Source organism: Fringilla coelebs, assembly GCF_963513975.1.
Source record: "Fringilla coelebs genome assembly, chromosome: 1".
Lineage (NCBI taxonomy): Eukaryota > Metazoa > Chordata > Aves > Passeriformes > Fringillidae > Fringilla > Fringilla coelebs.
Genome location: NC_140028.1, coordinates 355,555 through 491,516, shown reverse-complemented (window position 1 = coordinate 491,516; position 135,962 = coordinate 355,555). Strand labels below are relative to the sequence as shown.

Below are 135,962 nucleotides of genomic sequence, written 5' to 3'. Positions count from 1 at the left end.
CCACGGTGAGGGTGGTGGCACGGCCATGGGGTGCGGTGGCACGGCCACGGTGAGGGTGGTGGCACGGCCATGGGGTGCGGTGGCAGGGCCATGGTGGGGGGGTGTCAGGGCCTTGGTGTGGGCGGTAGCAGGGCCATGGTGGGGGCGGTGGTAGGGCCATTGGGGTGGTGGCAAGGCCATGGTGGGGGCAGTGGCAGGGTCATGGTGGGGGCAGTGGCAGGGCTGTGGTAGGGGTCATGGCAGGGCCATGGTGGGGGTGGTGACAGGGCCACGGTGAAGGCGGTGGCACAGCTGTGGTGGGAGCAGTGGCTCAGCCATGGTGGGGGTGGTGGCAGCACCATGGTGGGGGTGGTGGCAGGGCCGTGGTGGGAGTGGTGTCACGGACATGATGGGGGCAGTGGCAGGGCTGCGGTGGGGGCGGTGGCAGGGCCATGGTGTGGGTAGTGGCAGGGCCATGGTGGGGATGGTGGCAGGGCTATGGGGGTGCGGAGGCAGGGCCATGGGTGGTGGCTCAGCCATAGTGGGGGCAGTGGCAGGGCCATGGTGGGGGTGGTGGCTCAGCCATGATGGGGTTGGTGGTACAGCCATGGTGGGGGTGGTGGCAGGGCCATGGTGAGGGTCATGGCAGGGCCATGGTGGGGATGGTGGCATGGCTGTGGTGGGGGTGGTGACAGGGCCACGGTGAAGGCAGTGGCACAGCTGTGGTGGGGGAAGTGGCTCAGCCATGGTGGGGGTGGTGGCAGGGCCATGGGGGTGCAGAGGCAGGGCCATGGTGGGGGCGGTGGCTCAGCCATGGTGGGGGTGGTGGCAGGGCCATGGTGAGGGTTATGGCAGGGCCATGGTGGGGGGTCGTAGCATGGCTGCGGTGGGGGTGGTGGCAGGGCCATGGTGTGGGTAGTGGCAGGGCCATGGTGGGGATGGTGGCAGGGCCATGGGGGTGCGGAGGCAGGGCCATGGGTGGCGGCTCAGCCATAGTGGGGGTGGTGGCAGGGCCATGGTGGGGGCAGTGGCTCAGCCATGATGGGGTTGGTGGCACAGCCATGGTGGAGGTGGTGGCTCAGCCATGATGGGGTTGGTGGCACGGCCATTGAGGCAGTGGCAGGGCCATGGTGGGGATGGTGGCAGGGCTGTGGGTGGGGGTGGTGGCACAGCCGCGGTGGGGGCAGTGGCAGGGCCATGGTGTGGGTGGTGGCACGGCAATGGTGGGGGCAGTGGCTCAGCCATGGTGGGGGTGGTGGCAGGGCTGTGGTGGTGGCGGTGGCACGGCCATTGAGGCAGTGGCAGGGCCATGGTGGGGATGGTGGCAGGCCTGTGGTGGGGGTGGTGGCACAGCCATGGTGGGGATGGTGGCAGGGCTGCGGTGGGGGCAATGGCACAGCCGCGGTGGGGGCAGTGGCACAGCCATGGGGACGCGGTGCCAGCGCTGCCGTGCCGCAGAGCTGGCGTCGGCGGAGCAGCGGGCGCGGCAGCGGGGGCTGGCGCTGCTGCGGGTGCCGCGGAGCCCCGCAGTGCTGGTGCGGGCGGCGGGGCCGGCGCTGGGCCGGGACCTGCTGGAGCTCTACTTTGAGAACCGGCGCAGCGGCGGCGGCCGAGTGAGCGACGTGCGGCTGCTGCCAAGCGGGCACGGGGCCATCGTCACCTTCCAGGAGCCGGCAGGTGAGGGGATCGTGCCAGGGCTATTTGCACAGGAATAGGGTGATCATGGGGGCATGGGAGTGGGGTGCCAAGGAGGTCACGGTGCCCTCGGTGTGTATTGGGGTGGTGAGGTGTGCATGGTGCCATTTGCAGTGGAATAGGATGATCATGGGTGAATGGGAATGGGGTGGTGAGGTGGGCACGGTGCCATTTGCACAGGAATGGGGTGGTCAGGGGGTCACGGGAATGGGGTGGTGAGGTAGGCATGGTGCCCTCCGTGCGCAGTGGGGTGGTGAGGTGGGAGTGGTGCCCTCAGTGGGGAATGGGGGGGTGAGGTGGGCATGGTGTCCTCGGTGTGGAATGGGGGGGTGAGGTGTGCATGGTGCCATTTGCACAGGAACGGGGTGTTCAGGGGGGCATGGGAATAGGGTGGTGAGGTAGGCATGGTGCCCTCAGTGCGCAGTGGGGTGGTGAGGTGGGAGTGGTGCCCTCAGTGGGGAATGGGGTGGTGAGGTGGGCACGGTGCCCTTTGCGCAGGAATAGGGTGATCGTGGGGCATGGGAATGGGATGCCAAGATGGGCACGATGCCCTCAATGCGGAATGGGGTGGTGAGGTGTGCACAGTGCCATTTGCACAGGTACAGGGTGATCATGGGTGCATGGGAATGGGGTGCCAAGTTGGGCGTGGTGCCCTTGGTGTGGGAATGGGGTGCCAAGGTTGGGATGGTGCCATTGGTGTAGGAATGGGGTGGTGAGGTGGGCACGGTGCTATTTGCTCAGGAACAGGGTGATCATGGGTGCACGGGAATGGGGTGCCAAGGTGGGAACGGTGCCCTCAGTGCAGGAACAGTGATGAGGTGGGCATGGTGCTATTTGCTCAGGGATAGGGTGATAGGGTGATCATGGGGGCATGGGAAGGGGGATCCCAAGTTGGGCATGGTGCCCTTGGTGTGGGAATGGGGTGGTAAGATGGGCATGGTGCCATTTGCACAGGAACGGGGTGTTCAGGGGGGCATAGGAATGGGGTGGTGAGGTGGGCACAGTGCCCTTGGTGCACATGGGGTGGTGAGGTGGGCGCGGTGCCCTCAGTGTGGGATGGGGTGGTGAGGTGGGCCCAGTGCCCTTTGCACCAGAATGGGGTGATCATGGGTGCATGGGAAGGGGGGTGCCAAGGAGGACATGGTCCCCTTGGTGTAGGAATGGGGTGGTGAGGTGGGCACGGTGCCATTTGCACAGTGTGATCATGGGATCACGGGGAACCTCTCTGTGCCACCAGCTGCCTGTCCCTTTGTCCCCCACAGCCGCAGAGCGGGTGCTGCAGAGGCCACACCGGCTGCAGGACATGGTGCTGGAGCTCACCCCCCACTTTCCCTTCCTGGAGCTGCTGGAGGCGAGCACGGATGTGCCCCTGGACGCTGTCCCCGCTCCAGACAGGGCCTCTGCTGCTGACATGGAGCCCCTGCTGGTCAGGGAGCCCTTGCTGGACACAGATTGCCCGCCGGACTCAGCGCCATCCTCAGACCCCACCGTGGCACACACGAACCCCCCACCAGACACAGCGCCAATATCATACCCAGGGCTGGGGCAGCCCCCCGCCACCTTCCCCAGCAGGGACAAGGACACAGAGGGGTTCCAGGCTGTGCCCAGCCAGGCCCAGCCCCCCAGGCCCGTGTCAGGGGTGGTCCAGGAGCCGGGGTCGGCGGTGCCAGCGCAGGACGAGGCGCTGGTGCCAGCGGAGCCAGGAGCCATGCGCTACCTGCAGCAGCACTACCAGGACATGCTCAGCAGCGTCCCCGAAGTGTCCCTGATGCCGCTGGAGGGGGGGGACATCTCTGGGTTCCGGGTGAGCTGTGGGCAGGGGGAGGAGAAGTCATGGAATACACAGAATGACTAGGTTGGAAGAGATCTTAAAAGATCATCGAGTGCAGGGGTGTGGGCAGGTACACGCAGGTGTACACAGGTGTGGGCAGGTACAGGCCACAGTGCAGGGAGGTGCGGGCAGGTGCAGGCAGGGGTGTGGGCAGGTGCAGGCAGGGGTGTGGGCAGGTGTAGGCAGAGGTGTGCGCAGGTGTAGGCAGGAGCAAGCAGCAGTGCAGGTAGGTGTGCTAGGTGTGGGCAAGTGCCGGCAGTGGTGCAGGGAAGTGCAGGCAGATGTGGGCAGGTGTGGGCAGGTACAGGTAGGTGCAGACAGGTGTCAGCAGGTGCAGGTAGGTGTGGGCAGGTGTAGGCAGGTGTGGGCAGGTACAGGTAGGTGTGGGCAGGTGCGGACAGGTGTGGGCAGGTACAGGTAGGTGCAGACAGGTGTCAGCAGGTGCAGGCAGCAAGCAGTGCAGGGAGGTGCAAGTAGGTGTGGGCAGGTGAAGGCAGGGGTATGGGCAGGTGCGCGCAGCAGTGCAGGCAGGTATGGGCAGGTACAGACAGGTGCAGGCAGGGGTGTGGGCAGGGGCAGGCAGGAACAAGCAGCAGTGCAGGTAGGTGTGGGCAGGTGTAGGCAGGTGCAGGCAGCATTGCAGGCAGGTGTGGGCAGGTACAGACAGGTGCAGGCAGGGGTGTGGGCAGGGGCAGGCAGGAACAAGCAGCAGTGCAGGTAGGTGTGGGCAGGTGTAGGCAGGTGCAGGCAGCATTGCAGGCAGGTGTGGGCAGGTACAGACAGGGGTGCGGGCAGGGGTCTCTGCTGCGCTCCCACCTCCCTGTGCTCACAGCACGTCCTGGTGCCAGATGCTGCCAGCCCCGTGGTGCTGCCCATGCTGCCTGCAGGTGATTGGGGAGCAGAGCAGGCGCTGGTGCCCAGGTGCTGACCCTTTGCCCATCTGCTGACAGGTGAGCGGGGAGCTGAGCCGGTGCCAGGCCATGGCAGATTTCCTGCAGAGCCTGCTGGACTCTGTGGCCTCACACCCCACAACCCTGCGCTTCCCTGGGGTTGCCCGCTTCCTGTGGGACCTGGCTGGGCAGAGCCTCCTGCAGCAGCTGGAGAGCCGTTTCCAGTGCGTGATCCAGCTGGACGGTGAACCCTGGAGCCCTCCAGATCCCCAGGTGCAGCTCGTGGGGAGGGGTCTGGCAAGCAGGTGCCATTGTGCTGGTCCCTGCTGTGCAGCGTTGGTGATGCCACCCCTTGATCCCCACAGCTGGAACTGGAGGAGCTGCTGCCCCCAAGCAGGGATCCCCGGCCACACTCCTGGCACCAGGACCTGCCTGAGGGCCACAATGCCACTGCTGATGGCAATGGTGATGGTGGTGACCACGGCTTCCTTTCCAGCGCAGGTGAGGGGCGAGGGTGCCACTTTGGTGCCCGCTCTCCGGGTGCTGCAGTGGGATGAGGGGGCCACGGGTGCTGGTCCTCCCCCAGGACATGGTGGGGGGGACCTCATGGCTGACACCCCGCTGCTCCTGCAGAGGAGATCAAGGAGGTGCTGGCAGCACTGCGCCCGAGCGACACTGATGACCGTGGCAGCCCCGACCCGTGGCCTGACACCGTCCCCGGCGATGAGTGGGACCCCAACGCTGCGTTCATCTGTGCTGCCGGTGGCGATGGAGCCAAGGAGCTGCTGTCGGACCACAGCATGGAGGAGGAGGAGGAGGTGCAGATGGCTCTGGCCATCCAGTACTCCATGGACCACGCGAGGGACGAGCAGGAGGAGCTGGCACGCGCCACCGCTCTGTCCCTGCGCTCCTACAGCCGGGAGCAGGAGCAGGAGCAGGCCCAGGAGGATGCCGGGCTCCTGGCCGCACTGGAGGCCTCGCTGGAGGAGGCGCTACTGGCGGCAGATGTGGCACGGGTGACAGTGTTCTGCTCCTCCGAGCAGGACGCCTCGGTGGTGGCGCGGGAGCTGGAGCGGGCGCTGGCGGGGCGGCTGCGGGCGCAGGACGTGGTGTGCGAGCAGCTGCGGGCGCTGCCGGCCGCCGGCCGCTGCGCGCTGGCCCTGCTGCGGTGCCGGCACGCCGTGCAGCTCAGCCTGCGCGGTGACACTGCCACGCTGCACGGCTTCGCCGACTACACGGCCCCCGCCGCCCGAGACCTCGCCTCGCTGCTCCACCGCCTGCCACCGCCGGGGCACGGTGCCACCGCTGCCGTTGCTGACACTGCAGCTCCCGCTGTCACCGCTGCCACCACGCAGTGGGTGCGCTGGGACCCCTCTGGCATCGCTGTCCCCTACGCCCCCGAGGCAGCGGTGCTGCTGGAGCAGGCCTGGTCACGCCAGGAGCGCCGGCTGGATCTGGTGCTGGATGGGCGGCCCTTCACCGTGGATTTGGAGCGCATGGAGGAGTTCGACATCGGCAGCGCCCGCGCCGTGCCCGTCTGCCGCAGCCAGCCCCCGCTGGACAGCGCCTTCTTCCTGCTCGGTGCGTGTGGGTGCCGTGGGGCCAGCCCTGCCCCTCGCTGCGCCCACGCTCACCGGGGCTTTGTCCGTGTCCGGCAGGGCCAGAGGTGGCTGGGCTGGAGGAGGAGGTGCGGCTGATGGCGCTGGCTGAGGACTCGGAGGAGTTCACTGACACTGTGCGCTATTTCTGCGGGACTCTGGAGGAGCTGCACAGCCAGATCAGCATTGTGCAGGTGGGGCTGGGCATGGGGGACCCCCAGGGTGTCCCCGTGGCACAGCAGTGAAACAGCGGTGCCCAGCAGGTGCAGAAGCTGATCCACCCGGTGCTGTACAAGCAGTACCAGCTGAAGAAGGGCAGCGTGAAGCGCGCCTGTGCCGCCGGCACCGCCGTGGAGCGCGTCCTCTTCCACGGCACCACCAAGGCCTCCAGCTGTGAGATCTGCCTGCACGGCTTCAACCGCAGCTTCTGCGGGAAGAACGGTGAGCGCCGGGCACGTGTGGGGTGACCACGGAGTGCCCTTGGTGTGGAAACAGGGCGCTAGGGAAGGCACGGTGCCAGCAGCATGGAAACAGGGCACCGGGGGGGGGCACGGAGCCATCAGCATGGGTACGGGGTGTCCATGAGGCCATGGTGCTGACAGCACGGGAACAGGGCACTGGGTGCCATTGGCATGGGAATGGGGTGGTGAGGTGGGCACAGTGCCCCCAGTGTGGGAACAGGGTGGTGAGGTGGGCATGGTGCCATTTGCACAGGAACAGGGTGATCATGACTGCATAGGAATGGGGTGCCACGGTGGGCACGATGCCCTTGGTGTGGAATGGGGTGGTGAGGTGGGCGTGGTGCCCTCAGTGTGGAAAGGGGTGTTGAGGTGGGCACGGTGCCATTTGCACAGGAACAGGGTGATCATGGGGGCATGGGAATGGGGTGCCAAGGGGGGCATGGTGCCCTCTGTATGGGAATGGGGTGGTGAGTTGGGCACGGTGCCCTTGGTGTGGAATGTGGTGGTGAGGTGGGCATGCTGCCATTTGCAGAGGAACAGCATGATCATGGGTGGATGGGAAGGGGGTGCCAAGGAGGGCACAGTGCCCTTGGTGTGGAATGGGGTGCCAAGGAGAGCACAGTGCCCTTGGTGTGGAATGGGGTGCCAAGGAGAGCACAGTGCCCTTGGTGTCGGAATGGGGTGGTGAGGTGGGCACGGTGCCATTTGCAGAGGAACAGGGTGATCATGGGGGCACAGGAATGGGGTGCCAAGGTGGGCACGATGCCCTTGGTGTGGAATGGGGTGGTGAGGTGGGCACGGTGCCATTTGCACAGGAACGGGGCAATCACAGATGGACAGGAATGGGGTACCAAGGTGGGCACAGTGCCAGCATTGTGGAATTGGGTGCTGGTGGAGCCCTGGGGTGCCAGTGTGGTCCCGGTGCCGCTGGCACAGCCCCCATGCCCCAGCTGATGCCCGTCCCCGCAGCCACACTCTACGGCTGCGGCGTTTACTTCGCGGCGCGCGCGGTCATCTCGGCGCGGGACCGCTACTCACCTCCCAGCGCCGACGGCACCAAGTTCATCTTCATGGCCAAGGTGCTGACCGGGGAGTTCACGGCCGGGCGGCCGGGGCTGCAGGCACCCCCTCTCCGGGAGGGCTCCGGGGTGCCCCTGCGCTACCACAGCGTGGTGGATGACCCGCGGCAGCCCGACATCTTCGTCATCTTCAACGACACCCAGGCCTACCCCCAGTACCTCATCACCTGCCGCAGCCTCCACGGGGGCCCCCTCTGAGCTCTCTGAACCCCCCAGCAGGGGCTCTGCCTCAAGGACCCCTTTTTATCCTCTCAGCGTCCCCTAGCACTGGTGCCAAAGCAGGGGTTACGGTGTCCAGGGGCTCAAGGTGTGCAGGTTTGTTCCTGCCCTGCCCGGGAGCTCAGGGTAGGGGGATCCTCACTTGGGGACACTCCTGGGCACCCTCGTGCCAGGGCAGGAGGTGGGCAGGAGGACTTTGGGTCACCCGTGTGACGCTAGTGAAATTTGGAATAAAGCTGCAAATAAAATTTGGGATTTTAAATAAATTGGAGCCTTTTACATGGCTGAGATTGAGGGGGGACGGGGAGAGGGGAGGGGAAGTTCCAGTCCCAACTGGGAGCACTGGAATAGGGGGAATGTCTCAGACCCAGCTGGGAGCACTGGCATTGGGATGGAGGGGGTCCCAGTCCCAACTGGGAGCACTGGAATAGGGGGAATGTCTCAGACCCAGCTGGGAGCACTGGCATTGGGATGGAGGGGGTCCCAGTCCCAACTGGGAGCACTGGGAGCTGGGGTCAGGCAGGAGCCTGGCTGTGTGTGCGTGCTGTGTCCCCCTGTGAGGTGGCTGTGCTGGGTGGTGGCTCTGGGCACCCCAGAGCTGGACTTGGCCACTCCTGCACCTCTGCCTGTTCCCTGCACCCTTGCTGCTCCTCACCTGCTCCCTGCCTGCACCCTACCTGCATCCTGCTCCCTGCCTGCTCCCCACCTGCTCCCTGCTTCCTCCCTCCTCCCTGCCTCTTTCCTACCTGCTCCCTGCTCCCCACCTGCACCTCTGCCTGTTCCCTGCACCCTTCCTGCTTCCCACCTGCACCCTGCCTCCTCCCTACCTGTTCCCCAGCTTCCTTGCCTCCTCCCTACCTGCATCATGCTCCTTGCTTCCTCCCTGCTCCCCACCTGCTCCCTCCCTGCACCCTACCCGCATCCATCCTGCTCCTCACCTGCTCCCTGCCTCCTCCCTACCTGCATCCTGCTCCCTCCCTGCTCCCTGCCTGTTCCCCTGTCCCACTGCACCCCGAGCTGTGCTGGGGGGCACCCGGGTGCCCACCCTGTGGGCGTGGGCAGACCCTCTGCTGCCCACCGGGTGAGGCCCTCCAGCAGGCAGGGGGAGGCAGGGGTGCCCAGCGTCCCCTCCGTGCCCGTGTTGCCCACTGAGATGCCCCAGGTGGGTGAGGGCAGGGCTGGGGGTCTCGGTGCCCCTTTAGGGACCCCACACGGGGTGGGCACAAGGGTGACACCAGAGCCCCGGCCCCGCGGGCACGGGCGGTTCCCGGGCAGGGTGCGGTGGAATCGCGCCGGCGTGTGCCAGCCCCGCTGACGTGTGCCAGCGCTGGGATCCCGGCGGGCATCATGCCAGCCGTGCCAGCGCCGCGCACGTGGCGCCAGCCCGGCTCCCCGCGGAGCGCCGGCGGATGGAGGTGAGAGCCCTGAGGGGTCCGGGGTGCAGGAGGGGTCCTGGCCGCACGCCCACCCCCTCTGCGGAGTCCGGTGCCCCGCGCCCCGCGGGTGCCCCGGGCGGGGAGTGCCCGGCGCTGCCGGTGCCAAGCGTGCCGGACCTTTGTCCCCTGACGCCGAGGGGCCCGCGGGGCCCAGCGCCGCTGAAAAGGGCCCTTTGTCCGGCTCTGGCCGGGGGATTCGCTCCCTGCGCCCGTGCCGGCACCGGCACATGACCGCGGAAAGAGCGGCTGCGCCAGCACCGGATCCGGACGGACGGAGCGAGCGGCAGCCCCGGTACGGCCGCAGCGAGAGCGGGTGGGGGGTCTGAGCCTTGGCCCCCTCACGGCAGGTACCACGGTGGGGACAGAGTGTCCGGGACAGGGTCCCGACCTCGGCGCTGCCGGTGCCACCTTGCACCGCCCCGGTGTCGGGTCCCGGGGGGTCCTCACGCCTCCCCGGTCCGGGGTCCTGGGTGGTCTCTGAGCCCCGCGGGGTGGGTGCGGTTGGGCTGGGGTTGCCGGGCTCAGTTCGGCCCGCTATGGCCCCGATGGGGCTGGGGGTCGGGGGGCTGTGCTACGCCGGCAACGGGATGTGGCGGGGGGCACCGGGGGTCTTTGAAGCCCCCGAAACCCCCCAGTGCGTGTGTGTGTGTGTGTGCGTGCGTGCACAGGTGTGTTCTCTGTGCACACTGCGGTGCTTGCGCCGGGGCGTGCCTGCAGCCAGCCGGGGCCGGGCACACCCGTGTCCACCCGTGTCCACACCCAGGGGTGCTCACGCACTGGGGGGCTGCACACACGCCTGTTCTCCACTCCAGCTCCCTTTCCCGGTACCGGCTCCGGTTCCTGGCGCCAGCTCTGGTTCCCAATGGCTCCAGCTCCTGGTACCAGCTCCTGTTGCTGGCACCAGCTCCTGTTCCTGGTACCAGCTCCTGTTCCTGGTACCAGCTCCAGCTCTCGGCACCAGCTCCGGGACCTGGCAGCAGCTCTGTTTCCCAGCACCAGCTCTGGATCAAGGCACGGGTTCCCAGCTCTGGTCCCGGGCACTGACCCCAGTCCCCAGACCCATCTCCCCACAGGGGATCCCCGGCTCCCCAGCCTCCCCAGCCGCCAGACCAGACGTTCTGCTGCAGCTCTGGTGGCTGGAGCCGTGCTCTGTTCTCCGGCCAGAAGAGAGGCTGGTGGCCGGCAGGGTGTGAGCACAGCGCCGGAGCCGTGCCAGGGCTCCCATCCCACCCCTCCGCCACCGCGCTCCCCTGGGCTCTGAATGCGGCGGCCGGCGGGGGCCGGTGCCACCGGGAGAGGTGCCGCTGGTGGGCCAGCGGTGTGCCGGTGATGCGGCCGCGCTGGGCCGGTGCTGGGCCGGTGCTGGGCCGGTGCTGGGCCGGCGCTGGGCCGGTGCTGGGCCAACAGCTGAGCGGCCAGCCGGGGCGGGCACCGCCGAGCGGCTGCGGGACTTCCCTGCGGGAGCGCGGGGCGGAACCAGCTTGGCTGGGAGCGCTGGGCGGGGTTCGCCCTCTCCACACTGGTTGCAGTGGTGAGGGTTAACCCTCTCCGTATTTGGTGTACTGGTCACAGCTACCCTCTCCGGACTGGGTGTACTGGGTGTACTGGTCAGTTAACCCCTGCCTGCTCGGTGTACTGGGAGCACTGGACAGGGTTAGCCCTCTCCATACTGGATGTACTGGGGAGAGTTAATCCTCTGCGGATTGGGTGTACAGGGGAGGGTTAACCTGCTCCGTACGGAGTGTGCTGGGTGCGCTGGTCACAGTTAACCCGTGCCGTGCTGGTTTTACTGGGCGCGCTGCTCGGGGTTGGCCCCTGGTTCTGGCTGTACCGGGAGCACTGGTCAGGGTTGGCCCCTGGTTCTGGCTGTACTGGGAGCACTGGTCAGGGTTGGCCCCTGGTTCTGGCTGTACTGGGAGCACTGGTCAGGGTTGGCCCCTGGTTCTGGCTGTACCGGGAGCACTGATCAGGGTTGGCCCCTGGTTCTGGCTGTACTGGGAGCACTGGTCAGGGTTGGCTCTTGGTTTTGGCTGCACTGGGAGCACTGGTCAGGGTTGGCCCCTGGTTCTGGCTGTACTGGGAGCACTGCTCGGGGTTGGCCCCTGGTTCTGGCTGTACTGGGAGCACTGGTCAGGGCTGGCCCTTGGTTCTGGCTGTACTGGGAGCACTGGTCAGGGTTGGCCCCTGGTTCTGGCTGCACTGGGAGCACTGGTCGGCGTTAATCCTTCCCGCGCCGGGTGCCCGGGGGTGCCTCCCCCGCGGGGTGCGCCGGTTGTGGAGGGTGGGGCGGTGAGATAAGGCGCCCCCCGCTGCCCGCCCCCCGCCCCGCCCCTGCCGCGAAGCCGGAGCCGGTGCCGGTGCCGGTGCGGGCGGAGCCCCCGGGGCCATTTTCCCCCGGAGCCCCCGCGGTACCGGTGCCGGTGCTCCCCGCCGGTGCCGCATCCCCTCCGGAGCCCTCCCGGTGCCGGCGCCGTTTCCCCCCCCGGTCATGCTCCCCCGTCGCGTCTTGGCGGACATCGTGGCGCTCGGTGAGTCCCCGCGCGTGGGACCCCCCTCGCCCACCCCGCCGTGGAGCCGGGAGGGAGGGGGGGGGGCTTGGAGGATGCTGAGGGGCTGCCGCAGGGCTTGGGGGGGAGGGGGGACTGCGGCGTGGAGGGGTAGTGCGGGAGGGCTCTGCTGGGTGTGCGAGCGGTGTTTGGGCGCTGAGACCCGAGTCTGGGGGCAAGGGGGTCCCTATGAACCCCCTGCAGTGAGGGGAGGCGGCGTCAGGCCTGGGGTGGAGGGGCTGCTCGGGGGACGTGGGCGATGGAGCCGGTGACTCAGGCTCGGCACCGCGCTGTCCCCCACACCCGCCCCCCGCCTGCTCCCCCTCACTTAGCCCCTCTTCGCCCGCCCCCCATTTCTTCCCCACGCCCACCCCCCGCCGCCACTCCACTGCCAGGGGTGCCGGTGATGCCGGTGGGTCTGGGGGTGCCGGTGATGTCGGTCACGCCGGGGTCCCGGGGCGCCGGGAGGGCCGAGCGCTGCGGCCGGTGATGCCGGTGATGTCGGTGGGACTCGGTGCCGGGCTCGGTGGTGCTGGGCCCGGTGACTTTCCCGGGTTCGGAGCTTCTGCAAATGGCGCCTCGGCCGCGGCAAACGCCCGGTGCTGAAGGCTCCCCGGGGAACGAGCCCGAGCCGGTGTCAGGGCTGCGGTAGCGCCGGGGCGGAGGTGGGATGGCGGAGGTGCCGGGATCGCGGAGGTGTCGGGATGCTGGGGGCAGGATCACGGAGATGCCGGGAGAGCGGAGGCAGCGGGATGGCGGAGGTGCCGGGATGGCGGGGGCGGGATCACGGAGGTGCCGGGATGATGGAGGCGGGATGGCGGAGGTGCCGGGATGGAGGGGGCAGGATCACGGAGGTGCCGGCATCACAGAGTCATCGCTACCGGCAGCCTCCGTCCCGCTCCCCTGGGAGCCCTCCCGGCACCGAGGTGCTGCAACCGGCACCGACCCCGCGGGCCGCCCGAACCCCGGCCGAACCCCGCAGCCGCTCCGAGACGCGGAGCCGGCCTGACCGCTGCCCCGCTGCCCCGGAGCGGTTTTGTCTCCCACGCCTTCGGTCCGGCTGTTCTTCCCGTGCGCGCCCCGGCTACGGCGGCACCGCGGGCGGTCCCACGGGCGAGTTCCCGGTGCCGAACCAGCCATCGCCGCGCCTCCCTGCCAATCCCTTCACCGCGGTGGCCCCGTGGGGACCGTGTCCCTAGCGACACCGCCCTGCACCGCCCGGCCCGGCACGGACTCCACTTCCCCGGGGATGTCCCGAGGGGCTCCGGCACCTCCGCGCGCCCCGTGATTCCTCCGTGGAGTGCACCGGGCGCTGCCGGTGCTGCGGCCTCGGTGCCCGGCGTCCCTGGCACCGCCTCTCTGCCGCAGCAGCCGGGATCGGCGGTGTCGGGGGTCCCTGAAGCGAGAGGGGGGCAGTGGCGATGCTGGGGCTCCCTGGTGCTCCGGTGCCGGGGGTCCCTGAAGGGAGGGGGGGGCAGTGGTGATGCCAGAGGTCCCTGGTGCCCGGTACCGGGGGTCCCTGAAACGAGAGGGGAGTCAGTGGTAATGCCAGGGGTCCCTGGTGCTCTGGTGCGGGGGTCCCTGAAGTGAGAAGGAAGGAGGTGGTGGTGCCGGGGATCCCTGGTGCTCGGTACCGGGGGTCCCTGAAGGGAGAGGGGGGGGGAGACGGGGGGCAGTGGTAATGCCAGAGGTCCCTGGTGCTCGGTACCGGGGGTCCCTGAAGGGAGAGGGGAGGCAGTGGTAATGCCAGAGGTCCCTGGTGCCCGGTGCCAGGGGTCGTGGTTCCCGGTGCCCGGGTCCCTGAAGCGAGAAGGAAGGAGGTGACGATGCCGGGGGTCTCTGGTGTCCGGTGCCGGGGGTCCCTAGCGTCCGCAGGTGATGGTGCCGGTACCGGGGGTCCTTGAAGCGAGAGCGGGGCAGTGGCGGTGCCGGGGGTCCCTGGTGCCCGGTACCGGGGGTCCCTAGCGCTCGAATGCGGTGGTCCCGGTACCGGGGGTGCCTGACGCCGTCCCTCTGTCGCAGGAGCCGGGGTCGGCGGCGATGGCGGAGGAGAGCTCGAGTGGCAGCAGCGGCTCGCCTGGCGCCGGGGACACGCTGCCCTGGAACCTGGGCAAACACCAGCGCTCCCAGCGCGCCAAGGCGGCCGCGGGCAACGGGACGGTGCTGGACCCCGCCGAGAGAGCCGTCATCCGCATCGCAGGTACGGCCCGGGGGACGGGAGCGCGTCCGGGGAGCCGGGTGTGACTGGGGAGTCGGGCCGTCATTGGGGGGCTCGGAATGGGCCGCTGTGGGGGGGTGGGCGTCGGGATGTCTGAGACGTGACCCGGGGGGCTCGGCGTGCGCGGGGGGATGGAGGGGTCGGCGGTGTCTGGAGGCCCGTGGGGCGATGCCGTGGGACCCCACGGGAGACGGGGCACCGAGTGCGACACGGAGCTGTGTCGAGGTCGGGGCAGCGAAGCCGCGATGAGGGATGCCGAGCTGCGCCGTGCCGAGCTGTGCCGTGCCGTCCCCGTACAGCTGCCAGTGCGTCCCTATAAATGCTCAGCGTTTCCCCCCATAGAGCACTCAACACCCCCGCGGCACAGAACCCTCCCCCCGGCTATTTCCGTTACACCTCCCTGTCATTCCCCGCCTCCCTCCCTCCCTCCCTCCCTCCCTCCTTCCCTCCCTCCCTCCCCGCCCCCTCACCCCCCCCGGCGCTGTCCCCGCTCGAGTTTCGGGGCATTAATGTCTATTTTTAGGGATGACGATGCCCTGTCCCATGGGGCCGGTGTGTCCCCCCCCCCTCCCCAGCTCGCCCACGGCCGGGACTGGGCTCCGAGGGGGGGTTGTTGGGGGCCGCCGTGGGGCCCCCTCCGTGCCCCTCAGGTGGCACTGGGAGACGGAGCTTTAAAAATCCCTCGGTGCTCGTGGGGCTGCCGGCGGAATCCCGGGGGGCGCGACGTCCCTGTCCCCATCATCCGGAGGGGACGGGGGGGTCTCTGTGAGGGGCTGAGCACTCACCAGGGGAGGGGGCGCCGGGTCTGCCCCTCAAGCGAGGGTGGGGAGGTCGGGGTGCGAATCGGGTGGGATGGGGGGGGTCCCTGCGCCGGCTGTGGGGTGCACCAAGCATCCCCCACCCCATCCTTTACCACGTGAGACCCCAGCCCCACACGGTCCCCTATCACCTGCGACCCCAGCCCCACACTGTCCCCTATCACCTGCGACCCCTGCCCCTCATGACCCACCCCTCGCGCTCCTCTGGGCACCCGTGGGTGCCCCACGGACGGGGCCAGCGGTATCGGGGCTCGGGCAGTGCCACATCCCCAGCCCCGAGTGACCCCTCTGGGGGGCGTAGAGGACTTCCCTTGCCCCGTGGCCCGTGGGGTGCCCTGCCCCGTGGGGTGCCCTGTCCCACAGTGCCGTGTCCGTGGGTCGGTGCCGTGTCCGGAGGTGCCGTTTCCGCGCTTCGGGGCGGTGTCCGGCGGTTCCTTTAAAGGGCTGGGCGGGGGCACGTCCCGTCCCCAGTCCCGTCCCCTGTCCCGTCCCCTGTCCCGTCCCCTGTCCCGTCCGTTCCCCTGCCCAGCCGCGGGGTGCGGGGCCGCCGAGCCGCCGGACACGCCGGACACACCGGGCACGCCGGACCCCGGCCCCGGCCCCCGCCCTCGCCCCCCCAAATCCGCCCCCCGCCGCCATGGCCGCCGCCGGCCCCCCTCCCGAGCCCGAAGAGCAGGACTTCATCCAGGCCTACGAGGACGTGCGGGAGCGCTACAAGGGTACGGGACCCCCGCCCCAGCGCGGGCCGGCCGGGGGGCGCCGTGGGGCGCCGGCCGCGGGGGGGCCGCGGGGGAGCGCGGCCGCTCATTCCCATAATTGGGCACGACGGGCACCGCCAGCCCCGGCACGGCGGGGGGGGCGGCCTGGGGGGGCTGGAGGGGCCGGGGGACACGGCCCGGCACCGCCGACCCCGCGGGGAGCCCCCCGGGCCGCTGCCCTCGCCGGGGCTCGGTGCCCGCGGGCGGCTGGGGGGGGCTGTGCCCGCGCCCCCCCGAGCGACCGGCGGGCTCGGTGGCGGCGTGGTGGGGCGGGGGGTCCCTCCGAATGTTGTGGGGACAGAGGGGCTGCCGGGTGGCTGGTGGCGGCGCGGAGGGGGTACGGCACGGGCGGTGAGGGTGCGGCGGCGGGGGGCGGCGGAGCGCCGGTGCTCGGCAGTGGCATTGGTGGCATGGGTGGCATTGGTGACATCGGTGACATCGCGGGGTACGAGCCCCGCGCCGGGAGGTGGGTCTGACCCCGGTGGTGCCCGCAGTGCCCCCGGTGCCTGCCCGTGGCCGAGGGCGCCCCGGTGTCGCGGCGTGGGGCGGCAGCGGCCGCGGCCATGCCCTTACATGGGAGCGGGTGCTGCCTGCGGGGGGAGCCCCCCCGGGCCCACGCCGGGGGTCCCAGCTGTCCCCGCTACGGGGTCCCGGCCATCGGGGGGTCTGCCTGCTCCCACCAGAGTGGCACCCCGGGAACGGCCTGCGGTGTCTGCTTGTGCCACCAGCAGTTGTGGCACCGTCCCGGTGTCCCCCGGCTGAGGGACCCTGGGACACTTGGTGCTGTCAGGAGCAGCTCGGCACGTCTGAGCCTGGCAGATCTCAGCACGGCCCGGGTGCCACCGGCAGGGGTGGCACACGGTTGGGCAGCTGGCAGGTGTTCATTGCCACCGTGCTGTCCCACCCTGATGGGTGCTGGCAGGTGTTCATTGTCACTGAGCTGTCCCACTCCCTGGGTGCTGGCAGGTGTTCATTGTCACCATGCTGTCCCACAGTGCCAGGTGCTGGCGGGTGCTCACTGTCGCCGTGCTGTCCCACCTCTCCAGGTGCTGGCAGGGGTTCATTGTCACTGTGCTGTCCCACCTCTCCAGGTGCTGGCAGGGGTTCATTGTCACTGTGCTGTCCCACCTCTCCAGGTGCTGGCAGGGGTTCATTGTCACCGTGCTGTCCCACAGTGCCAGGTGCTGGCAGGTGCTCACTGTCACCGTGCTGTCCCATAGTGCCAGGTGCTGGCGGGTGCTCACTGTCACCGTGCTGTCCCACCTCTCCAGGTGCTGCTGGGTTTGGTTTTGTGGGTCCTGATGTGGGAGTTTGGTGTCATTCTGCTCCCACCTCACCATGTCCTGGCAGGTTCAGTGTCACACTGTGGTCCCACCTCTCCAGGTGCTGGCAGGTTCAGTGCTGTAGGTCCTGGGCCAGGTGCTTGGTGTCACCGTGTCACCTCACCTCTCCAGGTGCTGGCAGGTTTGGTGTCACCATGTGACCCCACCTTGCTCGGTGCCGGGGTTTGAACACGGGCTGGGCTCGGTGTCACTCCTCAGTGAGTGGCAGGGGGTTTGGTGGCACTGCAAAGTCCCACCTCTGTGGTTGCTGGCAGGGGTTCATTGTCACCGTGCTGTCCCATAGTGCCAGGTGCTGGCAGGTGCTCACTGTCACTGTACTGTCCCATAGTGCCAGGTGCTGGCAGGGGTTCATTGTCACCATGCTGTCCCACTCCCTGGGTGCTGGCAGGGCCTCATTGTCACCATGCTGTCCCATAGTGCCAGGTGCTGGCAGGTGCTCACTGTCACCGTGCTGTCCCATAGTGCCAGGTGCTGGCAGGTGCTCACTGTCACCTTGCTGTCCCACCTCTCCAGGTGCTGCTGGGTTTGGTTTTGTGGGTCCCCACATGGGAGTTTGGTGTCATTCTGTTCCCTCCTCACCATGTCCTGGCAGGTTCAGTGTCACACTGTGGTCCCACCTCTCCAGGTGCTGGCAGGGGTTCACTGTCACCGTGCTGTCCCATCTCTCCAGGTGCTGGGAAGTTCAGTGCTGTAGGCCCTGAGCCAGGTGTTTGGTGTCACCATGTCACCTCACCTTGCCAGGTGCTGGCAGGTTTGGTGTCACCATGTGACCCCACCTTGCTCAGTGCTGGGGTTTGGTGCTGTTGGACACAGGCTGGGCTCGGTGTCACTCCTCAGTGAGTGGCACAGGGTTTGGTGTCACTGCACAGAGGGTTTGGCACTGCACAGTGCCACCTCACTGGGTGACACTGGGGGACCAAGAGTGGGGTTTCCTGTCCCCCCTTGCCAGGTGCTGGCAGGTTTGTTGCCCTGGCCACGGACTGGGTGCGGATGCCTGGTGGCCGAGGGGCCACTTTGTCTGGAGGGCTGGTGATGTCAGGGCTGAGCCAGCACAGCCGGGCAGGGTGACACAGTGGCGGTGGGCACGGAGCCCATCGGGCTGGTGATCCCTGCCAGCACGGCTGGCACGTGCCACCCCTGCGGCTCAGAGCCCAGGGGACCCAACACCCGCCCTGCCAGCGGCTCTGCCACGCGTGGGGCAGGGCTGGAGGAGCTGGTGGTGGCCCCGGCGTGGGGCTGGGGACACCAAGGGTGCTGGGATCCCAAAGTGAGACGGGTGCTGGGCACCTCGTGCCCTCTCTGTTAGAGCCATTAATGTGGCACAGGGCCCGGCGGGCACTGAAGCCAGGCTGGAGGACACCGTCTCCACTGCCACCATCACCACGGCCATTGTCACTGTGGCAGCCAGGCCCCAGGCTTGGCACGGTGTTCATGCACTGTCACCTGTGAGGGGCAGGTCCCCAGGACTTCACCAGGGTTTGGGGTGGGGTGCCAGGGTCCCTGGAGATGGCTGGGGGTCACAGTGGCCACAGTGCAGTGGCCATGCCACAGTCCTCCCCAGTGTCCCTGGGAGTGGACAGTGGCATGGTGACTGGACTATGATGGCTATGCCACAGTCTGTCCTGGTGTCCCTGGGGCCTGGGGACTGGATGGTGACCCTCCCGGTGTCCCGCCTGGTGTCCCTCTCGGTGTCCCCCCTGGTGTCCCTGGGGCTAGGGGACTGGCTGGTGGCCCTCCTGATGTCCCTGGGGCTTGGAGGGAGGCCAGCATCCTCAGTGTGGTGGCCAGCAGCTATGGTGGCTACGGTGTGGTGGCCTCCTCGTGTCCCTAGGGCTGGCTGGTGGCCATGGTGTGGTGAACATGCCACAGCCCCTCCTGATGTCCCCAGCGCTGGCTGATGGCCACAGTGTGGTGGCCATGCCACAGTTCCTCCTGATGTCCCCAGGGCTGGCTGATGGCCACAGTGTGGTGGCTGTTCTGGGTCCCTTCTGATGTCCCCAGGGTTGGGTGATGGCCACGGTGTGGTGGCCATGCCACAGCCCCTCCTGATGTCCCCAGGGCTGGCTGATGGCCACGGTGTGGTGGCTGTGCTGGGTCCCTCCTGATGTCCCCAGGGTTGGGTGATGGCCACAGTGTGATGGCCATGCCGCCACCCCTCCTGGTGTCCCCAGGGCTGGCTGTGGCCATGATGTGGTGGCTGTTCTGGGTCCCTTCTGATGTCCCCAGGGCTGGCTGGCAGCCACACTGTGGTGGCCACGCCACAGCCCCTCCTGGTGTCCCCAGGGCTGGCTGGTGGCTGTTGTACAATCTCTCCTGGATGGTGGCTGCAGTGGTCAGGGTGTGGTGGCAGTGTCAGGGTCCTTCTCAGTGTCCCCAGGGCTTGGGGGTGGCTCTGCTGTGGTGACCAGTGGCTGGTGGCTGTGCTGGGTCTCTGCTGGTATCCCTGGGGCTCAGGTGGAGGGGCTGTGCTGAGTCCCTCCTGATGTCCCCGGGGCTGGCCAGTGGTGGCCACAGTGTGGTGGCCATGCCACAGTCCTTGGTGTCCTCAGAGCTGGCTGGTGGCCACGATGTGGTGGCCATGCCACAGTCCCTCCTGATGTCCCCAGGGCTGGCTGTGGCCACAGTGTGGTGGCTGTGCTGGGTCCCTCTTGGTGTCCCCAGGGCTGGCTGTGGCCACAGTGTGGTGGCTGTGCTGGGTCCCTCTTGGTGTCCTCAAATCTTGCTGGTGGCCACAGTGCAGTGGCCATTCCTGGCTGGCTTTGGGGCTGCTGTGGCCACGCAGAGCTGAGCCTGAGGCCTGGCACCACTGGCTGGCAGCATCCTGGGGCTCCTGCCAGCCCCCCAGATGGTGGGGTCAGTGCCAGGGGGGGCAGCTGGGGGGGTCCCCTGCCCCCCTCAGGGACAGACCCCCACCCATCCCTGCTGACAGGGCTGGGCTGAGACCCCACGCCCTGGGGATGGGCCCCACTGGGGGGGGACTGGGCTTGGGGGGCACTGGGCCTGGGGGGCACTGTGTGTGCTGGGTGGGAGGGGGTCTGTGCTGTGCTGTGCTGTGGGGGGGTCTGGGAGGTGGGAGCACACTGATGGGGGGGCTGTGCTGTGGGGGGGTCTGGGAGGTGGGAGCACACTGGTGGGGGGGCTGTGCCGTGCTTGTGGGGGGCAGTGGCTGTGCTGTTGTTGATGGGGGGGGGTCTCTGCTGTGCCGGGGGTCGGGGAGGGCTGCGCTGCCGGGACTCTCTGCCGTGCGGGGGGGGGCTGCGGGGCCGGTCCCATCCGCCGGAGGGGGGGCGGTGTCGGTGCCGCAGGGGCGGGGGGCTGCGGCGGTGGGGCGTGGCGGGGCGGGGCGGCGGCCGGGGGGGCGGGACGGACCCGCCCCGGGGCTGCGGGACCGGCCGGCAGCGTGCGGGAGTGCGGGCGGCCATGGAGGGGGCGCGGGGCATCCACCACGAGATCGCCTCCCTCAAAGGTACCGGGGGAGGGGGCACCGGGAGGGCTCCCGGGGCCAGGCCCACGGGCACCGGAGGGAATTCCGCGTCCCGGGGAGGGTTCCGCGTCCCGCGGGGGGGGGGGCGCGTCCCGGGGAGCTCCAGCCGCGCCGCATCCCTCCTGTGCCAATGTCGCAGCGCAGGCAGGAGGGCGGGGGTCACCGGGGACGCCCCGGCATCACCGGCATCACTCGGAGTTACTCGGTGCCGCCGGGCCCCTGGCGGGCTCCGGCGTGGCGCGGCCGAGTTACCGAGCCGCGCTGCAGAGCCGGCGCGCTGGGGCGTGAGTAACGGGCGCCGGCGGATGCCGGTCACGGGGCTGCTGGCGGCCACCGGCCCCTGTGTCACCGCAGCGGGCAGAGAGCCACCGCAGCGAGCCGCCGGGCCGGGGTCGGGCTGGAACGGAGCCCGGCCAGGGTCGGCATGGACCCGGCGAGAGGTGGCATGGACGCCGGGAAAGTCGCGATGGAGCCCCGGATCCTCAGGGTGAAGTCAGAGAGGGTCGGGGTGGGATGGACACCGGCGGGGGTCGTGACAGACCTCGGGCGGGTGGGGATGGGGTCGACATCGGCCGGGTGGGGATGATCCCGGCAAGGTTCGGGATGGATCCCGGCAGGGTCAGGGCGCACAGCAGCTGCGGCGATGCCGCAGGCCCCGGCGAGGGGATCCCGGGTCGTGTCCCCTCCGGCAGAGCCCGAGCTGCGGCGAGGCTGATTTACGGTGAGAAACGTCCCAGGGACCCCCGCCGGCGCCGGGACCCCCGCTGGCGCCGGGACCCCTGCCGGCATCGGCCTCATTATGAGCCGGCCTCTGGCCGCGGTGTCCTCCGCAAACAGCCGCGGCTTTGTTCCGCTGGGCACGGGGAGCCCGGCGGCCCCGCCAGACCCCAGCACTGGCACCGGCACCGGCGCTGGCACCGGCACCGGGACGGCAGCGCCGGGCCCGTGGCCAGAAGCCGCTGCCACAAGCGCTGCCCGGCCCCCCATTTGGGGGGCTGCCCGAGGGCTCCGTGGGGTGGGGGCGCATGGGGAGCACAGGACCGGGATTCGAGGGGTGCCCCCACCTCCCCGTGCTGCTCCCGGCCCGCCCCGAGATACGATGCGGCGAGCGGAGCTGCGGGGCCGATGCGGGAGGGCTGTTCCCGGTGGGTGCGGGGAGGCGGCGGCGCCCTGCCCGGCGCGGGGCAGCGGCGGGACGCTGGCGGTGGCCCCGCTGTCACATCGCGTTGGATCACGGCGGGCGGCGGGCGCTGACGCGGCACTTCCCGGAGGGAGGGAGCCGCCGGCGCGGCCGTGACCCCGCTGCGGGCCGGGGGTGCGGGGCCGCGACTGGGGGGACACGCTCCTGCTGCCCCCATCGCCGCCGCGGTCGCTGCCCCCATCACTTCCCTATAGATGCCCCCAGTGCTTCCTCCATCGCAGACACCACCACTCCTCCACTGCTGCTCCCCATTTCTCATCTCTGCCCCCCTTTGTCCCCATCCCTGCTCCCCATCACTCCCTCTCCCTCCACCCCCAGCCGCTGCCCCCCTCGGTCCTGCCCTCTATCCCACCCCGCTGGGGTTCAGGGGTGCTGTGGGGCTCAGACAGGCAACTGATGCTTTCTCACGGGGTTCCCTGTGAGGGGGTCTGGGCACCCCAGTGCTCCCAGTGCTCCCAGTGCTCCCGGGTCTGGGGCTCCCAGTGCCGCTGCACCAGCTGTGCTGGGGCCCCAGTGATGGGAGCTCTCGCAATGCCCCACTCTGCCACCGCGCTCTGCCCTCCGGGATGGGGAAGTTGTGCAAGTCCTGGTGGGGCCCCTGGAGACGCCAGTGCGTGCACATCAGCCCCCGCGGGTTTGGGATCCCCTGCCCAGCAGCCCTGGGGCGGGCACCCCGCAGGCAGCAGCCCCCCATGCCTGGGTCGCTGCTCCCCACCAGTAAATCCCAGTGAATCCCATCGGTAGGGACCGGGGGTGCTGTGGGGGTGTCCCTCCATCCCCCCAAGGCTGCCGGAGGGCTCCTGCTGCAGCCTCGCAGCGTCCCTGTGCCCCGACCTCACTGTGCTTGGCTGGGGGTGCTGAGGGAGCCTGGAGGGGGGGATTCCTCTCCTTTTGGGGTCTGTGACCCTGGGACCCCCCGGCGTGGGGGACAGCCTGGCACCCCAGTTCGTCCCACGCAGTTCCTCCTGCTCTGTGTTGGGGGTACCACCCCCACACCCCCTCACACGGGACCCGGAGAGGGGGGTCGCCGGTGCCGGGGCTCTCCCACCCCCCGGCGGTGCTGGGGGTCCCGGTGCTGTGCCGGGGGCCATGCTGGGGTCTCCGCGGCGCCGGTGCGCGTTGTTGGGCGGTGCTCGGTGCCGGGGGGCTCGGGGGAGTGGCAGCTGCCTCTCGTTCGTCCCCACCTGCCACGCGGAGGGCGTGGTGTGGCACAGCTGTGCCACCGCCGGGGCTGTGTCACTGCCGGGGGTCCCCCTGGGGACGCCGGGACAAACAGGGGCAGGAGCAGAGCAAATATTGACGTGGCAGGATGTGGCTGCCGAGCCCTGCCCGTGCCCCTGCCCGCGCCCATGCCCCTGCACCTGCTCGTCTCCCTGCCGTGGCTCTGCCTGCAGCCCGGGATGCTCGGCGAGCCGGGAGGGGCCGTGCGCGGCCCAGGGCCTCCCCCCGCCCAGGGACCCCGGGCTCACGGTCCTCTCCGAGCTCGGGGACAGCCGCGGCTCAGGGTCCCCCCGCAGGCTCAGGGTGCCCCTCCCAAGCTCAGAGACCCCCGCGGCTGCGTGTCCCCCTCCCGCTGGAGGATCCCCGCGGCTCAGGGACACCACCCCCCCGGTTCAGGGTCCCCCCGGGCACTCCACGGGGCCGGTCCTGGGGCGGGGGCGTGGCGGGACCCGCGGGGGTTCCCACGCAGGAACCGGCCGGGTGGGTCGGGGCGGGGGGGGGAAGGGGGAGGCGGGTCCGGCCGTGCCCCCCCCGGGCAGGAGCCGGGGCCGGGGAGGGGCCGGTGGTGAGTCAGGGCTGGGCCTGGGGCCCCCCCTGACCCCCCCGGCCGGGGGTGGAGCCGCAGCCGCTCCCGCCGTGCCGGCAGCCAGCGCCGCTCCGTGTCGGATCGCGCCGGGACGTGCCGGGCCATACGGGGCTGTACTGGACCGCGCTGGGCTGTGCCAGGCCGTACCGGGCCGAACTGGACCGTACTGGGCTGGGCTGGACCACCTGAGCCGTGTGGGACCGTACTGGGCTGTACCGGACCATAGTGAGCTGGGCTGTGCCGGGCCATACTGGGCTGTGCTGGGCCATACTGGGCAGTGCTGGAGCAGCCTGTGCTGTGCCATACGGAGCGGTGCTGGACTCTGCTGAGCTGTGACCGTGCCCTGCGCCGTGCCCTGCGCCGTGCTGCCCAGCCATGGTGGCGGGGATGCTGATGCCGCTGGAGCGGCTCCGCTCCATCCTGGAGCTGCTGTTTCGCGAGGGTGTCCTGGTCGGGGAGCGGGACGGCTGCCCCCGGCGCACCCACCCGCAGCTGCCCGGCGTGGCCAACGTGGAGGTGCGGCGCGCCATGGCCTCGCTGCGCTCCCGAGGCCTCGTGCGCCAAACGGCGGCCTGGCGACACCTCTACTGGTACCTGACGGACGCCGGGGTCGCCCACCTGCGCCAGTACCTGCGGCTGCCGCCGGACGTGGTGCCGCGCTCCCTGCAGCGCGTCCCGCGCCCCGCCGTCCCCCGGCCCGAGGTCCGGCGCGCCGCTGCCCCGGCCGGCGCTGGCGCCCAGCGGGCGCGTCCTGCCGGCGGTGACCGCCTCTACCGCAGGAAGGACGAGGCCGAGGGGCACGTGGAAGCCGTCGCCGTCACCGCAGGGAAGGGGGTGTGCCAGCCCCCACCCCAGCCCTGCCCGGCCGGAGGTACCAACCAGCGCCCCGGGCTGCTCTCGTGGGTGGGGGGCACCCGAGCCCCGCTGCTGCCAGGGGAGGTCTGGGACAAGGACAGAAAGTCCTTAAGGTCCCCAAAACCCCCCTGCTTCCTAGCCAAGGATGGGGTGGGGGTACCTGCAGGCCCCTGCGCTGTCTGGGGAGGGAGGAGGGCACTGGGGGCTCCTCGCCGTGCCCCCCTGACCCCACGAGGATGCTCTGGGCAGGAGTGATCGCTGGGGGATCACGGGGGACCGGGGCACAGTGAGGTGGCATCCCAGGGTCCCGAGAGGCCGGTGGGGTGACGCTGCAGGGGTGGCATTGCTGCCGCCCTCCCGGGCTCCACCGTGGTGGGGAGGCTGCTGGGCCGGGGGGGGCTGTGCTGGAGGGGCTGTGCCGTGGGGTGTCCGTGCCGTGGGGAGCAGCGCTTCAGAGGGGCCATGGCGGGGGGGAGGGGGAACATTCCGTGGGGATTTTGCGCCCCGAGGTCCCCACGGGGCCTGGGGTGGGTCGGACAGACGGCGGCAGCTGGGGCGGGCAGTGCTGCTGGGGAGGGGGCTGCGACTGAGGGGGAGGGGGGTCCCCAACCCCGCCTCCCCGGCGACACGCGATCCCGACACACGATCGGCGGCAGCTGGACCCGGCGGGGGTGCGGGGCGTCCGGTGTCCCAACCCCCGGGCGGGGCAGCTGTGGTGTCGCTCCGAAGCGGCGGTGAGGGGCCCCCCCCGATCCCCCGGGCTGTGAGTCAGCCCGTGGCCGTGGGCAGCCGCCTCCGGTCCAAGTTTCCAGCCTGGAGGCGCCGAGCCCGGTCCCTGCCAGCGCCGTGAGTCACCGGCCGGCGGGGGGGCCGGGCCCGCGGCTCTGCTGCCCGGTGGGTGCGGGTCCTGCGCGGGCGGCACCCACGTCCCGTGGGGACGGGAGGGGTTCCCCGGAGCTCGGGAGTCGCATCTGGCGCTGGGCTCCGGGGCTGCGATCTCCCGCGACTCTCGCTTGGGACGCGATCGCGGCGCCCCGACCGTCCCGTCCAGTCCCGCCGTGCCAGCGGATCCGGCTCCAGGCTTTCCCTCCGCCCCGAGAGCCGCTGCCGGAAAACCCGGCCTGGATTCCCGGCTTGCGGGGACGGGGTCGCGCTGGCGGCGGGGGGTTGCGGGGTCCCCGCGTGGCGGAGGGGGTCCCGGTACCCCCCAGAGACCCCATTTTCCCCCCTTCCCGCTGGGGCGGCTTCCTTCAGCCGTGGGCCCGTGCCGGGGCTCTAAGTCTTGATGTCACGGCGACCCCCGAGGTGACGGTCACCACCCGCCCCGGTGCCGGGGGGTCCAGGGGTCCTGGGGCGCCGCCGCGGTCGCCCCGTCCCGCCCCCGCCCGTGTCATGTTCTAACTCGGGCTCGGTGACAGGCCCCGGTTATTTATATCGACACCCGCTCCCTGCCCGCCCCCCCCCCCAGCCCCCGCCGCCACCGGCGGAGCCGCGCTGCGCCCTCGCTCCGCGCTCCGCACCTGTCCGCACCCTGCCCGCACCTGCCCGCACCCTGCCTGCCCATGAAGGTCGTACCGGGTGGGTGAGACCGGTGGGGCTGCGGAAAGGACGGGAACGGGGGGGGGGGGGACTGGCGCCGCCGCGGCGCGTTGTCCCGGGATATAAAAAGCCAGGATGAAGGGGACACTCCGGGGGGGGGGGGGAACGACGCGGAATGGGGGGGACACGGGGGGGCCCTGCCGGTGCGGCGGGCAGGAGGCGTCTCCACGGCGCGGTTCGGGAGGGGTTAAGGCGGAGAGGGCGCTGCCCCGTGGGGGCGGGCGCTGGTTCGTCCCTGACCCGCCGAGCCCGGCCGGTGCCGAGCCCGTCCCGTGCCCCTCATGGAGGACACCGGGTCCCTGTTCCCATCGCTGGTGGCGGCGGGGCACGCGGCATCCCTCGCCCTGGTCTGGTACTGGCGGCGGCAGCGGGACGAGCCGGGGGCCACCGGTGAGTTGGGCTCCGCTCAGCCCCCCCGCGCCGCGCTCGGCTCGGCCCCTCGCCCCGCCCACCGGCCCCGGGGAAGGGGGAGCCACACGACACCTGCACCCGCCGGGTCCCGAGTGGGTGGGGGTCCTGCGGGGATCTGGGGGGGACCCACCCACGGTGGGGTGGGGGATAAGGGGAGAGACGTGCTGCCCTGGGTTCTGGGGGGCGTCACCTGCCGTGGGGGAGCATCCCGGTGGGAGTGGTACCCAAGCGGGGGGAGTGATGGTACCCAAGGGTGACTCAGCACGGACGGAGTGTGCCCACCCAGTGCCGCCGGCCCATGCCCACCCCGTCCACTCTGGCACTTTTTCTGGTGGGGGTCCCGCCAGGAGCTTCCTGGCACTGGGCTGGCTGCCCAAACCCTTCCGCAGCATCCCCATCCCGAGGCACGGAGGTGCCGAATGCTTTTGGGGACGGGTATCTGGTGACAGAGGGGGCCGGGAAGGGCCGAGAGAGTGCCGGTGTCTGGGGGTCCCGTGAGACCCCCACACGCACCCCCGCAGCCACCTGCATCCGAGCTGCCGGGCTCTGCCGGCGGCCCCGGCCCTCCCTCCCCCCTGGCGCTTTCCAGGGCGTTGGCCGCGGCTTCCGTCGGTCTGTGTGTGGCACCGGGCACCGTCACGCGGCCGCCGCCGCTCCGGGATGGCTCCGCTCCCGCGGCGGCCGCGCTGGGAATCCACCGCCGAGCCCGCGGCCGGTGCGAGCCGCGGCGGCCGCTGCCGGTGCCGGTGCCAGATAAGGCGGGCAGGGCACCTTGGCCGGCCCGGAGCCTCCGCCGGGGGGGACACCGGGGGTGGGCCGCTGTCCCTGGCGCGGGTCCAGCCCGAAGGACACCCCCAAGGTCGCACCTGCCGGGGCCCATCACCGCGCTGCGCCGCGACCCCCCCGCGCTGGGAGCTCCCGGGGGGCTCCGGCAGCATCGGCTGCGCTGGGCGGTGCTGAGGGCCGCGCTCCTGCCGTCCCGCGGGGCTCGGGGGGTGCTCCCGGTGGTGGGCTGTGCCCCCGACGATGGGCTGTGCCCCCGACGATGGGCTGTGCCCCCGGTGGTGCCCGCGCTCGGTTGCGCCACGCCGGGGCAGGGGCTTTGATTTAGAGCGCTGATCGTGAAACCCTCGTAGCGGAGAAAGGGGCGCTGCCCGGTGCCCACAAGGGGCTGCTCGGTGTCCGTGGTGGGTTTCTCGGTGCCCAAAAAGGGGCTGCCCGGTGCCCGCGGGGGGCTGCCCGGTGCCCACAAAGGGGCTGCCCGGTGCCCACAAAGGGGCTTCCCGGTGCCCATGAAGAAGCTACCCAGTGCCCACGAAGGGGCTACCCGGTGCCCACGAAGGGGTTGCCCGCAGGGGACTGCCCGGTGCCCGCGGTGGGTTTCCCGGTGCCCACAAAGGGGGTGCGCGGTGCCCATAAAAGGGCTGCCCGGTGCCCACGGTGTGTTTCCCGGTGCCCGCAAAGGGGCTGCCCGGTGCCCACGAGGGGCTGGCCGGTGCCCACGAGGGGCTGTACCAGCTGCTCTCGGTGTCACTCGTGGCACAGTGCCAAAGCAGGTGTTTTCGGGGAACCGAAAAACTCAACGGGAACTTCTGTCTGGGTCTGCGTGCCCATGCCCGCGGGGCTGCGAGGCAGAGCGCTGGAGGGCAGAAGGCTGAGGAAGCTCGGGTGGGCGAGGCAGAGCTTGGCAGCCTGGTGGCGGCGCCGGCTGGTTTTGGCAGCAGGATGCCGCTGTTTGTTTGGCTCCGCTCCGGTTTCCAAGGCTGCCAGAGACGTGGCGGGTGGGGGCCCCAGTGGTTTGGGAACCCCCCCGTGTCCCCCTTTCCGCTCCACTCAGCTTTTCCACCGCGCTGGCGGCTCTGGCTGTGCCAGGCCGGGAGCGTTGTTGGATGTTGCTTCTGGCCGCAGCAGTGACTCACCGGCCTCGAGGGGCCGTGGCTGGCAACCGCCGGCATCCCCGGCGCGGCCCCCCCGACACGGCCTCCGCCCCCCGGCGCTGCCTCTGGCGGCCATGGGGAAGCTCTTCCCGCCGCTGTCCCACGTCCTCCGCGGTGCCGCCGTGGGAAGCGTCCCGGAGCCGTGGGAAGCGTCCCGGAGCCGTGGGAAGCGTGGCGGAGCCCTGGCAGCGTGCGGGAAGCGTGGCGGGCGTGGCGGGCGCATCCCACGGGACACGTGTCCCGTTCCAGGCGGTGTTCCCCGTTTGCAGGCTGCTATCGCCCCGGCTCGGCCCCCCCGCCCCCCCGGCTCCTTATCTCCACAGCACAGATGCGACGCTGCCGCTGCCGTGGGGCTGAGTCGTGGCTCGGCACCGTGCCATGCCGTGCCGTGCCGTGCCGTGCCCAGCCCCCACTCTTGGGCCTTGCTTCTGGCCTGGTTAATCCTGGCCGGCTTGTGCCATGTTGGATTTAACGCTGGACACCCCCCAAAACTCCCCGAGACCTCCCGAGACCCCCGTGCTCCCTGCAGCAGGGATGTGCCTCGCTCCCCCAGCCCCCAGGGTGCTGGCACGGGCTGCAGCCGACCTCAAACCACTCCAGTGCCTCCCTGACCGGGGGTCCTGTGCCATGCCATGCCATGCCATGCCATGCCATGCCATGCCATGCCCGTGTCCATGCCATGTGGTTCCAGCCCCTCCAGCTGTGTGCCAGCTGCCCGCTGCTCTCTGCCCACAGCCCTGCGGGGCTGGGGGGTCCCAGCAGAGCGGCCGGGGCTGGGCTCCGCGCTGCCCAGGAGCAGGAGGAGCCGGGCTGGCGGAGGCCGTGGGCTGTGTGAGTCACTGGCCGCGCTCTGGCCCCGCTCCGGGGCGCGGATTCCGCTGCACTCCCACCAGACGCGGCCGGACGCCGAGCGGGGCGGGGGGCGCCGGGCCGGGACGCGCGATGGGCTTCTCGCTCTGCTGCTGTTGCTGCTGCGGGCCTGGAGAAGGTGACCTGCGGGCCGGGGGGTTGGGGGCATCGGGATGCCGTGGCATCCCCCAGGACCCCCGTCCCCGCCCCAGGCCCCTTCCCAGCACAAACAGGTCCGGCCCTGCGGTGCTGCCGGGCTCGTCCGACCGCGGGGCGGGGGCACAGGGGGTCCCGGCAGCTTGGGGGGCGCAGGTGGGGAAAAGCCCCCCGGAAAACACGCTGAGGGCTGCCCTTGGCACAGGGACCCCTGCGGGGAGAGGGAGACGGGAGGAATGGGCGCTGGAGTCAGTGGTTCGTGCTCAGGGGGGCACAAGCTGCCCCACCCCGGGAGCTCTGTGTGTGTGGAGGGGCCGGGACTCGGGTGCTGGAGGTGTCGGGGTGCGCCGTGACTGCGGTACCGGGTGGTCCTGGGGGCTCCGGGCGGGGGAAAGGGGAGAGCAGGGTGCCGGCTGTGTGGGGTGCAGAGTCCCAGCGCGGGGGTCCTGAGTGCGGGAGGGGGTGTCCCGTCCGGACATCGCCCCGGGGTGTGGGATGGAGTTTCCCCCGGGTCGCAGGGACGGGGTGTTCCCCCCGGATCCCTCCGGTTTCCCCGGGTGCTGCGGGCGGTGGCGCAGCCGGGCCCGCTGAGGGGAGGGCGGGGCAGAGCGGGGCGGGTCCCGCCCGTTTCCCCCCCCTCCGCCCGTCCCGTCCGCCCGGTGCCGCTGGTCGGTCCCGGCCGTGGGTCCGTCCGTCGGTCGGTGGATGGTGGGTCCCGTCCAGTCCCGTCCGGTGGAGCGGCGCGGCCATGTCTGGTCCCGGTGGGGACTGGCTGAGCGGCGGCTCCGGGCCCGAGCGGCGGCGGTACCTGAGCGCCCGGCTCTGCTGCACCGGTGACCGAGGGGAGCGGGGCCGGGGGGGGCGCGGGGCAGCGAGCGGGGTGTCCCGGGGCGGGAGGGGAGCGCGGGGGGGCTCGCGGGAGCGGGGGTGCGGGTGCGGCGGGACGGGGGGGACCCGGGAGCGGCGGGAGGGCGGGGGGACACGGGGTAGGGCGGGGTGAGCGCGGATCCCCCCCCTCCCTCGAGCAACGCCCCCTCTGTGACCCCGCCCTGAGGCCAGGCTGGGCTGCGCTGAGTTTGGGGCGGGCTCTGCCGGGAAAGGGTGATTGTGTAAATGTGTGTTTGTGTGTGTATTTGTGTGTGTTTGTGTGTGTCTCTGTGTGTGTTTGTGTGTGTTTGTGTGTGCCTCTGTGTGTGTTTGTGTGTGTTTGTGTGTCTCTGTGTTTATGTGTGTGTGGGTGTCTCTGTGTGCGCGCACACACACACACACGTGTCTGTGCCTGTGCACACGTGTGTGAGAGCATGTGCACACCTGTGTGGGCCAGTGCAGGTGTGTCTCAGCATGCACATGTGTGTGCACATGGTGTCCTGGTGTGTGTGCATGTACAAATGTGTCACAGGCAGTGTCACACAGATGTGTTCTCTGTGTGTGTGTGTGTGTGTGTGTGTGTGTGCACATGGTGTCCCGCTGTGTGTGTACAAATGTGTCACAGGCAGTGGCACACAGATGTGTGTGTGTGTGTGCACATGGTGTCCTGGTGTGTATGTGTACAGATGTGTCACAGGCAGTGTCACACAGATGTGTTCTCTGTGTGTGTGTGTGTGTGTGTGTGTGCACACGGGTGTCCTGGTGTGTGTGTACAAATGTGTCACACGCAGTGGCACACAGATGTGTTCTCTGTGTGTGTGTGTGTGTGTGTACATGGTGTCCTGGTGTGTGTGTGTACAAATGTGTCACAGGCAGTGTCACACAGATGTGTTCTCTGTGTGTGTGTATGCATGCACACACAGGTGTCCTGGTGTGTGTAAATGTGTCACATGCAGTGGCACACAGATGTGTGTGTGTGTGTCCCTGCACACCCTCATGTGTGTGTGTGTCTGCACGTGTGTGCATGCCCTGTGTGCGTGTGCCAGTGCCCTGTGTCTGTGTGTCCATGTGTCCCTGTGTCTGCGTCTCTGTGTGCATGCCGCATGTCTGCGTGTCCGTGTGTCCATGTGTGCGTGCCATGTGTCTGTCTGTCTGTGTGTCCATGTGTATGTGCCATGTGTCTGTCTGTGTGCGTGTCTGTGTGTCCATGTGTGTGTGCTATGTGTCTGTCTGTCTGTGTGTGCACTCTGTGTGTCTGTGTATCTGTGTGTCCATGTGTGTTCACTGTGTCTGTGTGTCTGTGTGTGCTTGCTGTGTGTCCGTGTGTCTGTGTGTCTGTGTGTGCATGCCGTGTGTCTGTGTGTCTGTGTGTCCATGCGTGCATGCCATGTGTCTGTCTGTGTGTCCGTGTGTGCATGCCGTGTGTCTGTCTGTGTGTCTGTGTGTCTGTGTGTGCACGCTGTGCGTCTGTGTGTCTGTGTGTGTCTGTATGTCTGTGTGTGCATGCCGTGTGTCCATGTGCAGGCCATGTGTCTGTGTGTCTGTGTGCATGCTGTGTGTCTGTGTGTCCGTGTGTCTGTGTGTGCATCCCATGTGTCTGTGTGTCCATGTGTCTGTGTGTCTACATGTGCACACCATGTATCTGTGTGTCTGTGTGTCTGTGTGTGCATGCTGTGTGTCTGTGTGTCCGTGTGTCCGTGTGTCCATGTGTCTGCATGTCCATGTCTCTGTGTATGCTGTGTGTGCACGCTGTGTGTCTTTGTGTCCATGTGTGCATGCCATGTGTCTGTGTGTCTGTCTGTGTGTGCACACTGTGTCTGTGTGTCCGTGTGTCTGTGTGTGCACACTGTGTGTCTGTGTGTCTGTGTGTCCGCGTGTCTGTGTGTCCATATGTCTGTGTGTCCATGTCTCTGTGTATGCTGTGTGTGCACGCTGTGTGTCTGTGTGTCTGTCTGTCCGTCTGTGTGTGCACGCTGTGTGTCTTTGTGTCCGTGTGTGCATGCCATGTGTCTGTGTGTCTGTCTGTGTGTGCACACTATGTGTCTGTGTGTCTGTGTGTGCATGCTGTGCGTCTGTGTGTCTGTCTGTGTGTGCACGCCGTGTGTCTGTCCCAGCTCATCTCCCCCTGCCCACCCACCCTGCCGTGCTCCCACACCCTGGGGAGAGCCGCTGCCCTCAGTGCCCTGTGTGCCCATCCTGCCGTGTCAGGTCCCCCAGGTCCCCCTGTGTATGTCACCACAGGGACCCCCTGCTGCTGACCCCCTCCCGGTGTTGTCCCGTGCTGCTGACCCCCTCCCGGTGTTGTCCCCCCGCCCCCGGGCCCTGACACCCCCTGGTGCCAATCCCCCCTCGCTGTGACACCCTCAGACCCCCGGGTGCCTGCTGGCACTCCCTGGCGTGGGGCTCGAGGTCTCCCCCAGCCCCGGTGCTCTGCTGCCTCATTGTCCTGCCTGGTGCGTGGCGGTGTCACCCGGCTGTCACCACGGCGCTGGCTGCAGCCCCGGTGCGGGCAGCTCCCGTTCCGCGCCCGCGGGTGCCGCAGGGTGCGGGTGCCCGGCGCGGTGTCGAGGTGGGGGCGGCTCGGCGGCTCCCGGGGGTTCCCCCGGAGCCCCGAGGATGGGAGACGCCGTGGGAGGGAGCCGGGCCGGCCCGGTGGCGTCGGCACCCGCGGGCGAGACTGAGGCGCTCCTGCCCGGCCGGCCTGGCTGGCCCGGGAGCCGCCGGAGCCGGGAGCTGCCAGGGCCGGGAGCCGGGCGCCGCCTGCCCCGGGAGCCGCCGGGGACGGTGCCAGGAGCCGCCCCGTCAGGTCTTCAAAGCGCCCGCTCTGACGCCGCCGCGTCCTCACGGCCGGTACCTGGCGGAGCCGGGGAGTGCCGGTTCCGGGGGTGCTGGTTCTGGGGGTGCCGGGGCTGGGGGTGCCGGTTCTGGGGGTGCCGGTTCTGGGGGTGCCGTGCTGGGGGTGCCGTTCCGCACCTCAGCCGCAGCGATCCTGTCGGAACCCAGGAAATTCCTCTGGCTGCCTTGAAGGTCTCTGACCCCTCTGTCAGGGTCCCGAGTCCTCCAGGGCAGCCGGAGGAACTCCTGGGCTCCGACACGATCCCAGGCTCTCGGTCTCGGCTCAGAACCCTCCGGCCCCGGTGCCGAGGTTCGGCCCGTGTGAGCGCGGTGCCAGAGCGCAGCGGTGCCAGCCTTGTGACCGCCCTGGCAGTGTCACCTCCGTGTCCCTCGCTCTCGGCTCCGGTGGCACCTTCGGCCGTGTCGCGGTAGCCGCGGCTCCGGGGTGTCCCTGCCTCCCCCGACGAGCGTCAGCAGGGCTCCCACCGCGCTCCGGGCGCCAGATGTGCCTGTGCCAGATGTGTCTGTGCCAGATGTGCCTGTGCCAGATGCGCTCTCGGCGGAAAAATGTGCGTGCCGGGGCCGGGGCCGGGCCGGTGCCGCCCGCATTCCGCGGCGGCCGCGCTGGCTCCGTCCCAGCGGGCATCGGCCCGGCCGCGGCTGCCGCTCCCCGACGGGCCCCCGCACCCGCAGGGGGTCACGGGTGGGTGTCGGGGTGCGTGTCACGGGTGGGCGGCGGCCGGCGGGGCTCCCCGGGGCGCCGCCGGTGCGCGGTTGGACCGTGAGTCAGGGCAGGACGAGGCCGCGGCCCCGCGTCCTTTGGACTCCGCACTGAGGACGGGCAGCGCCCGCTGCTGCAGAACGGGGCTATTGGGGTGCAGACACGGATATTGGGGTGCAGACATGGATATTGGGGTGCAAATATGGATATTGGGGTGTAGACATGGATGTTGGGGTGCAGACATGGATGTTGGGGTGTAGACATGGATGTTGGGGTACAGACACGGGTGTTGGGGTGTAGACATGGATATTGGGGTGCAGACATGGCTGTTGGGGTGCAGACATGGATATTGGGGTGCAGACGTGGATGTTGGGGTGCAGATATGGAAACTGGGGTGCAGACATGGATGCTGGGTGCAGACATGGACGTTGGGGTGCAGACATGGATATTGGGGTGCAGACATGGGTGTTGGGGTACAGACATGGATATTGGGGTGCAGATATGAATATTGGGGTGCAGACATGGCTGTTGGGGTGCAGACATGGATATTGGGGTGTAGACATGGATGTTGGGGTGTAGACATGGGTGTTGGGGTACAGACATGGGTGTTGGGGTTTAGACATGGATATTGGGGTGCAGATATGGATATTGGGGTGCAGACATGGATGTTGGGGTGTAGACATGGATGTTGGGGTGCAGATATGGAAACTGGGGTGCAGACATGGATGCTGGGGTGCAGACATGGAAATTGGGGTGCAGACATGGATGCTGGGATGCAGACATGGATGCTGGGGTGCAGATATGGATGTTGGGGTGTAGACACGGATGTTGGGGTGCAGACATGGATGTTGGGGCGCAGACACGGATGTTGGGGTACAGACATGGATGTTGGGGCGCAGACACGGATGTTGGGGTACAGACATGGACGTTGGGGTGCAGACATGGGTGTTGGGGTGCAGACACGGATATTGGGGTGCAGACATGGACGTTGGGGTACAGACATGGGTGTTGGGGTGCAGACATGGAAGTTGGGGTACAGACACGGATGTTGGGGTGCAGACACGGATATTGTGGTTCAGACATGGATATAGGGTGTAGACATGGCTGTTGGGGTGCAGACACGGATGTTGGGGTACAGACATGGACGTTGGGGTGCAGACATGGCTGTTGGGGTGCAGACATGGACGTTGGGGTACAGACATGGGTGTTGGGGTACAGACATGGGTGTTGGGGCGCAGACACGGATATTGGGGTGCAGACATGGACGTTGGGGTACGGACACGGATGTTGAGGTGCAGACACGGATATTGTGGTACAGACATGGATATAGGGTGTAGACAAGGCTGTTGGGGTGCAGACACGGATGTTGGGGTACAGACATGGGTGTTGGGGTACAGACATGGGTGTTGGGGCGCAGACACGGATATTGGGGTGCAGACATGGACGTTGGGGTACAGACATGGGTATTGGGGTGCAGACATGGGTGTTGGGGTGCAGACACGGATATTGTGGTACAGACATGGATATAGGGTGTAGACAAGGCTGTTGGGGTGCAGACACGGCTGTTGGGGTGCAGACAAGGGCATTGGGGTGCGGACATGGGTTTTGGGGTGCAGGAAGTGGGCCGTAGGGTCCTGACGTGTGTGTTGGGGTGCAGACCTAGGTATTGGGGTGTTGGCTATGCCAGGCTGGCAGCGCCCAGGGCACCCGTAGCTGCACTTTCCCCAGCAGCTGCCACCATCCCTGCTGTGGATGACGTGGGTGACGTTGGTGACGTTGGTGACATGGGTGCTGCCATGGGCAGGACTGGCAGCTCTGTGTCACCCCAAGGGGCTGGGGGTTCTCAGCCACCCTGGGGGTCCCCGGGGAGGGACATCCCGGGGGGATGCAGCACCCAGCTGGGCACAAGCCCTGATTTTACCCTGTGGTCCCCTCAGCTGATGTTGGGGGAGGGCGATGGGAGATGAATCCCTGGGGAGGGGGGATTCCTACACTGCTGCCAATGCCCCCACCCCATATGAGGGCCCGTGGGTGCTGTGGGGCACAGGGCAGGGTGTGGGGTGCTGTCCTGGGCTGCTGTTGGGAGGGGAGCTGCTGATGGGGCTGGTGTGTGCATGGGGGCACCTGGGGGAGTCTGTGGGGCTCAGTTCCCCATTCTGGGGATCCTCCAGCCCAAGAGCTTGTGACCCTGAACCCCTCAAGAGGGGCCCCAGGGATCTGAGCCCCTCAAATGTGGGGACCTAGGACTGGGGCTGGTGAACCTGGGGGCTTGAGCCCCAGGAGGGGGGAGCAGGGTTTGTACAGCTCCAGGGTGTGAGCTGGGGGTTCTGGGGTAGTCCCTGGGCTGTGGGACTGGGTGGTGCCAAAACCCCCACAGGGACTGAAGGTCCCAGCTGGGGCCTGGGGTGCTGGGGAGCTCCTGACCATGGGGCCAGGGGGGCTCTGGGCTCCCTCTGTGAGGGGCAAGGAGGGTCTTGACCTGGAAACCTGGGTGACCTGAGGCTCCAGAGCTTGGAAACCTGGTGGAGCTGAGGTGTGGTGACTGAGGGTCCAAGAGCCCCAGGCTGTGGGTCCCACCCCCCTCAGACTTGTGCTTCTGAGGGTCCCAAGGCCCTGAGGTGTGGGGCAGGGGTCTCGCCACCCTGGGTGAGGGGTGAGGGGTCTCTGAGCACCCCGATCTTCAGGAACGAGGGTCTCACTCCCCACGCTTGGAGATCCGGGGGTCTCGGGCCCCGTGTGTGAGGCTGGGGGGTGCCTGTTCCCCGTGGAACGTCCCAGGTCTGCTCCGTGGGTCCCATCCCGCCTGCAGGCGCAGGGAGGGAAGGGTTAAGCTCAGGAGTTTCCTGTGGGCAGGGTCGGGGCGTGGGGCGTGGGGCGGGGGGAGAGAGCCCCGTCTCCTCCCCGGGCCGCCCCACTCGCGGCGGGACCGGCGGCGGAGCGGGAAGGGAGAGCAGCTGTGTCGGGGCTCAGCATGTCCCGGCCACGCCGCAGCTCAGAGGAGGCTCCGGCCGTGGCCGCCCGAACGGGCTCCGAGGACAACCTGTACCTGGCCGTGCTGCGGGCGGCCGAGGGCCGCAAAGGTACCGAGCCGGGGGGCCTGGAGGGCCGCCCACCATCGCATCCCCACCCGGGGCGGTGCCCCCAGGGCAGGCTGCGGGGCAGACCCCCACACCTGGCCGGGGTCCCTGGGGGACACCCCCATGCTGGATCCGTGTCCCGGGGCTGTGGGCCCCTAGGCAGGCCGTGGGGCCACCCCCCCACCAGAGCGGTGTCCCCCATGCCGGGGCGGTGTCCCCAGGCTGGTGAACCCAGGGCGGGCTGTGCGACAGACCCCCACGCCGGGGGATATCTCCGGCCGGGCTGCGGGCAGACCCCCGAGCTGGGGCGGTGTCTGCGGGGCGGGCTGTGGGGCAGAGCGCCGCAGACCCCCCGCCGCCGCCCGGCTCCATCCCCGGTGCCCTCGGTCTCTTCCTGCCACGCCCTGCCCGGCCGCCCCGGCCTGGCCGCGGCTCTCCGTGTGCCGCCGCCGGGGGGTGGGCGCCGCTCCGGGGACCCCTTGGGTGTCAGCGTTGTGGGCGCGGGTGCCGGGGGATGGTGTCGGTGCCCCCCGCTCGGCGCGCTATGTGCCCCACGTTTCCTTCCTTCCTTCCTTTCTTTCTTCCTCTCGTACCGCGGCCACTCCTGGCCCGGCACGCCCTGGCTGTGCCGCTGAACGCCCGTGGGCCCGGGGGCGATCCGGGCTGCGCAGCGTCCCGGGGTGCTCTGCCGGCGGGGAGCGCTGGCTGTGGGGCGCTGGGTGCCGCGTGGGCAGATCCCGGCGCGCTGCAGCAGGGCAAGACCCAGCACGCAGCGCCCGGCTCGCCACGGCGAGGGCAGGGGGGCGGTGCGGCTGCCGAGGCACCGGTGGCATCGCCCCGTGTGAATGGGGCGTCACTTGTGGCCTCCAACCCCTCTTGGGCATCGGGCTGGGTGTGGCACCGGCGGTGACGCTGGGGACGCAGGGGACAGGAGAAGGGGCGCTGGCAGTGGGGCGCTGGGGGGTTAGCGGGGTGCTGGGGGGTTAACGGGGCGCTGTGGGGCGGGTCCCGTGCCATCCCGGGTTCCCATCCCAGTGCGTCACCATTCCCATGCCATCCCCTAATGACAGGGCAGCGGTCAGGGAGCGCCGTGACTCCCTGCAGCCCTGATTGGCCCTGTGCCCACAGAGAGGGGTGTCCTGGGGATGTGGGGGTGTCCTGGGGTGTCCCAGGGCTCCGGCAGTGCAGACGGTGCGTGGGCTCATCTCAATCCCGTTCGTGTCCCACCAGGGCCCTGCCTGTGGGGCTGGAGCTGTGCCAGGTGGTGCCAGGACAAGCACCCCATGGCGCTGTGTCCCTGCCATACCCAAACCGCTCTGTCTGTGCTCCCTGAGCCCAGGGCAGGGCTGGGGCTCCTCACAGCAGCGCAGAGGGCTCGGGGTTGGGTGGGCACCTCCTGCTCCCAGCAGTGACAGAGGCACAGAGTATCCAGAGTTGAAAGGAGCTCCACAAGGATCACCAAGTCCAACTCTTAATTTGCCCGTACTGGGGTTGAACCTGCAACCTTGGCGTTATTAGCACCGCGCTCTGGCCAACTGATCTAATCTCAGTGTTCACTTTGAGGCGCTGGTGGGTGCTGGCATGGTGCTGGCACGGTGCTGGCACGCTGGGGCCGGTCCCCGTTAGCTGTTTCCTCTCCCCACACCCCCGTGACTCACCGTGGTTCCCCAGAGCAGTTGGCTCATCGTTTCCTGCGCCAGCCGTGCCCTGCGGTGCCACCGGCGGGGCCTGGTTTTTGCTGTACCAAGACCCTGCTGCCACTGGCTCACCTGTGCCTCTCCTCTCTTGCAGATGAGCGAGATCGTGTCCAGAAGAAAACCTTCACCAAATGGGTCAACAAGCACCTTATCAAGGTATGGGCACCGCCAGTCCAGCAGGCACCGCTGCCCCAGCTGTCCCCTGCCCCAAATCACCCCCAGCCACAGCCCCGTGTGCTGCTGCGGCCAAGGACGTGGCCGTGGAGGGTCCCCGGTGCTCCTGTGCCACACCTCTGGCTAAGGCCTCTCAGCTGCCTCCATGGTGGGGGTCTGCCCTCCAGGTGGGATCTGCCCTCCTGCTGCCCTCCCACTATGCCAGGAGGGAACGGTGCCCTTGGCACCTGGGGATGTGTCCTGTGCTCTGATGCCCTCAGTCCTGTCCCACCCCTCCAGTTCCCATTCCCTGCCTCAGGCAGAGCCCCACCTTGGTGCCTGGCACGCCCTGGGACATGGCCCAGTCCCCACAATGTGTCTCCACATGTCCCTGACCCTGCAGTGCCATCGTGGTGCCACCACGCTCTGCCCATCCTGGGTCCCCTCTCAGCTCTCTCCTAACTGCTCTCTTCTCTCTGCCCTGCGCAGCACTGGCGACCAGAGGTAGGTCCTTCCTCTCTTTTTCTGTCTGTCCCACTGCGCTCTTCCTCTTTGCACACCCTCCTTTCCCCTGGGGCTGCCACTGTGGTAGGCAGTGGGTCTGACCCCTTCACGGTGGGTGGGGGGTCTGACCCCTTCACGGTGGGTCTCTGCATGCCAGAGTGATGCCAGAGTGATGCCAGATCCGTCCTGGCACAGGGGGAGCTGCTGTGTGTGTCGGGGGGTCGTGGCACTGGGGACACCAGCTGCACTTGGGGCTGTGTGTGAGCACCCGCTGTACTGGGGGGGTCACTGGGCACCCACCCGGGTGTTGGCTGGCAGGGGTGGGGGGTGCTCAGCTGCCCCCAGCCCCCCTGGCAGGGGTGGGGGGCGCTCAGCTGTCCCCAGCCCCGCTGACACCGTCGCTGTCCCCACAGGCGCAGCGCCATGTCAACGACCTGTACGAGGACCTGCGGGACGGGCACAACCTCATCTCGCTGCTGGAGGTGCTGTCGGGTGACACACTGGTAGGTGCCCCTCTGCCCTGCCCCGCGCTGTCCCCCAGTCCCCGCCAGGCGCCGGCACCCCTCCGCCGGCTGTCCTCGTCCTCATCCTCATCCTCGTCCTCACCCTCGCTGCCTGCCTCTGTTCCCTCTCTTCCTGCTTGGCCGTCGGTCCGTCCCGGTGACCCCGGAGTGCCCGCGCCCCCCGCCCCCGCCTCTAACCTCTCTTTGCTTTGGTGCCCTCTCTGCTTCCTGGCGCCGGCCCCCGGCCCACCGCCGCCTTTGCCTTCTCCTCCTCCTTCCTCTCTCTGCTCCTCTCCGCTCGGCTCGGCTCGGCTCGGCCGGGGCAGCCCCGGGAGCGCGACGTCCTGCGGACCTTGCGGTTGGTGAGTGGTTCTGCCGTCAGCTCTCGGCACGGCCCCGCACGGCCACCGGCGGCACCAGCGCTGTGGCAGCGGCACGGAGCGGTGCCGAGCATGCCGCAGGACGGTCTGCATGCCATGCGCCGTGTGCCGTGCCTGTCCCGGTGCCGCCCCAGTGCTCTGCTGCATGCTTTGCCTGTCCTGGTGCCCCCCGATGCCCAGAGCTGTGGGGGTGGGTTTCTCTGGGCCAGAACTCAGGGGCAGCAGCAAGAGAGAAAAGTCATCTTTCACCAGCAGCATCCCTGGGAGCGATCTCAGCCTGCTGGAGCTGGACTCGCTCCATGGCACCGCAGCTGGATGTGCTGCTGGCTCTGTGGGGTGGCTGGCAAGGGGGGTGGCATGTGGCCACCAACTCACCCTGGGGCTGGCCCTGCCCTGAGCGGCTGTGGGTCCATGGTGGCCCCTTCCTCTGGGGCCAGAGTGACCCTGCTCTGTTGCTGAGAGGCACCAGGGTGTTCATGGAGTCCCAGCTCTCTGGCAGCCGAAGCTGGGCTCAGCTGGTGGAATTTTGGCATTGCCGGGGGGCAGGAATGTGTGGGCGGGTTTGTTTGGGCAGGACCAGGGGATCCTGGACTTCGGGACCCACAAGTTTGGGGGACTCACCCAGCTTGGCAGTTCCTGGTCCTGTTGAGGGGACACTGGAGCGTGCTGGGGAGCTGCATGGCGAGGGACCACGGTGGCCACACGGGCAGCAGCGCTGTCAGGGCCGTGGTGGGCTGGCACTGAGGCCAGTCCTGCCCGGGCAGCGGCTGCTGTGCCCCTGGGGCCCTCGGCTCCCCTCGGGACGGCTCTGATGGTCCCGGTGCTGCCGGGCGGGGCGTGGGAACAGCCTGTGCCGCCGGGTTCGCGGGGGGAGCACGGGGAGCGTCCCCACCCCGGCAGGGGCAAAGTGCGAGGGCGGGTGCCATCGGCATGTGCGGCGCGGGGAGGGGCCGGATGGCGCCGGGGTGCGGCGGCCGCGATGGCAGGACGGTGCGGTGGCATCGCGGCGGGGCCGGGGGCGTGTCGTGGTGTCACCGGGGGGCTGCGGTGGCAGGACACAGCAGGGCTGTGTCCAGCGTGGCCGCACTCACCGCCCTCCTCTCCTCTCCCCCAGCCCCGGGAGAAAGGCCGGATGCGCTTCCACAAGCTGCAGAATGTCCAGATTGCCCTCAACTACCTGAAGCACCGGCAGGTGAGAATGGGGAGGGACCCCCGGGATGCCCACAAGCCCCGGCGCTGTGCCGGGCTGCCCCGTCCCTGAGCCGCGTGTGTCCCGTGCTGCAGGTGAAGCTGGTGAACATCCGGAACGATGACATTGCCGACGGCAACCCCAAACTGACGCTGGGGCTCATCTGGACCATCATCCTCCACTTCCAGGTGAGCCTGGCGGGGTGGGGAGGGGACAGTGGGACCGCGGGGACAGGATTCCGTGGGGCCGGGGGCCTCCCCGGGCCGGTCTGGTCCCGAGTGGGGCAGGAGTGGTGTCACTGGCAGCTGCCATGCAGCGAGTGTCGCTGTGCCAGTGCCAGTTTCCAGAGTAACAGCTGTGTCCTGGCAGATCTCAGACATCCAGGTGACGGGGCAGTCGGAGGACATGACAGCCAAGGAGAAGCTGCTGCTGTGGTCACAGCGGATGGTGGAGGATTACCAGGGCCTCCGCTGCGACAACTTCACCACCAGCTGGAGGGACGGGCGGCTCTTCAACGCCATCATCCACCGGCACAGGTGGGTGCCGTGGTGGTGCCGTGTGATCCATGTGTGTGACCCACACCACGGGCAGGCGTGTGCTCATGGGATGGCCGTGCTGACCCCAAACTCATGGGGTGGCAGTGCTGACCCCAAACTCATGGGGTGGCAGTGCTGACCCCGTGCTCATGGGATGGCCGTGCTGATCCTGTGCTCATGGGGCAGCTGTGCTGATCCTGTGCTCATGGGGTGGCTTTTCCTGTGCTCTTGGGGCAGCCTTGCTGATCCTGTGCTCATGGGGCATCTCTGCCAATCCTTTGCTCATGGAGCAGCCGTGCTGACCCTGTGCTCTTGGGGCAGCTGTGCTGATCCTGTGCTCATGGGGCAGCCGTGCTGATCCTGTGTTCACCAGGATGGCCATGCTGATCCTGTGCTCATGGGGCAGCTGTGCTGACCCCGTGCTCATGGGGTGGCTTTGCCTGTGCTCTTGGGGTGGCTTTGCCTGTGCTATGGGGCAGCTGGGCTGATCCTGTGCTCATGGGGCAGCCGTGCTGATCCTGTGCTCACCAGGATGGCCATGCTGATCCTGTGCTCATGGGGTGGCCGTGCCTGTGCTCTTGGGGCAGCTGTGCTGATCTGTGCTCATGGGGTGGCTTTGCCTGTGCTCTTGGGGTATCTCTGCTGATCCTGTTCTCGTGGGGCATCTGTGCTGATCCTGTGCTCATGGGGCAGCTGGGCTGATCCTGTGCTCATGGGGTGGCCGTGCCTGTTCTCGTGGGGCAGCTGTGCTGATCCTGTTCTCGTGGGGCAGCCCTGCTGATCCTGTCTGGGGCAATGTGAGCACGTGCTCCTGACGAGTCCCGGCCCATCGGGCTGCTCCAGCGCTGCCGTGCCCGCTGGCGTGCTGGGGCCGTGGCAGGCAGGTCCCCACGGGTCCTCCTGGGACCTCTGCGTGCTTTTGGGGAGAGCAAATATGTGCAGGCCTGTGCCAGATGGGGGGAGGCACCTGCACTGTGCCATGTGACAGCTGTGCCGTGTCACAGCTCTGCTGTGCTCTGCACCACGGCACTGCCACCCTGAGCTTGGCCCCGCCATGGAGCCCCAAGGGGTGCCCAAGGTGTCGGCCCCAGAGGGGACTGGGGGGTCGGCCCCAGAGGGGACTGGGGGGTCAGCCCCAAATGGGATTGGGGTGTCAGCCCCACATGGGACTGGGGTGTCAGCCCCACAGGGGATTGGTGGGTCAGCTCCACATGGGACTTGGGTGTCAGCCCCACAGGGGATTGGGGTGCCAGCCCCACATGGGACTGGGGTGCCAGCCCCACATGGGACTGGGGTGTCAGCCCCACAGGGGATTGGTGGGTCAGCCCCACAGGGGATTGGGGGGTCAGCCCCACATGGCACTGGAGTGTCAGCCCCACAGGGGATTGGGGGGTCAGCCCCACATGGCACTGGAGTGTCAGCCCCACATGGCACTGGAGTGTCAGCCCCACATGGCACTGGGGGGTCAGCCCCATGCAGGGTTGGGGTGCCCAGTTCACAGGACGTGGGTGCTCTGACTGTGCCGGGGTTCCCACTGGGGACTGTGTGTATCCCCAGCCCCTCCTGTCCCTGTGCTGGCTGTGGGGGTCTCCCCTGCCACCGGTGCCCCTGGTGTGGGCTGTGGGATGGCCTGGCAGGAGTACAGGCAGAGGAGGCAGGCCCCAGAAAGGGGGGACCTGCCCTCCTCGGGACTTTGGGGTCCCCACAGCCCCAGTGACCCCTGCTGCCCCCCACCCACAGGCCAATGCTGATCGACATGAGCCGGGTGTACCGCCAGAGCAACCTGGAGAACCTGGACCAGGCCTTCACCGTGGCCGAGCGGGATCTGGGGGTGACGCGGCTGCTGGACCCCGAAGGTACGGGCTGGGGTGACCTGGGGGGGTCCCTCTGCAGAGCCCCATCCCTCCCCACCACGGGGTCCCCCACCTGACCCCCTCCCTCCCGCAGACGTGGATGTGGCGCAGCCAGATGAGAAGTCCATCATCACCTACGTGTCCTCGCTGTACGACGCCATGCCGCGCGTGCCCGAGGTGCAGGACGGCGTCAAGGCCAACGTGAGTTTGGGGTGCTGGGGGCCACCTCTGCTGCCACCCCCTGCCGTGTCACACCCAACCCCACACGTGTCCCCCTCCCCAGGAGCTGCAGCTGCGCTGGCAGGAGTACTACGAGGTGGTGACGGGGCTGCTGCAGTGGAGCCGGCAGCACTCAGCGCTCTTTGAGGAGCGTCGCCTCCCCGCCAGCTACGAGGAGATCGAGGTGAGGCTGCCAGGGACAGGAGCAGCGCTGCTGGCCTGGCATGGGCACAGGGATGGGCACAAAGACAGGCACAGGGGCTGCCACAGGGGTGACCGACCCTGGGAGCCACTGGTAGCTGGGGCAGTGTGTGGCAGAATCCTACTGTGGCCCCACCGTGGGTGGCTCATGGCCAGTGAGGGGTGCCAGCCGGCCCACGGCCCCACCGTGGGTGGCTCATGCCCAGTGAGGGTCCTAGCCAGCCGAAAGCCCCACCGTGGGTGGCTCATGGCCAGTGAGGGATGCCATCCGGCCAGCAGCCCCACCATGGGTGGCTCATGGCCAGTGAGGGGTGCCAGCCGGCCCACAGCCCCACCGTGGGTGGCTCATGGCCAGTGAGGGGTGCTAGCCGGCCCACAGCCCCACCGTGGGTGGCTCATGCCCAGTGAGGGTCCTAGCCGGCCGAAAGCCCCACCGTGGGTGGCTCATGGCCAGTGAGGGGTGCCATCCGGCCAGCAGCCCCACCGTGGGTGGCTCATGCCCAGTGAGGGGTGCCAGCCGGCCGGCAGCCCCACCGTGGGTGGCTCATGGCCAGTGAGGGGTGCTAGCTGGCCCACAGCCCCACCGTGGGTGGCTCGTGCCCAGTGAGGGGTGCCATCCGGCCAGCAGCCCCACCGTGGGTGGCTCATGCCCAGTGAGGGGTGCTAGCCGGCCGGCAGCCCCACCGTGGGTGGCTCATGGCCAGTGAGGGGTGCCATCCGGCCAGCAGCCCCACCGTGGGTGGCTCATGGCCAGTGAGGGGTGCTAGCCGGCCCACAGCCCCACCGTGGGTGGCTCATGGCCAGTGAGGGGTGCCATCCGGCCAGCAGCCCCACCGTGGTGGCTCCTGCCCAGTGTGGCAGCTCCCGTGGCAGCACAGGGCCAGCTGTGCCATGCCATGAGTCACCAGGAGACCTGGGTGTGGCTGTGGCACTGAGCCCCCTCTGGTGCCAGTCTGGGGGTCTGCAGGGTTTGGGGACTCAGAGCCCTGACAGAGCCGGGTGTCCCGTGAGGGGGGGCCCTCTGACTCACCCTGCCTGGCTCTGCCGTGAGTCACCGCTGGCAAAGCCCAGCACGGCCGCTTCCTTCCCGCCGGCTCTGCACACATGGAAAATTGCAGGCTGGGCAGGGCGGGTGCTTGGGGAGGGGGCAGCAGCGGCTGGGGGTCCCCGCTCAGCTGCGCCCTCCAACCCCTCCCGGCAGATCCTCTGGCGCCAGTTCCTCAAGTTCAAGGAAACGGAGCTGCCGGCTCGGGAGGCCGACAAGAACCGCTCCAAAGCCATCTTCCAGGCGCTGGAGGTACCGGCCAAGGGCTGGGGCGGGGCTGGAGAGGCTGTGGGGCGACGGTCCTGGGTGCTCGGGGTCCCAAGGGGTGGGGGGCCTGAGGGGGAGACCCTGGGGATCTCGGGTCCTGAGGGGTGGGGGTCCCGGTAGCCAGGGGTCTCGAGAGGCTGAGGGTGTGTCCTCAGGGGATGGTGGTCCTGCGGGGTTGGGGGGCTCTGGGTGGGTCCCGAGAGGATGATGGTCGCAGGGGCTGTGGGTCCCGGGGTGTAAGGGGTCTTGGGGGTGTGGGGTGGGTCCCAAGGGGATGGTGGTCCCAGGGTGCTGGGGGTCCCGCGGCAGTGCCCGGCACGCCCCTTCGGGCGGTGTGTGACATTCGGGGCGTGCAGGGCGCGGTGCAGTCGGGACAGCTGAAGGTGCCCCCCGGCTACCACCCGCTGGACGTGGAGAAGGAGTGGGGGCGGCTGCACGTCGCTGTGCTGGAGCGGGAGAAGCTGCTGCGGGCAGAGTTCGAGAGGCGAGTTCGGGGGGGCCGGGGGGCCGGGCAGGGCCGCGCTGGCATCCACACCCCCCTCCCGCTGCCAAACCACGGGGCTGGGCCGGGGTGGGGTGTCCCGGCCCCCCCGAGGGGGAACCACAGGGCTGTGAGTCACCGCTCCTGCTGGGAAACCTCTGCGGCCGCCGGCCTGGAGCGCGGCACGGCACGGCACGGCACGGCAGCGGAGGGATGGGGGCAGGATCGGGGACAGTGGGGATGGGGGGGATTGGGAATGGGATGGGGGCAGGATGGGGATTGAAATGGAATGGGATGTGGGGGATTGGGATGGAGGTTGGAAGTGGGATGGGGATGGGAGAAGGAAGATGGGGATGTGGGGGGATTGGGAGCAGGACAGGGAGCAGGATGCAGCGCGGGACAGGAGCCGTGCCGTGCGCGGCCAGGACAGCTGCCGTGATCAGGACCTGATCTCTGCTGACCGTGTCCCTCTGTGTCCCCCCGTGTCCCCGCAGGCTGGAGCGGCTGCAGCGTGTGGTCACCAAGCTGCAGATGGAGTCAGGGCTCTGTGAGGAGCAGCTGAACCAGGCGGATGCTCTGCTGCAGGCAGTGAGTGCCGGTGGCAGCGGGGTGGGGGGACCAACCCCGGCCATGCCCCTCCCCGTGGCCTTACTGTCCCTGCCCCGCAGGACGTGCGGCTGCTGGCGGCCGGGAAGCCACCACAGAAGGCAGCAGAGGTGGAGAGGGACCTGGACAAGGCGGATGCCATGATCCGGCTGCTCTTCAACGACGTCCAGACCCTCAAGGACGGGCGGCACCCCCAGGGCGAGCAGATGTATCGTCGGTACGGGCACTGTGGGCGTCCCCACGGCTTGTCCCTACAGCCCTGTGCCCCCAGAGCCCTCCACGTCCTCCTTGTCCTTGCTGCCCCCCAAAGCCCTTCGTGTCCTCTGTGCGCCCCATGTCCCCTGTGTCCTTCATGCTGCCCATTCCCCGCATACCTCCCATGCTTCCTGCACCCCCAGCCACCCCTATGCCCCCCAAAACCCTGCAGAGCCTCCTGTGACCCACATATCCCCCATGCTCCCTGCACCCCCAGCCACCCCCATGTCCCCTGTGCCCCCCAAAGCCCTGCAAAGCCTCCTGTGACCCACATATCCCCCATGCTCCCTGCACCCCCAGCCACCCCTATGCCCCCAAAACCCTGCAAAGCCTCCTGTGACCCACATATCCCCCATGCTCCCTGCACCCCCAGCCACACCCATGTCCCCTGTGCCCCCCAAAACCCTGCAAAGCCTCCTGTGAACCGCAGGAGCCCGCAAAGCCTCCTGTGTACCCCTCAAAGACCCCCATACTCTCTGCAGCCCTTGCACCCCCAAAAACCCCCTGTGACCCCTGTGCACCCCAAAGCTCCTCATGCCCCCAAAGCCTCCTGTGTCCCCAAACTCCCCATGTTCCCTGTACCCCCTTACAACCCCTGTGCACCCCAAAGCCTCCCATGTCCCCAAACTCCCCATGTTCCCTGTACCCCCTTACAACCCCTGTGCACCCCAAATCTCCCCCTGCCCCCAGAGCTCCCCATGGCCCTTGTGCCCTGCTGACAGCTCCCTCCCCGCAGCGTGTACCGCCTGCACGAGCGCCTGGTGTCCATCCGCACCGAGTACAACCTGCGGCTCAAGTCGGGGGCGCCGGTGACAGCGGTGACAGCCGTGTCGGTGACGTCGGCGCAGCGGCGGCCGGAGCCGGACGAGGCTCCCCTGCGCTACCTGCAGGAGCTGCTGGCCTGGGTGGAGGAGAACCAGCGGCGAGTGGCCACGGCCGAGTGGGGCGCCGACCTGCCCACCGTGGAGACCCACCTGGGCGCCCACCGCGGGCTGCACCGCGCCATCGAGGAGTTCCGTGCCAAGGTGGAGCGGGCACGGGCTGATGAGGTGAGACCCCTGGGTGCTGGGGACCTCCTGGTCCTGGGGGTGACAGGGTGAGACCCTGCAGGGTGCTGGGGACCTCCTGGTCCTGGGGGTGACAGGGTGAGACCCTGCAGGGTGCTGGGGACCTCCTGGTCCTGGGGGTGACAGGGTGAGACCCCTGGGTGTTGGGAACACCCTGGTCCTGGGGGTGACAGGGTGAGACCCTGCAGGGTGCTGGGGACCTCCTGGTCCTGGGGGTGACAAGGTGAGACCCTGCAGGGTGCTGGGGACCTCCTGGTCCTGGGGGTGACAAGGTGAGACCCTGCAGGGTGCTGGGGACCTCCTGGTTTTGGGGGTGACAGGGTGAGACCCTGCAGGGTGCTGGGGACACCCTGGTTTTGGGGGTGACAGGATGAGACCCTGCAGGGTGCTGGGGACACCCTGGTCCCTGGGGTGACAGGGTGAGACCCTGCAGGGTGCTGGGGATCCCCAGGTCTTGGGGGTCCTCTTGGGCTGTCCCCACTCTGCTTCGAGGGGTCCCCCCAGTGCTGTCCCCTCCCCTGCTCCTGAGCATTTCCTGTGGGGGCTGCCTTTGCTCTGTGCCTCGGGGTCCCTGAAGCACCATGGCCACCCCTCTTTCTGCTCCCCAAAGCCCCCAGAGCTCACCCATCTCGGCAGCTGGTGGGGGGGTGGTTTGGGGAGAGCAGCCCATCCCAGCCACCACAGCCTCTGCCTCGAGCTGTGCCCTTGCTCTGGATCCCTCTGGACCTGGGGTACCCCTGGAGGGTGGGGGGCGCCGTGCCCCGAGAGCATCCCCCGCAGCCCCTGCAGCCCTGCTGCCCTGCCCTCCCCTCAAATCCCCACTGCCGCTCCCCTTGTGGGGTGCAGGGGGGTATCTGGGGTGGGGGTCCTGAGGCTGATGGTGTCTCCTGCAGACCCAGCTGTCCCCCAGCCCCAGCGGCGCCTACCGGGAGTGCCTGGGCAAGCTGGAACTGCAGTACGCCAAGCTGCTGGTGAGCCCGGAGGGGCGGTGGGGATGGGGGCAGATGTGGGGGGCGGGTGGCCTGGGGGGTCAGGGGGGTGGCAGACATGAGGGGACCTGCTGGGGACATGTGGCCTGGGGGGTCAGGGGGGTGTGTGACATGAGGGGACAATGCTGGGGATGTGTGGCCTGGGGGGTCAGGGGGTCTGTGACATGAGGGGAACTGGTGGGGACGTGTGGCCTGGGGGGTCAGGGCAGTGGCAGACATGAGGGGACCTGCTGGGGAGGGGGTGTGTGCCATGAGGGGGCCCTGCTGGTGGGGTGTGAGAGGGAGGGGACCTGGCGGGGGTGTGTGGCATGGGAGAGAGCTGCTGGAGGAGGGTGTGGCAGGAGGGGGGACAATGGTGGGGGGGTTGTGCTGGGGGTGGGTGTGGGGGGGCTGTGGGGAGGAAGATGCAGGACATGGGGGGAAGTGGGGAGGAGGATAAGGGGGGACAGAGGGTGTGCAGGGGGCAGCCCTGTGGAGTGAGGCCGTGCAGGGCAAGGACGCAGCTGCAAACCACCCCCCTGTGCCTCCCCAGAACTCCTCCAAGTCACGGCTGCGGCACCTGGAGAGTCTCCACGGCTTTGTCAGCGCCGCCACCAAGGAGCTGCTGTGGCTGAGTGAGCGCGAGGAGGAGGAGGTGGCCTTCGACTGGAGCCACAACAACCCTGCCATGGCTGCCAAGAAGGAGAGTTACTCGGTACGGGCACGGCGGGTGACGCGTGGGCACGGGCACGGAGATGGGCACGGGGATGGGCAGGGACACAACGCAGGCACAGGGATGGGCACGGACATGGGGATGGACACAACATGGGCACAGGGATGGGCGTGGACATGGACATGGGGATGGGCAGGGAAATGGACATGGGCATGGACATGGGTACAGGGACGGGCACGGACACAACGCAGGCACAGGGATGGGCACGGACATGGGGATGGGCATGGACAGGACATGGGTACAGGGATGGGCATGGATATGGGGATGGGCATGGACAGGACATGGGTACAGGGATGGGCATGGATATGGGGATGGGCATGGACAGGACATGGGCACAGGGATGGGCATGGACATGGGGATGGGCATGGACAGGACGTGGGTACAGGGATGGGCATGGACATGGGGATGGGCAGGGACAGGATGTGGGCACAGGGATGGGCATGGACATGGGGATGGGTATGGACAGGACATGGGCACAGGGATGGGCATGGACACGGACATGGGTACAGGGATGGGCACGGACATGGGGATGGGCATGGACACAACGCAGGCACAGGGATGGGCACAGACATGGGGATGGGCATGGACACGGACATGGGTACAGGGATGGGCACAGACATGGGGATGGGCATGGACAGGACATGGGCACAGGGATGGGCATGGACATGGGGATGGGTATGGACAGGACATGGGCACAGGGATGGGCATGGACACGGACATGGGTACAGGGATGGGCACGGACATGGGGATGGGCATGGACACAACGCAGGCACAGGGATGGGCACAGACATGGGGATGGGCATGGACACGGACATGGGTACAGGGATGGGCACAGACATGGGGATGGGCATGGACAGGACATGGGCACAGGGATGGGCATGGACATGGGGATGGGTATGGACAGGACATGGGCACAGGGATGGGCATGGACATGGGGATGGGTATGGACAGGACGTGGGCACAGGGATGGGCATGGATATGGGGATGGGCATGGACAGGACATGGGCACAGGGATGGGCATGGACATGGGGATGGGTATGGACAGGACGTGGGCACAGGGATGGGCATGGACACGACATGGGTACAGGGATGGGCATGGACATGGGCACGGGGATGGGCAGGGACACGGACATGGGCATGGACATGGGTACAGGGATGGGCACGGACACAACGCAGGCACAGGGATGGGCACGGACATGGGGATGGGCATGGACACGACATGGGTACAGGGATGGGCACGGACACGGGGATGGGCATGGACATGGTACAGGGATGGGCATGGACACAGGGATGGACCGGGGGACAGACATGGACATGGACATGGGGATGGGCACGGACACAAGGGTACAGGGATGGGCATGGACACGATATGGGCACAGGGGTGGGCATGGACACGACATGGGCACAGGGGTGGGTGTGGACATGGGCACGGGGATGGGTGTGGACATGGACACAACATGGACATGGGGATGGGCATGGACACGAATGCAGGGATGGGCATGGACATGGACACAGAGATAGTCATGGCCGTGACATGGACACACGTGTGGGCAGACATGCATGGAGGACACAACTGCTCCACGTGGACACACACACACACACGCCATCCCCACACACAGACACGTGCACAGCTGTGTCATGTGGTCCCCTCCCTGCTCTGCAGCACTGAGCCCCCGTGTGCCCCCCACACCCAGAACCGCCTGGCACACACAGCCCCAGCTGTAACCATACACACAGAGCTGTGCACACGTGTGTGACCCCTGCCCCTGCCCCCTTGCCCTGCACACGCATGTGAGCCCTGACCCATCCCCCTGGCCTTGCACACCTGCGTGAGCCCTGAACTCCCCAGCCCTGCACACAAGTGGGAGCCCTGACCCATCCCCCTGGCCCTGCACACGTGTGTGAGCCCTGACCCATCCCCCGGCCTTGCACACGAGCGTGAGCCCTGCCCTGCCCCAGGCGCTGATGCGGGAGCTGGAGCTGCGGGAGCGGCGGATCCAGGAGCTGCGGACCTCGGGCGAGCGGCTGCTGCGTGAGGAGCACCCCGGGGCACAGACACTGGAGGTGGGCGTGGGGCTGGGGGCAAATGGTGGGGCATGAGAGGGGCTGGGGGGGCTGCAGGGGGTGGGGGCAAATGGTGGGGCATGAGAGGGGCTGGGGGGGCTGCAGGGACTGGGGCATCTGGGGGGACCTGTGGGGTCTCAGTGACCTTGGGGGAACTGAAGGGGCTGGGAGAATCTGAGGGGCACCTTGGGGTCTTGGTGGGTTGGGGAGGGGGTTCAGGAGGGTGTGGGCACTGGGGGTCAGCAGTGTGGGGTGCAGTGGGCACTGGGGGTCACTGGTGTGGGGTGCAGTGGGCACTGGGGGTCACTGGTGTGGGTTGCAGTGGGCACTGGGGTCAGCAGTGTGGGGTGCAGTGGGCACTGGGGGGTCAGTGGTGTGGGGTGCAGTGGGAACTGGTATGGGGTGCAATGGTCACTGGGGTCAGCGGTGTGGGGTGCAGCGGTCACTGGTGTCACTGGTGGGGGGTGCAGTGGTCACTCAGGGTCACTGGTGTTGCTGCCTGTAGCAGAGTGGGTGCAGGTGTGGGTGTAGGTCAGGTGTGGATGCAGGTGTGGGTGCAGGTGTAGGTGCAGGTCAGGTGTGGGTGCAGGTGTGGGTGCAGGTCAGCTCTGGGTGCAGGTGTGGGTGCAGGTGTGGATGCAGGTCGGGTGAGGATGTAGGTGTGGGTGCAGGTCAGGTGTGAGTGCAGGTGTGGGTGCAGGTGTGGGTGCAGGTCAGGTGAGGATGCAGGTGTGGGTACAAGTCAGGTGAGGATGCAGGTGTGGGTGCAGGTAAGGGTGCAGATCAGGTGAGGATGCAGGTGTGGGTGCAGGTGTGGGTACAGGTCAGGTGTAGATGCAGGTGCGGGTACAGGTCAGCTGTGGGTGCAGGTGAGGATGCAGGTCAGGTGAGGATGCAGGTGTGGGTGCAGGTGTGGGTGCGGGTCAGTTGTGGATGCAGGTGAGGGTACAGGTCAGGTGTGGGTGCAGGTGTGGGTACAGGTGTGGGTGCAGGTCAGGTGTGGGTGCAGGTGAGGATGCAGGTGTGGGAGCAGGTCAGGTGTGGGTGCAGGCACCTGTAGCGGTGCAGGTGCCCTCGGTGCCAGCCCCTGTGTCCCCCCTGCTCCCCCCAGGCGTTCCTGGCAGCGCTGCAGACCCAGTGGAGCTGGATGCTCCAGCTCTGCTGCTGCATCGAGACCCACCTGAAGGAGAACACCAACTACTTCCAGGTACCAGGGGGTGCCAGGGCAGGGCTGGGAGTGGGAGGGAGGGCGTGACCCCCACCGCTGACCCCTGCCCCCCCCCAGTTCTTCGCCGAGGTGCGGGAGGCCGAGGAGCTGCTGCGGAAGACGGAGGAGACGATGCGGCGCAAGTTCAGCTGCGACCGCGGCACCACGGCCACACGCCTCGAGGACCTGCTGCAGGACCTCGCGGTGAGAGCACCCCCGAGACCCCCAGGGAGACCCCCAGACCCCGGGGAGCCCCCCACAGGGACCTCCAGGGTGACCCTCCTCACATCTCCAGGGTGACCCTGCTGCATGACCTTGCAGCGAGGGCAGGTGGCAGCCCAGGGGGACTGCCCAAGAGGATCCCCCCAAGATCCTCAGGGTGACTCCTCCTGGGTGACCCCAGCCCCATGGCAACCCCAGGCTGACCCCACGTGCAGGGTGACCCCAGTCCCTAGCGACTTTGAGGTGGCAGCCCCCAGGATGACCCCCAAAATCAGAGTCCCTCAGCAGCCCCTGGGGTGTCCAGCTGCAGTGCTGGGGTGCCCACCGCACTGCAGCCCCTGGGGTGACCCCAACACGTCCATTGCTGCAACAGACTGGGGTGATCCCCCTGCCTCATATTCCTGACCCCTCCCCAAACTCTCAGGACCTCCCCAAACTCCCAAGAGCTCCCAAAACCTTTGGGACCTCCTGACATTTCTGAGCTCTCTCAAAAAAGCTGGTACCTCCATAAAACTCTGACGCCCCTCAACACTACGGGGCACCCCAAATCCTGAGGTGTCCCAAACCTGCCCCCACAGGAGCAGAAGGAGCAGCTGGCGGAGTTGGGGGCACAGCTGGGGGCTCTCTCCCGCCGTGCCAGGACCATCGTGCAGCTGAAGCCACGCAGCCCCTCGACACCCCTGCAGGGCCGCCCCCCCATCCAGGCCGTCTGTGACTACAAGCAAATGGAGGTGAGGGGGACACGAGGGTTGGTCCCCCTGGGGAGGCCGTGGGGGGATGTGGGGCAATGTGGGGGTACGTGGTGGGTCCAGCACGCCGGTCTGATGCTGCCCCAGCCCCATGAGGGGACACAGGAAGACCCCCCCTCTCTGGTCAGACACCACCCTGGGGGACAGGGGGACACATGGGGGACCTCCCGCCCTTCTCTCATGCTCCCCTAGCCCCATGAGGGGACACAAGGGGGGACACAAGGGGCCCACCACCCAGACTGAGACCACACCAGGCCCGTAGGGAAATGTGGGGGGACACTGGGAAATATGGGGGGGATACCGGTCAATATGGGCGGACACTGGGGAATGTGGGAGAGGCACAAGGGCCCACACCCCACCCTGATGCCCTGCCCCGCAGGTGACAGTGCACAAGAACGACACCTGTGCCCTGGTGAACCACGCGCAGCCGCAGCAGTGGCGGGTGCTGAGCGCCGCTGGCAGCGAGGCCGTCGTCCCCTCGGTCTGCTTCCTCCTGCCACCCCCCAACAAGGAGGCTCTGGACGCCGTGCACAGGTGCGGACGGTGACCCTGCACCCCACCCAGGCTCCCCGCTGTGTCCCCCCTCTAACTCCACATCCCCACAGGCTGGAGACCACCCACCAGCAGCTGCTGGGGCTGTGGCAGCAGCTGCACCAGGACCTGCGCAGCCTCCGCGCCTGGCAGTACCTGACCCGGGACATCCAGCAGATCCACTCCTGGACGCACGTCACGGTGAGTTCCTGGGGGTCCCCGAGCCCCGCAGGGGTCCCGGGGGTCCCAGCGGGGGCTGACGTGGCCGTGCCCCCCCAGTTCCGCACGCTGCCGGCCGAGGAGGTGCGTCAGGTGCTGTCCAGCCTGGAGAGGCACTACCAGGAGTTCCTGCGGGACAGCCAGGACTCGCAGAGCTTCCAGCCCGACGACCGGCTGCAGGTGGAGCGCGACTACAACGCCTGCACTCACAAATACGAGCTGCTGCTGCGTAGCCAGGAGAAAGGTGGGTGTCCCCTCTCTGTCCCTCTGAGGGCTGGGGGTCCCCAGGGTTTTTCCAGGTCCTTGGAGTGACCTGCAGGTCTTTGTGGTGTCCCTGGGGTATCACCACGGTGCTGAGCTGTCCCAGTCTCCCCCCTCCTCACACTGGCTCTTGGGGTGTCCCCAGGGTTCTGAGCCATCCCTGAATCCCCCCTTCCCACCATGGGTCCCCAGGGTGTCCCCTCTCCCTACCGTGGGTCCCCAGGGTGTCCCCAGGGTGCTGAGCCATCCCTGTGTCCCCTCTCCCTGCTGTGGGTCCCCAAGGTGTCCCCATGGTGCTGAGTCATCCCCTGTCCCCTCTCCCTACCATGGGTCCTCAGGGTGTCCCCATGGTGCTGAGTCATCCCCTGTCCCCTCTCCCTACTGTGGGTCCCCGTGTTGTCCCTACAGTCTGAGCCATCCCTGTGTCCCCTCTTTCTTCTGTGGGTCCCCAGGGTGTCCCCATGGTGCTCAGCCATCCGTTTGTCTCATCTCCCCTCTCCCTGCTGTGGGTCCCTGTGTTGTCCCCCCAGTCTGAGCCATCCCTGTGTCCCCTCTCCTTGCTATGGGTCCCCAGGGTGCTGAGCCATCCTGGTGTCCCCTCTCCCTGCTATGGGTCCCCAGGGTGCTGAGCCATCCCTGTGTCCCCTCTCCCTGCTGTGGGTCCCCATTGTGCTCAGCCATCCCTGTGTCCCCTCTCCCTGCTGTGGGTCCCCAGGGTGTCCCCATGGTGCTGAGCCATCTCTGTGTCCCCTCTCCCTGCTGTGGGTCCCCATGGTGCTGAGCCATTCCTGTGTCCCCTCTCCCTGCTGTGGGTCCCCAGGGTGTCCCCATGGTGCTGAGCCATCCCCTGTCCCCTCTCCCTGCTGTGGGTCCCCATAGTGCTGAGCCATCCCTGTGTCCCCTCTCCCTGCTGTGGGTCCCCAGGGTGCTGAGCCATCCCCTGCCCCCTCTCCCTGCTGTGGGTCCCCACAGTCTGAGCCATCCCTGTGTCCCCTCTCCCTGCTGTGGGTCCCCAGGGTGCTGAGCCATCCCCTGCCCCCTCTCCCTGCTGTGGGTCCCCACAGTCTGAGCCATCCCTGTGTCCCCTCTCCCTGCTGTGGGTCCCATGGTGCTGAGCCATCCCTGTGTCCCCTCTCCCTGCTGTGGGTCCCCATGGTGCTGAGCCATCCCCGTGGTGTCACTGTGGGTCCCCCCGGTGTCCCCGTGGTGTCCCAGGGCACTGAGCCGCCCCGCTGTCCCCGCAGGAGAGCAGGACGAGTCTCTGTGCAAGAGCTACATCTCGCAGCTGAAGGACATCCGGCTGCAGCTGGAGAGCTGCGAGAGCCGCACCGTGCATCGCCTGCGCCTGCCCCTCAAGGCCGACCCCCTGCGCGAGTGCGCCCAGCGCCAGGCTGAGCAGCAGGTGTGGAACACACCTGGGAGCCCAGGGGAACTGCCCCAGAGCATCCCCCCAAGATCCTCAGGGTGACACCTCCAGGGTGACCCCAGCCCTGTGACACGCGTGTGACACGTGTAGTGCGCACAGATGGGGGCCTCAGTGCCAGGATGGGCCTGGGGGAACGGTTTGGGTTGGAAAAGCCCTCAGAGCCCATTGAGTCTGCCCAAGGCCACCACTTAGCATGTCCCCAAGTGATCCACATGGCAGTGAAATGTACCCAGGGGTGGCACTCCAGCCCGGCCCTGGGCAGCTGTGCCAGGGCTGGAGAGCCCTTTGAAGGAGGAGTTTTCCCAATATCCCTCCTCCACCTTCCCTGTCCACCTGCCTGCAGAGCCTTCCCCTGCTCCTCTCCTCCTCGGATCCAAGAGGAGGGGAGCATTCCTTTGGGGTTTGGGACTGAGGGACTCCTTCCCTGCAGCAAACACACCTGGAGCTGGAGGGCATCCAGAAGAACCTGGCCAAAGTCAGCGAGAAGACGGAGCAGGTGCTGGCGCAGCCGGAGCAGGCGGGCTCGGCCCCTGTGCTGCGCTCCGAGCTGGAGGTCACCCTGCGGAAGATGGAGCAGGTGTACAGCCTCTCCAGCATCTACCTGGAGAAGTGAGTCAGCCCTGGCCCCGGGCTGGAAACGGCCCTGGGCAGTTGGGAGGCCCTGGGGAGTCTGGGGAGAGCCAGCATGCCTTTCCCTTTCTTTTCCTTCCCTCTTCACTTCTACCTTTTGTTTCTCTTTTCCTTTTTTTTTCCCTTTTCCCCTTTTTTCCCTTTTCCCCCTTTTTTTTTTTCCTTTCCCTTTTTTTTTTTCTTTTTTCCCTTTTTTCCTTTTTCCTTTTTTCATTTTTTTCCTTTTTGCTTGTTTTTCTTTTTTCCTTTTTTCCTTCCCCCCCTTTTTCCCTTTTCCCTTTTTCCCTTTTCCCATTTTTTCCTTTTCTCCTTTTTTTCCTTTTCACTTTCCCTTTTTTCCTTTTCCCCTTTTTTCTTTTTCCCCTTTTTTTTTCTCTTTTCTCCTTTTTTCCTTCCCCTTTTTTCCATTTCTTCTTTTACTCCTTTCCCCCTTTTTTTTCCTTTTTCCCTTTTTTCCCTTTTTCCCCTTTTTCCTTTTTATTCCTTTTTCCTTTTTTTTCTTCCCCCCCCCCCCCTTTTCCCTTTTTTCCCCCCTTTCTCCTTTTCTCCTTTTTTCCCCTTTCCTCTTTTTCTCCTTTTCCCCTTTTTTCCCTTTCCCTTCCCTCCTGGGTCTGCTGTGCTGCTCTTGCTGAGCTGCACGCTCCCATCCTGATCCTGGCTAATCCATCCCGCTCCCATCCCGCTCCTGCTCCTGGCTAATCCCGATCCCGATCCCGCTCCCATCCTGCTCCCACCTCGCTCCCGCTCCCGGCTGATCCCAATCCCACTCCCATCCTGATCCAGGCTAATCCATCCTGCTCCCATCCCGCTCCCACCTCGCTCCCGCTCCCGGCTGATCCCGGCTGATCTCAATCCCGCTCCCATCCTGATCCCGGCTAATCCATTCCCGCTCCCGTCCCGCTCCCGGCTGATCGCTCTCCTGGCTGCTCCCGGTTGATCTTGCTCCCGGCTGCTCCCGCTCCCGGCTGATCCTGGCTGATCCCAGTCCCGCTCCCATCCTGATCTCGGCTGCTCCCGCTCCTGTCCCGCTCCCATCCCGCTCCCGGCTGCTCCCGCTCCCGGCTAATCCCTCTCTCGGCTAATCCCGCTCCCGGCTGCTCCCGCTCCCGTCCTGCTCCCGTCCCACTCCCGGCTGCTCCCGCTCCCGGCTGATTCCGCCCCTCTGCCGCAGGCTGAAGACCATCGGGCTGGTGATCCGGAGCACGCAGGGCGCTGAGGAGCTGCTCCGCAAGTACGAGGAGCAGCTGAAGGACGTGCAGGCAGTGCCGGCCGACCTGGCTGAGCTGGAGGCCAGCAAGGCTGAGCTTAAGGTACCGGGGGCTCTGGGAGTGCCAAGGGGAGCCGGGGGTGGCTGGGGACACCGCGGCTGGCCCTGACCACTGCCCATCTGCCACAGCGGCTGCGGGCACAGGCCGAGGGGCACCAGCCCTTCTTCAGCACGCTGGAGACCGACCTGGGCAAGGCCAAGGACGTCAATGAGCGGATGGTGCGCGGCCACAGCGAGCGCGACGTGGACCTGGAGCGGTACCGGGAGCGGGTGCAGCAGCTGCTGGAGCGCTGGCAGGCCGTGCTGGGCCAGGCTGACCTGCGCCAGCGCGAGCTGGACCAGCTGGGCCGCCAGCTGGGCTACTACCGGCAGAGCTGCGACGCGCTGCGCCAGTGGATCCGCGATGCCCGGCAGCGCCAGGAGGCCATCCAGGCCGTGCCCATCACCGACAGCCAGGCTGTGCGTGAGCAGCTGCTGCAGGAGAAGGTAGGGCTGGCCGTGGGGCAAGGGGTGCTCCTGGGCTTCCCCAGAAGGGTGAGGGGTGTGCCTGGGCATCCCCAGTGGGACGAGGGGTGCTCCTGGGCATCCCCAGAAGGGTGAGGGGTGTGCCTGGCCATCCCCAATGGGGTGAGGGGTGCTCCTGGCCATCCCCAATGGGGCAAGGGGTGCTCCTGGGCATCCCCAGAAGGGTGAGGGGTGTTCCTGGCCATCCCCAATGGGGCAAGGGGTGCTCCTGGGCATCCCCAGAAGGGTGAGGGGTGTGCCTGGGCATCCCCAATGGGGCGAGGGGTGTGCCTGGGCATCCCCAGCTGGGTGAGGGGTGTGCCTGGCCATCCCCAATGGGGTGAGGGGTGCTCCTTGCCATCCCCAATGGGGCAAGGGGTGCTCCTGGGCATCCCCAGAAGGGTGAGGGGTGTGTCTGGGCATCCCCAGTAGGACAAGGGGTGCTCCTGGGCATCCCCAGGAGGGTGAGGGGCGCTCCTGGGCTTCCCCAGCAGGGTGAGGGGTGTGCCTGGCCATCTCCAATGGGGCGAGGGGTGCTCCTGGGCATCCCCAGAAGGGTGAGGGGTGTGCCTGCCCATCCCCAATGGGGTGAGGGGTGCTCCTGGCCATCCCCAATGGGGCAAGGGGTGCTCCTGGGCATCCCCAGCAGGGTGAGGGGTGTGTCTGGGCATCCCCAGTAGGACAAGGGGTGCTTCTGGGCATCCCCAGGAGGGTGAGGGGTGCTCCTGGGCATCCCCAGAAGGGTGAGGGGTGTGCCTGGCCATCCCCAATGGGGCAAGGGGTGCTCCTGGGCATCCCCAGAAGGGTGAGGGGTGTGCCTGGCCATCCCCAGTGGGACAAGGGGTGTGCCTGGACATCCCCAGTGGGACAAGGGGTGCTCCTTGCCATCCCCAATGGATCAAGGTGTACTCTTGGGCTTCCCCAGCAGGGTGAGGGGTGCTCCTGGGCCTCCCCAGCAGGGTGAGGGGTGTGCCTGGACATCCCCAATGGGGTGAGGGGTGTGCCTGGCCATCCCCAATGGGGCAAGGGGTGCTCCTGGGCATCCCCAGCAGGGTGAGGGGTGTGCCTGGACATCCCCAACGGGGTGAGGGGTGTGCCTGGCCATCCCCAATGGGGCAAGGGGTGCTCCTGGGCATCCCCAGCAGGGTGAGAGGTGTGCCTGGCCATCCCCACCTGGGTGAGGGGTGCTCCCAGGCATCCCCAGAAGGGTGAGGGGTGTTCCTGGCCATCCCCAATGGGGCAAGGGGTGCTCCTGGGCATCCCCAGAAGGGTGAGGGGTGTGTCTGGGCATCCCCAGTAGGACAAGGGGTGCTCCTGGGCATCCCCAGGAGGGTGAGGGGCGCTCCTGGGCCTCCCCAGCAGGGTGAGGGGTGTGCCTGGACATCCCCAATGGGGTGAGGGGTGCTCCTGGGCATCCCCAGCAGGGTGAGGGGTGCTCCTGGCCATCCCCAAAGGGGAAAGGGATGCTCCTGGGCTTCCCCAGAAGGGTGAGGGGTGTGCCTGGCCATCCCCAGTAGGACAAGGGGTGCTCCTGGGCATCCCCAGAAGGGTGAGGGGCGCTCCTGGGCTTCCCCAGCAGGGTGAAGGGTGTGCCTGGCCATCCCCAGTGGGGCAAGGTGTGCTCCTGGGCTTCCCCAGCAGGGTGAGGGGTGTGCCTGGCCATCCCCAATGGGGCAAGGTATGCTTCCAGGCATCCCCAGCAGGGTGAGGGGTGTGCCTGGCCATCCCCAGTGGGGCAAGGTGTGCTCCTGGGCTTCCCCAGCAGGGTGAGGGGTGTGCCTGGCCATCCCCAATGGGGCAAGGTATGCTTCCAGGCATCCCCAGCAGGGTGAGGGGTGTGCCTGGCCATCCCCAATGCGGTGAGGGGTGTTCCTGGGCATTCCGCAGCAGGACAAGGGGTGATCTCAGCTATCCCTGGCCGTGGCATGGCAAGGGAATCACCTGGCCATCCCCAGCAGAGTGCAGATCTGCCCATATCTGTCTGTGGCACAGTGAGGGGATTGCCAGGCCATCTCCAGCCATGGCGCATTGAATGTTGCTCTTGGGTGGCTGGAGCAGGATGGGGACCATCCGTGGCCATGGCACCTGGTGGGTGCTCTCAGCCATCCCCAGTAGGATGTGGGGGTGCTCCTGACCATTTTTGTCTGCAGCAGGCTGAGGGGTGCTCCCGGCCATTCCCAGCTGTGGCAGGGCAAGGGGTGCTCTTGGGCCTCCCTGGCCATGGCGGGGTGAGGTGTGCTCTTGGGTGGTGTGGGGTGCCTGGGCTCACCCCCACATGTCTCCCCAGAAACTGCTGGAGGAGTGTGAGCAGCACAAGGAGAAGGTGGAGGAGTGCCAGCGCTATGCCAAGCAGTACATCGATGCCATCAAGGTGGGCCTGGGGAGGCAGCACAGTGTCCTGCACAGGGGTGGGCTCACAGCACCAGGGGCCAGGGGTAGCAGAGCTTTGATCACTCTCTCCTCATCAGGACTACGAGCTGCAGCTGGTGAGTTTCAAGGCACAGGTGGAGCCGGTGGCATCACCAGCCAAGAAGCCCAAAGTGCAGTCGGCGTCTGACAGCATCATCCAGGAGGTGAGGGAGGGGTCTCACTGCCACTGGCTGGGGATGTTCTGCAGCTCCTGGGGTGTGGCTGCTCACTGAAGGGGTGGACTGGGACTGTGGCACGTGGTCGTGCACCCCCATCATTGCTGGGGTACCAGCGGGCCACGGGCAGGCTCCCCTCTCTCGTGCTGACCCACTGTCTCCACAGTACGTGGACCTGCGGACGCAGTACAGTGAGCTGACCACGCTCACCACCCAGTACATCAAGTTCATCACCGAGACCCTGCGGCGGCTGGAGGACGAGGAGGTAGGGAGCGGTGCAGGCCAGCATGGCCAGCTGTGTAACCAAAAGGAGTGCGGTTCTCGGGGTCCCAACCCCATCACTAACACCAGCCCACGGCCATGACTCCAGCCCTTTCACTGATGGTAGCTCACGTCCATGACTCTGGCCCCACCACTAACGCCAGCCTGTGGCCGTGACTCCAGCCCCATCACTAACACTGGCCCATGGCTGTGACTCCAGGCCTGGCCCCATCACTAACACTGGCCCATGGCTCTGACTCCAGCCCCATCCCCATCACTAACAGCAGCCCATGGCTGTGGCTCCAGACCCATAACTAATACTGGCCCATGGCCGTGACTCCGGCCCTATCACTAATACTGGCCCACGGCCTCTAACTCCTGCTCCCTGCTGGGCTCCTGGGAGCAAGGCTGCTGGCTCTGTGTACAGGGGGTCTCTGAGCCAAGCTGGCTCTGGGCACTGGGGGCTCTGGTGTGACTGGTGGTAGGAGGCACTTCCCAGATACACGTAGTGCAGTCAGCACCTGCCTGCGCATGCTGCTGTGCTGGGCGCTGGCCCGCGGGGTCTGGCGTGGGGTCACCTCTCTAACTCTTGGTTTCTGCCCTTGGAGCCGCTTTGCCAGTGCTTTTTCTTGGGGAATATTTGTGTTGGTGGGGATCTAATGGAGGGTAATAAACCAGGATGACTCTGGCAGCCGTGCACCAGGTACTCACTCTGCGCATGCCCTCTCCCCGTGGCACCCTCCGCCTGCCCCACGGCTCACCCTCTCCTCCTCGCCCTCCTCCACGTCTGTGCTGCTCCGGGACCGGGGGTCCGGTGTGGGGTCTGGCTCCCCTGCATGTGCTGCCTGTGCCCAGGCCCTGTGGAGCGTGTGGCTGCCTCGCTCACGGTGCATGTGGTGCGCCTGCTGCGGCACGGCCCCAAGCGGAGCGCCAGCTGCGTTGGCCCTTTGGCAGACCCTGCTCCCAGTTGCCTGGAGAGGGCTGGGAGGGGTTTGAGCCAGCTGAACCGATCTCTCCTGTTGAGGCTTTCCCAGCAGGGAAGGCTCTGCTGGCACCGCCCTTGCACCGCTCCCCTCTCTTCTGCTCCCAGTGCTCTGGCCGTCTCTCTCCTTTCCCCACGGCAGGGGCTGCCTGTGCCAGCCCCCTCGCAGGGGGAGCCAGGGTGGTGATGTGCACGCTGCTCGCATCGTCTTCATCGCTTGGGCTCCGCTCGCTCTCGGTCCCTTCTCTCTGGAGCGTGGCTTTCTGCACTGCTGTCTGGCTCCTGTTGCCTGTCTGCCTGTGCTGTCGTGTGTCCCCTGTCGTGCCACACATCTTCTGGAAGCTGGCGTCACCAGCTCGTGCGGTGGCCCAGGGGCCGAAGCCATTCCACGCGCATCTGCCACTCCTCCGCTGTCTCGGCAGTGTGCGGCTGGGCCAGCATCGATTCCACGGCGCGATCGCATCCCTTGTGATTTGTCTCTCTCTCCCCTCTCTGTCCCCTGCACCCTCTTTCCCCTCCAGAAAGCCGCCGAGAAGCTGAAAGAGGAGGAGAGGAAGCGGCTGGCGGAGGTGGAGGCGCAGCTGGAGAAGCAGCGGCAGCTGGCCGAGGCCCACGCCAAAGCCAAGGCACAGGCGGAGGCGGAGGCACGGGAGCTGCAGCTCCGCATGCAGGAGGAGGTCACCCGGCGGGAAGTGGTGGCCGTGGATGCCGAGCAGCAGAAGCAGAACATCCAGCAGGAGCTGATGCAGCTGCGGCAGAACTCGGACCACCAGATCAAGTCCAAGGTGAAGCTGATCGAGGAGGCTGAATACAACCGCAAGAAGGTGGAGGAGGAGATCCGCCTCATCCGCCTGCAGCTGGAGAGCACCGAGAAGCAGCGGGAGAGCGCAGAGACAGAGCTGCAGGAGCTGCGGGCACGTGCCGAAGATGCCGAGCGGCAGAAGCGGCAGGCACAGGAGGAGGCCGAGCGCCTGCGCCGGCAGGTGAAGGAGGAGAGCCAGAAGAAGCGGGAGGCGGAGGAGGAGCTGAAGCGCAAGGTGCAGGCCGAGCGCGAAGCGGCACGGGAGAAGCAGAAGGCAGTGGCGGACCTGGAGCAGCTGCGGCTGCAGGCGGAGGAGGCTGAGCGACGCATGCGGCAGGCAGAGGCCGAGAAGGACCGGCAGATCCAGGTGGCCCAGGAGGTGGCCCAGCGCAGCGCTGAGGCTGAGCTGCAGAGCAAGAGGCTCTCTTTTGCCGAGAAGACAGCGCAGCTGGAGCTGTCACTGCAGCAGGAGCACGATGTGGTGGCCCAGCTGCAGGAGGAGGCCGAGCGGCTGAAGAAGCAGCAGCTGGAGGCCGAGCGCTCGCGGGAGGAGGCTGAGAAGGAGCTGGAGCGCTGGCGGCAGAAGGCCAACGAGGCGCTGCGCCTGCGGTTGCAGGCCGAAGAGGTGGCCCACAAGAAGTCACTGGCACAGGAGGAGGCCGAGAAGCAGAAGGAGGATGCAGAGCGCGAGGCCCGCAAGCGCGCCAAGGCAGAGGAGGTGGCCGTGCGGCAGAAGGAGCTGGCGGAGGAAGAGCTGGAAAAGCAGCGGGAACTGGCAGAGGGCACAGCCCAGCAGAAGCTGGCGGCAGAGCAGGAGCTGATCCGGCTGAAGGCGGAGATGGAGAATGGAGAGCAGCAGCGCCTGCTCCTGGAGGAAGAGCTCTCGCGGTTGAAGAGCGAGGTAAACGAGGCCATCCAGAGGAGGAAAGAGCTGGAGGAGGAACTGGCCAAGCTGCGGGCAGAGATGGAGGTCCTGCTGGAGAGCAAGGCCAAGACAGAGGAGGAGTCACGCTCCAGCAGCGAGAAGTCCAAGCAGCGGCTGGAGGCGGAGGCCAACAAGCTGCGGGAGCTGGCCGAGGAGGCCGCCCGCCTGCGCGCCCTCTCCGAGGAGGCCAAGCGGCAGCGGCAGCTGGCAGAGGATGAGGCCACCCGGCAACGGGCCGAGGCCGAGCGCATCCTGAAGGAGAAGCTGGCGGCCATCAACGAGGCCTCACGGCTGAAGGCGGAAGCGGAGATCGCGCTGAAGGAGAAGGAGGCAGAGAACGAGCGGCTGCGGAGGCTGGCAGAGGATGAGGCCTACCAGCGCAAGCTGCTGGAGGAGCAGGCGGCCCAACACAAGCAGGACATTGAGGAGAAGATTGCCCTGCTGAAGCGCTCCTCAGAGAGCGAGCTGGAGAGGCAGAAGGGGCTCGTGGAGGATACGCTGCGACAGAGGCGACAGGTGGAGGAGGAGATCCGCGCCCTCAAGGCCAGCTTCGAGAGGGCCTCAGCTGGCAAGAGCGAGCTGGAGCGGGAGCTGAACCGCATCCGTGGGGAGGCAGAGGAGGTGCAGCGCAGCCGGGAGCAGGCAGAGCGGGAGGCTGAGCGGCAGCGGGCACTGGCGCTGGAGGAGGAGGGCCGCCGGCGCGAGGCCGAAGAGAAGGTGCAGGCCATCCTGGCAGCCGAGGAGGAGGCCGGGCGGCAGCGGCGGCTGGCCCTGGAGGAGGTGGAGCGGCTGCGGGCCATGGTGGAGGAGGCGCGGCGGCAGAAGGAACTGGCGGAGAAGGAGTCAGAGCGGCAGATCCAGCTGGCACGGGAGGCAGCACAGAAGCGGATTGCAGCCGAGGAGAAGGCGCACCTGGCTGCCGTGCAGCAGAAGGAGCAGGAGCTGCTGCAGACGCGCCAGCAGGAGCAGAGCCTCCTGGACCGGCTGCGCGAGGAGGCTGAGCGGGCCCGGAGGGCGGCTGAGGAGGCTGAGTTTGCCCGTGGCAAGGCCGAGCAGGACGCCAGCTTGTCCCGGCAGCGTGTGGAGGAGGCTGAGCGGCTGAAGCAGCGGGCAGAGGAGGAGGCGCAGGCCAAGGCACAGGCGCAGGCGGACGCAGAGAAGCTGCGGAAGGAGGCCGAGCTGGAGGCAGCAAAACGGGCACAGGCAGAGCAGGCAGCCCTGCGGCAGAAGCAGTTGGCCGACGCCGAGATGGAGAAGCACAAGAAGTTTGCCGAGCAGACACTGCGGCAGAAGGCGCAGGTGGAGCAGGAGCTGACCAAGGTGAAGTTGCAGCTGGATGAGACAGACCACCAGAAGGGCATCCTGGATGAGGAGCTGCAGCGGCTGAAGGAGGAGGTGACAGATGCCGTCCGGCAGAAGGCCCAGGTGGAAGAGGAACTCTTCAAGGTCCGGGTGCAGATGGAGGAGCTGGCCAAGCTGAAGAGCCGCATCGAGGAGGAGAACAAGGCGCTGATCCTCAAGGACAAGGACAACACGCAAAAGTTCCTGGCGGAGGAGGCAGAGAAGATGAAGCAGGTGGCAGAGGAGGTGGCCCGGCTGAGCGTGGAGGCGCAGGAGGCCGCCCGCATGCGGCAGCTGGCTGAGGACGACCTGGCGCAGCAGCGGGCGCTGGCAGAGAAGATGCTGAAGGAGAAGATGCAGGCGGTGCAGGAGGCCACGCGGCTGCGGGCCGAGGCTGAAATGCTGCAGAAGCAGAAGGATCTGGCACAGGAACACGCAAAGAAGCTGCAGGAGGACAAGGAGCAAATGCAGCAGCGCCTGGCTGAGGAGACCGAGGGCTTCCAGAAGACGCTGGAGGCTGAGCGCCGGCGGCAGCTGGACATCACAGCTGAGGCCGAGCGCCTCAAGCTGCAAGTGGCAGAGATGAGCATGGCTCAGGCCAAGGCTGAGGAGGAAGCCAAGCGGTTCAAAAAGCAGGCGGAGGAGATCAGTGAGAGGCTGCATGAGACTGAGCTGGCCACACAGGAGAAGATGACGATGGTGCACACCCTGGAGATCCAGCGGCACCAGAGCGATGAGGATGCCGAAAAGCTGCGGAAGGCCATCGCTGACCTGGAGAAGGAGAAGGAGAAGCTGAAGCAGGAGGCAGCACTGCTGCAGCAGAAGGCAGAGGAGGTACTGGGTTGCGGGTCCCCCTTAGTGGTGGTGGTACACAGGGAGGCTGTCCCTCTTCCCAGCCAGCCCACACCATCCCTGGGCCAGTCCCCAGGGACCATCGCTGGGGATGGTGGGGCTGGACCCCCTGTGCAGGTCAGGGATGTGCATAGAGTTGTAGGTGGTGGAGCAAACCCCTCAGGCAGCGTCGAAGCAGTACCCCAAACCCCTGGAGCCACGGAGATGGGATCCCCACCTCCTGGGCTGGCTCTTCCACCCTGTGGCACATCCTGCTGTGTTCCTCTCTGTGCCCAGCTCCCAGCCTTGGTGCTGAGGGTTCCCTTGTGTCCTTCCCCTGGTAATCCTGCCTCATGTTGTATGTGGCTCCCTAACCCCGGCTCTGCTCCTTAGCTCTTACCTGTTGTAGAGAGTGTGTGGGTGACTGTGCCTCCGTGCCACCCCTGCTGCCTGTCCCCCTGCCTCAGCCCACCCTCAGTTCCCACTGCCCTCCTGGGTGTCTGACTGCACTGTTCTCTCTCCCACCCCAGATGCAGGTGGCCCAGCAGGCTCAGCTCCGTCAGGAGACCCAGCTCCTGCAGCAGAGCTTCCTGACGGAGAAAGATGCCCTGCTGCAGAAGGAGAAGTTCATTGAGGAGGAGAAATCGAAGCTGGAGAAGCTCTTTAAGGATGAGGTGAACAAAGCCCAGAACCTGAAGGCAGAGCAGGAGCGGCAGCAGCGGGAGATGGAGCAGGAGAAGCAGCAGTTGAAAGCTATGTTAGAGGAAGCCAAGAAGCATCAGAAGGAAGCTGAGGAAAACGTCCGGCACAAGCAGGAGGAGCTACAGCAGCTGGAGAAGCAGCGACAGCAGCAGGAGAAACTTCTGGAAGAAGAGAACCAGAAGCTGAGGGAGAGGCTCGAGCAGATGCAGGAGGAGTACAAGGCTGCCCTGGCCCAGAGACGGGAGATCATGATCCAGACAGATGACCTGCCTGGGGAGGCGGTTACGACAACGCAGCTGCTGGACGTCAAGGCTGTGCCCAACGGCCGGGATGCAATGGATGGCTTAGCCCAGAATGGGGAGCCGGAGTTCGCCTTTGACGGCATCCGGCAGAAGGTGTCAGCAGAGAAGCTGGCTGATGCCGGCATTCTGAGCAGGGAGAACTTGGACAAGTTGGCGAAGGGCGTTGTGAGTGTGGGCGAGCTCTCTCAGAGGGAGGATGTCAAGAAGTACCTGCAGGGCAAGAGCAGCATTGCCGGTTTGCTGATCAAACCCTCCAACCAGAAGATGAGCATCTACGAAGCCATGAAGAAGAAGCTGCTCAGCCCAGGCACAGCACTGGTGCTCCTGGAGGCGCAGGCTGCTTCTGGCTTCATCATTGACCCTGTGCGGAACACAAGGCTCTCAGTGAACGAGGCGGTGCGAGAGGGAGTGATCGGGCCAGAGCTGCACAACAAGATGCTGTCGGCCGAGCGGGCTGTCACTGGCTATAAGGATCCATACACAGGTGACAAGATCTCCCTGTTCCAGGCCATGCAGAAGGATCTCATCGTCAGGGACCACGGCATCCGCCTGCTGGAGGCCCAGATTGCCACCGGTGGCATCATCGATCCTGTCAACAGCCACCGCCTGCCCGTGGAAGCTGCCTACAAGCGTGGCTACTTTGATGAGGAGATGAATCAGGTCCTGTCTGACCCCACTGATGACACCAAGGGCTTCTTCGATCCCAACACTCAGGAGAACCTCACCTACCTGCAGCTCATGGAGCGGTGCGTGACTGACCCGGACACAGGGCTGTGCCTCCTGCCACTCACTGACCAAGCAGCCAAAGCCAGAGAGCTGGTCTACACCGACAAGGAAGCCAAGGATGTCTTCAAGAAAGCCACAGTGACAGCACCGTTTGGCAAGTTCCAAGGGAAGACCATGACCATCTGGGAGCTCATCAACTCAGAATACTTCACGGAGGACCAAAGGCGGGACCTGATCCAGCAGTACAGGACTGGCAAGATCACAGTGGAGAAGATCATCAAGATCGTCATCACGGTTGTGGAGGAAAGTGAGAAGAAGAGCCAGATGTGCTTTGAGGGCCTGCGGGGCCCCGTGCCCGCTGCTGAGCTGCTGGAGAGCAAGATCATCAACAAGGACCTCTACAACCAGCTGCACCAGGGCAAGAAGTCCGTAAAGGACGTGGCAGAGATGGAGTCCGTACGGCAGTACCTGAAGGGCACAGATGCCATCGCTGGTGTCCTGGTGGAGTCTACGGGCCAGAAGCTCACCTTCTACGAGGCCCTGAAGAGAAACCTGCTGAAGCCAGAGGTTGCCCTGTCCCTGCTGGAGGCACAAGCTGCCACCGGCTACATCATTGACCCTGTGAGTAACAAGCTCTTCTCCGTGGATGAGGCAGTGAAGGCCGAGGTGGTGGGCCCAGAGTTCCACGAGAAGCTGCTGTCAGCAGAGAAGGCGGTGACTGGCTACAAGGATCCCTACACAGGTCAGACGGTTTCCCTCTACCAAGCACTCCAGAAGGGCCTCATCCCCAGCGACACTGGGCTCCGGCTGCTGGACGTCCAGCTTGCCACTGGTGGCATCATCGACCCTGTCAACAGCCACCGGCTCCCGCTTGAGGTTGCCTACAAGCGCGGCTACTTCGACCCAGAGATAAACAAGGCTCTGACTGAGTTCCAAGATGAAGCCAAGGCTTTCTACTGTCCCAACACCCAAGAGCACCTCACCTATGCCCAGCTGCAGAAGAGTTGCCACCGTGACAAGCAGACTGGCCTGTGCCTGCTGCCCCTGTCTGACAAGGCAATCCAATCACAGCAGGAGGAGGTCTACACCGACAGCCAGGCCAAGGAGTGCTTTGACAAAGCAACCATTGAGGTCCCGGTGGGCAGCATGAAGGGCCAGACAATGACCATCTGGGAACTGATCCACTCTGAATACTTCACGGAGGAGCACAGGCGGGAGCTGCTCCGACAGTACAAGACCGGCAAAGTGACAATCGAGAAGATCATCAAGATTGTGATCACCATCATTGAGGAGGCAGAGACCAAAAAGCAGGAGAAACTGACATTCAGTGGCCTGCGGGCTCCGGTGCCAGCCAGTGAGCTGCTGGAGTCCTGCATCATCAGCAAAACCCAGTACGAGCAGCTGAAGGAAGGCAAGAAATCAGTGAAGGACCTCTCGGAGACAGATGCGGTGAGGAGGTTCCTGCATGGCTGCGACTGCATTGCTGGTGTCTATGTGGAGGCCACCAAGGAGAAGCTGAACATCTATGAGGCCATGAAGAGGAACCTGCTGAGACCCAGCACTGCCGTGGTCCTCCTGGAGGCCCAGGCAGCCACTGGGTTCTTGATCGACCCTGTGAAGAACCGTAAACTGTATGTCAACGAGGCGGTGAAGGCTGGCATTGTCGGGCCTGAGCTGCACGAGAAGCTGCTGTCGGCGGAGAAGGCTGTCACGGGGTACAAGGACCCCTACTCGGGCGATACCATCTCCCTGTTCCAGGCCATGAAGAAAGGGCTCATTGTCAAGGAGCACGGCATCCGCCTGCTGGAGGCCCAGATCGCCACCGGTGGCATCATCGACCCCGTGCACAGCCACCGCCTGCCCGTGGAGGTGGCCTACAAGCGTGGCTACTTTGACGAGGAGATGAACCGCACCCTCTCCGACCCCACTGATGACACCAAGGGCTTCTTCGACCCCAACACTCAGGAGAACCTCACCTATGTGCAGCTGAAGGAGAGGTGCATCGAGGATCCCGAGACGGGCCTGTACCTGCTGCCTCTGCGGGAGCCTGAGAAGCCAAAGGTTGTGGAAACCACTCACGTGTACACAGAAGCAGAGACACGGAAGGTGTTTGAGGAGACACAGGTGGACATCCCTGTGGGCAGCCGGGCAGGCTCCTCCATGTCACTGTGGGATGTCATGCACTCGGACCTGCTGCCCGAGGAGCAGCGTAAGCATCTCATGGAGGAGTTCCAGTCGGGCCGCGTGTCCAAGGAGCGCATGATCATCATTATCATCGAGATCATTGAGAAGACTGAGATCATCCGGCAGCAGAATCTCACATCCTATGACTACGTCCGGCGCCGCATCACAGCCGAGGACCTCTACGAGGCCAAGATCATCACACAGGACATCTACAACCTGCTGAAACAGGGCTCCAAAACCTTCCGGGAGCTCCTGGATGTGGAGACTGTCTGGAAGTACCTTTACGGGTCGGGCTGCGTGGCTGGCATCTACATCCCCTCCTCCAAGCAGACGCTCAGTGTCTACCAGGCGCTGAAGAAGGGGCTGATCAATTCCGAAGTGGCCCGCTCCCTCCTAGAGGCCCAGGCAGCCACCGGCTTCATGATCGACCCCACGAAGAATGAAATGCTGACTGTTGATGAGGCAGTCAGGAAGGGCGTGGTGGGGCCAGAGATCCATGACCGGCTCCTGTCTGCAGAGAGGGCTGTGACCGGCTACAGAGACCCCTACAGTGAACAGAAGATTTCCCTCTTCCAGGCCATGAAGAAGGATCTCATTCCCAGCGAAGAGGCCCTCAAGCTCCTAGACGCCCAGATCGCCACCGGCGGCATAATTGACCCTCACCTGGGCTTCCACCTGCCCCTGGAGGTGGCTCTCCAGCGGGGCTTCATCAACAAGGAGACGTACGACATGCTGTCGGAGCCCAGCGAGGTGCGCAGCTACGTGGACCCCTCCACAGATGAGAAGCTCAGCTACACGCAGCTGCTGAGGCGGTGCCGGAAGGACGAGAACTCCAGGCTCCTCCTGCTCCCACTCTGCGACACACGGAAGCTCACCTTCCGGGGCCTGAGGAAGCAGATCACCGTGGAGGAGCTGGTCCTTTCGCAGGTGATGGATGAAGCCACAGCCCAGCGCCTCCAGGAGGGTCTCACCTCTGTCGAGGAGGTCTCTAAGAACCTGAAGAAATTCCTGGAGGGCACCAGCTGCATTGCTGGTGTCTTTGTGGACTCCACAAAGGAGCGTCTGTCCATCTACCAGGCCATGAAGAAAGGGATCATCCGGCCTGGCACTGCCTTCGAGCTCTTGGAGGCACAGGCAGCCACGGGCTACGTGATTGACCCCATCAAGGGCCTCAAGCTGACAGTGGAGGAAGCTGTGCGCATGGGCATCGTGGGCCCCGAGTTCAAGGACAAGCTGCTCTCTGCCGAGCGGGCCGTCACCGGCTACCGGGACCCCTACACCGGAAAGCTCATCTCCCTCTTCCAGGCTATGAAGAAGGGTCTGATCCTGAAGGACCACGGGATCCGCCTGCTGGAGGCACAGATTGCCACGGGAGGCATCATTGACCCTGAGGAGAGCCACCGCCTGCCTGTGGAGGTGGCCTACAAGAGGGGCCTCTTTGACGAGGAGATGAACGAGATCCTGCTGGACCCTAGTGACGACACCAAGGGCTTCTTCGACCCCAACACAGAGGAGAACCTCACCTACCTGCAGCTCATGGAGCGGTGCATCACGGACCCAGAGACCGGCCTCTGCCTCCTGCCTCTGAAGGAGAAGAAGCGGGAGAGGAAGACCTCCTCCAAGTCCTCCGTCCGCAAGCGCCGGGTGGTGATCGTTGACCCAGAGACAGGCAAGGAGATGTCCGTGTACGAAGCCTATCGCAAGGGCCTCATTGACCACCAGACTTACCTGGAGCTGTCAGAGCAGGAGTGCGAGTGGGAGGAGATCACCACCTCCTCCTCCGATGGCGTGGTGAAGTCAATGATCATTGACAGGCGCTCGGGGCGTCAGTATGACATCGATGATGCCATTGGCAAGGGTCTGATTGACCAGTCAGCCCTGGACCAGTACCGCTCAGGCACCCTCTCCATCACCGAGTTCGCTGACATGCTCTCTGGCAACATGGGTGGCTTCCGGTCGCGGTCGTCCTCAGTTGGATCCTCCTCCTCCTACACTGTCAGCCCAGCCCTGTCACGGACCCAGATCTCCATGTGGACTGACCCAACCGAAGAGACTGGGCCAGTGGCAGGCATCCTGGACACGGACACTCTGGAGAAGGTGTCCATCACGGAGGCGATGCGCCGCAACCTGGTGGACAACATCACAGGGCAGCGGCTGCTGGAAGCCCAGGCCTGCACCGGGGGCATCATCGACCCCAACACCGGTGACAAATGCACCGTCGCTGATGCGGTCACCAAGGGCCTGGTTGACAAGATCATGGTGGACCGCATCAACCTGGCGCAGAAGGCCTTCTACGGCTTTGAGGACCCGCGGACCAAGACGAAGATGTCGGCGGCGCAGGCCCTGAAGAAGGGCTGGCTGTACTACGAGGCCGGGCAGCGCTTCCTGGAGGTGCAGTACTTGACAGGGGGCCTGATCGAGCCCGATGCCCCGGGCCGTGTCTCCCTGGATGATGCGCTGCAGAAGGGCACCATTGACGCGCGGACCGCCCAGAAGCTGCGGGATGTCAACACCTATTCCAAGTACCTCACCTGCCCCAAGACCAAGCTCAAGATCTCCTACAAGGACGCCATGGACCGGAGCATGATCGAGGATGGGACCGGCCTGCGGCTGCTGGAGGCCTCCTCCCAGTCCAGCAAGGGCTACTACAGTCCCTACAACATCAGCAGCGCCGGCTCCACCTCCGGATCGCGCTCGGGCTCTCGCACCGGCTCTCGCTCAGGCTCCCGGCGCGGCAGTTTCGACGCCACTGGCTCCAGCTTCTCCATGACCTTCTCTTCCTCCTCCTACTCCTCCTCGAGTTTCGGCCGCAGATACACAGAGGGTACCCAGGGCACCGTGGAGGAGGCTGCCCTTGCCCTCGCCCTGGCCGCATCCAGAAGCTGCGGGTGGGAGGCGAGCAGGGAGTGCCCCGGGGTGCCTGGGCCTCTGCTCCACGTGGCCTGAGACCTGCCAGCCCCCCGAGGCGCCGCCTCACCCGCTCCGCATGTGGCAACGCTGCTGGCTAATCACTAGTATTTTTTTTAATTTTGAACCTCCACTCTTCTCCCAAAGCAGTGCCTCAAGTTTAACCAAAAAGACAAGACTAATAAATTAATATATGCGAATGTGCTGACAGTGTTTGTATATTAAGAGACAAGAGAGAATACACACTACCCCCCCCACCCTGCGCCCCAGGAGCTGGACACCGTTCCTGCTCCTGGCCGCGCCAATCCCGCCGCTGCTCGCACACGGCGCGGCCGAGCCGGACACCAAGAAAACAGTTCCCCGTTTGGATCTAACCACTTAGCACTCTTTTGTAATTAACCTGCCGGCTTCAGTCCCTGCACCCCAAAGGAGGAGACTGCCTTGGCTCTGTGGTGCACCCCACTGCAACCAACGTGCCAGAGGAGGACATCACCAGCTCCTCGGCACTGGACAGCCAGACACACCACACCAGCCCTGAAGCTGCTGCCTGGACCCCTTCCACGCGCCCTCAGTGCAGCGAGGAGGGGGCTCTGCACCCCAGCCCCCTGAGCTGCCCCATCTCCCTGCCTTGGCCTCCCGGCACGTCCCCACCGCCACGCCGCAGAGCCGGTGCCCTGACCGTAAGTGCCGCGCTGGCGCTGCCCGGTGCTTCCGCGCCGTGCGGGGGGACCTGCCTCCGCTCGCCACTTCGCCCGCCGAGGGGCTTCGCTGCGTGCCTGCCTCCGCCAGCCCACCCGCTCACCCGTCCTCCGGGACGCGCCCGCCGCGGTCGGCCGGTCTGTCTGTCAGTCTCTCCGTGTATCTGGGAAGTGCTTCTGCTCGAGGTTGATTTCCTCACACCCGTGTGGCTCCATAACCTGTCGGCAGGTGTCTGCCAGAGCCCGCGCCCCAGCCTGGGTCTGCGCAGCTCCTGCCCCCAGAACCCCCCAGAGCCGTGGGGGTTTTCCTGACCCTCACTAAGGGTTTGAGGGCCATGGGACCCCTGCAGCACAGGGCGGGCCGTGGGATGCTGTAGCAGCCTGGCACACACTCTTGTTAGAAATAGGCAGATATCTGTAAAAACAGCTTCCTTTTCCTTCTTCGCGGTAATTCCATCCCCCTGGTTCATCCCCATGCCGGCGCTAACGCGCTCTCTCTCTGGCAGACGTCTTTTTCCAGTCCCAACAAAGACCTCCCCGTGCCACTGGGCGAGCTCCTGAGCTGGGTCTCCGACATCAGCAGATCGTGGACGGGCTCGAGGGGAGCCCCAGAGGCGGCAGCTGCTTGGCCGTGCCCACCTGCACAGGTAACGCTGACCTCCCCGGTCTGTCCCGGTCCCACGGCAGGTGCGCGGCAGGCACTGACGGCCGGGCTTGGTGGCTTCATTTCATGGATTGTTCTCCCTGTCTCATCCCATCTTTTCTGTTCGCTTTGTTGTAGTGTGGCTGGATGTCCATACCACTTCCCCTCATCGCCGCCATGGAGCCCGTCCCCCGCCCTGAGGCCGGTGGGACCGCACCTGAGGACACGGGGACGTTCTCCCTCACCCTTTGCACTTGCCAGAGTCCCCTGCCAGAGACTGGGGCCGTGGTGCAGCCAATGGCCCAGGAAGCACCCGCAGGGTCACCCGGCCCCCACTCGCTCCACACACTCCTTCCTCCCTGGGGATGGCCTCCTGGTGTGGTGTCGGGCTCACTGCGGATCTCCAAAACATCTCCTCCTCCCCACCTGCTCTCATCTGCCACCTGTAAATCCTGTCATGTTACCCTCCGCCTCTGGTGTCATTATTGCTCTCATGAACCCCTTTGGCTTTGCATGAGGTGCCACTGCACACAGCTCCAGGACAGTCCCCACTCCCAGGGCCCCCCACACCCCGACCATCACTCATCGGGACAGTGGGGGTCCATGGATTACCCAAACACATCTCTTTTTGGGGGCAAAACACTAAACTTGTACATACCACAAAGTGTCTGTAAAAGGAGCAGTGCGGACCCAGGGCTCCCCTGCAAGGGCAGTAAAGGAGAATCCTCTGAAACCAGCCTGCAGCTCTGCGTGTTCTCTTCACCCCTTGGCCTTGCCACCGTGGGCTCCCTTTGCCTCCTGCAGCTTCATGCCACGGGCTGTATGGGCTGCTGCAGGCCGTGGTGAGGTGTGTCAGGGTGCCAGGGGTCTGCCCAGCTCCTGGGCCTGGTTGCAGCCATGGTGCTGCCAGGCACAGAGCAGGGCCACGGGGCTGTCCCCAGAGCTGACAGCGCAGCTGACACTGCTGGGAGGTCAGTGTGGGTGCAGCACTAGACCCCTGGTTTTGGGGAGTGGGTGCTGCTGGTGCTGTGGGGGCTTCTGAGTATTGCTTGTGTGAGGACAGACCTGTCCCTTCATCAGTGGGGCGCTGGACTGGGCAGGGGCGCTGTTCTCCATGGCACTGTTCCCATGATTGCTGCCACCACTGCCGGTGCCGTGGTCTCTGCCCGGTGTGGGCTGTGCTGTGGGCACTCTCTTTGGGCACTGGGGGCTGTTGGGAGTGGATGGCAGCGGCCAGCTGAGGGGCTTTGGGGGGGTTCAGGATGTGATGGCCTGGCAACCACTGGTAGGACAGCAGCATTCAGAAAGGAAAGCCTGGCAAACCTGGAGACGTCAGTGCAGCCACTGACACAGGTGCCTCAAGGGGTCTGTCCAGCCCAGCGAGGCAGGTGCCACTGTGCAGCCCAGGCTGGGACTCCCTGGGCACAGGGGTCATCCCACAGCAGTGCCAGGAGCCCCAGGCACTGTGCCAGGAGCGCCAGAGCTGTCAGGACCTTGCAGGACCTTTGCAATGTCCAGGGGCTGCTGGGGTCTCAACTGTGCCAGGACCAGCCAAGCATGTCAGCAGCCCCGGGTGGGGCTGGCCGGGACAGATGGCAGTGGCTGGGCAGGACGTTAATTGCATTGTCCATCAGCAATTAACCGCAGCATCCGTCTGTCCCCACCAGCAGTGGGATGAGGCCGTTAGGCACAGCCGGGCCAGGGGGACTCAGGGGGGCTGCAGGCTGCTGCAGCCATTGTGGGGTTCAGGAAAGGCCCCAGAACAGCAAGACATTGCCACAAGCTGCTTGGGGCCCTGCCCCACCTCACTGGCTCCCCAGATATTTCCTTGTGTCCCCCAAATATTCCCTGCTCCCCCAGATATTCCTTGCTTACCCCTCCACTTCCTGACTCCTCCCCAGGGTGAGTAACCTCTCCTAAAGCTCATGAGACCACCAAGAGCCCTCTGACCCACGGCCCAGTCCCATGTCATGGCCTGGAAGCCCCTCACACCCCCCCACCCCCGACACTGGTGGGGTCCAGCTCTGTTTCCTGGTGAGAAACACCCCTGCTCCCTTCCCCAGCCTTGGGACTCACATCCATGTGCCAAGGGGGGACCCTTTCCCCCACACCCCTTGGACCCCGTGCCAGAGACCCTCCCTGGTGTGCCTGAGGCAGCGGGATCCCCCTGCAGTGGCTGGCGCAGGAGGGTGAGGAGGGGCGATGCCCTGAGATCCAGGCTGCCTGCTCCTGGGGTGAGCCGGCCTCTTCCCCCATGCAGCACACTGTCGCCTGTCCACGGGCACTCTTCATCACCTTGTGTTGCTCCATGTCACCTCCTGCCCCACCGATACCCCCGCTCCCTCCCACAGCCCCGTCAGCACCGAGCTCCGGGAGTGACCCGGCCAAACTCGTCACCATGGAGAACTCCACGACAGTCCCATTTTAATGCCCTGCATGTCATCCTGCCCTGCTGCTGCGGAGGCTGGAGCTAACCCTCACCGCCCCCCCGAGTTAAACCATCCCTCAGCGCTGCGGTGGCACGGGAGGCGCCCAGCGCCTCCCCGGCCGTGGTGGGGTCCCTCGCCCCGCTCTGGGGCGTGAGCGGCAGCACCGCCCCATCCTGGCTGTGCTCCGTCGGGTGGCACCGGTGGCCGCTGTCCCAAGCGTGGCCGTGGCCACCGCTCGGCCCTGCTGGCACGGAGCAGCTGCCAGCTCCCTGTGCCCACCGCCCCGGGCGCTGCTGGCTCGGCCCCCGCCGCGCCGGGAACGCTCTGTACAGCTTCTCCACAAAGAGCGGCCGGCCTCTCCCACGCCCCCCCCTCGCCGGGGCGCTGAACCTCCTCACGGCCAGGGACCCCCAGACCCCCCCGGCCGTGCCGCTGAGGCTCGGAGCCCGGGTGCGCCGGCCAAGGGCGGCTGTGCCCCGTGTGAAGCGCTGCCGCCTCCGTGCCCCTGTGCCGGAGCCGCCGCTGGCTGGGCGGTGAATCCCCCCGTCCCCGGGGCAGCGGGGATGGGGCTGCCCCAGCGCTGCAGCCGCCACGTCCTGCCGGGCACCAGGCAGCCCCCAGACCCCGGGGCCGGGCGGACGCGGTGGTGCGGTGTGGGCAGCGCGGTGCGGGACCGGGAGCTGCTGTCAGGCAGCTCCAGAGCTGTTTGTTCCGGCTGTCGCGCTCCCGGTGCACGGGCAGCCCGCGGTGTCCCCCAGCCGGGGCTGGGGGCTGCTCTGAACCGGCCCCCGCAGCGTGCCGGGGCTGGGGGCGGCTGTGGGACCCTCACAGGGATGAAGGCACCCAGCGGGTCCCAGCGCCCGTTTGGGGCTTGCTGTTCCTCGCAGTCCCGTGTCTCTGGGCACGTCCCGACTGGAGCAGCCGATGCAGCCGTGCTGGCACTGTGTCTGGGACAGGCTGGCAGCGATCATCGGAGCTCCAGCCCCAGCCCCAGCAGCCCCGGCTGAGCTTGGCCTGGAAGACCTTTTCCCAGGGCACAGGTTATCCTCTGCCCACCTGAGGCAGCATCCTCCTCCTGCCCGGTTCCCTGTGCCCAACCTCCGGCAGCAGGGCTGGCACTGTCACACTGCAGTCCTGCCCTGGGATGGGGGCACACAGGATCAGGGACCACCAGCGTGGAGCAGGAGGGCTGTGGGACCACCTGTGACTGCTCTGGAGCTGCCACGAGCCATGGTGGCCCCAGCTGTGCCATCCTGCTCCCTCCCCAGACACTGACCTGGCCCTGGGCAGGGGGAAGCAAGGTGCTGCTGGTGGCTTTTCCAGCTGGTGGGTGGCACTGGTGCCCGTGCTGGGGCAGGTGCCACACTGTGGGTGCATGGGTCGACTGGGGCCCTGCTGATGGCATCGTGACAGCAGTGCCTGCTGAGAGCACACGTCCCCAGAGTGTCCCCGATGGGACTGAGCCCTGCTGGCACTCTGACCATGAGGAACTGCTATGGCACCAGCACCCAGCCCCTGCCTGATGCCTCTTCCCCTCATCCAGGGAATTCACAGCTGCTGCTGGTGGGGTTCCTGACCAGACCCATGTTCCTCCTGCAGCAGACATATCCCAGGCCCTCCCAGCCCCCAGTGCTGCAGCTCCTGCTCAGCTGCCTTATGTCACCTTCCCTGGGTCCATCCATTGCAGCAGTGCCCCATCCCTCCTGCACTACAGGGGTTTTATCTCCATTTATCCAGCCCACATTCCCTGGCTGTTTCCCCTGGTACCATATCTTGGAGATGTGGTCGTGTCCTTGCTGAGGTGTTGGGCCCATCACCATCTTCGTGGCATCGCTGTGGCTGTGCCCCATTTCCCTCACAGTGGTGTCTCCCCCTCCTTGTGTTCAGCCAGGTGACCTGGATTAATTAATCAGGGTTAGCTACCAGTTAATTACAGGGCTGTGGGAGCAGCATCACCCTAAGCCTTTGGGTGCAGGCTTGGTGTGATCCCTCCTGCCAGTCCTGCTCTCCACTGGGGCATGAGGCAGCTGCTGCCTGTTCACATCCCGTGTCCGTGCCAGGGCATTGCTGGTTTGTAGATCTCAGTGTTTGCCCGGCACCTTCTCACCTGTGTTGTGGCAAAGTGGCCGCACTGGCAGCACCTGGGGAGCATCTGGTCTGACACAGCACTGCTCTGTGACAGAGCAGGGGGTTTTCCATGAGCCAGTTGGTAATTTTTTGTGGGGGGTCAGTTTGCCATGGCTCGGTTTGGGCTCAGCCAGCAGCTCTGCAGTGCACAGAGCAGGTGAAGGGACACCAGGGACCAGATGTACTCCCAGAGGCAGCAGGGTGAGATCTGGGAGTGATCCCAGCTGAAAAAGGTTGGGAAATTGAGGTGTACCACAAAAATACAGAGGAGCTAGAGCCAAGCCAAAACTTGCAGGTACTGGTGATGGCTGAGCACAGGACAGGCGGGGGGATCCTGGCCAGGAGAGCTCTGTCCCACCTGGTGAGGATTGGCTGTCCCTGGGGAGACACAGAAATGCTCCAAACCTCCCCACTGTGGAGCCTGGTCCCCTGCCCCTCTGCCAGGAGCTGGTGTCCGTGCCCACCGTCCCTCTGCTCTCCCTGCAGGTGCACCGTGCTGCGGGAGACACCGGAGATGGCGTGGAGGGCTCGCCGTGGGACAGGGAGGAGGTGGAGAGGTACGGGCGGTGCCGGGAGCTGCGGCCGTGCCCGGGTGTCCGCACCCTGGCGGGGGAGCTGCTGAACCCTTCACGGGAGTCCGGGGCAGCGCTGCAGTGGGGAGGGCGTGGGCTGGCTGTGCTGGGGCGAGCAGGGTGGGAGCGAGCTCAGCCGTGAGCACAGGTGTGGCCGAGGCACACGGGGCAGGTGGGCAGCGAGCCTGGAGCCCGGGGCGGTGCGGGGAGGGGGGACAGTGGCCATGTCCCCCACAGCCCGGTGTGTCTGTGCTCACTCCCCAGAGCCTGCCTGCGGTCCGAGCAGAGGCTGGAGGTGCAGGAGCAGCTGCTTGCCCTGCGGCACTGGCTGGACGCCGTGGAGAAGCGGCTGCTGGCGCTGCCAGAGCCCGGCACGGCCCTGCAGGTAATGCCCGGCCCTGGGCTGCGGCCGGGCTGTGCAGAGCCGGGCAGAACCAGCCCACACCTGCACCGAGGCTGCTGAGGTCTTGGTCCTCGCAAGGGAGGAAGGCATCTGGCCACAGCTGGCTGGGAGACCCTCCTGCACAGCCCTGCAGCCGCCCGGGGTCAGGTCTCCTGTGTCTGGCTCCCTGTCACCAGTCCAAGGGTGCTGCTGGCTTGGAGCCCCATGGCCCTGGCGGTGCTCAGGGTACCACGGCCTCGGAGCCCTGCTGGCCGCAGGGCCACCACCTGCACTGGTGGCACAGCCACATCTCGTGGCACTGTTACCTGGGCACGGGAAGAGTGGCCAAACACCGGGAGGGTACAGCTGGGCACAGGGGGTGTGAGGCTGTGTGAGGGGTGTACGGCTGGGCACAGGGGGTGTGAGGCTGTGTGAGAGGTGTACACCTGGGCACAGGGGTTGTGAGGCTGTGTGAGGGGTGTACAGCTGGGAACAGGGGGTGTGAGGATGAGTGAGGGGTGTACAGCCGGGCACAGGGATTGTGAGGCTCTGTGAGGGGTGTACAGCTGGGAACAGGGGTGTACAGCTGGGCACAGGAAGTGTGAGGCTGTGTGAAAGGTGTACAGGTGGGCACAGGAGGTGTGTGGCTGTGTGAGGGGTGTACAGGTGGGCACAGGAGGTGTGTGGCTGTGTGAGGGGTGTACAGGTGGGCACAGGAAGTGTACAGCCGGGCACAGGGATTGTGAGGCTCTGTGAGGGGTGTACAGCTGTGCACAGGGTGTACAGCTGGGCACAGGAGGTGTACAGCCAGGAACAGGGGGTGTGAGGCTGTGTGAGGGGTGCACAGCCAGGCACAGGGGTTGTGAGGCTGTGCACAGGGTGTACAGCTGGGCACAGGGGGTGTACAGCTGGGCACAGGGGTTGTGAGGCTGTGTGAGGGGGGTGCAGCTGGGCACACAGGGTGTGAGGCTGGGCACAGGGGGTGTGTAGGTGTTTGAGGGGTGCACAGCCGGGCACAGGGGGTGTGAGGCTGTGCAGAGCATGTACAGCTGGGCACACAGGGTGTGAGGCTGGGCACAGGGGGTGTGTAGGTGTTTGAGGGGTGCACAGCCGGGCACAGGGGGTGTGAGGCTGTGCACAGCATGTACAGCTGGGCAGAGGAGGTGTGTGGCTGTGCACAGGGGGTGTGTAGGTGTTTGAGGGGTGTACAGCCAGGCATAGGGGGGTGTGTGGTGTGCAGAGCATGTACAGCCGGGCAGAGGAGGTCTGTGGCTGTGCACAGGGGGTGTAAGGCTGTGTGAGGGGTGCACAGCTGGGCACAGGGGGTGTGTGGTGTGCAGAGCATGTACAGCTGGGCACAGGAGGTGTGTGGCTGTGTGAGGAGTGTACAGGTGGGCACAGGAGGTGTACAGCCGGGCACAGGGGGTATGTAGTGTGCAGAGCATGTACAGCTGGACACAGGAGGGTGTGTGGCTGTGCAGAGCATGTACAGCCGGGCAGAGGAGGTGTGTGGCTGTGCACAGGGGGTGTCCAGCCAGGCACTGGAGGTGTGCCCCGGTCAGCTCAGGTCAGATGTGTGCCCACGCACTGGCTGCACCGCCGTGTGCTGCTGTGCCCCCTGCCCAGGCGTGGAGCTGCAGCGGGAGCAGTGCAGTGGGGGCTGCCTGCAGCCCCCTCCTCGCCGCCCCTCGCCGGCTCCTTTTGTTCGAGGCCTGGCCGGCACACGGGCTCCCTCGGCACACATGACGGCACAAACTGAAAGGGCCATTCATCCCGGCCCCGGCGCAGACAAAGCCGAGGCCGCACAGAAACCCACCCGGCTCCCGGGATCTGAGGCTGTGGATTCCAGCCGACCGCTCCCGCCCGGTGCCCCGCGCCGGGCTCCCCTGCCCGGGGCGCCCGTGCCACCCCGAGCCCGGTACCTGGGGCTGCGGAGCGTGCCGGGCGAGCTGCCGGCGGGCGCGTGGGACGGAGGTGGCGAGTGGCTTCGAGGGAAGAGCCGCATCCTCACCCCCTGCCCAGCTTCTCCCTGGCAGGTCCCGGCTGGGCTCTGCGGGCGCTGTGGGGTGCCTGGAGTACCGTGGGGCTCAGACCCCGCTGGGCGCCCAGCCCCTCGAGGCCAGCAGCGGAAGGCTCCAGAGCCGCGTGGGGAGGATGATGCCGAGCTGCTGCAGGACGGTGCGGAGCCACCGAGGCCCTGGCAGATGCTAATTCCCGGCAGCGTCTCTGGCAGCAGACAAAGCCCCCGGCCCCGCCGCCCGCCGCTCCCAGGAGACCCCAGGGAGCCCCATCCATCAGCGTGGCCGACGCGCCTGCAGCGGCCCCGCGGCTCCCGGGGCCCAGCAAGGGGCACCCATGCGGCTCTGGGGGGCAGGATCCAGTCCTGGGGGGCTCTCAGGGGCTGGGAGGCCGAGCCAGGGCAGGATGGGGATGGGGCTCACACCACGGGCAGCAGCAGCCCCCGGCTGGGCACCTCTGCCTGCCCCCTGGTCCCTCCAGCACCCAGGGTGGCAGCGAGGGGGTTCTGGAGACCCAGGCCCGCAGCACCATGGCTCTCAGGGTGGGATTCAGTTTAACATCTCAGCAGCCCGGCCTGCCCCCCCAGCCCAGCCCTGCTCCACTGAGCCCCCCTGGCTGAGGGGTCCCCGCACCCAAAGAGCCCCAGGCAGGGGGGCCAAGCCCCTCAGGGACTGCAGCAGCCACTGCCTGGGGGGTCAGAGCCAGGGTGGGGGCTGCTACCCCAGAGCGGGAGGGGCCGTGGGGCTGTGACACCGTGGGGCTGTGACACCGTGGGGCTGTGCTGTCCTGGGGCCCACGGTGAGGCAGCACAGCCTGGGCTGGTTCTGGCGCCGGTGCCGGTGCTGGTGTCGGTGTGGTTGCCGGTACCGGAGCAGTTGCTGGTGCTGGTTCTGATGCAGGTGCCGGTGTCGGTGCCGGTGTGGTTGCCGGTACCGGAGGAGTTGCTGGCGCCGGTGCAGGTGCTGAGGCAGGTGCAGGGGCAGCAGCAGGTGCCGGCGAGAGGACGGTGCCGGAGCAGGTGCCGGTGTTAGTGCTGGTGCCAGGGGCGGTGCTGGTGTCGGTACAGGTGCCGGGGGCAGTGCGGGGTGCGGGCTCTCGCCCCCCCGGGCGGCGCGGGGCGGGCGGTGGGCCGGCACCGCCCCTCCCCCGCGGGATGGCTGCGGGGCCCCGGGGGTTTCCCCGGTAACGGCGGCGATCGGCTCCCGGAGGGTTAACGGGGGCGGCGGTGTGTCCGGGGTCAGACCAGCCCCGCCGAGCCCGGACGCTGCCGGTGCGAGGGTCTCCGCCCGGTGCCCCCCGCGCCCCGCGCTCCCCCCGCGCCGCGGGCGCGGCGCACAAAGGCGGCGGGGCCGGGGCGGCGGTAACGGGGACCGAGTCTCCCCCCGCCGCCTCCGCCCCGCTCCCCCGCGCAGGCCGGGCCCCCCCGGAGCGGTAACGGCGGCGGCGGCGCCCCCGGCCCGGCCCCATGGACGCCCGAAGTCGCCGAGGGGTGAGTGCGGGGCGGGGGCTCCAGGGCTGCGGCGTGCGCGGGGCCGGGCGGGGTCCGTGTCCCGCGGCCCCACGGGGCGGGGGGCGCGGGTCGGGGTCTCCCCGGGTCACCCCGCGCCGTGGCCCGCACACCCGTTCAGTCCCCAGACACGCGGGGGGTGCGGCGGGGTGGGAGTGCGGTGCCTCGCGGGGCTGCCCCCACCGGGGTGGCGCGTCGGGACCCCGCCGTGGGTGTGTGTGCCGTGACCGCGCACGGGGGTCGTGCCCGTGGTGTGCCCCACTGCGCGTTGGGCCGAGCGGGGGGGCTCGGGGTACCCACGGTACCCCGGTACCCACGCCAGGGGCACGGCCAGGGTGGGTTGGTGTGGGCACACGTGCGCTCCCCACGCGTGTGCGGGGCTGCTACAGGTGTGTCTCATGTCACGGCTGATGCAGGCGTGGGGGTTCCGTCGCTGACCCCCACCCCCCCCCCCACCCCGAGCAGGGGTGCGAGCGTGGGGTCTGCCTGTCGAGGGTTTGTGCACACGGGTGGGAATAAGTGTGTGAGTGGGGTGTGTGCGTGTGTTTGCACACGTGTGGGGTGTGAGCGTGTGTTTGCACACGTGTGGGGTGTGTGCGTGTGTTTGCACACGTGTGTTTGTGTGTACACACGTGCACAGGGGCGTGTGCCCAGGGCCGGGTGTGGGGCCGGGGGTAGCGGCACTGCGGCTGCGGCGGGGGGGCTGCCGGGGGAGGGTCTTGCCGGGTCACGCCGGGGATTTATGGCTGCGGCAGGGCTTGCAGGCTGGGGAGGCCACCTGCCTGTCCCCCGCTCGGTGCCTCCGCCGCCCCCAGCCCCCCGTTCCCCCGGACAGATGCTCCTCTCTCGCGGCTCCTCGTTAATCCAACGGCACAGGGCGATGCCGGGCGGGAGCATCTGCCTCTCCCCAGCGCCTGGCGCTGCTGCCGCTGCCGCGTCCTCTGCTGAGACGCGTAGGACAGGCACGCTGGGCACCGCCTCGGGGTCCCCTCCCTCCGCCAGGCCCTGGTGACGGCCAGTGTCCCCTCTCCCTGTCCCGGTACCCTAGCTCGTGGCAGCCTTTTGCTGGGGGGCCGGGACCCCCAAGACGGGAGGGCGAGGTCAGGCGGCCCCGGCAGCGCCGTGGAGTGAGGGGGTCGAGCCGAGCACAGGCCGGCGGCGTCTGGGGGGTCCCGCGGTGGCCCCGGTAACGCGCATCCCCTGGCTCATTGCAGGCCGGGATTTGAGGCGGGGGCCCGGCGCCCGCGCCATGGGGAACTCGGTGAGCCGGCCCAGCTGCCTGGGCGAGAAGAGCCGGCGGCCGGAGGAGCTCCTGCGGGAGCCGGGGCTGGACGCGGGGCAGCCGCCCGCCGGCGGCGTCACGGAGGCCGGGCCGGGGCTGCTGGAGAAGGCGCCGGTGCCGGTGGAGAATGGCTGGAGCCCGGTGCCCGGCGCCATGCGGAGCCGGCCGGGCAGCCCGGTGCTGAGGCGCAGCCAGTCCGAGGTGGCGGTGCAGAATGGGGGTGCGGCTGCGGTGAGGGCGCAGGTGGGGGGCGCAGCCTGGACCCCCCCCCGGGCCAGCGCTCCCCGCAGCACCTGGTCCTGGAAGCCCGTCACCACCCGGGAGGTGACGGAGGTGACCGAGGTGACCGAGACCATCGTGACGGAGATCGTGGAGGTGACCGAGTACCCGGCGGGTGAGAAGGGTGGCGAGCCCGTGGTCACCCGGACGGTCACCGTGCTGACGGAGTGCGTGGGGGAGCTCACCGCTGCTGGCTGCGCCGGACACACGGATGCCACCGAGGTGACCGACAGACAGACAGCCTTGCTGGGAGGAGCCTGTGCCAAGCCCTGTGCCACAGGGCTGCCCTCCAGCATGGTTTTCTCCGCAGCGAGTCTTGGCCGTGGGCTCGTGTGGAGTCGCTGTCTGTGCCCTGGTGCGGGCTGGGCTGGTGGCACTGCTCGTGCTGGGCACCCAGCCTGGTGCTGTAGGACGGGGAGTTCCCTTCCCTCAGCTCTGGCTGGAGGGGGCCTGGAGGGATCCAAACGGCACCGCGTGTGCAGCCCCTGCTTTGGGCAGCCCTGTGAAGGATGACCCCACGGGCTGGACAGGGTCCCACTGTTGCCGGTGTCACCTCGGGGAGAGGTCATGGTGTGGGGGCTGCTGCCCAGCCCCATGGCTGCCCTCCACCTGCCCACACGGGCTGCTCAGCCACTTCTCTCCACAGGTGTCCTCACGGGCTGTCGCTGTCCCAGAGGAGGCAGCAGAGCGGGGCCAGGAGACGCTGGAGCGCCTGCTGGCCTGGGTGGCCGATATGGAGGAGCTGGTGAGCAACCAGAAGCCGCCGTCGGCGGAGGCGAAGGTGGTGAAGGCGCAGCTGGAGGAGCAGAAGGTCAGCAGGGCCAGCTGGCGTGTCCCGCCCACGCGTGCCCGTGCGGGGATTAGGGGGCCGGGCTTTGAGCCCAGGGCTGTGCCGGGGTCGAGGGGTGCACAGGAGCCCCCAGCACAGCGCGGTGTCCCCCATCCCGCAGCTCCTGAAGCGCCTGCTGGAGGAACGGAGGCCGCGTGTGGAGCTCGTCCTGCAGGACAGACTGACGGCGCAGGGCTCCGGCACGGCGGCGCCCGAGGGCGGTGCCGACCTCTTCAGCCTGGGGGAGAGGTGGGACAAGCTGATGCAGGAGGCTGAAGCCAGGTGGGTCAGGGGCCAGGTTCTCATCACTGGGCTGGCATCCCCGTCCCGCTGGCACAGGATCTGCCCTCTGGTGTCCCCCACGCGGAGTCTCTGTGACACCCTGATGTCCCTGTGCTCTGCCCCACTGGCACTGGGGCCACCACGATGGAGGGACTGTCCCTGTTGCATGTGCACAGGAGCAGCGGCTGCAGGGCTGCATGGACAGTCTGTCACACAGCCCTTCCCGCTGGCCCCTCTGTGGGGACACTGGCCTTGCTGTGTCCCTTGCTTCAGGGCAGCACAGGGCGTGGGCACCCTGCTGAGGGGGAGAGGGGGCTTTGGTGGCCCGGGGACTGTCACTGCCCGGCTCACCAGCCCTCCTGGCGCAGGTATGGCTGCCTGGAGCGGATCCTGCCGGCAGCCCAGGGCTTCCAGGAGGCCATAGACGCCTTCCAGGAGTGGCTCAGTGCCACAGAGCGGCAGCTGGCCCAGCTCTGGCGTGCCGACGGCTGCGTGGGCCGCGTGCAGGACGCCCACCAGCAGACCCAGGTGGGCACAGGTTGGGCGCGGGGTGGGCACAGGGTGGGCACGGGCACCTGTGTCATCACTGGTCACTGCCACAGGCCCTCTGTGAGGAGATCCGCGGGCGGCTGGGAGAGCTGGATGGCGCCCTGGAGAGCGGGCAGCGCGTCCTGGAGCTGGTGACAGGCGAGTGGCAATGGCTGGGAGTGGTGGCCACAGGGTCAGAACCACGGGACTCGGGGTGGGATGAGCACAGACAGCGGCAGCCCAGGCCAGCAAGGGGGCCCCTGGGCACTGGGGGTCTTTGGGGCGTGCTGCTCCCCACCAGGAGCTGTGGTGTGGTGTGAGGGGGCAACAGCACCTCGGGGGATGCAGAGGAGATGAGGCAGAGCCTGTGGGTCAGAGCTGTGGTGGGTCAGAGTTCAGTGGTGAGGTGGGTCTTGCTGGCAGAGGGATGAGAGGCCAGAGCTGGGTCTGGGAGCAGGAGGAGCAGAGGTAGGAGAGGGAAAAGGTCAGGACAGAGTGATTGCCACGTGGCTGGAAGCTGTCGGTGTGGCAGTTCCATGTCCAGAGACACCAGTGTGGTGGCACTGATGGCGGTGTGACGCTGCCACAGGGGAGGAGGCCCAGCTGACACAGGAGAAGATGGAGTCACTGAGGATGCGGTACCTCATCGTGGGCCAGAGCAGCGCTGACACCGCTCACCGGCTGGGGCAGACCCTGGAGGCCTCGTCTCGCCTGGGCACAGCCCCTGAGGACCTGGCACTGTGGCTGAGCCGCATGGAGAAGGAACTGGGCGAGCAGGAGGGCCAGCAGGATGGCCAGGAGCCCTCAGTCACTGCCAGTGACAGGGAGAAGGTGGGGGACACTGAGCTCCCTGAGCCCCTCACCATTCCCAGTGTCGGTCCTGGTGCATTCACACCCTCCCTGGCTGACGTCTGTCCCTCTGCTGCAGTTCGAGCAGGTCCTGGAGTCCCAGCTCAGCCGTGTGGCTGGGCTGGGCGAGCGGCTGGAGGAGATTGGCCGCGTGCAGCTGGACGCTGAGGCTCTCCGCTCACAGCTCTCCGAGCAGAAGGTGGGTCTGCAGCAGTTCCCAGGGGTCCTGGGGGTTCTGGCTTGGCATCCCCATCCCGCCTGCCAGGACCTGGCACCCACCTGTGGCTCCATTCCAGCTGCTCTCCGCCGAGATCCTGCATTGCCGGGGCCTGGTCGAGCGTCTGCTGGGGTTCTCGGAGCCGCTGCTGCGCTGCTGCCCTGAGCCCCTGCGGCAGCGCCTTCAGGTGAGCTGGGAGGGTGCCAAGGGACATTGCCAGCACCCAGGGACATTGCCAGCACCCAGGGATGGCTGTGCCCTGGCCACGTGGTGACTCCCTGTCTCCGCAGCCGTCGGTGCAGGTGCTGCAGGAGCGCACGGAGCAGCTGTCCCTGCGCAGCGGCGCCTGTGCCGTGCAGCTGGAGCACGCCCAGTCCTTGCTCACCCAGTTCTCCGAGGCCCTCGAGGAGCTGCTGCCCTGGCTGGAGGAGACGCAGGCCCTGGGGGTGCAGCTCTCACCTAACGCCATCAGCTACGAGGCCTTCAAGGAGCAGCAGGCGCTGCTGCAGGTGTGGGCAGGGGCAAAAGGGCCTCGCTCGGCCACCCCGCAGGAGGGAGCGGAGAGGTGACGGGATGGGGGTGGCACCGCCGTGGGGACCATAGGGCTGGGACACCCAGTGAACAGGAGTCCTCTGGGAGCAGCACCGGGTGCAGCAGCACATCCCTGTGGGTGAATCCCACGGGGCACATCCCACCCCAATGCACTCCCGTGGCTCTTCCCCGCCGCCAGAGCCTGCGGGAGGCCATCGCCGAGCACCGGCCGCTGGTGGGGAAGCTGCAGCGCGTGTCGGCGCAGCTGCTGGAGCTGAGCCCAGAGCAGGGAGCCCCGTTCCAGCGGCGCTGGCAGGAGCTGGAGGAGCAGTACGGCCACATCCGCGAGCGCGTGCGCCAGGCGGCGGCTCTGCTGGAGGATGCCCTGCCGCGATACAGCCAGGTACGGACACCCCTGCCCCGGTGGGGCGCGTCCCCGGGGCCGTGCCGTTGAGTCACCGGGCTGGTCCGCAGCTGTCGGAGCGCATGGACCTGCTGCTGGAGTGCCTGGAGCGGCTGCAGAGCCGGCTGCAGAGCCAGCCCCCTGTCCGTGGCGACGCGGCCCACTTGAGGGAGCAGATCCGGGAGAACAGCCTGGCCCTGGGCGAGCTGGAGAAGCTCGGGGTGGCCCTGGAGGGCATCCGTGCACAGGGCGAGGAGCTGCTGGCCACCGTGCAGGCCGTCAGCTCCGACGCCGCCGACAGAGGTACCGGCAGGGAGGGGTGGGCACAGCCTGGCCGGCAGGAGATCCGTGTCCCTGTCAGGGCCGTGTGTGGGTGCTGGGGCCCTCGCAGCACCCCAATCCCTGCCCCACTGTGCCCCGCAGGGATCCAGGAGCGCACGGCGCAGCTGCTGTCACAGTGGAGCTGCCTGCGTGGCCGCTGCCAGGAGCAGGAGCGGTGGCTTCGGGAGCTGCTGGCACTGGCCGAGCGCTTCTGGCATGGCCTGTCTGAGCTGGCCGTGGCGCTCAGTGACACCCAGCAGCTGGTGCTGGGGCTGGAGGAGGCTGGTGGCGAGCCCGAGGCCATCCGCACGCGGCTGCGCACCATGCAGGTGCGGCTGGGCAGGGGCTTGGTGGGCAGCCCCTGGCGTGGGCAGCCCCTGGTGCAGGCAGCCCCTGGTGCGGGCAGCCCCTGGTGCAGGCAGCCCCTGGTGCGGGCAGCCCCTGGCGTGGGCAGCCCCTGGTGCGGGCAGCCCCTGGCGTGGGCAGCCCTGAGCCCTGTGCCCCGCACAGGCACTGCGGGAGGAGATCGATGCGCTGCAGGGCGAGCTGGACACGCTGGGCAGCCTGGGCGTGGAGCTGATGGCATCCTGCGGGGACCCCGACAAGCCCGATGTCACCAAGAGTCTGGACGATGTGAGTGTCCTTGGGGCTGGGTTCAGGGAGGGACACATCCTGGCGGCGGGGGGATGCTGCTTGTGGGGGTGGTGTGCCCCCAGTCCCCAGCAGTGCCACTGACCCCCACACAGCTCCTGTGCCCCGGCACTCCCATGGTGTCTCCAGGCCTGGATGGCCGTGTGGCGCCACCACTGTGTCCCGGCTGCCTCCCTGGCACTAGGGCCCGCCACACCCTGTACCCCAGGGCACCACTGACCCCTGTGCCCTGTCCACGGTGTCCCCTTCGTCCTGTCCCCCTGTGTGCCGGCCCTGCTGTGGCCCCACTCACCCCTGTGCCCTGTCCACCCTGTCCCCCACGTCCCATCCCTCCATGCCCTGTCCACCCTGTCCCCTACGTCCCGTCCCTCTGTGCCCTGACCCTGCTGTGGCCCCACTGACCCCTGTGCCCTGTCCACCCTGTCCCCCACGTCCCGTCCCTCTGTGCCCTGACCCTGCTGTGGCACCACTGACACCTTTGCCCTGTCCACCCTGTCCCCCACGTCCCATCTCTCTGTGCCCTGTCCACCCTGTCCCCCCCGTCCTGTCCCTCTGTGCCCTGACCCCGCTGTTGTACCACTGACCCCTGTGCCCCGTCCACCCTGTCCCTCCCGTCCTGTCCCTCTGTGCCCTGTCCACCCTGTCCCCCACGTCCTGTCCCTCTGTGCCTTGACCCCGCTGTGGCACCACTGACGCCTTTGCCCTGTCCACCCTGTCCCCCACGTCCTGTCCCCCTGTGTGCCGGCCCTGCTGTGGCCCCACTGACCCCTGTGCCCTGTCCACCCTGTCCCCCACGTCCCGTCCCTCTGTGCCCTGACCCTGCTGTGGCCCCACTGACCCCTGTGCCCTGTCCACCCTGTCCCCCACATCCCATCCCTCCGTGCCCTGACCCCGCTGTTGTACCACTGACCCCTGTGCCCCATCCACCCTGTCCCCCCCGTCCCGTCCCTCTGTGCCCTGGCCCCGCTGTGGCCCCACTGACCCCTGTGCCCTGTCCCCCACGTCCTGTCCCCTGTCCCCTCTGTGGCCCCACTGACCCCTGTGCCCCGTCCACCCTGTCCCCCCCGTCCCGTCCCTCTGTGCCCTGGCCCCGCTGTGGCCCCACTGACCCCTGTGCCCTGTCCCCCCCATCCTGTCCCCTGTCCCCTGGCCCCTTTGTGGCCCCACTGACCCCTGTGCTCTGTCCCCCCATCCTGTCCCCTGGCGCCTCTGTGGCCCCGCTGACCCCTGTGCCCGGCGCAGCTCTACTCCTCCTGGCACAGCCTGAGCCGCGTGTGGACGGAGCGGAACGGGCGCCTCGAGGAGCAGCTCCAGGCTGCCCTCAGCTACCAGGACACCATGCAGGTGCGTGAGGGGGCTCTCGGGCAGACCCCCCACGGGGGATCGCCCTCCTGTCCCCGCTCGGGGGTCTGAGGGACCATGGGCCCCCCCGGGACCCCCGACCCCGCGTGTTCTCCCTCCCCAGCGGCTGCTGGAGTGGCTGGACGCCGCCGAGCTGCGCATCGCCGAGGAGTTCCTGGTGGGCGGGGACCTGGACATGGTGCAGCAGCAGCTGGCGGAGCTCAAGGTGCGAGATGTTCCACACCGGGCTGTGCTGTGCCGTGCCAAACCGTGCTGTGCCACGCCAGGCCGTGCTGTGCCAAACCGTGCCGTGCCGTGCCAAACCGTGCCGTGCCGTGCCAAACCGTGCCATGCCATTCCAGGCCGTGCTGTGCTGCGCCAGGCCGTGCTGTGCCACGCCAGGCTGTGCCGTGCTGTGCCAAACTGTGCTGTGCCACACCAGGCCATGCTGCACTGCGCTGGGCCATGCTGTGCCACACTGGGCCATGCTGTGCCACACCGGGTCGCGCTGTGCCCTGTCAAACTGTGCTGTGCCGTGCCAAATCGTGCTGTGCCATGCCAGGCCGTGCTGCGCTGCACTGGGCCATGCTGTGCCACACCATGTTGCATGTGCCATGCGAAACCATGCTGTGCCATGCCAAACTGTGCCGTGCCGTGCCAAACTGTGCCGTGCCGTGCCAAACCGTGCTGTGCCTCACCAGGCCATGCTGTGCTGCACCAGGCCATGCTGTGCTGCACTGCGCCATGCTGTGCCACGCCAGGCTGTGCTGTGCTGCACTGGACCATGCTGTGCCGTGCCAAACCGTGCTGTGTTGTGCCAGGCCATGCTGTGCCACACCAGGCCATGCTGTGCCACACCAAACTGTGCTGTGCCGTGCCAGGCTGTGCTGTGCCGTGCCAGGCTGTGCTGTGCCATGCCAAATCGTGCTGTGCCATGCCAAATCGTGCTGTGCCATGCCAAACCATGCTGTGCCATGCCAAACCGTGCTGTGCCACGCCAAACCGTGCTGTGCCACGCCAGGCTGTGCTGTGCTGCGCCAGGCTGTGCTGTGCCATGCCAAATCATGCTGTGCCACACCAAACCATGCTGTGCCGTGCCAAACCATGTTGTGCTGTGCCATGTCCTGATCCCTGGGGGCCAGCGGGGGCAGGGAGGGCAGTGGGTGCTCCGGGCGGAGTTGGGATGGATTGGGATCCACGTTGGACAGTGCCAGTGCCCCGGTGCACTGGGGGGCCAAGTCCTGCCTGGGGTGGCCGGGTCCTGTCCCCCACGAGTCCCTGAGGTGGCTGGGCACCCCCAGAGGAGCAGCTCAGGGCCCAGGTGCCCGTGCTGTGCCGTGCTGTGCCGTTGGGTCGGGCAGACCCTGTCACCAACCAGTGCCACCTCCCAGGAGTTCAAGCGGGAGCTGTACCAGTGCAAGGTGGACGTGGAGAGCCTGCGGCACCAGGGGGGCACGGGGCAGGGGGACCCCCCGGCCACGCTCAGCGACTTCCGCCAGCGCTGGGACCACCTGGAGGAGGAGATCGTCAGCCGACAGGTGGGGAGGGGGCACGGGGGGCACGGGGCAGGGCTGGCAGGATGGGGGGGTGCCATGAATGTGCTGGGTGGGCACGTCCCGTGGGTGCTGGGTGTGCGGGGCTCGGTCAGTGTGGGGGGTTGCAAGTGGGCACTGGGTGAGTATCCAGGGCTGGGTGGGCACTGGGTGGGCACTGGGTGAATATCCAGGGCTGGGTGGGCACTTGGTGGGCATTGGGTGGGCACTGGGTGAGTATCCAGGGCAGTGTGGGCACTTGGTGGGCATTGGGTGGGCACTGGGTGAGTATCCAGGGCAGTGTGGGCACTTGGTGGGCATTGGGTGGGTGCCCAGGGTTGTGTGGGTGCTGGGTGGGTGCCGAGGGCTGTGTGAGTGCTGAGTGGGCACTGGGTGGGTGTTCAGGGCTGTGTGGGTGCTGGGTGGGCACTGGGTGAGCACTGGGTGGGTGACCAGGGTCGTTGGGCACTGGGTGGGTGTCCAGGGCTGAGTGGCCACTGGGTGGGCACTGGGTGGGTGCCCAGGGTTGTGTGGGTGCTGGGTGGGTGTCCAGGGCTGTGTGAGTGCTGAGTGGGCACTGGGTGGGTGTCCAGGGCTGGGTGGGCACTGGGTGGGCACTGGGTGAGTGCCAGGGCAGTGTGGGCACTGGCTGGGCACTGGGTGACCAGGGCAGTGTGGGCACTGGGTGGGCACTGGGTGAGTGCCAGGGCTGTGTGGGCACTTGGTGGGCACTGGGGTGGCACTAGGTGGGTGTCCAGGGCTGTGTGGCTGCTGAGTGGGCAGTGGGTGGGTGTCCAGGGCTGGGTGGGCACTGGGTGGGCACTGGGTGGGTAGTGGGTGGGTGCCCAGGGCTGTGTGGGTGCTGGGTGGGTACACAAAGCTGTGTGGGCACTGGGTGGGCACTGGGTGGGCACTGGGTGGGTGCCCAGGGCTCTGTGATCACTGTTGGGTAACGGGTGGGTGTCCAGGGCAATGTGGGCACTGGGTGGGCACTGGGTGAGTGCCAGGGCAGTGTGGGCACTGGGTGGGCATTGGCTGGGCACTGGGTGGGTATCCAGGGCTGGGTGGGGACTGGGTGGGCACTGGGTGGGCACTGGGTGAGTATCCAGGGCTGTGTGGGCACTGGGTGGGTGCCTAGGGCTGTGTGGGTGCTGGGTGGGCACTGGTTTGGCACTGGGTGGGCACTGGGTGAGTGCCAGGGCAGTGTGGGCACTTGGTGGGCACTGGGTGGGCAGTGGGTGGGTGACCAGGGCAGCGTGGGCACTGGGGGGGCACTGGGTGGGTAGTGGGTGGGTGCCCAGGGCTGTGTGGGTGCTGGGTGGGCACTGGGTGGGTGCACAGACTGGCTGGGCACCGGGTGGGTGCCCAGGGCTGTGTGGCTGCTGGCTGGGTGCACAAGTCTGGGTGGGCACTGGGTGGGCACCGGGTGGGTGCCCAGGGCCGCGTAGGCTGCCCTTGCTTCCCCCAACATCGCGTCTCGCTCCGGGCAGCACCAGCTGGAGGCAGCGCTGCTGGGGCTGGGGCAGTTCCAGCACCAGCTGGCCGAGCTGCTGCAGTGGCTGAGCCGCACCGGGGAGCAGCTGCGCGGCCCCGCGCCCCTGCGCCCCGACCTGCAGAGCTGCGAGATCGAGCTGGCCAAGCACAAGGTGAGGCTGTGCGGGGGCCCGAGGGACACGCGGCCACAGCCATTGTCACACTGCCAGGGTGTGTGTCCTGGGAGTCCTGGTGGCACCTGCTGTGTGTCCTGGGAGTCCTGGCCCTGGTGGCACCCCAGGTTGGGTGTCCTGGTCATGATGGCACCCCCAGGGTGGGTGTCCTGGTCAGGGTGGGTGTCCTGGCTGTGATGGCACCCCAGGGTGGGTGTCCTGGTCAGGGTGGGAGTCCTGGCTATGGTGGTACCCCAGGTTGGGTGTCCTGCTGTGGTGGCACCCCAGGGTGGGAGTCGTGGCCGGGGTGGCACCCCAGGGTGGGTGTCCTGCTGTGGTGGCACCCCAGGGTGGGTGTCCTGGTCAGGGTGGGTGTCCTGGTCAGGGTGGGAGTCCTGGCTGGGGTGGCACCCCAGGGTGGGTTTCCTGGTCAGAGTGGGTGTCCTGGCCGTGGCGGCACCCCAGGGTGTGTGTCCTAGTCAGGGTGGTACCACCAGGGTGGGTGTCCTGGTCAGGGTGGGAATCCTGGCCATGGTGGCACCCCAAGATGTGTGTCCTGGTCAGAGTGGCACCCCCAGAGGGGCTGTCCTGGCCCTGGTGGCACCCCAGGCTGGGTGTCCTGGTCAGAGTGGCACCCCCAGAGGGGCTGTCCCGGCCCTGGTGGCACCCCAGGCTGGGTGTCCTGGCCACAGGGCGCTGCCTGGCCCCTCCTCGGGTGCAACGGCAGCAGGGCTGGGCAGGCTGCAGCGCGGGGACGCGTCCCCTCCCGCGGTGACACCACGGCAGGAATGAGCTGTCTCAGGGCCGGCCCCGTGCCACAGCCCCTTGCCCGGGCACGCTCCAGACGTGCCTGACGCGGGCGAGGCTGCGAGGGCCGGGCTGTCCCCGCACCGGGGGAGGGGGCCGTGCACGGGGTACCTGTCCCTGCACCGGGGGAGGGGGCCGTGCACGGGGTACCTGTCCCCGCACCGGGGGAGGGGGCCGTGCACGGGGTACCTGTCCCCGCACCGGGGGAGGGGGCCGTGCACGGGGTACCTGTCCCCCTGCGCCTGTCCCGGCCACCCCGCTGCCACGGATCGGCAAATCCTGTGCCTCGGCCCTGCCCCGCACCTTGCTGAGATCATGACCCCTGGCACCACTTGGAGGCACCCATGGGTGCTATCACTGCCCAGCGCGGCACCCGCAGTCCCCAGGGCTGTGGTGGCAGCGGTGCTGGGGGCAGCAGAGGTGTCTCGGGGCGAGGGGCTTTAGGAGTGGGGCTGTGGGTGCCCTCTGCCCCGGCCCCAGCCTGACCCCGCCGCTCCTCCCCCAGGTGCTGCGCACCGACGTGATGTCCCACGCCCGCACGGTGCAGTCGGTGACCGAGGCGGGGCAGGGGCTGCTGCTCTCCAGCCTGGGCGAGAGCGTGGAGGGGCTGCAGCGCAGCCTGCAGCAGCTGGAGCAGCACTGGGACCTGGTGCGCAGCGAGACCGAGAGCCGGCAGCTGGAGCTGGAGAACAACCTCAGCCAGGTAGGGCCGCGGCAGCGCGGCGCCGCCGGACGGCGCGGCCGGCGCTGAGCCCCGCCTCGCCCCCAGGTGCAGGACATCACGCTGGAGATCACGGAGCTGCTGCAGTGGCTGGAGCAGGTGGAGCTGCAGCTCTTCTGCTCCAAGCCGGCCTGGGGCCACCCGGATGCCACCAAAGAGAAGCTCAACGCACACCTGGTGAGAGCCAGCACCAGCCTGGGCCCTGCCACAGGACCAGCCCTGCGGTCTGTTGGTGTCTTGGGGGGATGTGTGACCCAGGTCCACCCTTCTCCACACTGCTGGGCCAGGATCCTTCTCTGCTGCCCCCTCCCCCCAGCCAGGCAGAGCCTGGTACCCCTCCCTCAGCTGCTCCAGCTCAGAGCAGGAGCCATCCTTGTCCTTGTCCCTTAACCTGAGACTGTTTCTGTCCCCATCCACATCCCTGTCTTCATCCCCTCTCCCTGTTCACTGTGGCTGTCTCCCTTGTCCTCATCCTCTGCTCCCATCCCTGTCCTCTGTCTGCTTTACCTGACCCCTCCATGTCCCCATCCCTGTCCCCAGCCCCGTTCCCATCCCCATCTCTGTCCTCTGTCTGCTTTACCTGATCCCTTCACATCCCCATCCATGTCCCCCTTCTCATCCCCATCCCTGTGCCTGTCACCCTGCCTCCCCATCCACATCCCCATCCCTGTTCCCAGGCCCATTCCCATCCCCATCCCTGTACCTGTCACCCTGCCTCCCCATCCACATCTCCATCCCTGTCCCCCTTCTCCTCCCCAGTCCAGTTCCCATCCCATCCCTATCCCCTGTCTGCTTTACCTGACTCCTCCATGTCCCCATCCTTGTTCCCAGCCCTGTTCCCATTTCCATCCCTGTTCCCATCCCCGTTCCCATCCCCATCCCTGTCCCCTGTCTGCTTTACCTGACCCCTCCATGTCCCCATCCTTGTTCCCAGCCCTGTTCCCATTTCCATCCCAGTTCCCAGCCCGGTTCCCATCCCCATCCCTGTCCCCCTTCCCATCCCCATCCCCGTTCCCATCCCCATCCCTGTCCCCTGCCTGCTTTACCTGACCCCTCCGCTTTCCCACCCCCCCTCCCATCCCCATCCCTGTCCCCCTTCCCATCCCCATTCCTGTTCCCATCCCCATCCCTGTCCCCGTCCCTGTTCCCATCCCTATCCCTGTCCCCTGCCTGCTTTACCTGACCCCTCCACTTTCCCACCCCCCTTCCCATCCCCATCTCCGTACCGATCACCCTGCCTGCCCCATTCTCATCCCCATCCTTGTTCCCGTCCCCATCCCCATCCCATCCCCATCCCCATCCCATCCCCATCCCTGCCTGCTTTACCTGACCCCTCCACTTTCCCACCCCCCTTCCCATCCCCATCTCCGTACCCATCACCCTGCCTGCCCCATTCTCATCCCCATCCTTGTTCCCGTCCCCATCCCCATCCCCATCCCATCCCGCTCCGTGTCCCCTCCTCCCGCTGTCCCGCTGCTGACGCCGCTGTCCCGCTGTCCCGGCAGGAGCTGTGCCGGGAGCTGGAGGCGCGGGCCGGCACCTACCGGGGGCTGCGGGAGCGGCTGCAGCGGCTGCTGGACTCGTGCCGCGCCGGCCGGCCCTGCAGCACCGAGCACAGCCTGCGCCTCCTGGAGCAGAAGTGGGAGAGCGTCCAGGCCGAGGCCCAGGAGAGGAAGGTGTGCGGGGGGCTGCGGGGGGCTGCGACCCCCGGGGGGCTCACACGGACCGGACCGGGTCAGGAGCAGGGGAGCCCGTGCCCACCGGTGCCCACCCCTGCCCGCAGGAGCGCCTGGCCGAGGGGCTGACGGTCAGCACCGAGTTCCACGGCTCGGCGCAGGAGCTGCTGCGCTGGGTGGCCCACGCCGAGGAGCTGCTGGGGTCCCCCGCGCCCCCCAGCTTCGTCCTGGACACCGTCACTGCGCAGATCCAGGAGCACAAGGCAAGAGCGGCGCCCTCGGGGCCGGTCCGTGGGGCTGGGGTCTGCCCAGGGGTCCCGCGTGGCGCCTGTGGGGTGCCCGGGGCGAGTGGCACGTGTGTCCCTGTTGCAATACGATGAGAAATGAGCGATGCTCACAGGCTGAGATGTCTGAGGCAAAAAAAGGCACGTTTATTTCCTGACCTCGGTATTTATAGAATTTCAAAAGCGAGCACAGATTGGAGGATGAAACTGCCTGGTCCTGGCAGTGCCATTAGGGACCTGGGACAGGTCCTGGCAGTGCCATTATGGATAGGGACAGGTCCTGCATGTCCTGGCAGTGCCATAATGGACAGGGACAGGTCCTGGGGGTCCTCTCCAACCACACTGGTCAAACCAACAGTTCATCGATTCTCTCCTCCTCCAGAAAGCGATGCAAAACAATCATTATTTACATGAAAAGCACTTGAGAAATTCCATTACAAAAGTGTAAACATCAGAAGGCTTAGAAGAACTTTGGAAGAGCAGGGTGCCACGTCCCCACCGCAGCAGAGCCAGCGTGCTCTGTTATTGGAATTTACCAATATTGCAGACGGGACGAGCCTTGCCTTGTCTGGCCCTTGCAGCTGAACCAAATAGAGGCAGTGCAGTGTTTCACCCCCAGAGACACCTCTGGCTGGCTGGCTGTATGGTGTTTCACCCCCAGAGTCACTTTTGGCCAGCTGGATGTGTGGTGTTTCACCCCACAGACACTTTTGGCTAGCTGGATGTGTGGTGTTTCACCCCACAGACACTTCTGGCTAGCTGGATGTGTGGTGTTTCACCCCAATTTTTGCCAGCTGGATGTGTGTTGTTTCACCCAGAGTCACTTTTGGCCAGCTGGATGTGTGGTGTTTCACCCCAGAGACCCCTTTGGCCAGCTGGATGTTGCAGCTGGGCACTTGGGGACAAGTCCAGGCATGCTAGGGCTCTGGTGGTGTTGGGATGGAGCTTCCTCCCGTGAAGGGGCTGCTCCTCGGGTTCCTCTCTGCCGGAGAAGCTTTAAGGTGATGGGGACGGAAAGGAGTGGGTTCTGATGGAGGGTTTGGATCCAGAGCTTTATCCTGGCCCACAGCCTCTGAACCCACAGCAGCTCCAGCAGAACTCCTGACCCCGTGGGTGCTGTTCCTTTAACCCCGGGGAGAGGGCAGGGAAGGGGCAGGGAGCCACCAGCCAGGTACAGGAGGGGAGGTCTCAAGGGACAAAGGACACCTGGATGGCCCAATGCCCCCCCCCGGGGGTAGAGGGCATCCTTTGAACCTGCCAATCACTCGAGGCCCTTCTGGAATTCCAGGATTGACAGACAGTGCTTGCCAGGCTTTGGGGAGGGGAAAGGAGTGGTGGCTGACACACCTGGGAGGTAATCTTCAGGGGAGGGAATCTTCAGGTTCTGGGGTAAACCTTGAAATCACACCTTAACACTCTGTGCCCCGTCCCAGCCCGTGCCTGGTGCTCCATGTCCCCTCCTGCCATGGGCTGTGTCTGGGGGCTCCTCACCCGCCCCAGGACCCCCCACACTGAGCTGCCCCCTCCCCGCAGGCCCTGGTGAAGGAGGCGAACGCCCACGGGGAGAAGCTGGGCGGCCTGGAGGCCGTGGCCGCGCGCCTGAAGGATTTCAGTCGGAAGCAGGACGGGGCCGTCATCCAGAACCTGGTGCTGGCGGCCCGGGAGCGGCTGGGCAAGGTCCTGCAGCGGGCAGCAGAGAGGGGGGCAGTGCTGGAGGAGGCTCGAAAACGCAGCAAGCAGGTACTGGGACACAGCCCGGGCTGGGGAGGGGGCTCTGCCCCTTGGTTGGCTTTGGACAGGGGCCTGGAGGGACAGGGCAAGGGGGAATGGCTTCCCAGTGCCAGAGGGCAGGGATGGATGGGATATTGGGAAGTTCTTCCCTGGGAGGGGGTTTCCCAGGGAACTGTGTCTGCCTCATCCTCGGGCATGTCCAAGGCCATGTCGGACCTGTCCTGTGGAAGGTGTCCCTGCCCGTAGCAGGGGGTGGAACTGGATGGACCTTAAGGTCCTTCCAACCCAACCCATCCCGGGACTGTTCATTCCATGTCGTGGGTCCTGCTGGGAGCTGTGCCAGGAAGGGACCACATGGCTCTGACGCTGTCACTGTGCTGCACTGGCCCACGGTTAGCCCCATGCTGGTGGCCAGGCCCTGCCGCTCCCTTGTGTGTCCCCACGGCTCCTGTTTGGGCGGCCCCAGATCCGCTTTGCCCCCTCAGCCCCCTGCAGCCCCCTCAGCCCGCCCCTCCTCTGCAGTTCAGCGAGTCCCGGCGGCTGCTCCTGGACTGGATGGACGAGGTGGAGCAGAGCCTGGAGGCGCCGCAGGACGCTGCCACCAGCCAGGAGGAGATCAAGTGCCAGCTGGCTGAGCACAAGGTGGGGCTGCCCCTCGTGCTCCTTGGCACGGGGGGTGCAGAACTGAGCTTCTGGGGGGCTCCCCAGCTCCCAGGGGGGACACCCAGCTCCAGGGGCGTTGCACAACACCCCAGGGCCATCCTGCAGCGTTGGGAGAACTGGGGGGGAGTGCTGGGCGCAGGGATGTTGGGCATGTCGGGCATCCCACATCTGGGGGACCCAGCACCCACCTGCGGGGTGCGTGGGGCCCCTGCAGGCGTTCCAGAAGGTTCTGCGAGCAAAGCGTCCGGTGTACGAGGCCACTCTGCGGAGCGGGCGGGCGCTGCGGGAGGGGGCGCGGCTGCCCCAGGACCTGCAGCCGCTGGAGGAGCTCCTGGGGGAGCTGAAGGAGCGCTGGGATGCGCTGTGCAGCCACGCCGCAGAGAGGTGCGAGCGGCGCGGGGATGGGCTGGGGGTGAGGTGGGAATGAGGGGTGGGCGGGACGGGATGGGGATGGGACAGGGAAGGGGCTGGGACGCAGGTGGGATGGGAATAGGGATGGAAATGGTGCCCACAGCACTTCTGTGAGGGTTTGGGGTGCAGGGGAAGCCTGTGCCCGCAGCGAGGGACTGTTGCTGTCTTTGATGTGGCCTTTCTGTGATTGTCCATTGACCAGTTGTTTGAGGGAACTCAGTTTCTTCTTCTCCAGGGGCCGTTCACTCACCCAGACAGAATTCTTAGTTTTCCATGACAGCTTCAGGGTGACGAGCGCCATCATGGCCCCTTTCAAAAATCCACTTCCAGTTGTGGCACGATCTGTTCTCTTCTCGCTCTGGGGGTCCCAGGCGGGCACATGGAACTGCCCTTCCTCCTGAGCATCCTGTCCCTGCTCTGGGACCCCATCCCAGCATTGCTGGGCTCTGCCTTTGGGGTGCAGCTGGGCCCCATCCCTGTCCACAATAGCACCACCAGGACCCATCCCTGTCCATAACGGCACTGCCAGGACCTGTCCCTGTCCATAATGGCACTGCCAGACCTGTCCCTGTCCATTATGGCACTTCCAGGACCTGTCCCTGTCCATAAGGGCACCACCAGGACCTGTCCCAGTCCATAATGGCACGGCCAGGATCTGTCCCAGTCCATAATGGCACCACCAGGACCTTTTCCTGTCCATAAGGGCACTGCCAGGACCCATCCCAGTCCATAACAGCCCTGCCAGCTCTGTCTGGTGGATCCGGGGTGACCCCATGGCGTGCCCCCGGGTGCTGAGCGTGCCCTGTGCCCCGGCAGGCAGCACAAGCTGGAGGAGAACCTGCTCAGGATCCATCTCTGTCCATAATGGCACTGCCAGGACCCATCCCTGTTCATAAGGGCACTGCCAGAACATTTCCCTGCCCATAACAGCCCTGCCAGCTCTGTGTGGTGGCTCTGGGGTTCCCCCCCGGGTGTCCACACTGCGTGGGGTGACGCCACGGGGTGCCCCGGGTGCCCACACTGCGCTGTGCCCTGTCAGGCAGCACAAGCTGGAGGAGAACCTGCTAAGGACCCATCCCTGTCCATAGCGGCCCTGACAGGACCCGTCCCTGTCCATAATGGCACTGCCAGGACCTTTCCCTGCCCATAACAGCCCTGCCAGCTCTGTGTGGTGACTCTGGGGTGCCACCCTGGGTGCCCACACTGCACTGTGCCCCGGCAGGCAGCACAAGCTGGAGGAGGACCTGCTCAGGACCCGTCCCAGTCCATAACAGCCCTGCCAGGACCTTTCCCTGCCCGTAACGGCCCTGCCAGCTCTGTCTGGTGACTCTTGGGTGACCCCACGGGGTGCCCCCGGGTGCTGAGCGTGTCCTGTCCCCCGGCAGGCAGCACAAGCTGGAGGAGAACCTGCCAGGACCCATCTCTGTCCATAATGGCCCTGACAGGACCCGTCCCTGTCCATAATGGCACTGCCAGGACCTTTCCATGCCCATAACAGCCCTGCCAGCTGTGTGTGGTGACTCTGGAGTGCCACCCCGGGTGCTGAGCGTGCCCTGTGCCCTGGCAGGCAGCACAAGCTGGAGGAGAACCTGCTCAGGACCCGTCCCTGTCCATAATGGCCCTGCTAGGACCCATCTCTGTCCATAATGCACTGCCAGGACCTTTCCCTGCCCGTAACGGCCCTGCCAGCTCTGTCTGGTGACTCTGGGGTGACCCCACGGGGTGTCCCCGGGTGCTGAGCGTGCCCTGTGCCCCGGCAGGCAGCACAAGCTGGAGGAGAACCTGCTCAGAATCCATCCCAGTCCATAACGGTGCCACCAGGACCCATCTCTGTCCATAATGGCACTGCCAGGACCTTTCCATGCCCATAACAGCCCTGCCAGCTGTGTGAGGTGACTCTGGGGTGCCACCCCGGGTGCTGAGCGTGCCCTGTGCCCCGGCAGGCAGCACAAGCTGGAGGAAAACCTGCTCAGGACCCATCCCTGTCCATAATGGCACTGCCAGGACCCATCCCAGTCCATAACAGCCCTGCTAGCTCTGTGTGGGGACTCTGGGGTGACCCCACGGGGTGACCCTGGGTGCTGAGCGTGCCCTGTGCCCCGGCAGGCAGCACAAGCTGGAGGAGAACCTGCTCAGGACCCATCCCAGTCCATAACAGCCCTGCCAGGACCTTTCCCTGCCTGTAACGGCCCTGCCAGCTGTGTGTGGTGACTCTGGGGTGACCCCACGGGGTGCCTCCGGGTGCTGAGCGTGCCCTGTGCCCCGGCAGGCAGCACAAGCTGGAGGAGAACCTGCTCAGGACCCATCCCTGTCCATAACGGCCCTGACAGGACCCGTCCCTGTCCATAATGGCACTGCCAGGACCCATCCCAGTCCATAACAGCCCTGCCAGCTGTGTGTGGTGACTCTGGGGTTCCCCCCCGGGTGCTGAGCGTGCCCTGTGCCCTGGCAGGCAGAAAAGCTGGAGGAGAACCTGCTCAGGATCCATCCCTGTCCATAATGGCCCTGCCAGGACCCATCTCTGTCCATAATGGCCCTGCCAGGACCTTTCCCTGCCCATAACAGCCCTGCCAGCTGTGTGTGGTGGCTCTGGGGTGCCACCCTGGGTGCCCACACTGCGCTGTGCCCCAGCAGGCAGCACAAGCTGGAGGAGAACCTGCTCAGGACCCATCCCTGTCCATAATGGCCCTGCCAGGACCTTTCCCTGCCCATAACAGCCCTGCCAGCTGTGTGAGGTGACTCTGGAGTGCCACCCCGGGTGCTGAGTGTGCCCTGTGCCCCGGCAGGCAGCACAAGCTGGAGGAGAGCCTGCTCAGGACCCATACCAGTCCATAACGGCCCTGCCAGGACCTTTCCCTGCCCGTAACGGCCCTGCCAGCTCTGTCTGGTGCCTCTTGGGTGACCCCACGGGGTGTCCCCGGGTGCTGAGCGTGCCCTGTGCCCCGGCAGGCAGCACAAGCTGGAGGAGAACCTGCTCTTCTCGGGCAAGTTCACGGACGCGCTGCAGGCGCTGATGGACTGGCTGTACCGCGCCGAGCCGCAGCTCAGCGAGGACGCGCCCGTCGGGGGCGACCGCGACCTGGTCGGGGACCTCATGGACAAGCACAAGGTGGGTGGCCCTGGGGAGGGGGCTGCAGGGCCCCCCGGAGCTGTGCCCACCCTCCTGGCATTGCCTGCTGGAGAAACTCCGGCTTGACCCAAGGTTGGGGTACCCTCGCCCTGGAACTGGGGGGCACCGTGTGCCCCAGAGCTGGGAAGGGTTTGGGGTGCAGGGGAACCCTGTGAGGGTTTGGGGTGCAGGGGAACCCTGTACCCACTGCTGTGAGGGTTTGGGGTGCAGGGAACGTTGTGCACACTGCTGTGAGGTTTTGGGGAGCACAGGAGCCCTGTACCCACTGCTGTGAGGTTTTGGGGTGCACAGGAGGAGCCCTGTACCCACTGCTCCGAGGTTTTGGGGTGCAGGGGAACCCTGTGCTCACTTCTGTGAGGATTTGAGGTGCAGGAGAGCCCTGTGCCCACTGCTGTGAGGGTTTGGGGTGCAGGGAACCTTGTGCAGACTGCTGTGAGGTTTTGGGGAGCACAGGAGCCCTGTACCCACTGCTCCGAGGTTTTGGGGTGCACAGGAGGAGCCCTGTACCCACTGCTGTGAGGTTTTGGGGTGCTCAGGAGGAGCCCTGTACCCACTGCTGTGAGGTTTTGGGGAGCACAGGAGGCCTGTACCCACTGCTGTGAGGGTTTTGGGGTGCACAGGAGCCCTGTACCCACTGCTCCGAGGTTTTGGGGTGCACAGGAGGAGCCCTGTACCCACTGCTGCGAGGTTTTGGGGTGCACAGGAGCCCGGTACCCACCGCTCCGAGGTTTTGGGGAGCACAGGAGCCCTGTACCCACTGCTCCGAGGTTTTGGGGTGCAGGGCAACCGTGTTCTCTCTTCTGTGAGGTTTTGGAGTGCACAGGAGCCCGGTACCCACCGCTCCGAGGTTTTGGGGAGCACAGGAGCCCTGTACCCACTGCTCCGAGGTTTTGGGGAGCAGGGCACCCCTGCGCGGTGGTGGGGTCCCCGTCCCACCGTCCCGCCGCCCCCCAGGTGTTCCAGAAGGAGCTGGGCAAGCGCGCCAGCTGCATCAAGACGCTGAAGCGCTCGGTGCGGGACCTGACGCGCGGCAGCAGCAGCGTGGACTCGCAGTGGCTGCAGCGGCAGGTGGAGGAGCTCAGCACCCGCTGGGACCTGGTCTGCAAGCTCTCCCTGTCCAAGCAGGCCCGGCTGGAGGCGGCGCTGCGGCAGGTGAGCCCCGGGGGCGGCGGGGGAGCCCGCGGGGTCGGGGGGCGACAGGGGAGCTGGCACTGCAGGACACTAAACAACACAAGCGCACGCCGCTGTTTTTCACGGCGAGGAGGAAAAGGGGAGTTTGTTTTCTGACTCCGACATTTAGAGTTTTCCTGTGGCGGTGAGGGAAGTCTTGGGACTCTTAATGTAAGAATCAGCAAGCTCCAACTTTATTGATAAGCACCAGACTTTTATACACAACAAGTAATAAGCTCATGCATATTCTGTAAGCTAAACAATCTATTGGTTATACTACAATATCAGCTCTTCCTCATTCTTGAGAAATTAGGTTTCTACTTCTCACGTCTCATCCTCATTACTGTTATCGTACTACTGCTATGCTCAAGGACACAGTTTCTTGCAGGTGCAGAAACTCAAATTAGCTGGGTTTGGTACTTTCCCAGTTTTGGGTCCGCTAAGGAGAGGAGGTCGAAGTGACCTCTACCCTGTGACCATTCCTCTACATTCTCCAAAAGTGGCAGTGGGTTGGAGGGTGACAGTGCCACCTCTCCAATGACACTGGACAAACCAGCAGCCCATCAGATTTATCTTCCTCAGTAAAAGGATGCAGAACAATGAGTTATTTACAGAAAGTGTGTGAGGAAGTTTGCTACAAAAATGTCAACATCAGAAGGCTTAGAAAATCTTAAAAAATCAGAGCGACAGGGGAACCGCTGGGGCTGCAGCTGGAACACCTGTGTGGGGAGGCTGAGACGGACCTGGGGGTGTGGGGTGCTCGGGGGGTGGGTGGCAGTGCTTTGGGGGTGCTTGGGGGGTGGGTGGCTGTGCTTTGGGAGGAATTTGGGTGGTGGGTGGCTGTGCTTTTGGGGGTGCTCTGTGGGGTGGTGGGTGGCTGTGTTTTGGGGGTGCTTGTGTGGGTGAGTGGCTGTGCTTTGGGGGTGCTCTGTGGGGTGGTGGGTGGCCGTGTTTTGGGGGGAATTTGGGTGGTGGGTGGCTGTGCTTTGTGGGGTGTTTGGGTGGTGGGTGGCCGTGCTTTGGGGGGTGTTTGGGTGGTGGGTGGCCGTGCTTTGTGGGGTGCTCTGTGGGGTGATGGGTGGCCGTGCTTTGGGGGGAATTTGGGTGGTGGGTGGCCATGCTTTGGGGGTTGTTGGGTGGTGGGTGGCCGTGTTTTGGGGGGTGTTTGGGTGGTGGGTGGCTGTGCTTTGGGGGGTGTTTGGGTGGTGGGTGGCCGTGCTTTAGGGGGTGCTCTGTGGGGTGGTGGGTGGCCGTGCTTTGGTGGTTGTTTGGGTGGTGGGTGGCCATGCTTTGGGGGGAATTTGGGTGGTGGGTGGCCGTGCTTTGGGGGGTGCTCTGTGGGGTGATGGGTGGCCGTGCTTTGGGGGGAATTTGGGTGGTGGGTGGCTGTGCTTTGGGGGGTGTTTGGGTGGTGGGTGGCCGTGCTTTAGGGGGTGCTCTGTGGGGTGGTGGGTGGCCGTGCTTTGGTGGTTGTTTGGGTGGTGGGTGGCCATGCTTTGGGGGGTGCTCTGTGGGGTGGTGGGTGGCCGTGCTTTGGGGGGTGTTTGGGTGGTGGGTGGCTGTGTTTTGGGGGGTGTTTGGGTGGTGGGTGGCCGTGCTTTGGGGGTTGCTCTGTGGGGTGCTTGGCTAGTGGGTGGCTGCACATCTGGGGAGGTCTCCCAGGCTGCATGGGTGGTGTGGGGCTGTGCCTTTTGGGGTTCTCTCTGGGGTGCCTGGGCTCGGGGTGTGGTGCTGCGTGGGGCTGTGAGGCTCTGTCGCAAGGTGCCGTGGCCAGGTGCCAGGCTGGCTGCTGCAGGTTCCTGTTACAGGTGTGAGTGCGTGCAGAGTGCCCGGGGCAGCTGGCTGGGTGGCACAGGGAGGCTCAGAGGAAATTTTGTCCTGGTGTAGAGCTGGGTGTGGGGTCTCCCCTCGATCCCACTGTGGGGTGGCAGCAGCTCTCCCTTGGCACAGCCTGCAGCCCCTGCCTGTGCCAGGGGCTCGTCCACCCAGCAGGGCTCAGGGCTGGCCAGGAGGTTCGGGGGGCTCAGGGGTGGGAGCTGGGGCTGCAGGGCGGGGGCTGAGCAGGTCCCCACTGTGGTGGCAGGCGGAGGAGTTCCACAGCCTGGTGCACTCCTTCCTGGGCCGCCTGACCGAGTCCGAGAAGACCCTCAAGTACGGAGTGTTCCCCGAGGAGGAGGCGGCTGTGCAGGAGTGCCAGGCCCAGCTGCAGGTGGGTGCCGGCCCCCACCAGCCCCCACCAGTCCCCACCAGTCCCCACCAGCTCCAGCTTTGCCCCAGGACCTCCATGACGGGGGTCAGCCAGCCCCAGCTGGGCTGTGAGATCCTCACAGCAAGATGTGGGATGTTGGGTGCCACCACTGAGAGATTTGGGATGTTGAGTCCCACCACACCAAGCACACGGGGTTTGGGGCCCCAAACGCCCTGAGGTGGGGAGATTTGGGCAGCCCCCCCCCAATCCCCCAATCCTGGTGGTGCAGGGGGCTGTGGTGGTGTCTGGAGGGCTGGGGCCTGACAGTGCCGTGGTCCCTGTCCCCCCAGGAGCTGATGCAGTCCCTGCAGTGCCAGCAGCTGGAGCTGGAGTGCATCACCTCACTGGGGGAGGAGATCCTCACCACCTGCCACCCCGACTCCATCATCACCATCAAATCCTGGGTCACGGTCGCCAAGAGCCGCTTCCAGGAGGTGAGACAGGTGCCCTGTCCCCATCCCTGCCCGGGGGGGTAAAGTGGCACCCACACCTGGGGGAAGCATGGCCCCATACCTGTCCCACTGCCCCACGCCTCTCCCACCACCAGGGACTGCAGGTGCAGCCCCCCCAACCAGAGCATTGCAGGGTCTGGGGGTGCTCGGCCCCGGATGGTCTTGGCCTTGCCAGTGTCACCCCATGGTCCCCCACCCTGTGGCCTCACGGGGCCACCTGGGGTCTCCACAGCCCCCTTGGAGGGCGGTGGCTCATTTCTGTGCAATGGTGGCCACCACACAGCTGGGGTAGGGAAACGTGGGAGCAGTGTCCCAGGGACCCCATCCCAGACCGTGCTCCCACAGTGGCCCAGAGCCTTCCTGGGTTGCTCTGGATTTGCAGGTAAGAGGCTCCTGGCACACCTGGGACTGGTCTGGCAAGTTCAGCCGATCCCACACAAAGCCCTTATTGAGCAGAGAGCTGCAGGATCCGCTCTGGATCTGCCCTGGGGCTGCCCCCCTCACCCCACGCACCCCAAAATGGGAGAGCAGCTGGCATGGCCACACAGCACAGACCTGGGGACCCTCGGCACTTGGGGGCAGCACCCCCAGCCCTGCCCCAGCTGCCCAGCAGGAGCCTGGTGCTGCCCCGTGTCCCAGCCCCATGTCCCTGCCAGGTGTCCCTGCCCCGTGTCCCTGCCCCGTGTCCCTACCCTGTGTCCCTGCCCCGTGTCCCTGCCCCGTGTCCCAGCCCCATGTCCCTGCCAGGTGTCCCTGCCCCATGTCCCTGCTCCATATCCCAGCCCCATGTCCCTGCCCAGTGTCCCTGCCCCATGTCCCTGCTCCATGTCCCTGCCCCGTGTCCCTGCCCCATGTCCTTGCCAGGTGTCCCTCCCCACGTCCCTGGCCCATATCCCTGCTGCATATCCCTGCCCCATGTCCCTGCCTGGTGTCCCTGCTCCATGTCCCTACCTGGTGTTCCTGCTCCATGTCCCTGCCCCTAATCCTAACCCTGCCCCATGTCCCTGCCCATGTCCCTGCCTCTAACCCCATTCCTGTCCCATGTCCCTGCCCAGTGTCCCTGCCAGGTGGCCCTGCCCCATATCCCTGCCCCATATCCCTGCCCCATGTCCCTGCCCGTAACCGTAACCCTGCCCCATGTCCCATCCCAGTGTCCCAGCCCCGTGTCCCTGCCCCGTGTCCCTGCCCCGTGTCCCTGCCCCATATCCCAGCCCCACATCCCAGCCCCATGTCCCTGCTCAGTGTCCCTGCCCCATGTCCCTGCCCAGTGTCCCTGCCCCATATCCCTTCCCCGTGTCCCTGTCCCATATCCCAGCCCCATATCCCAGCCCCATGTCCCTGCCCAGTGTCCCTGCCCCATATTCCTGCCTCGTGTCCCTGCCCCATGTCCCTGCCCCATGTCCCTGCCCCCTGCCCCTGCCCATGTCCCAGACAGGGTACCTTGGGGTGCGCCCTGGGGTGCCGTCCCCGTGCTCCCCGAGCCCCACCGGCCCCGCCGCCCCGCAGGTGCTGAGCTGGGCGCAGCAGCAGGGCGAGCGGCTGCGGGCGCAGGCGGCCGCGCTGGCGGCCGAGCGGGAGGACACGGAGCAGCTGCTGGACTGGATCACGGCGGCCGAGGAGGCGCTGGGGCTGCGCGACCAGGAGCCGCTGCCCGAGGAGGCCGAGCAGCTGGAGGAGCTCAGCGCCCAGCACGCGGTGAGGGACCCCGAGCCCGGCTGGCCTTGGGGACCACGGGAGCCCCTGACTCATCCCAGCTGGCATGGGGACTGCAGGACCCCCCGACACACCCCAACTGGCCATGGGGACTGCGGGACCCCCCCTGACTCATCCCAGCTGGCCTTGGGGACTGCGGGATCCCCTGCCACACCCCAACTGGCCATGGGGACTGCGGGACCCCCTGCCACATCCCAACTGGCCATGGGGACTGCAGGCCCCTCTGACACACCCTGGCTGGCCTTGGGGACAGCAGGACCCCTCTGACACACCCATGGCCATGGGGACCGTAGGACCCCCCTGGCACACCCCGAACAGCTCTGGGCCAGCAGCCGGCCTGACCGAGGGCTTTGGGGGGCATGGGGCTTGTGGGTGGTGCTCACTTTGTCATGGGGGCTGGGGAATATGGGGGGCTGTGGAATAGGGGGGGCTGTGGAATATGGAGGGGCTGGGGTGTACAGGGGGCTGGGGAGCACTGGGGGGGCTGTGGGGCATGGGGGCTGTGGAACATGGGGTGCTAGGGAGAACAGGGGGCTGGCGAGCACTGGGGAGCATGGGGAGCTGGGGAGTATGGGGGGGCTGTGGGGGTGGGGAATATGGGGGGCTGTGGACTATAGAAGGGTGAGGAGTACGGGGGGCTGTGGAGCAAAGGGGACTAGGGAGCATGGGTGGCTGTGGAATATGGGGGGCTGTGGATCATGGGGGGCTGGGAATGGGGGGGCTGTGGAATATGGGGGGCTCTGGAGCACGGGGTGCTGGGGAGCATTGGGGGCTGTGGAATATGGGGGGCTCTGGAGCACGGGGTGCTGGGGAGCATTGGGGGCTGTGGAGCATGGGGGGCTGGGGAATATGGGGAGGCTGTGCCGCCCCACGCTCAGCGCCAGCGCTCCTCCCCAGGTGTTCATGGAGGAGCTGAACCGCAAGCAGCCTGACGTGGAGAAGGTCACCAAGAGCTGCAAACGGAAGCTGGCGGTAGATCTGGGCCCCCCGGCCACCCGCCGACTGGCCACACGTAAGGGAGCCCATCATCACCCCCCTCCCACGCCCCGGACCCCCGCCGCCCCCTCACCCCGCTCTCCGCAGGTCGCCGCAGCGGCGGGAAGGCGCAGGGCACGGCGGCCGTGCCGCTCGGGGGGCTGGAGCCCCAGACGCCCCTGATGGCCCAGCTCCTGCACCGCTGGCAGCAGCTCTGGCTGCTGGCCCTGGACCGGCAGTACCGGCTGGAGACGGCCCTGCAGCGCCTGCGGGAGGTAGGGCTGGCACCCGGGGTCCCCCTGCCGGGGGGTCCCGAGTAGCTCCTCTCATCTCCTGCCCATGGGACCCCCCCGGCCAGGTCAGGTGCAGATGGGGTCAGCAGCCCCAGATTCTGTCCCTGCAGGGGTCTGTCCCCTGTCCCTGTCCCTGTTCCTCCCATGGGTGCACCTTGACATCCCAGAGGGGCTGCTGGAGCCCCGTGCTAGACAGAGGGGGGGGGGGGGGTCTTGGGCAGAGACCCCCACCCCTTGCAGCCCTGTCAGGGCCAGGGCTGGGAGCAGCCAGGCTGTGGAGCTGAGGCTGACCGTGGGCACAGCGCGGGGGGCTGAGGGGGTCCTGCTGTGCCGTTCATCCCCTCCGTGCCCCTCCCAGCTGGAGGAGTTCGCGCACTTTGACTTCGGGGTCTGGAGGAAGCGCTACATGCAGTGGATCAGCCAGATGAAGTCCCGCGTCCTGGACGTGTTCCGCGGCATCGACAGGGACCAGGACGGGCGCATCAGCCAGCGGGAATTCATCGAGAGCGTCCTCGCCTCCAGTGCGTGCCGGGAGGGGGCTGGAGGAGGCTGAGGGGCTGGCATTGGGGGGCTGATGGTCTCTGTACGCCCCCAGAGTTCCCCACCAACGTCCTGGAGATGAACGCCGTGGCCACCATCTTCGACATGAACGGCGACGGCTTCATCGACTACTACGAGTTCGTCAGCGCCCTGCACCCCAACCGGGACCCGCTGCGCCGCTCCGCCGACGCCGATCAGATCCAGGACGAGGTCTGGGGCGGGGCAGCGAGGGTGGGGGGCGGCTGGAAGGGTGGGGGGCCCGCCCGGGGCTGAGCTGAGCGTGGCCCCGCAGGTGAACCGGCAAGTAGCCCAGTGCAACTGTGCCAAGCGCTTCCAGGTGGAGCAGATCAGCGCCAACAGGTACCGGGTAAGTGCCGAGCCGGGCTTCCGGCTTGCTCTGACACCTGTGCCCGGCCCCGTGCCCCGTGCGGGGGTCCTGCAGTGCCCCTGTGCCGGGACAGGGAGGGGGCACAGCCCCGTGCGGGGTCCTGCAGTGCCTCTGTGCCGGGGCAGGGAGGGGGCACAGCCCCGTGCGGGGTCCTGCAGTGCCCCTGTGCTGGGGAACAGCCCCGTGCGGAGGTCCTGCAGTGCCCCTGTGCCGGGGCAGGGAGGGGGCACAGCCCCGTGCCCCGTGCGGGGGTCCTGCAGTGCCCCTGTGCTGGGGCACAGCCCCGTGCGGGGGTCCTGCAGTGCCCCTGTGCCGGGGCAGGGAGGGGGCACAGCCCCGTGCCCCGAGGAGCCTGGCGCCCGTGGGAGGGCAGTGCCCGTGGGGCCGGAGGGGCCGCAGGGAGGGGCAGGTCTGGGTGCTGCCGCCTGCTCTGGCGCCCCTTCCCACCGCCCAGCCCTGCCAAAGCCCCCACCTTGCGCCAGCGTCCCTCTCGCTGCAGTTCGGGGAGTCCCAGCAGCTGCGGATGGTGCGGATCCTGCGCAGCACCCTCATGGTGCGGGTGGGCGGCGGCTGGATCGCCCTGGACGAGTTCCTGGTGAAGAACGACCCCTGCAGAGGTGGGTGTGGGGGTCCCACACCGGGCACTCGTGCAGTGGGTTCCCCCGTGCCTGGCACGGGGCCTGCGGGGCAGTGGGGGCCACGGGGGCCGCAGCATTCCCCAGGGTCTCGCGCTGCTGGCACCCCATCCGCGCCCCCTCCGTTGTTCCCAGTGAAAGGAAGGACCAACCTGAAGATCAACGAGAAGTACCTGTCCTCAGACGTCTTCGGAGCCGCCGCCAGGTGTGCCGGAAACCAGTCGGCCGCCTCCTCCAAAGTGCTGTCCCCGAGCCGCTCCAACTCCAGCCTCAGCCTCTACAGCAGCGCCTCGGCCCCCAGCAGCCCCCTGGCCAGGAAGGTACGGGCCGAGGAGCCCCCCTGAAATCCCGACCCCCCCAACCCACCCGCCACTGGCGCTGACCCTCGCTCTGCCCCTCCCCAGTCGGTGCTGCGGAGGACGCGCTCCGGGGACCGCTGTCCGCGCTCCCGGGGCTCGGGGCTGCCCGACGGAGCCGAGCTGCAGTTCAGCGCGGCTGAGGAGAGCCTGGCTGTGGCCCCCCCAGGTGAGCGCCGTGGGGCTGGGGGACACCGGGGAGCCGGGCTGGGTGTGCGCTGTGCCGCGGGGCGGCGGGGCTGTCCCCCGTCCCTCGCAGCGCTGAAGCCGGGGACGGGAGAGCTCCGTGCTCCAGCCCGTCCGTGCCCTCGCAGAGCCGCCCGAAGGGTCCCCTCCGGAGCGCTGCAGCCCCTGCCGCTGACCCCCGCGCCCGCCCTGCGCCCAGCACCCTCGGCCGGCCCCACTCAGGACCCTCCTCCACGGGGCTGGAGGGCGGCGAAGCCGCGGCCGCGCCCCCCGCGGGTCTCCGGCCCGGCGCTGCGGCCCCCCGAGCGGGGCTGAGCTGTACGGCCGTCACCGATCCCGCCGCCGGGGCCCGTTCCAGAGGATATGCAAGTATCTCCCGACACCCACCGAGCCCCCGGGCTCCGGTCTCCCGCCCCGCGGCTCCAGCGGGCAGCGCGGGGGGGTGTGAGCCCCGGTGCCCCGCTCCGAGCGCCCGGGGCTGCGGGACCAGCCGGGCACCCCCTGCCCTTCTCCCGTGCCGCCAGCTCGGGGTGGCTGCGGCACCCCCGGCACTGAGCCTTGCTCACGGGGGTCCCCATCGTGCCTCCCACGCCCCGGCGGGAGGCGGCCGAGCTCGGTAGCCGGGCACCGGGACCCCCGGGCGGATGCCGAGCCCCGTTTCTGGTGCTAACCCTCACCCCTCGGCCTTCGGTGTGCCGCACGGGCCCCGGCTCCGGCCGACCCCTGCCCCGGGGGTCCCGCGCTGCCGCGGGCGGGGGTCCCGTCCCGCCGGCGGCACCGGGGGCAGCGGGACCCCCGCCCCGCTGCCGCATGCCCGCGCCACCCCGCTAACCGGAGAGCAGTAGAGCTGAATGTAACCCCGGCCGGGCCCGCCCGCCGCCACAATAAACTGTAGTGAGGTTCCTTTTTCTATGAGCGCCCCGTCTGTCCGTCCGTCCGTCCGTCCGTCTGCTCGGGGAGGGGCTCCGCGCCATCCCTCGGCCTGCTTGCCCCTCTGCCGAAGGAGGGGTCCGTCGGTCTGTCTGTCTGCTTGGGGCGGGAGGCTGAAGTCCGTCAGTCAGTCTGTGTGCTCAGGACAAGGGGCTGCAGTCCGTCAGTCTGTCAGTCTGTCTGGGTGGACAAGGGGCGGGAGGCTGCACTCGTCTGGCTTGTGTGCTCACCCCACTGTCAGGATGGGAAGCTGCAGTCTGTCAGTCTGCCCATCTGCTCAGCACAAGGGGCTGCAGTCTGTCAGTCTGTCTGGACAAGGGGCTGCAGTCAGTCTGCCCATCTGCTCAGCACAAGGGGCTGCAGTCCGTCAGTCTGTCTGTGTGTTCAGGACAAGGGGCTGCAGTCCGTCAGTCTGTCTGGGTGTTCAGGACAAGGGGCTGCAGTTCGTCAGTCTGTTTGTCTGGACAAGGAGCTGCAGTCCGTCAGTCTGTCCACACCTCACTGTGCTCTCAGGGCGGGGGGTGTCCCCTCACCACAGCAGGTGCACACCCGCGCGGTGACAGCCGGTGGCACCGGTGGCCGGGCAGGGCTGGGTGTGCCCCAGCCGGTGGCACCGGAGCCGCGGCTGCCGAGCCCCGGGCGCTGCGGCGGTGCCAGCGCCGCGTCCCCTCCTTTCCGAGGAAGGCATTGCTGGCATTCCCGCCGCATTCCTGCTGGCACCAGCGCCCACCGTGGGAGAGAGGACAGGTCCCTGTCCCTGGGTGCTGGCTGCTTTCTGGACACCCCCTGCCCTGAGGGCACCGGGAATGTCCCGTGCCAGCACGGTCCTGGCAGCTGTGCGCCCATCCCCTGCATGTCCAGGTCCAGCACGGTCCTGGCAGCTGTGCATCCATCCCGTGTGTCCCTGGCCAGCATGGTCCTGGCAGCTGTGTGTCCATCCCCTGCGTGTCCAGGTCCAACACGGTCCTGGCAGCTGTGCATCCATCACCCGTGTCCAGGTCCAGCACGGTCCTGGCAGCTGTGCATCCATCCCCTGCATGTCCAGGTCCAACACGGTCCTGGCAGCTGTGCATCCATCCCCTGCGTGTCCCTGGCCAGCACGGTCCTGGCAGCTGTGCATCCATCCCCTGGGTGTTCATGGCCAGCACGGTCCTGGCAGCTGTGCATCCATCCCCTGCGTGTCCAGGTCCAGCACGGTCCTGGCAGCTGTGCATCCATCCCCTGCGTGTCCAGGTCCAATACGGTCCTGGCAGCTGTGCATCCATCCCCTGCGTGTCCCTGGCCAGCACGGTCCTGGCAGCTGTGCATCCATCCCCTGTGTGTTCATGTCCAGCACGGTCCTGGCAGCTGTGCATCCATCCCCTGCGTGTCCAGCTCCAGCACGGTCCTGGCAGCTGTGCATCCATCCCCTGTGTGTCCCTGGCCAGCACGGTCCTGGCAGCTGTGCATCCATCCCCTGTGTGTCCCTGGCCAGCACGGTCCTGGCAGCTGTGCACCCATCCCCTGTGTGTCCCTGGCCAGCACGGTCCTGGCAGCTGTGCATCCATCCCCTGCGTGTCCCTGGCCAGCACGGTCCTGGCAGCTGTGCATCCATCCCCTGTGTGTCCCTGGCCAGCACGGTCCTGGCAGCTGTGCATCCATCCCCTGTGTGTCCCTGGCCAGCACGGTCCTGGCAGCTGTGCATCCATCCTCTGTGTGTCCCATGCCAGCACGGTCCTGGCAGCTGTGCATCCATCCCCTGTGTGTTCATGTCCAGCACGGTCCTGGCAGCTGTGCATCCATCCCCTGCGTGTCCAGGTCCAGCACGGTCCTGGCAGCTGTGCATCCATCCCTTGTGTGTCCCTGGCCAGCACGGTCCTGGCAGCTGTACATCCATCCCCTGCGTGTCCAGGTCCAACACGGTCCTGGCAGCTGTGCATTCATCCCCTGTGTGTCCAGGTCCAGCACGGTCCTGGCAGCTGTGCATCCATCCCCTGTGTGCCCCATCCCCGTTGGGATGGGCCCAGCTGCCTGTCGGAATGGGATGGGCTGTCTGGAGGCTCTGGTTGTGTCCCCAGTCCAAGAGGTGGGGGACATCTTGAGCATGGGGACTGTCCTCAGGCATTGCAGCACCACGACCCTCGCCTGGCACCTCCCTGCCTTGGGGGAGTCCCAGACCCCGCACACGAGGGCTGTGGCTGCTCTCTTTGATCCCCACCAGCACTGCCAGGCTGTCCCCTCCCAATCCCCTTGGTCACCTGGCCATGTCCTCACGGCTTCCAGCTCTGTTTTTGCACTGTTTCACCCTAAAACCCTCTCTCCACCATTTCTCTTCTGAATAAGCACGGAGCCAAAGTGTCCAGGACTGGGATTGTGCCTGTGCTGGGCACGGAGAAGCCCCTGGCACAGGTCAGGAGCCTTTGCCAGAGCCGCCCAAGAGCAGGGCTGAGCCCAGGGCTCTCGGTGCCACATCTGCCAGCACATCCCGGGCTGGAACTGCCAGCACGAGTTGCGTTGCACATTCCTGTGCCCGTGGAAATCTCACCCACATTCCTGTGCCCATGGAGATCTCAGCCACCACTCCCAGCTGGGGCAATGTGCCTGGCACCACCGGCAGCACCGGCACCACGGCTTGTTCCAGCCGCATCCTGAGCCCCAGGCAGCGGCGCTGGCTTGGCAAGCACAGGCAGCAGGCACGGCGTGGCTGGGCCCACACCAGCCTGCTTTGTGTTTTCGCTGTGGCGCAGCCCCGGGCAGGAGACACGAGCTGCTGTCAGCTGGCAGCGAGGCTGGCAGGGATACAACGGACAGGCACACCCACACGGAGCACAGGAACGGGCACACGGGAACTTCACCCGCCTGGAAATCCAACATGCTCAGGGGGAGGGGTGAGGAGGGGGGAGGTCCTGGGAGAGCCCCCACGGCTCCCCGGGGTTGGGGCTGAGTTTGAGGGATCACACTGCCAGGGAAGCAGGTGAGTGGGTGGCAGCAGTGGGTGTGGGGCTCCAGGTGGGACCATCAGCCCCATGGTGGGACCATCAACCCCATGGTGAGGCCATCAGCCCCATGGTGGGACCATCAGCCCCCATCAGCCCCAGGTGTGACCATCAGCCCCAGGTGAGGCCATCAGCCCCAGATAGGACCATCAGCCCCATGGTGTGACCATCAGCCCCAGATAGGACCATCAGCCCCAGATAGGACCATCAGCCTCATGGTGTGACCATCAGCCCCAGGTGGGACCATCAGCCCCAGGTGGGACCATCAGCCCCATGGTGGGACCATCAGCCTCATGGTGTGACCATCAGCCCCAGGTGGGACCATCAGCCCCATGGTGGGACCATCAGCCCCAGGTGGGACCATCACCCCCAGGTGAGACCATCAGTCCCAGGTGGGACCATCAGCCCCATGGTGGGACCATCAGCCCCAGACAAGACCATCAGCCCCAGGTGAGACCACCCTGGCTGTGGGAACCCTGGGAGGAGGACGTGGCCTGCCTGATGTCCCATCCCACACAGCCACCCCACACAGCCACCCCAGACCTGTCTGGAGGCCCTCGCTTCCTCCCACCCAGCAGAGCCTGGGTGCACTGTGGGGTGAGGGGCCATGCCCCAGGGCTGGGGTTAGCAAGGGGAGAGCACTCAGGTGCCCCCAGAGCCTTCCTCCCCTTTCTGGGGTGTGAAGAGAGCTGGGAGAGCCAGGGCAGCTCCCCGGGGCTGGGAGGCACAGCCCAGCTTGTGGCTCTCTGCTCCTGGCTTTTCCTCAGCCCAGCTGTGCCCCCGGCTGCTGCTCCATCTCCCACCCACAGGTGTGGGGCTCTCCCGCCCACCTGGCCACAGCCTGGGCTTGGCAGAGTGCGGCTGGGGAAGGGACGAGAGCCTGGAGCCCCTGGGGCTGCCATCCTGCCCCACGGAAATCACCATGCTGCCCCATGGAAATCACCATCCTGCCCCATGGAAACCCCATCCTGCCCCATGGAAATCACCATGCTGCCCCACAGAACCACCATCCTGCCCCATGGAAACCCCATCCTGCCCCATGGAAACCACATCCTGCCCCATGGAAACCTCATCCTGCCCCACGGAAATCACCGTGCTGCCCCATGGAAACCCCATCCTGCCCCATGGAAACCTCATCCTGCCCCATGGAAATCACCATCCTGCTCCATGGAAATCACCATCCTGCCCCATGGAAACCTCATCCTGCCCCATGGAAATCACCATGCTGCCCCATGGAAATCCCATCCTGCCCCATGGAAATCACCATCCTGCCCCATGGAAACCACATTCTACCCCACAGAACGACCATCCTACCCCATGGAAATCACCATCCTGCCCCATGGAAACCACATTCTACCCCACAGAACGACCATCCTACCCCATGGAAATCACCATGCTGCCCCAAGGAAATCACCATGCTGCCCCATGGAAATCACCATCCTGCCCCACGGAAATCACCATCCTGCCCCATGGAAATCACCATCCTGCCCCATGGAAATCACCATGCTGCCCCATGGAAACCCCATCCTACCCCGTGGAAATCACCATCCTGCCCCATGGAAACCACATCCTGCCCCATGGAAACCACATCCTGCCCCATGGAAACCTCATCCTGCCCCATGGAAATCACCATCCTGCTCCATGGAAACCTCATCCTGCCCCATGGAAATCACATCCTGCCCCATGGAAATCACCGTCCTGCTCCATGGAAATCACATCCTGCCCCATGGAAATCCCATCCTGCCCCATGGAAATCCCATCCTGCCCCACGGAAAACTCATCCTGCCCCACAGAAATCACCATCCTGCCCCATGGAAATCACCATGCTGCCCCATGGAAGCCCCATCCTGCCCCACAGAAATCACCATGCTGCCCCATGGAAACCCCATCCTGCCCCATGGAAACTCCATCCTGCCCCATGGAAATCACCATGCTGCCCCATGGAAACCACATTCTGCCCCACGGAAAACTCATCCTGCCCCATGGAAATCACCATCCTGCCCCATGGAACTCACCATGCTGCCCCATGGAAATCACCATCCTGCCCCACAGCAATCACCATCCTGCCTAATGGAAATCACCATCCTGCCCCATGGAAATCACATCCTGCCCCATGGAAATCACCATCCTGCCCCATGGAAATCACATCCTGCCCCATGGAAACCACCATGCTGCCCCATGGAAATCACCATCCTGCCCCAGAGAAATCACAATCCTGCCCCATGGAAGCCCCATCCTGCCCCGTGGAAATCCTATCCTGCCCCACAGAAACCACCATCCTGCCCCACAGAGCCACCATCCTGCCCCATGCGAACCACCATCCTGCCCCATGGAACCCCCCATTGTGCCCCATGGAAACCCCCATCCTGCCCCACAGAACCACCACCCTGCCCCATGCAAGCCTCCATCCTGCCCCACAGAACCACCATCCTGCCCCACAGAGCCACCATCCTGCCCCATGCAAACCACCATCCTGCCCCATGGAACCCCCCATCCTGCCCCATGGAAGCCCCCATCCTGCCCCACAGTACCACCATCCTGCCCCACAGAACCACCACCCTGCCCCATGCAAGCCTCCATCCTGCCCCCACTCTCAGCTCAGCCGAAGAAAGAGCGGAGATAATCTCTCCATAATCTCTCCCATCGGACAGTTTGGGCCGAGCCTGGGAATCCTGGATAAAAAGGCTTCAAACCCCGATTATCTCCCTTTCTGCGCCCATTGTTTATAGCTGTGGCTCTCGGCAGGGCGTCATTCACAGCCGGGGTGAGATGTTTCCCCTCTGAGACCAATCGAGTCTCACCTCAGCGAGTCACGTCGTAAAAGACCCGCTACTCTCATTAAAAGCTTTCGCCTTCTGATCCACCTGAAGCGGGGAGCTTTTCCCTTTCTCTCCATCCCTGACTCAACAGCGTCAGCCCGGAGGGGAGGGGAGGGCGGCTGCTCGCAGCCGAGCCGGCCTGGCCCCCAGAGCTGCCACCAGCGCAGGCGACACGGGGGTGGCACGGTCGGGACGGACGGAGAGCAGAGATCTCTGCAGCCAGGTGGTGGAACTTGGGGTTTATGGCAGAGGGCGTGGGTGCAGGGCCCTGCTGGGAGCTGCAGCTGCAGCTCGGGGCAGGTTTGAGAGAAGAGAGGGGTAGGGAGGGTGAGAGGGTGAGAATGTAAAAGGCAAGGGCTAAGAGTAAGAGAGAGAGAGAGCAAGAAAGAGAGCAAGCACAACAGCAAGAGTAAGAGTAAGAGCAAGAGCAAGAGTAAAAACAAGAGAGAGAGCAAGAGCTAAGAGCAAGAGTAAGAGCAAGAAGAGAGAGCAAGAAGAGAGAGCAAGAGAAAGAGCAAGAGTAAGAGCAAGCATAACAGCAAGAGTAAGAGTAAGAGTAAGAGTAAGAGTAAGAGCAACAGAGAGTGAAGTTCCCGTTCCAATACAATAAATCATCTTCTGTGTCGAATATTCTGATTCTCACTAACCCATCCAGTACAACATACAAATCCTATAGCATTTACATACAACCTACAAAAATCACTACATTACCATACTACATTTTAAACCCTAAAATCTCCTCTTGGGACCCCTTCTGCCAAGCTGGCAGGGTCTGCTCTGCCCCTTGGAGCTGTCTGCAAGCAGAGGGTACTGTTTCATCCAAAGGGGATTACTTTCAGCCACCCACACCATTGTTTTCCCGTTGTTCAGTAACTGAGGGATCTCAAAGCTGCTTTCATTTCAATCTCGCCTATAGTTTCCATATTCTCAAAATCTTTTGCCAGGCAATCGTATTTATAAGGCTTTCCTGTTTCATCTTCCCCAAAACCAGCAGCTCAGAGCCCCCCAGGGCCGGGGTCTGTGTGCTCTGCTGCTTGCCCTTGGGCTGTCCGTCAGGCTGGATTGACAGCAGCTGGGACAGACGGACGCAGCACAGGGTGTGGTGGTGTTTGAGGAAGAGGGAAGAGACGAGAATCTTGACTCTGTGTTTCAGAAGGCTGGTTTATTATTTTATGATATATATTGAAAATGCTGTACTCAAGCTACACTAAAGAAAGAAGAAAGGATTTTGTCAGAAGGCTAGAAAAGGATGATAATAAAATCTGGTGGAGACTCAGAGACTCCAACACAGCTGGCTGTTATTGGCCATCAATTAAAAACAATTCACGTGAGACCAATCAAAGATGCCCCTGTTGGTAAACCATCTCCGGACCACATTCCACAGCTGTCAGATAATTATTGTTTGCATTTCTTTCCTGAGGCTCCTCAGCTCCTCAGGAGCAAAATCCAAGTGAAAGGATTTTCATAAAATGTGGCAGTGACAGCTTGAATGGCACACGGCAGGGGTGTCACCGAAGCCCCTCAGCTTGGCTGGCACACGGCAGGGGTGTCACCGAGGGTGTCACCGAGGCCCCTCAGCTTGGCTGGCACACGGCAGGGGTGTCACCGAGGGTGTCACCGCAGACCCTCAGCTTGAATGGCACTGCAGGGGTGTCACCGAGGGTGTCACCGAGGCCCCTCAGTTTGGCTGGCACGGCAGGGGTGCCACCGAGGGTGTCACCGAGGGTGTCACCGAGGCCCCTCAGCTTGGCTGGGACAGGGCAGGGGTGTCACTGAGGGTGTCACCGAGCTCCGGCAGCCGCAGCCAGGGGAGAGGTGCCCAGGCTGGTCGCTCCTCGTCCTTGGCGGCAGCCGAGGAGCTTTGATGAAGCCGCTGAGTGCTTGGGTTGGATTTGCCCAAATCGCAGCTGCTCATTACGGGTAATTAACGCCACAGCCGCCCTGCATTGGCGGGGGGAGTGTGGCAGACTCAGCACGGCCCGGTACGGCCCAGAACAACCCAGTATGGCCCAGTACAGCGCACTGGGTCCTGTGTGCACAGCTGTGTGCCCCGACGGGAGCTGAGATCCCCTCCCGCCTGTCCCTGCAGCCCGGCCGTGCCCCACCGGCCGTGCCCATCTGCCCGGTCACCGGCCACCACGTCCATGCCCGGTGCCACCGCAGCCCCGGGGCTCTCTGATCGCCCAGCGTGGGTCACAGGGCCCCGGGGCAGCTGTCGAGACGCAGCAGGAAGCTCTGTGGGGCTGGTGTCGCCGAGCACTCATCGCTGTTTGCCCATGGATTAAGGCTCTCAGCACCTCCGTGAGAGACACCTCCGGGCAGCCGTCAGAAATTCGTGCTGGTCTCTGGGACACAGCTGCCATCCCTGCAGGAGCAGGGATGGCTTCTGCAGCCACCCCCTGGCGGGGAGGATGCAGCCCCTGGCCCTCTCACTGGCCCCACTGGGGCTGCCCCTGCTCAGGAATCGCCCCACCAGCCCAGGGTGTTGTGCCAGACGGTGCCTCTCCTGAAACTGCAGCTCTGGGGGCTCCAGGTGACCCTGCCCAGGTTCCTCTCCTGAAACTGCAGCTCTGGGTGCTCCAGGTGACCCTGCCCAGGTTCCTCTCCTGAAACTGCAGCTCTGGGGGCTCCAGGTGACCCTGCCCAGGTTCCTCTCCTGAAACTGCAGCTCTGGGTGCTCCAGGTGACCCTGCCCAGGTTCCTCTCCTGAAACTGCAGCTCTGGGTGCTCCAGGTGACCCTGCCCAGGTTCCCCTCTCAGATCTGCAGCTCTGGGTGCTCCAGGTGACCCTGCCCAGGTTCCCCTCTCAGATCTGCAGCTCTGGGGGCTCCAGGTGACCCTGCCCATGTTCCTCTCCTGAAACTGCAGCTCTGGGTGCTCCAGGTGACCCTGCCCAGGTGCCTCTCCTGAAACTGCAGCTCTGGGTGCTCCAGGTGACCCTGCCCAGGTTCCTCTCCTGAAACTGCAGCTCTGGGTGCTCCAGGTGACCCTGCCCGGGTTCCTCTCCTGAAACTGCAGCTCTGGGTGCTCCAGGTGACCCTGCCCAGGTTCCTCTCTCAGATCTGCATCTCTGGGTGCTCCAGGTGACCCTGCCCAGGTTCCTCTCTCAGATCTGCAGTTCTGGGTGCTCCAGTGACCCTGCCCAGGTTCCTCTCCTGAAACTGCAGCTCTGGGTGCTCCAGGTGACCCTGCCCAGGTTCCTCTCTCAGATCTGCAGCTCTGGGTGCTCCAGGTGACCCTGCCCACGTTTCCCTCTCAGATCTGCAGCTCTGGGTGCTCCAGGTGACCCTGCCCAGGTTCCTCTCTCAGATCTGCAGCTCTGGGTGCTCCAGGTGACCCTGCCCAGGTTCCTCTCTCAGATCTGCAGCTCTGGGTGCTCCAGGTGACCCTGCCCAGGTTCCTCTGCCCCTCTGGACCAGCGGTGTGGCACTGCCCAAGCAGCAGGCACAGGGGGACACTCTGCCCAGGTGTTCAGTGTCATTGCAGGGGGAAGGGGTGGCACCACAGCAGGCTCCAGGGCTCTGTGCCCGTGGGCTCAGCCAGCCAGCCCGTGCCTGGATACCGGCACCTCTCCAGACAACACACTCCCACGCACCATAAACACCTTGCCCAAGCGCTGCATGCTCCCCGCAGCACCTCGCCCCAAGGAGGCTGGGGCAGAACCCCCCTGCCCAGTGGCCCCAAAGCCTCTTTGCCCCTCTTTGTGGTACCTGCCGCTCTTACAGCTCCCACAGAGCAGCTGTGGCCCTGGGGAGAGGGCTCGGGGCGCTCGGGGGGCAGCAGGAGCTGCAGGTGGGGCTGGCTGCAGGGTCTGGAGAGAGGGTGTGGAGCTGGTGATGGAGGCAGGGCAGGGATGTTTGGGTGACTCAAGCAGCAACAGGATGGTTTGGGCATGTTTCGGGCAATTCAGGCTTTATGCACATCCAGGGGCGTGGGCAAGGCTGGGGGGAGCAGGGAAGGGTCCCCCCTCTATCCCAGCTGCCAGGTGCCAGGGTTAGGCCTACACTGGGGTTTTGTCAGCCCTGCACCTGCAGCCCAGGGTCCAACCACTGCAACGAGGCACAGGGGCACTGCTGGCAGCAGGGAGGGTTTGGGGGGTGATGGAGAGAAGGATGAGGAGTTGATGAAGGCAGCGCTGACCCTGGGGTGGAATGTCTCTGCCCTTTGGTCTCACCTCTCTGTGGAGGGCACAGCCCACAGGGACAGGGTCACCTCCTGCACCACAGCCGTTTTGGGAACCCCTGCAAGGAGGGACCCCAGCTCCCCGAGGGAGCCGTGGGGAGGGCTGGCCCGCGAGTTTCTGCAAGGGCTGGGCCGGTGTGTCATCCCCAGGGGCGGGGAAGGGCCTGGTTTTAAACGTGCTCTGCTCCCGGGCAGGAAGCAGCGGCAAGGCGGTGGAACGGCGGGCACCTGCCCGTGGTGTGAGCACCGTGCGCAGGTAGGAGATGGGGCGGGGAGGGCCCCGGCTGGGCACTGCGGGCCGTGCCGGGGGCTGCGGGGCGCAGAGGCGCTCCGGCGATCCCCGGAATGGCAGGAATGCGGCAGCGCTCCCGGTGCCGGGGTGGGACCGCGGGCGTAGGGCAGCCTCCGCACGGGGCTGCGGCACCCCGGGCACTACCTGGGGCACAGCGGGAGGACGGCGGTGCCAGCGCGTCCCAGGAGCAGGGCAGGATGGCTGTCCGGGCAGGATGGCTCCGGGAAAAGCCTCGAGGCTCCGATGGCACGGGCGCTGAGGAGGGGGCAGGTAGTGGGACAGGGCAGGCGGAGGACTGGCTGCACCCTCCCACGGTGCCCGGTGAGGCGGGTCCGCGGTGCGGTGGGGTTGTCCTGAGGACAGGGTGCGAGTTCATCCTACGGCAGCCCCCTTCGGGCACCGGGCACGACCCCGGCACTGCGGACCGTGCGCCGGGGCGGCCGGGCAGGCAGCACTGCCTGGGAAGGGCTGCTGAGCTGCCCCCAGCTGCCCCCAAAGCGCGCCCTGGCTGCCCTCCCTGTTCCCATCACCCTCCGTCAGTGCCCCAGAAAATTCCCTGCTGCTCTCCCTCCCCCGAAACACCTCCGGCCTCAGCCTGCCCCACGGGACACCACCCTGCAGCGCTCCCACCCCCAGCCCCAGCCTCTCCCAGCACTCTGCAGTCCCTGCCCCAGCAAACAACTCCTCCGCCACCCTCTCCCGACACCGTGTCCCGCACTCTGCCAGTAAAACCTGTCCCTGCTCCCGGTCCCTCCCCAGGGGCCCTCCTCCCCAGCCGGTGCCGCTCTCCGGGTGCTCCCTGCGGGTGCAGAGGTGCGGATTGTCCCGCGGGGCTCCCGAGGGTGGCGGTGGGTGCGCGGGGCTCCCGCGGGTGCTCACACCGGTGCCAGCGCGTTCCCTGACGCAGCCGGCAGCGAAAGCGGCGGAGCAGCGGCTGCGGCTGCCAGGGAGCGCTGCCCGCGTCGGGGAGAGACCGTGGCCCCAGGGAGGGTGGCAGGTGCCAACACCTCTGCCAGGAATCTCCCTGCCTTCGTCGGCAGAGTCGGTTACTCAAAGTTTCCGATGGGGCTGACGCCTGCTGACGAAAGGCAGCGGAGCCCTTCCCCTGCTGCGCGCCCACCGCCTCCCCCTGCCCGGGGAGGGCCGGGGGGCAGCACCTTTGCTTCCCCGGCCGCTTGCAGACTTCCACAGGTGCGGGTGGCAGTGCCTAGATTCTGTCCGCCCTGCGGTGCCGGTGGCCCGTTCGGTTCTGGGAACGTGTGGGGACCTGCCTGGGGCTGTCCGGATGCTGGAAGCACACCGGAGCGGGAGACCGCGGCCGCCGCAGCGCCGGGACGTGCAGGGGCCTGCCCGGGGCTCTCCAGACACCGGAGCCACCCCGGCGCTGCTGTGCCCGCGTCACGGCAGGGCTGAGCGCAGCTCCTGCCGAGGGCAGCGCAGCCGGTGCCATCCAGCCCGGCTCGGCTCGGCCCTGCCGGGAGGGGGCTGCGGGGCCAGCCACAGCCCTCCCGGGCCCGGGAGCGGGCGGGCAGAGCCGCTGGGAGGTGCGGCCGGTCCCGCAGGTGTTTTGCATGAGCCTGGCACCGGGAGCCCGGCGGGGGCGTGGGCGGCCGGGGTGAGCCCGTGGGGCAGAGGAGAGAGCCCTGCGAGCCGGGGGAGCCCCTGGCTGGCAGCACACAGCGACTGTCCGGGGTCTCAGCCAGCAGCTGGACCCTCCTCCGCAGGCCCCCAGGCAGGGACCCCCGAGCGCTCCTGCCCTCCGCAGTCCTTCCCGGAGGCCGGCGCAGCCCCGGGGCCTCCCGGGCGCGATCACGATCCTGCAAACAAAACACAAACAGCATTGCCTGGGCAGATCCGAGCCGCGCTGACATCACCGGGCGGAGGGAGCCGGCTCCTGACGAGACCTTTCCCCGGGCCGGGCAGCGAGCCCGGAGCGCGGCTGGGACGGAGGAGCACGCGTAAGGAGAAGGTGCTGGCGTGCCCGAGGGGCACGGAGTGCGCTGAGGGACACGAGGGGACGAAGCCGGGTGCACGGAGCCCCTTTGGAGAGGCTGGGGTGGGCACGGCCCCGGCACCGTCAGGGTGCTCTTCGCTCCCAGCTCTTGTTTGCACGGGTGGAGCCGCGGAGGAGATGGGTCTGTGAGCTCCCGCAATGAGACAGAGCTGCTCCGCGCCGTCCCCACTCGAAGTGACCTCTGCGGGAGGGTCAGCGTGGCACAGAACCCTGGGGCTCTGTGTGGGGGACACCTCGAGGCAGCCCTACCCTGGCTGTGTCCTTGCAGCCGGGTCCAGCCATCCCGGTGGGCAGCACCGCGACCCCCCTGCTCGGCTGCAGGAGCTGGGGCAGACGCGGCTCCTCGGTCCCCACAGCTCGGCCCGTGGGCTCCCCCGCCGCTGTGGGGCCAGTCCAGCCCTGACAGACCCCGCTGGGCACCTGGGGGATGGGGTTCCCGAGGGAATCAGCCATCCCACCTGCCCTCCCGCTCCTCCAGCCCGCTCCAGCCCCCCGCCTCCTGCCGGCTGCTGAGGCGGAGGCTGCGGGCAGGGAGGCTCCCGAGCGCCGTGCGCCGCGGCCGCAGCCCGGGGGCCGTGGCTGACCGCAGCTGCCAGGGCTCGGCACGCCCCCGCTCCGCCACGGGCTCACTCCGACCTCCCGGTGCTCACGGCGCCGCGGCTGGGGCAGATCCAAGCGGACAGGATCCAGTTATTAAGGTTATTAGGGATGCCTCTGCCCGAATTAAGGTGCAAACGAAACCCTGTGCAAAAGTCAATAGTGTGGGTTTTATCTGACAGTAAACATCTGAGAAAGAGAGGGAGAAAGAAAATAGAAATGAGTGACAGAGGCAGAATAAAAAAAAAAATGCAGAATGAAATATAGAATAGAGAAAATATCACCACCCGTGGACCCCAACGATGCTCTGCTGATCCCCTCCCCAGCTGGTCTGGTGGTGAAGGTCCCCCTGGAAAGCACGGGTGGGTTAATCCACCCAGGCCAGGCAGGAACCCTCCTGGGGGTGCCATTGTCTCTTACAGCACACTCCGGGTGTGCCACACGCAGCCCGGTGCTGCAAGGCTTCAGGAGCGACTCTGGGGGGCACCGGAGGTCCCTGATGGATGAAGGCACCCCTCAGCTGCCTCTGGGCTCACTGCCCCGAGCAGAGGTGACAACACACCGAAACTTCCCGGCCCCACCTGGGCTGGGGGGGAATCTGTGCGAACCTGCTCCCAGCACAGGGCTCTGTGGGCTGCGGCCTCACCCCAGAGCCAGCCAGAGATGATTCTCAGCACGCTGCTGGGCTCGGCTCGCATTCTTTTCCTTGTTTACTTGTTTACTTCTCCCCCGAGGAATGGGTTTTATCTAATCTCAGCAGTTTGGCTTTCAGCCCGAAGTTCCAGCCAGGCATTCCTTAGGGGGAGGGGTGGGCTTGGTGAACAAAATTTTATAGCGGTGTTTGAGGCACGAGCTGTTTCAGTCTCTGACACAAGTGTGTCCCCCAGCCTTGCCAGCAGGAGGGAGGGTTTGGACTGGGTGCAACCTCACCCTGAGGTAGCTCTGGAGGTGGCCTGGTGGCAGCTGCCCACTGAGATGGAGTCTCTGCCTTCCTGGCGTTGCTCGGGCAGGGTGAGAAGGGGGGACAGTGGAAGGACAGGGGGGTTCATGGGGCAGCCCTGTGGGAGCACATGGACCTCGCCAGCACCCCCAGAGTCACAGAACCATGGGGGGTTTGGGTGGAGAGGGACCTCAAAGCCCATCCAGTGCCACCCTGTGGCACGGCAGGGACACCTCCCACAGGACCAGGCTGCTCCCAGCCCCATCCAGCCTGGCCTGGAAAACTTCCAGGGATCCAGGCACAGCCACAGCTGCTCTGGTTCCCTGTGCCAGGGCCAAACCACCCTCACAGGGAAGGATTTCTTCCCAAAATTCCACCCATCCCTGCCCTAGGGAGCCATTCCCTGTGTCCTGGCACTCCAGGCCTTGTCCCCAGTCCCTCTTCTGGAACCCCTTTAGGCCCTGGAAGGGCTCTGAGCTCTCCCTGGAACCTTCCCTTCTCCAGGGGAACATTCTCAGCTCTCCCAGCCTGGCTCTAGAGGGGCTCCAGCCCTGCAGCATCTCTGTGACCTCCTCTGGGCTCTCTCCAGCAGCTCCAGGTGCTCCTGCTGTGTGCCCAGGGCTGGGGCAGCCCTGCAGGTGGGCTCTCACCTGAGCACAGGGGCAGAGGGGCAGATCCCCTGCTGCCCACACTGGGATCAGCCCAGGGCTTGGGGGGTTTTGGGGTTCCAGTGCATGTGGCCAGGGTGTGTGGAGCGTCTCGCCCACTGACTCCTTGAGTTTGGCCGGATCCCTCAGGGTGGCACACCAGGTTTGGACATGCCCAGCCTTTGGCTGTCACTTCCTCCTGCCTGAGAATATTTGTGTTTCTGATTTCCCCGTGTTTGACACGCAAACCATGAAGAAGTTGATTTCTCACCGAGCTTTCCCTCTCTCCCCTCTCTCTGCAGAGTCCTGGGAGCTGTGGAAGGCGTGCAGCAGGAGGATGGAGAGCAAGCCAGCAGTGAATGGCCAGGCTGTTCCTGGCTCTCCTGGGCAAGATGTGACAGGCACAAACCACTTGTGCCAGGACGTGATGCCGTGCAAACAGCAAAAGGCAGCTGGCAGGGATGCGGGGCCAGACGCTCCCGGGGAGCCCTCGGAGACAGCTGGCAGCATTGCAGGCGTGTATGTGGAGGCTTCAAAGAGGATAATGAGCTTTTATGAGGCCACCAGAGAGCATCTGCTGAGCCTGGATTCGGCCCTGTGCCTCCTGGAGGCGCAGGCAGCCACGGGCTCCATCTCTGACCCGCTGAGGAGCCGTCGTGTCCCCGTGGCAGAAGCTGTGCGGATGGGGCTGGTGGGGCTGGAGCTGAAGGAGAGGCTGCTCTCGGCCGAGAGAGCTGCTACTGGCTTCCTGGACCCCTACACAGAAGAGAAAATCTCCCTCTACCAGGCCATCCAGAAGGAGCTGGTGGGGAGGGAGCAGGGCGTCCGCCTGCTCCAGGCCCAGGTGGCGACTGGAGGCGTCATCGACCCGGCCACCGGCGGCCGGCTCCCGGCAGGTGTGGCCTGTGAGAGGGGGTATCTGGATGAGGAGATGAGCCAGCTCGCCTCTGACCCCAGCAATGAGGACAGCAAGGTGTTCCTGGACCCCAGCACCATGGAGAAGGTCACTTACTCGGAGCTGAGGAAGAGGTGCGTCGTGGATCCGGCCTCAGGCTTCCTCCTCTTGCCGCTGCAAATCACCTTCCCAGGGCTGCGAGGGAGGGTGAGCAGCAGGGACCTGATGGACTCTGGCATCATCAGCCATGACGTGTTCCGAGGCCTCGAGGAGGGAAGCGTCTCTGCCCAGGAGGTGGCAGAGAATGACATCGTTCAGCACTTCCTGCGCGGGACGAGGAGCGTGGCCGGCGTCCTCCTGCCTTCCGGGGAGCAGAAGAGCCTTTACCAGGCCCTGAGGGAGCATCTCCTGGTGCCTGGCGCTGCTCTCATGCTCCTGCAGGTCCAGGCCTCCACCGGCAGCCTGACAGACCCCCTGAAGAACAAAAGCTACTCCGTGGATGAGGCTGTCAGGGTTGGTCTCATTGGCCCAGAGCTTCATGAGAAGCTGTCTTCAGCTGAGAAAGCCATCACGGGTTACAGGGACCCATCCACCGGAGAAATGCTCTCCCTGTTCCAAGCCATCAGGAAGGGCTTTGTTCCCAGGGATCATGGCCTTTGCCTCCTGGAGGCTCAGCTGGCCACGGGCGGTGCCATCGCCCCAGGCAGGCACCTCCGTGTCCCCATGGAGACAGCCTGCGAGTGGGGGTACCTGGACGAGGCCACCAGGCAGCTCCTGTCCAGCCCTCCCGATGACATGAAGGGGTTCTTTGACCCCAGCTCCAAGGAGAAGCTGAGCTACGCAGAGCTGCTCCAGCGCTGCGTCACCGACCCCAGCACGGGGCTCCTGCTGCTGCCGCTCCCTGGGGACAGCAGCGAAGGGTCCCAGGGGACACTCAGCTTCTTTGACCACAGGACCCAGACAGCTCTGGAAAACACGACGGTGCCCGTCACTGTGGGGAAATACAAGGGCAAGTCGGTGTCTCTGTGGAAACTGCTCTTCTCTGACTACATCCAGGGCGAGCAAAGAGCTGCGCTGGCTCAGAGGTTCCGGGCAGGAATGCTCTCCCTGCAAGGGCTGGGAGAGGCCGTCAGAGCCGCTGTTGAGGAAAAGGCTGCCACTGCTAACATCACCTTCAAGGGCCTGAGGGAGCAGGTGACGGCCGACCAGCTCCTCAGCTCAGAGATTATCAACAAAGACTTGTTCAAGAAACTCAAGGAGGGAGAAACGTCGGCCAAAGAGGTGGTCGACATGGACACCGTCAGGAAGTACCTGCAGGGCACGGGAAGCATCGGGGGGCTGCTGCTCCCCGACTCCCAGGAGAAGATCAGCATCTACCAGGCGAAGCGGAAGGGACTCCTCAGGCCGGGAACATCTCTGATTCTCCTGGAGGCGCAGGCTGCCACGGGGTTTGTCATCGACCCCGCTGCCAACAAGAGGTACTCCGTGGACGAGGCTTTACGAGCGAACGTCATCGGCCCGGACGTGTACGACAAGCTGCTGGCGGCGGAGAAATCTGTCACTGGCTACCGAGATCCTTACTCGGGGGGTAAGATCTCCCTGTTCCAGGCCATGCAGAAGGAGCTGATCGTCAGGGACCACGGCATCCGCCTGCTGGAGGCCCAGATCGCCACCGGCGGCATCATCGACCCCGTCAACAGCCACCGCATCCCCGTCGAGGTGGCCTACAAGCGTGGCTACTTTGACAAGAAGATGAATTTAATCCTCTCGGACCCCAGTGACGACACCAAGGGCTTCTTCGACCCCAACACCCACGAGAACCTGACCTACCTGCAGCTGAAGGAGAAATGCATCACTGAGCCCTCCACGGGGCTCTGCCTCCTCCCTCTGAACAGCAGGAAGAGGCAGTTCGTCGATGAGGCCACCAGGCAGGTGTTCAGGAGCTCCTGGCTGCCCGTCAGGTTTGGGCGCTTCCGGGGGGAGAAGGTCTCGGTGTGGGACCTGCTGAACTCTGAGTACTTCAGCGAGGGGAGGCGCCGGGAGATTTTCAACCACTTCCAGCTGAGGAAGATCAGCCTGGAGCAAATCTGGCTCATGCTGGAGGAGGAGATGAAGAAATGGGCCCCCATCAAGTTCCCGGCCATGAGAGGCAATGTCAGCGCCTATCACCTGATGGAAACCGGTGTCATCGACAGGGCCCTGTTTGAGCAGGTGCTGGAGGGATCTGTCACGCCAGAACAAGTCCTGCACATGGACTCTGTCAGGAAGTACCTCTACGGCTCAGGCAGCATCGGGGGGATTGTGCTCCAGCCATCCAACCAGAGAATGAGCATTTACGAGGCCATGAAGCAGAACATCGTGGTGCCAGGAGTGGCCCTGCCTCTGCTGGAGGCCCAGGCCGCCACAGGCTTCATTATTGACCCTGTGACCAACCAGAAGCTCTGCGTGGATGAGGCCGTCAAGGAGGGGGTCATCGGGCCAGATGTCCATGAGAAGCTGCAGCAGGCGGAAGGGGCCGTGACGGGCTATAAAGACCCTTTCACGGGCAAGAAGATCCCCCTTTTCCAGGCGATGAAGAAGGGCCTGATCGCCGACAAGCAGGCCATGCAGCTGATGGAGGTGCAGATGGCCACAGGAGGCATCATCGACCCAGCGTGCGGCCACCACATCCCCCTGGAGTCGGCCCAGCAGCGAGGCTGCCTGGATGAGGACACCAGCAAGGCCCTTTCCCAGCCCAGCGATGACCACAGAGTGTTCTGCCTCCCGGACAGCAAAGAGAGCGTGACCTACGCCGAGCTCATCCAGCACTGCCAGAAGGACGACGTCTCTGGCTTCCACTTGCTGCCTCTGGCACAGGCAGCTGCTCCTGCCTACACCGACGAGCAAATCCAACGGATTTTCAAGGAAACCATGGTGAAGGAAAAAGGAGTCTCCCTCTGGGAGCTCATGCACTCGGGGTATTTCACCGAGGAGCAGAGGAGCGACTTTGTGGAGAGGTTCCGCTCAGAGGAGCTGTCGCTGGAGCAGCTGGTGGCTCTGGTGCTCAGGCTGGTGGGGGAGATGGAGATGAAAGCCAGGACCCAGATCTCCCTGGAGGGCCTGAGGGGCAGTGTCCCTGTGGTCTGGCTGCTGGACACGGGCATCATTTCCGAGAAGACGTTTGAAGAACTGGCTCAGGGTGTGAGAACTCCCGAGGAAGTGGCTGCAATGGAGAGCGTAAAGAGGTACTTGAAGGGCACAGGCAGCATTGCTGGGGTCTTCATAGAGGCATCCAAACAGAAGATGAGCTTTTATGATGCCATGAAAAACAACCTCCTCCTCCCTGGGGCTGCTCTGAGGCTGCTCGAGGCTCAGGCAGCCACAGGGTACCTGACTGACCCTGCCACAAACCAGAGGCTCAGCGTGAGGGACGCCGTGAGGGCGGCCGTTGTTGGAGAGGAGCTGTCTGAGAAACTCCTCCTGGCTGAGAGGGCTGTGACAGGCTACACAGACCCCTACACCGGGGGCTCCATCTCCGTGTGCCAAGCGCTCAGGAAGGAGCTCATCCCCCTGGCAGAGGCCGTGCCCTTGCTGGAGGCCCAGCTGGCCACGGGAGGGGTGGTTGATCCCATCCACCACCTCCACCTGCCGCTCCAGGCTGCCTGCAGGTATGGCTTCTACGACGAGGACCTGAACCAAACCCTCTCTCAGCTGGATGACAGCACCAAGACCTTTTTTGACCCAAACACCAAGGAGAACGTGACCTACCAGCAGCTGAAGGACCGGTGCATTCGTGAGGCCGAGTCGGGTCTGTGGCTCCTCCCTCTGTCAGAAAACGCGATGTTCTGCGTGGACGAACAGACCATGAAGGTTCTGAAATCTGTGACTGTTTGTGTCAACGTGGGGCGCTTCAAAGGACAGACCGTGTCTGTCTGGGACCTCCTCAACTCCGAATACTTCTCAGACAGCCAGAGAAGAGAGCTGGTGCAAAAGTACAAAGACGAGAAGGCTGAGGTGCTGCAGGAAATCACAACAATTATCACCACAATCATCCAAGAGACTGAGGCACAGGGCAAGAAGTTCGCCTTCAAGGGCCTGAGGAAAAGAGTTTCTGCCAGTGACCTCTTCCAGTCCCAGCTGATCGACAAAAAAACCCTCGACGAGCTCAACCAGGGGAAGAAAACAGTCAAAGAAGTGACTGAAATGGAGTCTGTCCGCAGGTACCTGGAGGGCAGTAATTTCATAGCAGGGGTCCTTATCCAGCCAAGCAATGAGAAGATGAGCATCTACCAGGCCATGTGGAAGGGCATCCTGAGGCCAGGGACCGCCCTGGTGCTGCTGGAGGCCCAGGCGGCCACCGGCTACATCATCGACCCTGAGAAAAACAAGAAATTTTCAGTGGAGGAAGCGTTAGAGGTGGGTCTGATTGGAGGGGAAATTTTCGAGAAGCTGCTCTGTGCAGAGAGAGCCGTGACGGGCTACACTGACCCCTACACCAAAGCCCCAATGTCCCTGTTTGAAGCCATGAACCAAGGGCTGATTGTGAAGAGCCACGGCATCCGCCTGCTGGAGGCCCAGATCGCCACCGGCGGCATCATCGACCCCGTGCACAGCCACCGCGTGCCCGTCGAGGTGGCCTACAAGCGTGGCTACTTCAACCAGGAGATGAACCAGATCCTGTCCGACCCCAGTGATGACACCAAGGGCTTCTTCGACCCCAACACCCACGAGAACCTGACGTATATGCAGCTCCTGGAGAGATGCGTCCAAGACCCAGACACGGGGCTGTACATGCTGCAGGTTGTAAAAGAGGGAGGAAAGTACTTCTACATTGATGAGTCCACAAAGCAGGCTTTGCGCTCAAAGCCCCTTCAAGTGAAAGTTGGGAAGTTTAAGGACCAAACAGTTTCTGTCTGGGAAGTCCTCTGCTCTCACTACATCTCAGAGCAGAAAAGGAAAGAGCTGGTGATGCAGTACAAAAGCAAAAACCTAGCGCTGGAAGAGCTGATATCCCTCATCTTAAAAATCATTGAGGACACCGAGCGAAGAGGAGAAGCCCTCAAGGTCAAAGGACTGCGGGGCGAGGTGTCGGTATCAGAATTGTTCAACTCTGAGATAATTGACAAGAAAACTCTGGATCAGCTGCAGGACGGGAGCCTCTCACTTGCCAGCCTCACAAAGAGGGACACCATCCAAAGGTACCTGGACGGCACTGGGTGCATCGCCGGGGTTCTCCTCCCGCTGAGGAAAGAGGTGATGAGCATCTACCATGCGCTGAAGAAAGGCCTCCTCACGGAGCAATGTGCCCTGGGGCTGCTGGAGGCACAGGCGGCCACCGGCTTCCTCCTGGACCCCCGGAACCACCAGAAGCTCTCTGTGGACGCGGCTATGTCCTCCGGGCTGGTGGGCAGCGAGCTGCGCGAGCAGCTGCTGTCGGCAGAGAAAGCCGTGACGGGATACACAGACCCTCAAACAGGAAGCAAAATATCTCTCTTCCAGGCTGTGAGACAGAAGATCATAGTCAGAGACCACGGCATCCGCCTGCTCGAGGCCCAGCTCGCCACTGGTGGCATCATTGACCCCTGGCATGGCCACCGCCTGCCCCTGGAGGTGGCCTACAAGCGCGGGCACCTGGACGAGGACATGTTCCTCCTGCTTTCGGATCCAGATCACGGCAGCAAAGGCTTTATAGATCCCAACACTCATGAGAAGATCAGTTACAGCCAGCTCCTGCAGAGGTGTGCCAAAGACAGGGAGAGCGGCTTGTACCTGCTGCAGGTCCTGGAAAAGGAAGGCGACTATTTCTACATTGATGAGCAAACCAAAAACGCCCTGCTGTGCACAAAGGTCCAGGTGCCTGTGGGGAAATACAAGGGACAGGTGTTATCGCTGTGGGAGCTTCTCTGCTCCGAGTACATCACAGAGGAGAAGAGAAAAGAGCTGGTGAAAAAGTACAAAGCGGAATCCCAACACATTGTGCAAGGAATCATTGAGACAATACTGAAGATCATCAGGGAAAAAGAAGAGGACAGAAGCGATGTCTGGTTCCAGGGACTCCGACAGCAAATTACGGCATCAGAACTGCTCAGTGCACAAATAATTACGGAGGAAACAATAGAAAAACTCCATGAAGGAAAAGAGACGGCAGAAGAAATAGCAAAAATGGACAGTGTGAGGAGGTACCTTGAGGGAACTGGAAGCATCGCAGGTGTGCTGGTGCCCTCCAAGGCCGAGCCGGGCAAGATGGAGAAGATGAGCATCTACCAGGCCGTGTGGAAGGGCATCCTGAGGCAGGGCACGGCGCTGGTGCTGCTGGAGGCCCAGGCGGCAACTGGCTTCATCATTGATCCAGTGAAGAACAAGAAGCTCTCTGTGGATGAGGCGGTGTCCTCTGGGCTGGTGGGCAGTGAACTGAAAAACAAACTTCTAAGCGCCGAGAGAGCTGTGACGGGCTACACCCATCCCTACACGGGACAAAAGATGTCCCTGTTCCAGGCCATGAAACAAGATCTCATCGTCAGGGACCACGGCATCCGCCTGCTGGAGGCCCAGATCGCCACTGGCGGCATCATCGACCCCGTGCACAGCCACCGCGTCCCCGTGGAGGTTGCCTACAAGCGTGGCTACTTTGACCAGGAGATGAGCCAGATCCTCTCGGACCCCGGCGACGACACCAAGGGCTTCTTCGACCCCAACACCCACGAGAACCTGACCTACCTGCAGCTGCTGCGCCGCTGCGTGCCCGACCCGGACACGGGGCTGCTGATGCTGCAGCTGATGGACAAGGGCTCCGTGCTCTACCAGCTGAGCGAGGATGCCCGCAAAGCCCTGCAGGCCGCCCGCACCTCGCTGGCCGTGGGGCTCTTCCAGGGCCAGAGCGTCACCGTCTGGGAGCTCCTCTTCTCCCGCTACGTGCCCGAGCACCGGCGCCAGGACCTCCTGCGCCAGTACAAGGCGGGGACAGTCACCGTTGCACAGATGATCCAGGTCCTCGTGGACATTGTCACCAGGGCTGAGGCCCAGGGCCATGGTGCCAATGGGGTCCCCAAGTCATCAGGAAAGGAGAACCTGCCTGAACCCAGCCAGAACGGCAGTGCCTCAAAGTCCCAGAAGGAAGAGGAACAGAAACTGCAGCGGGAGCAGGAGGAGGAGCTGGAGCGGTCCCTCAAGTCGCAGACGGTCGAGGTGTCGGCAGGTGGCTTCCACGGCAGGAAGGTGTCCCTGTGGGAGCTGCTCTTCTCCAAGTTTGTGTCGGAGGCCAAGCGTCAGGAGCTGCTGGGGCGGCTGCGG

The 135,962-nt window shown here is 66.2% G+C and overlaps 3 protein-coding genes across 17 annotated transcripts in view; all 3 read left to right on the top strand.

Annotated features, from left to right (window-relative positions):
* Window positions 1-7,985, top strand: part of PARP10 (poly(ADP-ribose) polymerase family member 10) — an 11,021-nt gene extending 3,036 nt beyond the window's left edge. The window contains exons 4-11 of one of the 3 annotated variants that reach the window (XR_014616285.1): window positions 1,438-1,656; window positions 2,937-3,478; window positions 4,456-4,668; window positions 4,761-4,896; window positions 5,029-5,976; window positions 6,054-6,187; window positions 6,257-6,785; window positions 6,824-6,938. Coding sequence is in view for 2 of the 3 variants with exons in the window: in XM_084208915.1 (XP_084065041.1) it covers window positions 1,438-1,656; window positions 2,937-3,478; window positions 4,456-4,668; window positions 4,761-4,896; window positions 5,029-5,976; window positions 6,054-6,187; window positions 6,257-6,434; window positions 7,270-7,634 (2,735 nt within the window). In the remaining variant the exon portion in view is untranslated. Of the gene's footprint in view, window positions 1-1,437; window positions 1,657-2,936; window positions 3,479-4,455; window positions 4,669-4,760; window positions 4,897-5,028; window positions 5,977-6,053; window positions 6,188-6,256; window positions 6,786-6,823; window positions 6,939-7,269 lie in introns of those variants that run through there. The other 2 variants (XM_084208916.1, XM_084208915.1) reach the window with 2 other exon arrangements.
* A 7,294-nt stretch (window positions 7,986-15,279) lies between these two features.
* Window positions 15,280-73,160, top strand: PLEC (plectin). Of its 13 annotated transcripts, none has more exons than XM_084217717.1 (34): window positions 15,280-15,489; window positions 38,462-38,523; window positions 39,010-39,024; window positions 39,438-39,527; window positions 39,854-39,889; window positions 41,022-41,099; window positions 41,192-41,284; window positions 41,466-41,632; window positions 43,373-43,488; window positions 43,580-43,686; window positions 43,769-43,888; window positions 45,107-45,202; window positions 45,574-45,701; window positions 46,193-46,286; window positions 46,367-46,521; window positions 47,296-47,608; window positions 48,520-48,597; window positions 49,148-49,309; window positions 51,287-51,391; window positions 52,503-52,598; window positions 52,677-52,802; window positions 53,399-53,551; window positions 53,949-54,103; window positions 54,175-54,301; window positions 54,380-54,563; window positions 55,825-55,982; window positions 56,437-56,615; window positions 57,808-57,946; window positions 58,033-58,389; window positions 60,695-60,778; window positions 60,876-60,980; window positions 61,159-61,257; window positions 62,757-66,137; window positions 66,665-73,160. In XM_084217717.1, the coding sequence occupies exons 1-34, from the start codon at window positions 15,408-15,410 to the stop codon at window positions 72,992-72,994; spliced, it is 13,770 nt and encodes a 4,589-aa protein (XP_084073843.1). In that variant the 5' UTR covers window positions 15,280-15,407; the 3' UTR covers window positions 72,995-73,160. The 13 variants fall into 13 exon arrangements, with proteins under 13 accessions (XP_084073843.1, XP_084073836.1, XP_084073838.1 ...); XM_084217712.1 differs by lacking the exon at window positions 15,280-15,489 and adding an exon at window positions 25,689-25,796; XM_084217709.1 differs by lacking the exon at window positions 15,280-15,489 and adding an exon at window positions 26,080-26,207.
* Window positions 73,161-128,135: 54,975 nt separating this feature from the next.
* The window catches only part of EPPK1 (epiplakin 1), a gene marked incomplete at its 5' end in the record, with an annotated part of 13,037 nt that continues 5,210 nt past the window's right edge, over window positions 128,136-135,962 (top strand). Inside the window, one exon of the mRNA XM_084217820.1 lies at window positions 128,136-135,962. This exon is cut by the window's right edge and continues 5,210 nt beyond it. Within this exon, the coding sequence (XP_084073946.1) occupies window positions 128,136-135,962 (7,827 nt within the window).

Coding starts and splice junctions, on each gene's coding strand:
- PLEC (XM_084217709.1), top strand. CDS start 26,099: ATGGAGGACACCGGGTCCCTGTTCCCATCGCTGGTGGCGGCGGGGCAC. Junction 43,687..43,768: donor AGGACGGCGTCAAGGCCAAC/GTGAGTTTGGGG, acceptor CCCCCTCCCCAG/GAGCTGCAGCTGCGCTGGCA. Junction 49,310..51,286: donor CCAAGAAGGAGAGTTACTCG/GTACGGGCACGG, acceptor GCCCTGCCCCAG/GCGCTGATGCGGGAGCTGGA.